This window comes from Capra hircus, chromosome 5, assembly GCF_001704415.2.
Source record: "Capra hircus breed San Clemente chromosome 5, ASM170441v1, whole genome shotgun sequence".
Taxonomy (NCBI): Eukaryota; Metazoa; Chordata; class Mammalia; order Artiodactyla; family Bovidae; genus Capra; species Capra hircus.
In genome coordinates this window covers 79,106,663-79,250,841 of record NC_030812.1, presented here as the reverse complement: position 1 = coordinate 79,250,841, position 144,179 = coordinate 79,106,663, and positions in this window count along the sequence as shown.

The following is a 144,179-nucleotide window of genomic DNA, read 5'->3' as shown; positions in this document are numbered from 1 at the left end:
GGAATGGGTTGCCATGCCCTCCTCCAGAGGATTTTCCTGACCCCAGGATCTAACCCATATCTCTTACGTCTCCTGAATTGACAAGTGGGTTCTTTACCACTAGTGACACCTGCTAAGTCCTATCTTTCTCTTTACTGTGAGAAATACTTTTCCAAGTCCTGGAATTTTCCTTTTCTTTGAAAATTTTTAGATGGTAAGCCTGCCAGTACCAATTATCCTGTTGTAATTGCTTACCTTTGTTTTCAAAGCATTTTGAAGATACGTAATACAATGTTATGTGCATAAAAGATACTCATTATTTCCAAAAAGACCATTAGGCTGATTTGTAAAGTGCCTGAATAAATGGAGCTCTTATAAGAATACCAAAATTCTACAGCAACAGGTTCTGGGTAAACACATTGATAATAATTTAAACAGTAGGTACTCAAGACTGGAGTAGTCCACATAATACTTATTTTCAGTAGCAGGAATCTAGACGTAGCCAGCATCATAGTTTACAGAGGTGGGGGCAAGGCTGGGGAGGAGACTGTGGCTAGAGGAGATGGAATCCCAGGATGAGCCAAGTAAAACTTTAAGCTGAGTCCTTGATTTCTCAGTGGCAGGTATGGTTTAGCAAATAAGGATTACCCTTGGAAATGTTTAATAAAAACAGCCTGTTCAGTACAGCTCGGTGGTGCTAGGAAGCCCTTAGTGTTGAATATAGTCAAGCATTACATTTTTGGTCCAAAAGCCTGGGCATTCCTTTCCTTTCTTCTTTTTTTTGATATTCAATGTGTGTTCATTTATTTTACATTTATAAAAGAAATCCACTACCCTCTGCCCCATTCCCTCCAAAACAGTCTCTTTTTACAAACATTTAAAAATTAAAACCAAGTGAAGATAGACAAGTGATTTTCAGTACAATTACTTTTCAATGTAGCTGTCCTAATTAGAGTTTGCTTTTCTTACAAGTGACTTATAGGGAAATCCTGATTATTGGCCAGAGGAAAATTCCATATCACAAGTTAACAAATTCTAGTATAAAAATAGTCTTTATGTATTGGAGTAGCCTTTCCGTTTGCATAGGTCTCAAGTCAGTCTACTGACTGCATAGTACACTGTCTCAGGGTCCTCTCTTTCAAAAATGACTCATTCATCACAGGTAAAGTAGCATGGCAACTGCAGTGACAAGGGCTAATGTTCACCTCGAGGTTATCTAGTGTCCACTCGAACCCAGAGTTTAGCAAAGAGCTGGCACTCAAAAGGCATTTGTGGAGTAAATGATGAATGCTGACAATTTAACCTGACCGCTTTATGTGTGTACTGCGCAAATTATTCAGTACATCCTAATGAAGTCAGGAAAGCAGAAGGAGGTATTTTCTGAGACCTTTCCACATCTTACCTTCATTTTCATGTTCAAATGTTGGTGTTCCTATTCCTTGTGTTTACATATATATTGCAACATAAAAAGCAAAGGCAAATTTCAAATAATTAAATACTATCCCCTTGAGGAGCTAGAGAATCACACCCCATCTCTTTAGGGTGAACTACCATAAAAAGAGGTAAAGGTACTTGACAGTGGGAGAAAGCAGACAAACACTCCCTCAGACAGGAGATGAAGTTCAGCCACCTCAGTAGTGATAAGTCATGTCGATGGTATGTACCCTTGACAGATGGAGTGAGAATGGCACTTAGTACTTTGTCATCTTCCTCTCCAAAATCTGTAACCCCAGTTCAATCATAAGAAAAACATCAGATGCTCTAAATGAAAGGATATTCTACCAAACACGTGACCAGTCCACTTCAGAATTTTCCAGGTCGTGAAAAATAAGGACAGTCTGAAAAAGTCACAGTATAGAGGAACCTAAGTAGTAAACGTAATATATATGACCAGTAAATATAAATGTTGTATCCTGCATCTGGGATAGAAAAGGAAAAATAGATAAAAGATAAATCTGAATAAAACATGGACTTTAGTTAAAATTTACCTAGTTAATAATGTATCAGTATTAACTAATGTATCATTAGTTAATAATGTATCAATATTGTGACAAGTTTATCACACTAATGTAAGACCTTAACAAAAGGGTGCACCAGATGCTGGGTGTATGAGAACTGTGCACTGTACTTGCTACTTTTCTGCAAATTTAAACATATTTTAAAATAAAAAGCTCACTTAAAATGATCAAAGACATGATCTCAAGTCAATTTTAAGAGGAGTCAAAGAGTCTGCCTTTTCTCTGCCTGCTGTTTGTAGAATCCGGTCATGTGGACCCTATTTTTAGATGCTGTCTTGATTCTGATTCGTGGATTTGTGTGTGTGTGTGGATGCACTCACTTTGTCTTGTGTAAAGTAGTCACTGTCTAATATTGTTTGGCAGATGTCAATTAAGATATATATACTCTCTTCCTATTTAGTAAATAATATGAATATATTTTGATCAACATTACATAGAATTTTCCTGGAAAATATTACAACGTATAACTTGTGCGTTCAGAATGCTGCCTGAAATATTTTGGACAAAGAATGACAGTAAATGAAGTAAAGAACAAAATGCCAGATTTCAGTTCAGTTCAGTTCAGTCGCTCAGTTGTGTCTGACTCTTTGCGACCCCGTGAATTGCAGCACACCAGGCCTCCCTGTCCATCACCAACTCCGAGAGTTCACTCAGACTCACATCCATCGAGTCAGTGATGCCATCCAGCCATCTCATCCTCTGTCGTCCCCTTCTTCTCCTGCCCTTAATCCCTCCCAGCATCAGAGTCTTTTCCAATGAGTCAGCTCTTCGCATGAGGTGGCCAAAGTATTGGAGTTTCAGCTTCAGCATCAGTCCTTCCAAAGGAATCCCAGAGCTGATCTCCTTCAGAATGGACTGGTTGGATCTCCTTGCAGTCCGAGGGACTCTCAAGAGTCTTCTCCAACACCACAGTTCAAAAGCATCAATTCTTTGGCACTCAGCCTTCTTCACAGTCCAACTCTCACATCCATACATGACCACAGGAAAAACCATAGCCTTGACTAGATGGACCTTAGTTGGCAAAGTAATGTCTCTGCTTTTGAATATGCTATCTAGGCTGTTCATAACTTTTCTTCCAAGGAGTAAGCTTCTTTTAATTTCATGGCTGCAATAACCATCTGCAGTGATTTTGGAGCCCCCAAAAATAAAATCTGACACTGTTTCTACTGTTTCCCCATCTATTTCCCATGAAGTGATGGGAACAGACGCCATGATCTTCGTTTTCTGAATGTTGAGCTTTAAGCCAACTTTTTCACTCTCCTCTTTTACTTTCATTAAGAGGCTTTTTAGTTCCTCTTCACTTTCTGCCATAAGGGTGGTGTCATCTGCATATCTGAGGTTATTGATATTTCTCCCGGCAATCTTGATTCCAGCTTGTGCTTCTTCCAGTCCAGCGTTTCTCATGATGTACTCTGCATATAAGTTAAATAAGCAGGGTGACAATATGCAGCCTTGACGTACTCCTTTTCCTATTTGGAACCAGTCTGTTGTTCCATGTCCAGTTCTAACTGTTGCTTCCTGGCCTGCATACAGATTTCTCAAGAGGCAAGTCAGGTGGTCTGGTATTCCCATCTCTTGAAGAATTTTCCACAGTTTATTGTGATCCACACAGTCAAAGGCTATTAGGAACTTGAAATATACCTTATTCCGTCTCTGTCATTAGATATTTCTATGTAACTGGGACAAATCTGACCACATCTCTGATCTTTAGATATTTAGATATTTTATTTCAAAGTGATACATGGGGATTTTGTCATTCAACTGGAGGTGGTGCTCATCAATGCTCATTCTAATTTACTGTCAGTTGATATAGGTCCTGAGTGTATATTTGTCATGATTCCTGGTTATAAAAAAAAAGGAGGAGAGTTAGTTACTTAGAGGGAAACAGAAATTATATTCCCAAAGCTGCAGCTATAAGTCCAGACAACTAACACTTTATCAGCACCAAAAATGGAAACACACATACACACACCATCCACCATCATCACCACTGCCACCACCACCCACGCTGCTTGAGAAAAGTGACAGGATCATCAGATTCTTTTTCCATTCCTCCTAACTTGTTGAAAAGTTTGAGGTGCTAGATGCTACAACCTGCCATTTGTCTTTGCCTAAAGAAAACAAAGGTACAGAAATTCTATTCTGTTTTCCTACAAAAGTCTGTGTATGGAGGCTGTATGCATGTGCTAAAACATATAGTCTAATAATTAGATTTACTCTTTTGTGGTGAAAAGTCAGTTACCTTCTTTATTAATGAGGCATCAGGAGCTGATGCAGTTGCTTTTGGGCTGAGCTTTCATTTTCCTAGTTGCGAATTAAGAGTCTGATGCCTTTCTTGATTTTTGTTAGAAGCAGAGAGCATGTTATCTTCCTTAATGTAAATTGCCACTGAAGAAACTGTGCTGTGGGAACAGTTGTTTAACACAAGTGAAAGCAAAATTTCGTTTAAGAAAAATCAAAGAAGTAATTCACCAATGATTCCCACAACTCTTTGGAGAAGCTTTGGGCAGCCACAGTAAGTTTATCATGTTGTTGATACAGACAACAATCTAAACCACCCAGGGGTCTGTGGGAAATCAAGCCCCAAGGGGCGGAGCAAATAGGAGCTTTCTGGGAGAAATTCCCAGGCAACTTGTGAGTGTGGTTCTAAATGAGACTGGTGGGAATTTCCACAGTAGACAGCACTTTTAGGGGGGCAGGGCAGAGGAATGGGAAATCTCTCTCTTCTGGAGTGGGGCTAAGAATGTTTCTTATGAGCAAAAACTGAGCACCTACAAGTTGGACAGGCTTCTTACAGCCAAGTTATAAATGATTAATTTTATCAAGGAAAAAAACAGTGTCTCTTTGCTAATCTTTGTAATGGGGGAGGAGGGGTTGTATAAATTTGCATAAAATATTATGTGGGATTAGCGTAGCCAGCCAGGAATTGAGATCCAGGAGCCAAGAGGAGAATCGGAGCTCAGCCAACAGGAGAAGCGGGATATGAAGTGGCTGGAGCTCGCCAAGCCAAGGAAGCCAGCCAAACCTGAGCTACAGTAACATAGAAAGGAGAAGTGAGAGGCTGGCTCATATGAAGGGTGTTGCCATTGTTGTCTGTCCACTACATTTTCACCTCTTCTTTTTCCCCAATAATATTCTCATCATTATCAAGTTTGGTAGAATATATGATTACTAATGGAGCTCCCCTTAGTGGTAAAGAATCTGCCTGCCTATGCAAGAGAAGCCAGAGATGAGGGTTCAATCCCTGGTTCAGGAAGATCCCTTAAGGAAGAAATGGCAACCCAGTCCAGTATTCTTGCCTGGAAAATTCCACAGGAAGAGGAGCTACAGTCTGCTGCTGCTAAGTCACTTCAGTCGTGTTGGACTCTGTGCCACCCCATAGATAGCAGCCCACCAGGCTCCCCGTCCCTGGGATTTTCCAGGCAAGAGTACTGGAGTGGGGTGCCACTGCCTTCTCTGAGCTACAGTCTATGGGGTTGCAAAGAGGCATACAAGACTGAGTGACCGAACACACACACACACACACACACACACACACACACTCACGTAGGGCATCAAAGAAGTTAACCTGCTTTTCAGGTTCAGTTTGGCCAAGCTGGTCTGAGAAGAGAGCCGGTGCATTTGGAGGTGGAGGATGGAAATACCGGTGGCCCTCCAGCCCCATTACTGCTGGAAGGCAGTAGGGAGGGCTGAGTGTAGAACAGGGAGTCTGCATTATTTACTGCAGAATCCCATGTTAGAACCAAAATTCTTGCTCCCAGAGAGTCCGTAAGTTTTCACTTTGGCTTACCCTTTCCATGACGTTGTCTTTGGTCTACTTTCCCTAGAGTTGGGAATGGAAGCTCCCAGCGCTTACATCAGGACAGGCCTGATTCTCTCTCCTCAGCTCCACTCTTGATAATTGGGTCGCTCAGTCATATTCCTATTGGGATAGAAGCACAAGGAATTGATTGAAATGAACACGTTGGGATCACTCATAAGAGGTCACTTTGCCTCTGCGGCCTAATCTGGTCAGATTCTGAACTTGCAGCTATGGCGCCCCTCCAAGCCCCCAGGATGGTCCTGGACTCCTGGTGAAGACTCCAGGCAGGAGCCAGTACCCCACCCCCCAAGACAGAGTGCCCCTTCTCACAGTCAAATAGCTTTCTTTTCTCCTCCCTGGGCTTCCCCACGCATTCTCAACACGGAGGTCTAAACTGAAAGGACCCCAACCATCTGTCAACAGAAGCTCCTCCAGGACAGAAGAAGGGAGCCACCCCCTGACCGAGCCAGTAGGAACTGCCTTGCTCTGTCTCAAGAGGGAATAATTTCTGGCTTGACTTCCAACCCTTTCTGCACAACATACACAGTGTACTAGTGTGGTAGGCAAATCCCAGCTCAGAGGACCTTATTCCAACACGTCTCCTGCCTGGCGTGCCCCCCTCGCACACATGCAAACATGTAGGCACCCCAAGCAGAAGCAGCCCCCCACACATTTAGCAAATGCTGTGGGCTTTGCTCAGCTGAGAGGAGGGTGACATTCTTTTCACTTCCAGCTGGAGTAAGACTGACTATCTTCTCGTAAACACAAACTGAGAGATTCTTGTTTTCTGGAAAGAGGGTGAAGTCTGGACTTTCTCCCTAAGCCATCGTGGTGGGAATTTCCCTCGTGGAAAAGGGAGTCTTGCCAGTCATGGCTGGCATTACAAATGCCTAGAAATGGCTATTTCCAACCAAGGTCCCTTTGTCTGAGACTTTTTTTTTTCCTTCTAGCGCTACTCTGGGGAAGCCTACCTATGATTTGTTAAAGTCCAAGAAAATAAATTTTCCTGATTGGGGTGCTTTCTGGTGACCTAGGACACAAGAAACTCATGAGCTGCCTATGAAACTGCCATGCACCCATCTTAATAGCCTGTGTGCTAGCCCAAGGGTGTGTTTGAAGAGAGGGTGGGCTACACAACCATTTATTGAGAACTAGGACATTTGTTCATTTGTTTTTCTTGTAATTCTTGTGGCTACTTTATGAAGTACAATACTATTTTCATTCTACACATGTAGTATAACTTCCCTAAAGCAACTAGCCTAACAAATTCTAGTAAGTTCTAGCCCAAGCATTCCAAGCCAGGTCCCTCTGACTATAAAGCCCAGGTTTTTGCTGCTGGGACATCAGTCTTATAAAGTCCTAGAAACCTGCATCCCAGAAGATGAGTTCTTAACCTGAATGTGCTGCCTGTGTCTCCCACAGAACCAGAGCCTAAATTGTAGACACGAAGTCTAATGCCACCAGAGAAGCGGACTTATTTTCAGTCCTAGAAGATGACTAATATTTCCATTGTACGTGGTTTTTCCATCCTGTCCCATCATAGATAATAAGAGCTATGAGAAGTGAAAGAAAAGACTTTTTAATAATTTAAAAGGATAAGTAATTATCTTCATTAAAACTTCAAATTTAGAAGGAAATTTTCTACATTACTTTTGTATTAAATTTCATGCCACCCAAATAATCATTCTAAGCATAATCTTCTATACCTGCTTTTATATTAAACTTCATCATCTCTAAATAAGCATATAAACTCAGGTTTAGTATTAATTGGCAACATCTGCTGGATCATCGAAAAAGCAAGAGAGTTCTAGAAGCATCTATTTCTGCTTTATTGACTATGCCAAAGCCTTTGACTGTGTGGATCACAATAAAATGTGGAAAAATCTAAAAGAGATGGGAATACCAGACCACCTGACCTGCCTCTTGAGAAACCTATATGCAGGTCAGGAAGCACAGTTAGAACTGGACATGGAAAAACAGACTGGTTCCAAATAGGAAAAAGAGTACGTCAAGGCTGTATATTGTCACCCTGCTTATTTCACTTAGATGCAGAGTACATCATGAGAAACGCTGGACTGGAAGAAACACAAGCTGGAATCAAGATTGCTGGGAGAAATATCAATAACCTCAGATATGCAGATGACACCACCCTTATGGCAGAAAGTGAAGAGGAACTAAAGAGCCTCTTAATGAAAGTGAAAGAGGAGAGTGAAAAAGTTGGCTTCAAGCTCAACATTCAGAAAACTAAGATCATGGCATCTGGTCCCATCACTTCATGGGAAATAGATGGGGAAACAGTGAAAACAGTGTCAGACTTTATTTTTGGGGGCTCCAAAATCACTGCAGATGGTGATCGCAGCCATGAAATTAAAAGACACTTACTTCTTGGAAGGAAAGTTATGACAAACCTAGATAGCATATTCAAAAGCAGAGACATTACTTTGCCAACTAAGGTCCGTCTAGTCAAGGCCATGGTTTTTCCATTAGTCATGTATGGATGTGAGAGTTGAACTGTGAAGAAAGCTGAGTGCCAAAGAATTGATGCTTTTGAACTGCGGTGTTGGAGACAACTCTTGAGAGTCCCTTGGACTACAAGGAGAGCCAACCAGTCCATGTTAAAGGAGATCAGTCCTGGGTGTTCACTGGAAGGACTGATGCTGAAGCTAAAACTCCAGTACTTTGACCACCTCATGTGAAGAGTTGACTCATTGGAAAAGACTCTGATGCTGGGAGGGATTGGGGGCAGGAGGAGAAGGGGACGACAGAGGATGAGATGGCTGGATGGCATCACTGACTTGATGGACATGAGTTTGAGTAAATTCCAGGAGTTGGTGATGGACAGGGAGGCCTGGCGTGTTGCGATTCATGAGGTCTCAAAGAGTTGGACACGACTGAGTGACTGGACTGAACTGAACTGAACTGAATATGCTGAAATCCTTATGTTCAGCTTATCTTCTGCTCAATAAACAAAATATTTTCCCAAGTTTAGAGATTCATGAATATAAGATGATTCAATACTCTTTGCTGATATTAAATGATATTTGATCTGTATGTACAATCATCCATCTGCTGTATCATAAACTTCTTACAGGCAGGATTTTTTCTTACTAATCTATATATTCTCAGTGCTGTGCAAAAGTGATTTATCAATACTTGAAAAATGAAAGATAAATACATAGGACTGGCTGACCATTAGGTTATCTATTCCCTTCTTCAAGTTGGGAACTAATTGAAAAGCTGGTTGGAGACAGGACCAGATTCCTTCTTTAAATGTAAAGGAGCCATAAATCCATTAATCTTCCACCATTTATCCATTTCATTCACTTGTTGAGGCATCATCCACTCCCCTTCTCGGTACCAAGCACCCGGCTGGATGATCTTAGCATCAAGTTCCATCACAGGAGGCAGAGTAGCAAACATGGACAGGCTCAATGTCAAATAAAGAAGAGAAGCATCTAACCCTGTTCCCAGGACCCAGAACTGTTTTAACCTTAGAGACAGAAAATAACTCTGATGCTTCAAATTGAAAAGGCACAGATAACATTGGTAATCCTTTGTGTAACCACAAAGATAATTTTCCAACTATTACCCCTAAATCAAAGGTAGTATAATTATGGCTCTGCCCCTAATAACATCACCTCAATGCCCTTTTAGGATGTCTTGATTCCTTTCCTCCTACACTAAAGATATTTTTGGCCAGGTAAAGCTCTTTTCAGTCTCTCTTGGGGTCTCTCTTCACAATCACTTCTCCAGTTGACCTCTGTTTTCTCTATGCTTGCTCTTTGGCCTTGTTATATGAAAATCTACTGTTGGCAGGCTTCTGTAATAAATAATGGGCACACAAAAATATGGGTGTCGCTCACAAAAATTTTGGGAGGTTACCAAAGTTTTACATTTGGCTTCCCTGGAAAGCTGCAATTAGTTAAATGAATCTGTCATTAAGAGGTAGTACTGGTTGGAACTAGAGAAGGAAATGGCAACCCACTCCTGTATTCTTCCCTGGAGAATCCGATAGACAGAAGAGCACTGCGGGCTACAGTCCATGGGGTTGCAAAAGAGTTTATTATGTCAGTGACCAAGCACACATACACTATTTGGGACATACTGTGAATTTTACATGAATTTTTTTTTTCTTTTTTTTCTTTTTTTTTCTTTTTATTTTTTTTTCTTTTTTTTTCTTTTTTTTTAATTTATTTTTTTATTTTTTAAATTTTAAAATCTTTAATTCTTACATGCGTACAAACATGAACCCCCCTCCCACCTCCCTCCCCATAACATCTCTCTGGGTCATCCCCATGCACCAGCTCCAAGCATGCTGTATCCTGCATCAGACATAGACTGGCGATTCAATTCTTACATGATAGTATACATGTTAGAATGTCATTAAATCAGTGGTTAGAATAAAATAATAATTAAATAAAAATGTAAAATGAGCTTTTCATGAATTAATTATACAGTAGGACATAGGGAACCGCTGCTGTCTAGATCCATGAAATTTCAGACAATTTTAGAAAAACAAAAGGATTTTTCTAAGGTTCATCCAACATTTATCCCTTGTTCTTAATATCTTATAATTCCAAGAAAATGTATAAGTATTTTGATATCATTTCAACATAAAAGCCTCTGAATGAAGTTTTACAGAAGTTTACAGAAGTCACAGAATAAATTGATCTGTGTATACCTGGCCTGTGGTACAATGCTAATATGCTAGAGAGTTCAATGGCAGTAGTGAGGAAGTGCATATCAGACAGCGGAGGGTAGAAGTGCTGTTTTTCTACTGATGAAAATATGAGTAATAAGCGATTATGTGTCTTTGAATATTGGTGCACATGCATGTAAAAATATGCACGTGTGTATATTTACACACATGGGTGTGGATACTAGGTCCCTGTCTGAAGAATTACTCATTCTATAGAAGAGCAAAAAAATTGCAAGAAAAAGATTAAAATAAACATGATTAAATTTTTACACTTGATTTTTTGAAAAACATGCTTTATTCTGAAGAGTTTATGTAAGTTAATTTCATTATATTTCTGACACACAGGGATTTGGTTATTTGTGTTGTTCGTTGTTTCTGGAACAGTTTTCCTGTCTTTATTAGGTTGGTGCAAAAGTAATTACAGTTTTGGACCCTCAATTTTAAATCATTGTAACTAGACTCAAACATGTTTGCCAATGAGAAATAAGTTTATTTATCCCAGTAGCATAAAAATCTGTGCTTCAGGATTCAACTAACTCTTAGAAAACATTTTCTTTGACCTACTGATTGTGGAGGCACTTTCCCTGCAAAAAGTTGTTGAGGTGCTTGAAGAAGTGGTAGTCAGTAGGTGAGAGGTCAGGCGAGTATGACAGATGAGGCAAAACCTTGTAGCCCAATTCATTCAACTTTTGAAAGATTGGTTGTACAGCGTGTAGCTGGACATTGTCATGGAGAAGAATTGGGACCTTTCTGTTGGCCAATGCTCACTGCAGCCATTGCAGTTTGCAGTGCACCCCATCAAATTGCTGAGCATACTTCTGAGATGTAATGGTTTTGCCAGAATTCAGAAATCTGTAGTAAATCAGATCAGTGGCAGACCACCGAACAGTGACCATGACCCTTTTATTTGGTGCAAGTTTGGCTTTGGGAAGAGCTTTGGAGCTTCTTCTCAGTCCAACCACTGAACTGGTAAATCTTGCACTTTTCATCACAAATCACAATCTGCTTAAGAAATGGTTGGTCGCTGTTTCATAGAATTTATGTAAAATAAGAGAACATGACACTTCAAAATGACAGTTTTTTGATTTGCAGTCGACTCATGAGGTACCCACTTGAGTTTTTTCACCTTTCCAATTTTCCAAATTTTCAAATTTCCAAATTTGAAGCATTTGCTTCAAATGCTGAAGAATTGTGGAATGGTGGAGGTTGAGTTCTTGGACAATTTCTCATGTAGCTATAACAGGATCAGCTTCGATGATCATCTCAGTTGGTCATCAACTTCCAATGGCGTCACTGCACCCTTCATCTTCAAGGTTTTATGCATCAGCTTCACTGGTGCCTTGATTAAACATTGTTTCTGGGTGTTTCAGGATGAGACTAGCATTTGAATTGGCAGACTCAGTAAAGTATATTGCCCTCCTCAATGTAGGCATATGTACACACTCATTTATTTATATTTACATATATTTAAGTACGTATCTCACTGGTTCTTTCTTTGGAGAACGCTGACTAATACAGTGGGCTTGGAAAAGTCTTTGACCATCTTTGCAACTCCATCATTTTACTAATGAAGGAAATAGGTACTAGAAAGGAAAAAGTTAACTAAGTTTATAAGATTATCATTCCATCTATCTATTGCCTAATCATTTTATTTTACTGCTACATCCATGTTCTGCCATTAATATAATTGCTAAAATTCTAGCACACTGATTGGCTGACGCTTTCAAAGAAGACCCCAGAGAGATGAAGGAAAAGCAGAGAACACCCTATCTAGTAGGCAACGGACATAAAAATATTTTTCAACCAGTGAGCATCCATGGACAATAAACAGCTGGAGAAGAAGTATGAGGAGGAAGGCAAAACTGTAGGGTAGAGATAATCACTGCATCCCCCAGGGAGCTGGTTAAGAGGTTGAAAAAGGCAGTGACAGGATTAACAAAGGTTGAGATGACTGAGTCTGGCTTTCTTTGGGGATTTCCAGTGCATCTATTCTGAACCTTCACAGTTGGAGGGAAGTAAACGCCCAAACCCAACAAATGTTCTGAAAGAAAGTATTCTTAGATAAAGAGTTGAAATGTCTGTTACATTGACAAACACTGGGATTGGTTGGATTTCTTTTTTCTCTTTAAGATTGAATGTTGCACAAGAAATCTAAAATGATGTATAGTTTTTTTTAGGTGAAAAATCTGGGGTCTTCAGGTTTTTATTTCAATAGTCAATAGTGATTGCCATGGGACTCCAAAATAGCATAACTGTGAGTAATGGTGTAGGACATTGAAATGTTTTGACTTGATGCTTTTTTGCTTTTCTACAATATGCAAGCAAAGTGTTTTGTTGGTAAATTGGATTTTAATTTATGTTTATTCTTTGCCACTAACATATTATAAGACCAGTAGTTTTCATAATTTGAGAGAGTCAGGACACCAGATATTTGCTATGTAATTTTTTTTACATACTCAAATGCCTTTAGACAAAACAAGAACCTAATTTAGCCACCCACTAGCCATGAAAGCATCTGGGGCACATATTTTTTCCATGGGGCCTGGATGACTGCTTTTTGGTACTTGTTTATTTGATCTGGGAAAACACAGCTCACAAACAGCATCTGGATTTCAGAGAAGGTTCCTATATTTGCCCCCAAATTCTCCCTTTCAGTCAATGCTATCCAAGTGACTCATCTGCAAGGTCAGAAAGTTGAGTTGCCCAGCAGAGACTGAAATGCAAGATTCTCTGGCCAGTTCCTGTAACCACCAAACCCCACAATCTCCTCCGTGGGTGTGTGGCCTGGGAACCTGCTCGGGGTTTTGCCAAGACCACCAGGAGTTGGGAAGAAAATCCAGATCTTAGAGCCAAAAGCGGGCAACACAGACCTGACAAGGGTAAGAGGGACCCTGGAGAGAGAGGTTCGCGAACTTGTTTATTTTATTTAAAGAGTTCCCTGTTAACTAGGCAGAAACTAAGGTGGGGTAGAATGGGGAACTTTTTCTTTTTTTTCCATTGAAAGGTGTGACTGAGAACTTGCGATTTTTGATGACATGTTTCTCCCTGAGAGATCTTCACCATTTGAGACACTGATGAAAAGCTGTGGGGCACCGTTTTCTGAGGTCTCCAAGAGAAACCCAACAGTTTTAACTTATTTCAGCTCCAGTGGGGCAAGTAGCTCAGAGTAAATGAAGAAATAAACTGCGAGTGGTGCTTCTTGAACAGTTGAGCAAAGGTGAAACAAGGCGAGGCTATGAGTGTTAGCTTGACCTGTAGCCTCTGAGAAGCCGGAGAATTATAGCTTCTCTGGTTTTTGCACAGTCTCTTCATTTCCTTTATTGAATAACTTCTGGAAACAGGCCATCTGCCTAACTTGAAGTACCTGCCACTGTGATTTTTTGCAACACCAGATTGAATTCCCTAACTAATTTATTATATTGCTATTGCATTATCAAGAATATCAGCAGAAAAGGAGGGCTCCAAGAACATGGAGACTGAACTGTCACTTTAATAATGCATAGATAAGGCTACACAAAGTAAAAAAAAAAAATGTCTACTTGTTTTTCAAACAAGCACAATATTTTATGACCCCACTGAATATTCAGGCTTCTCTTACATTTTTTAATCTTTTTTTCTTTGTTTCTTTTTAGTTTAATTCTTGATATAAAGAAGAAAAACTCTAGTTATTCTGCAATGTGTGAAGTCAAGGTCTAGTTATATCTACAAAACATTAGGTATAAACATTGTAAATCTGCTAAGAATTGAAAAGTATTAGGGATTGCACACCCACACATGTGTGGCCTTAGAGCCGTACACATAGCTGGTATACCTGGGTGTCTGTTTCTGCAACCAAGAGTGTCCTGAGCAGGAGCCTGCTTTTGTAGACATCTCTGTGGTTTCAGAGGGCTTCCCAGGTGGCACTACTGGTGAAGGGCCTGCCTGCCAATGCAGGAGATATAAGAGATGCAGATTCGATCCCAGGGTCAGGAAGATCCCTTGGAGGAGGAAATGGCAACCCTCTCCAGTGTTCTTGCCTAGAGAATCTTGCAGACAGAAGAGTCTGGCAAGTGATAGTCCATAGGGTTGCCAAGAGTTGGACATGACTGAAGCAACTTAACACACATTATGTTAAAAGAATACATAAAACAAAGTCTAATACTTTTACAGTGATAATTTCATAGGGATATATTTTCAAAACAGAAAAGTAAAAAGATAACTTTTCCTTATATCTTATAATATTTAAATGCTGCTAACTTTCAACAAAAAGACTCAATATCTCAACCTTTCGACCCTTTCTTCCATACACTAGATGAATCCCATATGCTAGATTAGATCCCTTTGCTCTTTTCTATTTTCCCTCTCTGACTTTTTCTCCATCTTTTCTTTCCTTGTTCCTTTTTTCTTTGTCTCAGTAATTTCTCCTCTATTGACTCTAGGGCATTGTTTTATTTATTCATTTTACCTTAAATAGTCGTGCTTCTTTTGTCTTTATATAACATTATATTTTTGAGACTCACAGCTTTCTTTGTCATCTTAAAATAAATTTATAGTTATAGACAAGATCTATGCTTGATGTATGTATCCTCCAGTTTTGAAGAAATGTGCATAGCATTCAGAAACCTAGTTCAAATTTCTCTCAAATCTCCCCAGTGCTTTTATAATCAAATCCTATCCATCCCAAAGCTAGGTATCTTTTATAACAGCCATGGTCCAACTCTGAATGAAAATGCTGCTGGAGAAAAATTAGAGGTGAATTTAGCCAATTTAGCCTATAAAGAAATTCCATACCACAAAATTTCCTTCCTAGCATATTCATATTAATAAATTCTCAGGATTAAGGGAAGCAGTGTTGCAGGTTGGAACAAACATAGCTTTTGGAATAAACACATCTGTCTTCAAACATTGGCTCTGCTACTCACCAGCTCTGTAATCGTGGTTGAGTTCATCTCTGTCTGTCTCAGTTTCTTTATAATGCCTACACTGGTGAAGATCAGGTCAAATTCAACATGGGTTAAATTTTTCATTTCATTGAATTTTTCATGGAGACAGTGTCATAATTTGAGTTTCAGCTGAATTAAGTTGATTTTTCACTCTGGCTTTGGGAGGTCTGGTACTTTGCTCTGGATGCTAGCTTTTTTATGAATAAAGTTCACTTCCTATAGTGGTCACTAGCTGGTTGATGCTAAGACAACATTAGCCATTACATTGCACCATTATATTGCACTAAGCCCGTTGGCATTGCAATAGTGACCCTCTGGGGACTCTATTTCGTTATTTCTCTAACTCCTCAGGAAAACCTACCTGAGCCCATTCACAAGCCTGATCTAGTAAGTCAGAATGTTGTAAATAGAGCCCCCCAAATCTGCCTTTCTCCTGTTTCCAGGTGTTATGGATGCATTAGAGAACCATAATGAAAGTTATAATGTAACATCCATCAGTTTTATCATCAGCTCCAGATCCTTCATGAGTCTATATTTTTGAAGCCTATACAATGTATATAATCATGTGCTGAGTACAACTTAACTAGTTGTCAACATCTTCATGGAAATGTTTCCACCCCCATAATATAGGCATGTATCTGCTAACCATGATCAGACATATCTAAATTCCAATGAGAAACTTGACAAAACTAAATATTGGACACTGTGATGACCTTCCCTTGTTTCATTCTTGCTCAAGTGTTTAAGAAGCACCACTTGCTATTTATTTCTTCATTTTCTCTGAGATGCTTAACCACCGATAATGGATTAAGTTAAAAGAGTGAGTTTTCCTGGAACCTGAGAAAACTGTGCTCCACAGCTTTTCATCAGTGTTTCAAAAGGAATAACCAATAATGAAGAATGTATATAACTTCTAAGGCAAGAGACGAAAATATTCAGCCCTTATAAAATCAAGAAGAGAGAGACAAGGAACTCAGAATAGACAGAACAAATACTTCTCTTTGAATGAGATGATAGGTTTAAAACTGAATGTGAAAGCAATTTCCTTGAATTTAAATGAATTAATGCAAATTAATTGAAACTTTCAGAGTAGAATTTTTTTAATTAAAAGAAGGAACAGAAGGCATATAGCATATAATTCTTCACTATATTCCTTACTGCAATTATGCTAGGAACCAATAATAAAAAGATAACTGGAAAATCCTCTTATGATTGGAAATTAAGAAATGTACTACTAAATACCCTATGAGTCAAAAGAAATCCCAATAACTATTTAAAAAAGTTTTGATCCAACTGAAAATGAAAATACAGTTCAAAATTTGAATTAAAAATTACAATAAAAATTTGGAAATTTTTTGACCCAACTGAAAATAAAAGTGCACTTCAAATTTGTGAAATGCCACCAAAATATTATACTTAGAAGTGTACAAGATTGGGTACATTTATTAGAAAAGAAGAAAGGTTGATGTATGAGCTGGCATATGTTAAAAAAAAATTAGAACATCCAACTGAACAAAAAGAAAGTAGAAGAAAGAAATTAATAAAGATAAGAAAAATTAATGAAGCCACAAACAAAAAGTAGAGAAGGCCACTAAAGAGACATTTCTTTGAAAAGCCTAACAAAATCAATAGGAGAGAACACACAAACAAGCAATATAAAAAATAGAAAACAGGCAGCAACTGTTAAATGTCCTGAAAATATCTGAAAAACAATAATCAGATGCAAAGAAAGGGTGTCTGAGGTTTGCTTTAAAGTAATGCAGGGGAAATGAATAATGAGAGGAATGAAAATGAAACAAATTGATCACGTGTTGAAAACTTGAAGCTGTGAGAAAGTACATTAGCGTTCATCATATTATTCCCTCTAATTTGGTATAAGGGTGGAATTTTTCAGAGAGAAAGCAAAAGTTGGAGGGAAAAGAAGAAAAAGAAAGAGAGAAATGAGAAAGAGGAGAGAGAAGGTGGCAGGGAAGGAGGAAGGAAGAAAGAATTACCAGAGTATTATTTGTAGAATGTTCCAGTTTACATGGTTTTCACTGGTATCCTAACTCTTTTTTTCACCTGAGCTTTCCTTTTGTAACAAATTATCAGTTTTAATACTTGCAGTAAAATAATTCCTGATGAATTCAGTAGAATTTCTTTTTTGTACTTTGACTCAATGCCATTGCTTTACCTGGTTGTATATGTAATATATGTTCAGTGAACAAAGTTCTGACTATAAACCTGATGATGATAAATGGCAATCTGCCACTCTTTTTGCTAACCCTGACCAGCCTAGCTAACACCTTCCTCCACAGGAAACAAGGAAGGCACTCGCTGATAAAGTGATGTGCACTTTTCAGGAAAGGCATCCCTGGGCTGACTCGGGGCTCTGGTGAAAGTAGGGGACTAGTCAACACCTCTGCATTGTCAGCTTCTTGGTGTTCTAATGAGCTGTAATATGACTCCTGGTGTGGCCTATGGGATGCATGAAATGGACAGGCTACCAGTGGTAGAGTCTGTGAGACAAGTGAGAAATTGCAGGTTAAATGAGGAATTTATGTGGGAAAACAGCTGTGTAGCCCTGCCATAAAGTGTATAGACTAGAGAAACCTAAACTACCTTGCTACAGTGGTTTTCATTTATTGAATGGAGTAAATCTGTAACTGTATGCTTCCTTTATTGTTAGGTAATGCTTTCTTATTTTCTAATCTTTTGAATTTTGAACTCTAAAATATTTAGTAAAGATTATGAAATTTCAGTTTCTCAAGAATATTGCTGATAAATGTGTTACTTACACAAAATGTTAATTTACATTTACCAGTCTTTATAGGAGCCATGACATTATTCCTGAAGACACACACACACACACGAAGACAGAAGACACATATACTTCTAAATTAATAGTTATTTTGAGAAGGCTATTCTTGCATACTTTGGAAGGAATGATGCTAAAGCTGAAACTCCAGTACTTTGGCCACCTGATGCAAAGAGTTGACTCATTGGAAAAGACTTTGATGCTGGGAGGGATTGAGGGCAGGAGGAGAAGGGGACGACAGAGGATGAGATGGCTGGATGGCATCACCGACTTGATGGACCTGAGTCTGAGTGAACTCCGGGAGTTGGTGATGGACAGGGAGGCCTGGCGTGCTGTGATTCACAGGGTCGCAAAGAGTCGGACACGACTGAGTGACTGAAGTGAACTGAACTGAACTGATTCTTGCATATAAAAACTAGCCAAAGCAGTTGTAGATATATTTACATGCTTCATGCTTCCCTGATAGCTCAGTTGGTAGAGAATCCAACTGAGTGCTGGAGAATCCAAACTGCAGTGCTGGAGACCCCAGTTTGATTTCTGGGTGGGGAAGATCCCCTGGAGAACAGATAGGCTACCCACTCCAGTATTCTTGGGCTTACCTTGTAGCTCAGCTGGTAAAGACTCCGCCTGTAATGTGGGAAACCTGGGTTCCATCCCTGGGTTAGGAAGATCCCCTGGAGAAGGGAAAGGCTACCCACTCCAGTATTCAAGCCTAGAGAATTCCATGGACTCTATAGTCCACTGAGTCACAGAGTCAGACACGGCTGAGTGACTTTCACTTACTCATTCTGTGAAGCATGGCTTTTCATTTAGATCAAATGACTGCTATAATTAATTCCATTCATTTTGTTAAGATAAAGTTTCTTGTGCACATATGAAAATGAAATGACAGCCATGAATATACTGTCTCCCTTAGTTCAATGAATACCCAGATATGTAAGCACTCTCTTTATATTAGTGTCATCAGATGCTTCAAATAGAACATCAGTTGAGTTCATAATGCTTTTGTTATCAAGTGCTTGGGAATTCATTTATACAGAAGCACATGCTTGGATTTTCCTTCTATTGAAAGTCAAAATGGGACATTTTTGTGAATGCTGTTGTAAATTTCATTTGAAAAGCCAATAATAAAGACAAAATTATTTGCTTTTGTGGTAAAGATACAAATTTTGATGAAACATGATGCCAAAGTAAGGCAATAGTCTTACTAAATTTCAAATGTGTTAATCTTTGATTTGGTACACACATAATTCATAATTACATTCAAAGAAGCTGCTGTTCATGTGTGCTATGTTGCTTCAGTTGTGTCTGACTCTGTGTGACACAATGGACTGTAACCCTCCAGGCTCCTTTGTCCATTGGGATTCTCCAGACAAAAATATGGAGTGGGTTGCCATGCCCTCCTCCAGGGTATCTTCCCAACCAAGGGATAGAACCCATGTCTCTTATGTCTTCTGCTTTGGCAGGTAGGTTCTTTACCACTAGTGCCACCTGGAAATTCATAATTACATCCAAAGATGCTGCTATATTCTACCAATTGAAATGAAAACTCTAGTTGTCAGTACTCAAGAAGTATGCAAATTTCAACAATAAACTTAAAATTTTGAGATACACTTAACACTGAATATTTATGTGCTTACAAATATGTAAACTTAATAATACTTTAACCTCAATGGCCTACAATGCTTTTGAAGTTCTTGATAAATAAGACTCCAAAATTTGGTTTTATTTTTATCAGAATCAGTTGGAAACCTCTAATGAAAATATTCACCAAATGGAATAGCATAAAACTTCAACTCTCAGAGTTTCTAACTGTAATTAAGTGACAAACATTCAGACAAATGTAAATATGTTCCTTTAAAAACAAGGAAGACTTGGAGAAATAATTTATTAGGAACTCAATAGTGTATAAGATTTAGCATTAAAATATTGCAATTAAAATTTGTGACATTTTAACTTGTCATAAGAATCTTTTGATGGAGTTTCCACTTCTAATTGGGTAAATTTATATTCTGAGTTGGAGTGGAATGAAATTGAAAAGGCCCAAAATTTTACAGCATGTGAACTTAGTGAATGCTCAAAAGAGTCAAAACCATAGACAATTTGTTTGATGAATTCTTCCTTGCAAAAATATTTTTCAAAGACGTGTACTTTGAATTGAAGAAAAAAGACAGAACTTGTGAAAATATTTATACTGAAATATTTATGTATTTCATTATGAAAAAATAATAAAATTTATTCCAGGAAACTACTATGAGCTTTGAGGTACCTCAACACCTGTAGAAAGAGTATGTTCTTAATTTAAAACATTTTGTTTTACCAAAAAAAATAAACTGAAATTGTCAACAATTTCAAGTTTATAAAGATAAAATCTATTTTGAAAACACTGCAGGCAATTATATAAAAAAATTAAGGATAATAAGATAATATTGTAAAAATATATTCTTCAGAAAAATATCAGTAATACAATAATATCAGTGATAAATACAGCCAAAAAACTAATTAAATGACATGACTATTTACTAAGAACAAACATTTTGTTCATTTTATAGTGCTTAGGAATTGAATATAAAGAAAGATTTTTTTTGCATTAATGAAACTAGATAATGCTATTTATATTTTGTAGAAAGACCTTTATTTTTAAATAGACTTTCAGTCATTTTATAATTTCACCAAAATAATGAAATCATTTTATAAGTATACCACAATAACGACATCAGTATAGGTAAATAAATACAGAAATTCTATCAAAGATAAAGAATTCCGATAATTTGTAGTACTCTTCTCACTCTCAAGTGTTCCAGTGGGATTATGAATCATATGGTTTCTATAATCATAAGCAACTTAAAGAAACAGAGGTTGGAAACTTAACATTACACATTTTTACAAGTTTCCAAATATAGCTGACTTACCTAAAAACATAGTTACGAAAAATGAAGGAAGGAATTGAAAATGTAAGCAATACTATCACTATTCCCTGTAGTCGAAGCTACGATTTTTCCAGTAGTCATGTACAGATGTGCGATTTGAACCATAAAGAAGGCTGAGCATGGAAGAATTGATGTTTTGGAATTGTAGTGCTGGAGAAGACTCTTGAGAGTCCCTTGGACTGCAAGGAAATCAAACCAGTCAATATGAAAGAAAATCAACCCTGAATATTCATGGAAGGATTGATGCTGAAGCTGAAGCTCCAATACTTTGGCCACCTGATGGGAAGAGCCGACTCATTGGAAAAATCCCTGATGTTGGGAAATGTTGAAGGCAAAAGGAGAAGGGGGAAGAGTATGACATGGTTAGATAGCAAACTCTGGGAGATAGTGAAGAACTGGGAAGCCTGGCATGCTGCAATTCATGGGGTCACAGAGTCAGACACAACAGTGATTGAACAGCAACAATACTGCATAACAGCAAAAAATATTCTGTAAATAAATACCTTCCTCCAAAGAAAATCCTGGAACAAGAACAGTTGCCTGTGAACTTTAGCAAATATTCAGAAGGAATGATGTCATTTTTACATAAATGCAGAGAAAAGATGGAAAAGCTTCCCATTTTTATTTATAATGCCAGTATAATATTTATGACAAAACTTGATAAAGGCAATATGGGGAAAAAATTACAGACAAATCTAACCCTGATAGCTCAGCTGGTAAAGAATCTGCCTGCAATGTGGGAGACCTGGGTTCAGTCCCTGGGTTGGGAAGATCTCCTGGAGAAGGGAAAGGCTACCCACTCCAGTATTCTGGCCTAGAGAATTCCATGGACTGTATAGTCCATGGGGTCGCAAAGAGTCAGACAAGACTGAGTGACTTTCACTTTCACTAAGTCTTGAATATACAAACAAAATTCTTAAACACTGTACTAGCAAAGCCATACTAGGATCACCAATTTGTATTGGACCAGGAGAGTAAAACTGGTTTAACAGTAGAAAATCAACTAGTATACTTTGCCACATTAGTAGAATTATGGAGAAAAAAAGTCCTCAATATTAACAGAAACACATTTGAAAAGATTTAACATATATATATGATTTTTTAAAATTCCTAATGAACTTTGAATATTAAGAAGCTTTCTTAATCTGATGAAGAGTATCTTTAAAACCTTCAGTAGACATCTTACTTTATGATAATAAATTTTGAAACATTTTCCTTTGAGATCAGAAATAAGAATAATATGGCCACCATCACCATTTCTACTCAAAATCATAATATTCTATGAGAAAAATAAATAAGAAGTATAAAGACAAAAAAGGAAGAAATCAAATTATTATTATTCACAGATGATGTGATTATATAGAAATTTTATAATAACATGTGGCTTTCAAAAATTGCTGGATAAAAATTAATGTAGAAAAAAACTGTTGGGTCATGTTCAATTGCAATTGACAGAAAGGGAAGTTGAATTCTTTGAAAGATATCCTTTTCTATAGTATCAAATTGACAGATTTCTAGGGGTAAATCTAAAGAAAGTTTTATGAGACTTCTACATAGAAATGTACAAAGTATATAGCAGAAAAATCAAAGAAAATGTAACTCAATAAAAGGATGTATTATGCTTATAGAATGCTAAAATTAATATTTAATATGTCAGTACTCCCCAAATTGATTTTGATGATTTAATGCAATCCCCTCTCCAAAAACTTCTAAAGTTTTGTGGGTTTTTTTTTTTTTTTTTTGGAAAATTTTGGTGAGTCTTAAAAAGCTGATTCTAAAATTTCTATTAAAATATTAAGAAAGTCAAGACTGTCTAAGAATCATTTGATGGAAAAGCATATAACTATTTGCTCTCCCAAATATCAGATGATATTATATCAGAATCTTACCTATCTAAAGCATCAGTAACTAAGACAATGTAATATTGGCTCAAGGACCAACAGTGGACCAACAGTATCTCCTTACTATGAGAAAAAGTAAGGAATCTATATAACTAAGGAATCTGTATCAATCTTACCCAGATGTGGATTCTATATTGAAGACAAAGGTGGCACTGTACAACCATGCAAAAAGTGATATCTCTTTATAAGTAGTTCACATAGTAGGATATACATAAGGACGAAACATCCTCTACCTTAAATTGCCTCCAAATATCTACTTCAGGTAGATTGTAGATCTAAATGTGAAAAGCAAAACAGCAAAGTTCTAAAATATAAGAGACAAGGGAAGGAAGGATTTAACCAGCAAGTAAAAAGCACTATTCTTGAAGGAAAGAATTAATACAATGGAATATATTAAATTAAAAATGTATATTCCTCAAAAGATATCCAGAGAATGGAAAAAAATAAGCCAGGGTGATGTAGAAGATATTTACAGTCTTAAAACCCACAAAGGGTTCATATCCAGAAAATAAAGAGAAATCAGTAAGAAGATGATCCATTTGATACAAAAATATCAAAATAATACTTCATTAAAGAGGATATACAAATGGCCAATAAACAGAATGAAAAGGCTCAATGTCATTGTCATCAGGGAATTGCAAATGTAAACCACAAGTGCAGTATCATTGCACACGTGCCAGAATGAATAAAATGAAAAAGACAAATAACAAATGTTGATGCTCATGTAGAATAATTGGAATTCATTGCTGGTAGAAGTGTAAAGCATATAACTACTCCCCAAACTGGTAGCACTTATTAAAACTGAAATCTCACATATCTTATAGTCCAACAATTCTACTTCAACAGAAATGCAAACACATTTGCACCAAAGGACAGGTACAAGAAAATTCACAGCAGTACTATTCATCATAGCTTCTAACTGAAAACTCTCCAAATGTCCAGTTATGGTATATTCCTTCCAGGGATATCTATTCACGGTTGAAAATAAATAAACTACAGTTACATGCTAAACTTAAATGAACTTTCCAAATATATTGTTGAGTGAAAAAAAGTTAGATACAAAACAATATATGTTTTATTATTGTAATGCAATATTAACAATCAGGACTCTCACAGAGGAAATGACTAGATGTTTTCTAGATTACCAAGATATCTCAAGGTTTTTAAAATAACTCAGAGAAAAATACAATCTTCTTGATTACTGAGTAAAAATGACACTTTCACTTTGATAAAATCAAAAGTAGAGCTAAAAGCAAGGGATAACTTGAAGTTTGATATTGACATGTACACAGTGCTTTATTTAAAATAGGTAATCAACAAGGAACTACTACATAGGACAGGGAACACTGCTCAATATTCTGTAATAACTTTGGAAAAAGAGTAGATACATGTATGTGTATAACTGAATCATTTTGCTATACACTGAATGCTAACACATTATTAACTATGCTCCAATATGGGCTTCCCTGCTGGTTCAGTGGTAAAGAATTCACCTGCAATGCAGGAGATACAGTTTCCACCTCTGGGGCAGGAATATTCTCTGGAAGAGGAAATGGGAACCCACTCCATTAATTGTGCCTGGGAAATCTCATGGATGGAGTAGCTTAGCAGATTTCGGTCCATGGGGTCACAAAGAGTCGCTGCAAAATAAAAAGAAAATTTGTAAAACACCTAGTTCTTAATAGTGAGCAATGACACTCAATAAGTGGGTGATATAATTGTTATGCTATACTCATATGTTCTAATAGTTAAGTTCATAAAAAGGAAGAGAACTAGTATTCTCTAAGTCTACTATGCTTCAGTTACTGAATCAGCCAACTTCTATATTTTAATTCAGTCCACAAAATAATACTACTGTGAAAAGATAATGTCTAATTAATGGCATTAGGGAAGCATGTTATGGGAGAGATTAAATACTTGCCAAAGATCAGACAACTTGTTTTGCAATAAAGATCTCTTTGGAATAAGTAAGTGGATTGTGACTTCAGCTCAGTTCAGTTCAGTCGCTCAATCGTGTCCGACTCTGCAACACCATGGACTGCAGCATGCCAGGCCTCCCTGTCCATCACCAACTCCCGAAGCTTGCACAAACTCATGTGCATCAAGTCCATGACGCAATCCAACCATCTCATCCTCTGTCATCCCCTTCTTATCCTGCCTTCAATCTTTCGCATCATCAGGGTCTTTTCAATGAGTCAGTTCTTCATATCAGGTGGCCAAAGTGTTGGAGTTTCAGCTTCAACATCAGTCTTTCCAATCAATATTCTGGACTTATTTCTTTTAGGATTGACTGGTTGGATCTCCTTGCAGTCCAAGGGCCTCTCAAGAGTCTTCTCCAACACCACAGTTCAAAAGCATCAGTTCTTTGGCACTCAGTTTTCTCTATGGTCCAACTCTCACAATTGTACATGACTACTGGAAAAACCATAGCTTTAACTAGATGGACCTTTGTTGGCAAAGTAATATCTCTGTTCTTTAATATGCTGTCTAGGTTGGTCATAGCTTTTCTTGCAAGGAGCAAACATCTTTTAATTTCACGACTGCAGTCACCATCTGCAATGATTTTGGATCCCAAGAAAATAAAATCTGTCACTGTTTCCATTGTTTTCCCATGTATTTGCCATGAAGTGATGGGACCAGATGACATGATCTTCAAAGGCTTTGGCATAGTCAGTAAAACAGAAGTAGATGTTTTTCTGGAAGTCTCTTGCTTTTTCGATGATCCAACCGATGTTGGCATTTTGATCTCTGGTTCCTCTGCCTTTTCTAAATGCAGCTTGAACATCTGGAAGTTCACAGTTTACGTACTGTTGATGCCTGGCTTGGAGAATTGGGGGCATTATTTTGCTAGTGTGTGAGATAAGTGCAATTGTGCAGTAGTCTGAACATTCTTTGTCATTGCCCTTCTTTGGGATTGGAATGAATACTGACCTTTTCCAGTCCTGTGGCCACTGCTGAGTTTTCCAAATTTGCTGGCACATTGAGTGCAGCACTTTCAAAGCATCATCTTTTATTATTTGAAATAGCTCAGCTGGAATTCCATCACCTCCTCTAGCTTTGCTAGTAGTGATGCTTTCTAAGGCCCACTTGACTTCACATTCCAGGATGTCTGGCTCTAGGTGAGTGATCACACCATTGTAGTTATCTGAGTCATGATGATCTTTTTTGTAGTTATGTGTATTCTTGCCAGCTCTTCTTAATATCTTCTGCTTCTGCTAGGTCCAAACCATTTCTGTCTTTTATTGTGCCCATCTTTGCATGAAATGTTTCCTTGGTATCACTAATTTTCTTGAAGAGACCTCTAGTCTTGAAGAGAAGCTCTATATGGTCAGCAAAAACAAGATCAGGAGCTGACTGTGGCTCAGATCATGAACTCCTTATTGCCAAATTCAGATTTATATTGAATAAAGTGGGGAAAACCACTAGACCATTTGGGTATGACCTAAACCAAATTTCTTACAATTATACTGTGGAAGTGACAGATATTTTCAAGGAATTAGAGTATCTGAAGAGGTGCCTGATAGAGTGCCTGAAGAACTATGGATGGAGTTTCATGATATTGCACAGGAGGCAGTGATCAAGACCATCCCCAAGAAAAAGGAATGCAAAAAGGCAAAATGGTTGTCTAAGGAGGCTTACAAATAGCTGAGAAAAGAAGAGAAGTGAAAGGCAAAGGAGAAAAGGAAAGATATACTCATTTGCATGTGGAGTTCCAAAGAATAACAAGGAGAGATAGGAAAGCCTTCCTTTGTGATCAATGCAAAGAAATAAAGGAAAACAATAAAATGGAATGTCACTTATCTGGCAATAAAATTTGATATCTTCTCCATGTGTTTCTGACCTTTTGCTTTATAAAACAGTCCCCATTTTTCAGGGTCAGCAAAATTCTCAGGTTCCACTTCTTCACTTTGGTTTACGTTTCTTGCCTTATTGGTATCTGAGTTACCAATCCCTTCCCAAATCCCAACCATGTCCTTTTGAATCCAAACCTACAATTAAACTAGTCACTTTTGGGGACTGGTATGGGTTGGTTCCAGAATCTCCTACTGATACAAAATCCGTGGATGCTAAAGTCTCTAGATGTCAAAGAGTCAACTGTAATAAGTAGAAGTGAAATGAATAGAAGTAGACATTCTATTAGGGGCTTTTTATGTGTCCTGCTCTAGCAGGTCAGGGTAATTGGCTTCACACCTTCAGAAGAGAAGTTACACCTAGCCATCCCTAATTCAACACCACCACCCACTCTCAACACATACCCTTTGCTATTGTGTGGAGACTGATTTTAATTTAGCCTCTAAGTATATCTCAAATCTTGAAGAATGATGAGGTCTTCATATTCCCAGGACCCCACGAAGGAGTCAAATTAAAAAAAAAAAAAAAAAAAAAACAGAAACTATGAACAAGAAACTATGGCCTGGAAGGTCCTTCTCATAGTTGCTCAGGAAAAAAAAAAAGCTATATTTACTTCCATATGAATAAGGGACACAAGCTTGAGGTATCAAGATTATAAATTATTAAGAACCATCCCAGTGGTCAAGTAAAAGAAAATCAAAAGTGGCATCTATTCCTTGGCTAAGCCTGCTCGCCACTAAGGCTGCTCGCCACTAAGGCTGCCCAGTGGTATAATTATTACCGGTATATTATTACAGGTATATTATTCCTGTGGTATAATAGGAGGAGCTAGCACGGATACCTCATCAGCAACACCTAAGGAGGGACACTGGCGCAAAGCGCAAAACTGAATGGGCCAATAAATGGGCAAAATTCTTGTCTGAAGTTCCTAAACTTTCTAAGTATGGAAAGTCTAAGGATGTCAATTTTCCAGGCTTCTCTCTCTGTACAGGAGACTAAGGATGCCATGTATCACCCTAACTGTATAATTAATATTTAGTATAAAATAATCATCAAAGTTTTCTTGTTGATACAATTATAGGCATGGGACTAAAAGTGGTGTTGTTTGACCACATCAATATAATCAAAACTTCTAGATAACTAGATAGTTTAAGCAAATCAGACGCCCATATCAACATTTGCAAAACAAATAGATCCGTGTCTTTTTTTTCCCCTAAGCATTCACCATAGAATTTCTTTTTAAAATAGAAAGGCTCTCTAGAACATTTAAAGGTTTTTTTTTCTTTTTTCTTTTAACACCAGGGATTCAAACCAAGTGAAATATCAGGTTGGGTCAGGTTGGGTTTGGAAAGCATTTTGATGTTCTGGTTTTGTTCCATTTCAATTGCTTTAGAAAAATTTATAATGTCAGTCACAGCACGAACTGACTCACAGAGGCTTTTTGGAGGAAGTGGGGTATGAAGTGGGGGACCTGTGGTCTGTTTGCAGTGCCATAGAAAAGAATAACTCAGGGTTTTCACTTCTTTCAGACTTGAATCTATTAATGAAATTCCTCAGCTCTTTTCGCTCATAGTTTTATTTTGGTAAAAACTTTTGATTTACATATAATTTTTCAGAAAAGAAAATTTCTTTGCCTAAAATGACATAAATCTGAAACACAATCTGATCCTTCCCCTCCATGTAAAAGTAGAAGCCAATGAAAAAATTCAGTTTGTACAACAATTTTAGGTATACATTGAGTGTTAATCTTGATCTCTCTCTAAATGGAACAACTCAAATGCTATTAACATTTACCCATAATTCTCAGCTTCAATGTCTTCCATCTTTTGGTAGTTTTTCTGTAAATAATCTTTGATTTCTCTATCTTTTCTCTAAGGGTAAATCGAATTTCAGTCAATATGTTCGTAAAGGCATTATCTTTCTGAGTATATGAGAAACAGTGCACTTTCTTAGTCTCTCTTTTTTCAATTCTAAGTCACGTGTACGTGTGTTTACTTGCTAAGTCATGTCCGACTCTTTGCAACCCCATGGACTGCAGCCCATCAGGCTCCCCTGTCCATGGGATCCTCCAGGCAAGAATACTGGAATGGATTGCCATTTCCTACTCCAATTCTAAGTCATAGGCTGTCTTAAATTTTCTTTTTTAAAAATTTAATACAATACGTGTTTTGGTACCCAAATAATTTTCAGATTAGCTTGGGTCAACTAGTTATTCCTATTTTGTATTTCATTACTTTGATTAAATCTTCACACTTTTCTATTAACCTATATTCCATTATTAATATTATATATTTCTCTTTTTGAAAAAACAATCTCCCAAGATAATATGATCTGTGTCTTCATAGCTTCATCCAGAAGAATTTTGACTAATTTCTAAGTTTATCATTCAGGTATTGGTTCAGCTGGTAAAGAAGCCACCTGCAATGTGGGAAACCTGGGTTTGATCCCTGGGTTGGGAAGATTCCCTGGATAGGGAAATATTACCTACTCCAGGATTCTGGTCTGGAGAATTCCAAGGACTGTATAGTCCATGGGGTAACAAAGAGTTGGACATGACTGAGTGACTTTCACTTCACTTCACTATTGCAAGAAAAAAAAAAAAAGATAAAATAACAGCAAATCCAAGGTCCACAGTAACAACCCCAAGTCCTGTCCTCCCCTGTCACCGATTAGCCTTGTTTGTGTTTGAATGGCAAAGACTGTGAGAGTTCCCGCTGAAAAGCACAGGTTTTACAGCCCTCGGACCGGGATTTCAGCCCTAGCCCTGCTACATTCTCACCATGCGACCTTGGAATGTTTACTTACTCCATCTAAAGTCTTGGTTTCTGCATCTTTAAATGGGGATCATTGAGTTACAGAGAAGAGTAAGCATCATCTCTATAGAGATTGTTTAGTACAGACCCAAATACACAGTATGTTTTCAACACTATTTTTATCATCATCTTTTTGTCCTGTGTTTGTGAAAATGCAACAAAAGTCTTATAAAAAGGACAAAGAGAAATTTTCTGGGGGTACATGAGCAGAGAAATCTATCTCTGAAATTTCTAAAAGTTTCAAACCCTCTGCTCCTGTAAAGCATGCATTTTTAGACCCTGACTTACCAAAATTGATGATGTGGTGCATAAAACAGCAACATGATTACCTCACATAAAAACATTAATTCACAGTCAACTCCCAAATAGTTCCCTAGTCCCTACCCTCTCAGAGCTTATCATTTAATCCAGAGCACAAGTGATATTATGTATACCTACTAGTGAGAGGAGAAAAACCAACCAGGACAGCATTGCTGGAGCAGCTGGAGGAAAGTATAACTCTACATATCTCTTCCTACAGAGTGGTTTATGGAGGTGGGGGAGGATGGTAGTATAAACCAAACAGCTCATAGGAAACTGTGGTTCAAAGAGGAAACAATCTTTTTTTATACAAAACGATAGCCTTCAAATTGTCCTAGTATAGTGGTTGATGATGCCAGGAAATCACATTGATTTACATAGAGTAAAGACTATGTGGATACAGAGCCATGGGTCTCAACACAGCTTTTTATGCCTCAGAATAAAACCTGAGTGCCTTCTTCATGTTTAATCAGAAACTTCCATTGAAACTACTCAGTTTTTGAAAACAAGTGGTTGTATTTAGGATCCAATTTAATTGATGTACTAATTACTACATTAGACACTCATGAGTCAAGGTAAAGAGACATTTTTAAATTAATTTATTTTAATTGGAAAATAATGCCTTTGCAATATTGTGATTGTTTTTGCCATACATCAACATGAATCAGCCACAGGGGCACATGTGTCCCTCCATCCTGAACCCACCTCCCACTTCTCTCCCCACCCCACCCTTCTAAGTTGTTCCAGAGCACCAGCTTTGAGTGGTGCTCCATGCATCAAACTTGCACCAGTCATCTATTTTATATATGGTGATATACATGTTTCAATGCTATTCTCTCAAATCATCCCACCTTCACCTTCTCTCACAGAGTCCAAAAGTCTGTGTCTCTTTTGCTGCCTTGCATATAGGATCATCATTACCATCTTTCTAAATTTTATACATATGTGTTAATATACAGTTTTTGTGTTTCTCTTTCTGACTTACTTCACTCTGTATAATAAGCTCCAGTTTCATCCACCTCATTAGAATTGACTCAAATGTGCTCTTTTTATAGCTGAGTGATATTCCATTGTGTATATGTACCACAGCTTTCTTATCCATTCATCTGCTGATGGACATCGGGGTTGCTTCCATGTCCTAGCTAATGTAAACAGTGCTATAATGAACGCTAGGGTACATGTGTCTCAGTAAAGAGACTTTAAAGTCTCAGTCAACTAGCTTAGTTTATATTTGCTACCACCAAATGGACAACTTGCTGGTTATAGTTATGGTTTCTAAGCCCTTAGTGATTAGGTCTGAGCCTCACTTAGAGGAATTTTAATTCAAGTTGTTTTATTGAGAAGAGAAATGAGAAGAGAAATGCTGTTAACGCTACCTCTAATGCTGCCATAGAAAGGTAGAATGGTGGGGGAGTAAAACTACACATTCCATCTTTTACAGACATGGTTGGCCTTTGTTCTAATGTGTTTGTTACCTTAGTACTTTATTATACTGCCTTTGATAAAAGGCTTTATTTTTTTTCTAAACTAGATGGTTTAAACTCTTACATGTCTGTGCTTTTGTCCATGAAAGTGAAAGTGAAAGTCACTCAGTCGTGTCCAACTCTTTGTGACCCCATGGACTATATAGTTCATGGAATTCTCCAGGCCAGAATACTGGCATGGGCAGTCTTTCCCTTCTCCAGGGGATCTTCCCAACCAAGGGATCAAACCCAGGTCTCCCACATTGCAGGTAGATTCTTTACCAGCTGAGCCACAAGGGAAGCCCAAGAATACTGGAGTGGGTAGCCTATCCCTTCTCCAGCAGATCTTCCCAACCCACGAATCGAACTGGGGTCTCCTGTATTGCAAGTGGATTCTTTACCAAGTGAGCTATGAAGGAAGCCCATATACTTCCATAATCCTCAGACATCTTTTCTCTCCTCTCTGTTGACACATTTAGCTTTGTATTTTAAAAATAAATGTGTTCTTTCAGGAACAGCATTTGATGAACTCACCACATTACCCTAGCTAAGTAGAATCAATAGATTCCTACTAGGTATTTCTACTGCACTTTGTTTATACACCTGTCTGACCTATTTGTTTAAGGTTCCTTGTGCTGTGCTAATGCCAGAAGAGGCACTTATAGGCCACAGAGGCAACTCAAACAGGGACCAGTAGAGAGGCATACCTGAGGGTCAACAGTAATAGGGGCTTCATTGAAATTTAACAAAGTCAAGAGGGATTACTACAATGAATAGGCAAAGGAAAGGACAAAAAGAGTGTTTGCAAAATGGTGACCAATGATTTAGGGGATGGATCACTCATAAGACAACTCCTAGATACCAATGAGTAATTTGAGAAGAAGTAGAACCAAATAAAATCCTTTTATAAGAATCATTTTGATTCTATTTTAACCCCTAGGAAACATTGAATGTATTTGTTAATTCACTAATTCATTTTCCCCCTTTAAACTGTGATTCTTAAAGGCAGGGAATTTTTTTTTCCTTCTAAATTTGGGTCATCGTCTTGCTGAGAAAAGTATATATTGAATTACATTCTTTCAGTCAGCTTCTTTGAATATTAAACCATTTAGATTGTTACTTTTAAAATGCCTAGGAGTCATTCGTCGTAAGAAAAAGATCAATAGTGATTTTCAATTTCTCTGACTTTGGAAAGTGTTTTGGTTAACATGCTAAGCAAACCAGAAGATGGGAACATTTGAGGTTTTATTTCTCCTTTTTCCTGTGCACTGATTAAACTTAATTTCCCCATTGTTAATTTCTTGTACTTTCTCCCAAAATTACTTTCAGAAAATATAGCTGTTTTTGGCATAGATTTTTGTACACAGAAGTACTCTATTCAGCTCTGAGCATAAGAATCATTTAATGAAATAATGATAATATCCCTAATTTATATATCTCTTTACTCTTGTAATACACAAACACATAGTCTCTCAGATGATTCTTAAACCAACCCTCTTGAAATAAGCAGGTTAAATGTTATTGAATCCATAATCTATGTGGAAGTGAAGTCATTAGAAGCCAGTAAGTCAGAGTTCAAACTAGGTCTTCTGTCTCCATATTTATATTCTTTCCGCTGTAGCAGAAGATGTTACATCCTGGTGCTTTTCCTCAAACTTTGTTCCAGGAACATCCATAAAGCACTTGTGAGCTCAGATTTCCTATGCACCATCTCTCTCTTTCTTGACCACATCCCTTCAAACTCTGTCCTTTGTAGATTTTGACCTCTGAGTGCCTCTGGACTTACATAAAGTATTTATTCTTCCCAGGGTAACCAAGTAAAATATAACAAATAAAACGAACATCAGGATGGGCAAACACAAATGTGTATTAGCCTATTAAATCATCTATTCCAAAGAACAATGGTTCACAGAAATTGGAGATGAAAAAGACCTATGAGGTCATCTTATCCACCCCCATGCCAAAGCAGGTTCAAGCCCAGAATACTGACGGCCAAGTTGTCGTTTAGTTTCCAGCCCTGCCTTTTGAGGCTCTAGATTGTATCTCCTGCTGGAATCTGCTGGAGGGAGAACAGCAAAGTGATCTCAAAGTTGGAGCACCAACTGGGGTCCCAAGGGTCTTATTGCTCTGTGCAGAGGACAGTGTGCTTGTAATTGATCAGTTCTCCCCTAATGGATGTGGTCATAATCAGGAGTGATTCCCACAGAAACTTGCATAGGCTGAGAATGAAAGTCCAAACTAAGAAGAAACACACAAGCTCAAATTCTTTCTGAAGTGAGAAATGCCTGATGGGGATGGCATAATACACATGCATAAGCAGTTTGGGTGACTGGGAAACACGCCAAAGACAATGATTTGATTCTTTCCCTATCATTTCCTAATTAATCTCTGAGGCAAATCAGTCAGCCTCAAAGCTGGAGTGCTGAAAGTTTCTAGAGGTCCCTAAGTAGCCCCTTTAAAAAATAATATTTGAAGAGCAACAGTCACATATATAATCATTTTTTATATAGGCCTTTTTTTTTTTACCTCTATCCTTATTTGAGAGAATACTTCATTCTATATTTTAAAAAAATATTACTGAAAGAAAGTAGATACATGTTCTTAAGGTCTAAGGAAAAGAATACCATGCTGAGATTTTTTTAAAATGGAATAATAACCAGGTTCTTATTTAATCACTCACCAACCATGTGCCCGGGAGAAAGGTACTTCCTTTTCTTTCCAATGAAATAAGAGCACAAAACAACATATTGCCTCTAAAATATTTCCTATTTCTAAAGCCAAAGAGCCCCTAAAAATCTATTTATTTCCAGCAAAAGCAATGGAAACGTGACTCCCCTATTTTTCTGGTTTGCCAGGATGCCCTCAACCAGACAGATCTAGGAGGAGAACTTGAAATGTTAAGAGAATGAACTTCCATTTTATGCTTCGGTTTTCAGAGCTGTTAGATTAGTGTCTTCTAGGAGAGAGATATTGGAAAACAAACTGTAAGTTTAGACACAAATGTTTCCCTGTGTAAGTCTGAATTCCTACTACAGAAGTCTGGGGCAGGAATGAGCTTCAAAGGCGGTACCCTGCCTCAATCATTTTTTCCTCCCCTGTCTCTAGCTATCCCACACTTAGCTCCCTGCCACTTTCTTCCCTGCCCAAGCTATCCCACGTCCAGCCTCCCTCCTTCCTTTCCCTCCCTGCCTCGATCCCACTTCCTCCCTTTCTTTCCAGGCCCCAGCCAGACTCTGTACCATTTCCAGAAAGCACATTTCTCTTTAATATCCCAGACGTTCTTAAAGAATTCCTAATCTAAGCTCCTTTCCCACTGTTGTTCAGTCACTAAAGTGTCTGACTCTTTGGGACCCCATGGAGCGCAGCACACTAGGCTTCCCTGTCCTTCACTATCTCTAGGAGTTTGTTCAATCTCATGTCAACTGAGTCAGTGATGCCATCCAATCACTTCATCCTCTGTCACCTCCTTCTTCTCCTGACCTCAATCTTTCCCAGCATGAGGGTCTTTTCCAATGCGTCTCTTCGCTGTTTGCATCAAGTGGCCAAAGTATTGAGCCTCAGCTTCAGTTGATTGATTTCTGCCTCAGTAGCAATTTTTATCTTATCTTTATCCCAATCTCTATCTTATCTCTTTAAATAACTATATTTGGCCAAAATTGTGGGTTTAAATTTGGCTTCCTTTGAGTTCAGTTCAGTTCAGTCACATAGTCGTGTCTGCCTCTTTGCAACCCCATGGATGGCAGCACACCAGGCCTCCCTGTCCTTCATCAAGTCCCGGAGTTTACTCAAACTCATGTCCATTGTGTTGGTGATGCCATTCGGATGATGAACCATCTCATCCTCTGTTGTCCCCTTCTCCTCCCACCTTCAATCTTTCCCAGCATCAGGGTCTTTTCAAATGAGTCAGTTCTTTGCATCAGGTGGCCAAAGGATTGGTAGCATCAGCTTCAGTATCAGTCCTTTCAATGAACACTCAGGACTGATTTCCTTTAGGACTGACTAGTTCAATTTCCTTGCAGTCCAAGGGACTCTCAAGAGTCTTCTCCAATACCACAGTTCAAAAACATCAATTCTTTGATGCTTAGATTTCTTTATATCCAACTCTCACATCCGTACGTGACAACTGGAAAAACCATAACTTTGCCTAGAGGGACCTTTGTTGGCAAAGTGATGTCTCTGCTTTTTAATAATCTGTACAGGTTGGCCATAACTTTCCTTCCAAGGAACAAGTGTGTTTTAATTTTATGGCTATAACCACCATCTGCAGTGATTTTAGAGTCCCCCAAAATAAAGTCTGCCATTGTTTCAACTGTTTCACCATCTATTTGCCATGAAATGATGGGACTGGATGCCATGATCATTTTTTGAATGCTGAGTTTTAAGCCAGGTTTTCCACTCTCCTCTTTCACTTTCATCAAGAGGCTCTTCAGTTCTTCTTTGCTTTCTGCCATAAGGGTGGTGTCATCTGCATATCTCAGGTTATTGATATTTCTCTGAGGAATCTTGACTCCAGTTTGTGTTTCATCCAGTCCAGCATTTCTCATGATGTACTCTGCTTGTAAGTTAAACAAGCAGAATGACAATATACAGCCTTGACGTACTCCTTCCCAGATTTGGAACCAGTCTGCTGTTCCATGTTCAGTTGTAACTGTTGCTTCTTCACCTGCATACAGAATTCTCAGGAGGTAGGCAAGGTGGTCTGGTATTCCCATCTCTTGAAGAATTTTCTACACTTTGTCATTATCCACACAGTCAAAAGCTTTTGCATAGTCAATAAAGCAGAAGTAGATGTTTTTCTGGAGCTCTCTTGCTTTTTTGATGATCCATTAGACATTGGCAATTTGATCTCTGGTTCCTCTCCCTTTTCTAAAACCAGCTTGAACTTCAGGAAGTTCATGGTTCACATACTGTTGAAGTCTGGCTTGGAGAATTTTGAGCATTATTTTGCTAGTGTGTGAGATGAGTGCAACTGTATGGTAGATTGAACATTCTTTGTCATTGTCTTTCTTTAGGATTGGAATGAAAACTGACCTTTTCCAGTACTGTGGCCACTGCTGAGTTTTCCAAATTTGCTGGCATATTGAGTGTAGCACTTTCATAGCATTATCTTTTACAATTTGAAATAGCTCAGCTGAAATTCCATCACCTCTACTAGCTTTGTTTGTAGTGATGCTTCCTAAGCCCCACTTGACTTCTCATTCCAGGATGTCTGGCTCCAGGTGAGTGATCACACCATCGTGATTATCTGGGTTGTGATGATCTTTTCTGTATAGTTCTTCCTTTGAGAGCTAAGGTGTAAATTTTCCTTCTTACTTGTTTCTCTTTCCTTTCCTTGTCACTTTCAAGGTAATTTTCTAAATCATGCAAACCATCTTTATTTCTCTCTCTGAGAATTGTTTAGTTCTCCCAGGTGGCTCAGTGGTAAAGAATCTGCCTGCCAAGCAGGAGATACGGATTCCTTCCCTGGGTCAGGAAGATCTCCTGGAGAAGGCAATGGCAACCCACTTTCCAGTATTCTTGACTGGACAGAGGAGCCTGGTGAGCTACAATCCATGGGGTTGCAAAGAGCTGGACATGACTGAGCAACTAAGCACAGCACAACAAGGTGTTAAATAAACTCTCATTGTACCCTAAAGTCCTGAGAATTTTAGGGAAAATTCACATCCGACCCTTCAGGCTCCAGTTACAGAATACAGTCTGCCTGTCTTTTCAGTGATCAATAGTTGCTAAAATAATATATTCAATTATATAAATTATCTGTTATGTATGGTTATTTTTATTAACAGGAAAATATAAGAGGATAAATTATAAAAAATAAGAGAGAGAAGAGGAGAAGAGAAAAGATGAGTACATATTTTCTCAATTCATCTTTGAACAAATTAAGAGATGAGTCAAAGAATAACTTGCCCTTTACTTGAACCATTGAGTTTAGCTAGGGATAAAAAGGACTGACATAATTATATCAGAGTGAACTCATAAATGTTCATCAGGGAGAACTAAGTTATTTTCACTCTAATGTGAGGACAGAGCTGGGGTGTGATAGCTCTGAGTACAAAGAAGATTATTTATCCCAAAAACCTATTGTAGAAGTCTTCAGGATATGAAAACTGACACCATTAATTATGATGTAGGAGAAATATCAGGACAGCATCTGGTTTCTGTGCTGCAAACTCCCTCAGTAATTTTGATGGCTCTATTACCTTCTAACGCCATTTATTAAACAAGCATAAAAGCCCAATTATGCACTGGTCAGCAGTGAGAATGAACTTTGGTTCTCTTAGGATCCTCTTCCTTGACTTACACTTGGATTTACTGTTTTAATCCAGTGGCTATATGTAGATTAGAACTGAGGTAAATAGATTTTGATTTCAACTTTTAGATTTGAATATTTTAAAAGAAGAGGAAAAATAAAGGAAGGATTATGATTAGTAATCACTCACACACAGAGACACACACACACACACACATCACTTTTTATTTCACCAAATTATGCTCACAGACAAGGGTTATCTTTGCCAGGAATATATCTAACTCCTGTTCACTGTGGAATTATAATTTATAACAGTATTTCACAAACCAATAGTATACAGGATAATGCCTTTGAATAAACCAATAAAAGAAATAGGATACTCCAAACTAATGACAGATCAATTACACTATTGTTCCAAGTGAAGGAGAGATAAAAGAAATAAAGTCAAGTTTAGTACAGATGTACCTTTCTCTGAGTTGCTTCTCAAAAGAGTCAGCTGACACAAGCAACAGCTGACATCCAGCTGCTAGCACAAACCAAAAGTTCCTTTTCTCTAGAGCACAGTGCTAACAGAACAGAGGCCCCAGTGTTGATGAAAAAGATGGTCCCCTTCATGGAGCCAATATACAGTTTTCACCAGTGTTGGCAAAGAGTAGCCTTGCCATGGCAAGAACTGATGTCCTAAGGTCTTCAGAGAGCTATTTAAATCAGCAAAGAGTAGCCTTGTCCATATTTAATGCTTTCAGAAAGTCTTCATATATTCTCGGTATTTAAAGTTTAACACCCATGACATCATAGTTGCTCCTCTATGACTCCATGTCAATACGCACTCAGTAGCACAATTTGATGACACCATCCTGACTTGGCCTCCCCTATACGAGCAAATTCATCCTTAGATCAAAACAACTTCTCTTAAACCAGGAACAAGTGGATTTAAAATCATAAATCAATACATAACAATCCATCCCGTGACCCATCACTCATAGATTAATTAATCCTAAGGTCCCAAAGTCCCAAACAAATCTAAGTTCACAAAAATATCAATCCACCCTGTGAGTCTACATCACTTAAAATCTAATTTCCCCTTAATTTCTGTTTTTGCTACTGCAAAATTTTTAAAATAAATATTTGATATTTTCAGCAAAAATATAGCAAATAATTCTTTAATATGGTGTCACATCCAATCACCAAAAGATCCAAATTCAAGTTTGTTAACCCACTCACTTAAGCTTCCTTGACTATTGTATTTCCTTGTAAATGGCGTTTTTATAAAACTCTTGGTGTGACCACATTGCATAGCACTAGCTGCAACAGCAGCATTCAAGGCTGTCATTATTTTAGGGAATGTATGTTTTTGTTTTCTTTTAAATTCTTGCAGTTATCTATAGGGTTTCTGTAGTAGTTTGGACAGTAAAGAATCTCCCCTCCACGGGGGAGACCCAAGTTCGATCCCTAGATCGGGTAAGCCCCCTGGAGAAGAGAGTGGCAACCCACTCCAGTATTCTTGCCTTGGAGAATCCCCATGGAGAGAGGAGCCTGGAGGGTTGCAGTCCCTATGGTCACAAAGAGTCAGACATGACTGAAGCAACTTAGTACCCATGTAGCTTCAATTGTTATATTCATTACCTATTCTAGTTTACACACCCTATCATGTTGTGTTCCTTATTTTTCCCTTGGCTCCATTAGGTTAGGGCAAAACTTGTCTTCAAGCATGTCATCATGATCCAGTTTCCCATGTTATATGTACCTGATTGAGGAGGCATCATGGTCATGGGTATTTGTACCACAGGTATATTGAAAGGTCTAGCAGTAGTAATGGTATTTTGGTTCCATTCCATCAATACATCTGTAGGAACGTGGCTTCCTTCTGTCATAAGGTGCTTTTCTGTGGTCTATTATAATTGACCATCAGTCTTTAAAAATATATCTTTATCTTTTTGCAACCTCATTCCTTTCAGAATTATCCCCAATTGCTTTCTTCAGAATATCCAGTGCCCAGTCTGTTTCCCTCTGAAAATCATTTATATTTTGTAAAATGCTGCTATTTGTATCCATCTGTGGTCTAATGACGATAATGTCCCCATTGTAAGTATTAAATTAGGCTTGTCTGTTTTCAAAATTTTTGCAGTCCAAATTAATTTAATGAATGTGAAATTGTTAAAACACTGCTGCCATCATGACTCTAATTAGTTTTCCAACAAGTCCAAAGGAATGGTAGGGATTTTCTTACCTTTAATGAATCAGTCTTTAGTATTGGTTGTAGATTAGGGATGCAACTGGGTGGACCAAATTGACCACAAATAGGGGGCCTATATCTGGCTTTAAGATCCTGTGTGTTGAATTTTAGAGTGTATGCTATTACAGAGGGCTCTTCTTTACAAAGAAAAGTTTAATAAACATAGTTTCCCATATTTGGGGAGTCAAGACAGGTAGTCCCACAGTGGACCACCATGGATAATGATAAGCATTATATATTAGATTTCCAATGTATCATCTATATACATTACATGGTATTCTCATTTACTTGAAGTCAAGGCATAGTGTCCAGGCATAGTGTCCAGGGGCTATAGTTCACTTTCTAATGGGTCAATATGGGTTATATAATGTAAGTAGTGGGCATTGTAAGTGATCTAATGTGGGCTTATGAATGTTTCTTGTTAAGAGTATCCCATGAATTATCATGAGGATGTGCTGTAACTGTATCTATTCTTAAGATTAAGTCATCATTGCCCATGACTGCAGTATGATACTTAGAATTCCAATGGTAAATTCTTGTTGGTGTGATCTTCAAGTTGCTTACAGGTCCCACATGTTTGATCTCAACTTTTTCACTTTTAACTCTAAGTTCCCACCAGTCATCTATAGATTCCTTGTGCTTTCTTTTCTTTTCTTTTCTTTTTTTTTTTTAGAGGTTGGTATTATTATTTTTTAATTAATTTATTTGTTTTAATTGGAAGCTAATTATTTTACAATATTGTAATGGTTTTTGCCATACATTGATATGAATCAGCCATAGGTGTACATATGTCCCCCATACTGAACCCCTCTCCTACCTCCCTCCCCATCCCATCCCTCATCCCAGTCCACCAGCCCTGAGTGCTCTGTTTCATGCATTGAACCTGGACTGGTGATCTATTTCACATATGGTAATATACATGTTTAAATGCTCTTCTCTCAAATCTTCCCACCCTCGTCTTCTCCCACAGAATCCAAAAGTCTGTTCTTTACATCTGTGTTTCTTCTGCTGTCTTTCATATAGGGTCTTCGTTACCATCTTTTTAACTTCCATATATATGCGTTAATATACTGCATTGGTGTTTTTCTTTCTGACTTACTTCACTTTGCATAATAGGCTCGAGCTCTAATCATCCACCTGATTAGAACTGATTCAAATGCATTATTTTTAATAGCTGAGTAATATTCCATTGTGTATATGTACCACAGCTTTCTTATCCATTCATCTGCCTATGGACATCTAGTTTGCTACCATGTCCTAGCTATTGTAAACAACGCTGCAATGAATATTGGGGTACACGTGTCTCTTTCAATTCTGGTTTCCTCGGTGTGTGTGCCCAGCAGTGGGCTTGCTGGATCATATGGCAGTTCTATTTCCTGTTTTTTAAGATTCCTCGTGCTTTCTGTTCCATAAATTATTATTTTAGACCAGTTTGAAATCTTTAAGGTGTCATTAGAATAATATAGATTTTCTGCACTGAAAACTCAAGGCTCCTGCTTTACATGTGGTTGTATTTACATCTGAGTTGGATTTTGTGCATCCTAATACCTGTACTGGTTCTGAAAAATTTGTTTCACCACTACTAGAATAATCAGATGTAGCCTATATTCACAATATGTGTACATCAAAGTAGAGTAAGAAATTTGGGGCATTGTTGTTGCTGTTCAGTTGCTCAGTCGTGTTCAACTCTTTGCTATCCCATGGACTGCATCATGTCAGGCTTCTCTGTCCTTCACTATCTCCTGAAGTTTTTTCAAACTCATGTCTGCTGAGTCGGTGATGCTATCCAACCATCTAACCCTCTTCTCCTCCTGCCCTCAACCTTACCCAGCATCAGGATCTTTTCCAGGGAATGGGCTGTTCACATCAGGTGGCCAAAGTATTGGAGTTTCAGTTTCAGCATCAGTCCTTCCAATGAATATTCATGGTTGATTTCCTTTAGAATTGATTGGTTTGATCTCCTTGCTGTCCAAGGGACTTGGGCCATGGGCCACCATAATTTGGGGCATGAGTCATCATAATGTTTGGTTCCTGGTTTTGTTGCTTAGTGCTTCATTACATGGAGATTTAGTATAATTTAATAAACCAAAGCTTAGATTATAATTTGTTGATAACACTGTTACATTGATGTGTTTTGTTATAGTGCCAAACTAAGAGTTTGTGTCTCTTTACTGTGGGTATGAATGGTTTTATACATTCAGGTCCAGAGTAAACAATAAATATAGCTTCTGTTTACATTGACTTTGGGCAGCCCATTGATGATAAACATACTTACTAAATTTTACCTGACTATGCCTCATTCCTTATTATTGTATCACTGTTATTTTGTTGGAGAAGGAAATGGCAATCCACTCCAGCACTCTTGCCTGGAAAATCCCATGAATGGAGGAGCCTGATAGGCTACAGTCCATGGGGTCACAAAGAGTCGGACGCGACTGAGCAACTTCACTTCACTTCATTTTACTTTTATTTTGTTCAAGAAACAAATCTTGGTCTTCTTCCAAGATTATCTATATTCTTCGATGTAATCATACTGCCAGATTTGCAAGCATCTCTCTAATGTTTAGTGCTTAAAAAGTTTCTTTCAGATACACATTGTGACATAACCTTACCATCTGGGTAACCTCTGGAATACTTATATATATAAGACAGGCCAAGTTCATCTGTTTTGCAATTCAGACTTGGAAGAACCAAATGGAAAAATTCTGTGTTGCCAGTTGAGTTGAGAGTATGAAAGAGAATTAGTGTAGGGCTTCAAAAATGCATCCCATTATAAAATTCTGTAGTGAATGTGGCAACTGTCGTCTCAGGTATAGCTCAGCTACCCTCAAGGAACAGGTGAATCCATTCTGTGGCATGAATTCTAACCTCTGTGCTGCCAGCGCTATTGTGTCCCTGTGCAATTCCTAAGTATAGAGGTTACTTTATACGGAAGCAGAGGTAGTTTGTACTTTATTTTAGGTCCCTGTTTGGTGAGATCAGTAAGTATTTCATTAAATACATCATTGGTAAGTTGAGTGTACTTTGTATGGTCTCTGCAGTGTTTTCTATTTCCTCTACCGTGTGCTTTATTTCTTTTTCCCGATTATCAGAACATTGTTATTGTCAGTCATTAAGTCCTGTCTGACTGTTTTAGAGCCCATGGCTTCCGTGTCTTTCGCTGTCTCCCAAAGGGATAGCCCTGGGAGAGATTTCTCAGATGAGATAGTCCTTTAGATGAGTATTTTAAGTGCCAACTACATGACCCATTGTCTCAAGTGGTGGTTCTACACGTGTCATGAGATCTGTCATCTTTTGTCCTGCCAGTTGGTAAAATGAATTCAAAGAGCATCCTGCAAGGGTGAAGCATTGTTGCGTTTGTAGAAATGCAACTTGTGGGGCTTGTGTTTAGAAAGCATATGTAACCTGTCATTTTTTTGGGTATTTAAAGTATCTGGAATAGTCCCATCAGTATGGTAAATAGAATTTTCCTTCCACTGCATGTTCGATTCTTTCACAGAGTGTGTGCTCAGTTGCTCAGTCGTGTCCAACTCTGGGATCCCATGGACTGTAGCCTGCCAGGCTCCTCTGTCCGTTGGATTTTCCCAGCAAGAATACTGGAATGGGTTGCCATTTCTTCTTCCAAGAGATCTCCCTGACCCAGGGATCGAGCTCACATCTCTTGCCTCTCCTGCAATGGCAAGTGGGTTGTTTACCATTGCAACACCTTTCATAGCATGAGATATTAAACTGAATGTTTAACATTTCCATGCAAAAGGGTTTTAAATGTTTTTTAACAATTATTAATGTGAGTATGTGTGGAAACCTGCGTGATAGTTTATAGTCATGCTTGACCTTCCTAAAGCCAAACACTTGTCTTTATATTGTATAAGATTTTGATCTACTAGGTAAGGATCAGTGTTAGTACTAATTGGGCTAACCAGGTGTTTCACTAACAAACAAAGTATGCATAGGAGATGTAGCTACACTAGAACTTGGTGCTGAGGTTGCAGAGGATGCTACTGACAGAAGATGATAAGCAATTTAAGCAGTGCATGATACCTGGGGATACCAAATGGTGAATAGCTAGTCTCCAGATTTTGAATGAGAAAAGCAGCAAGTTGGCCTAGTACAGAGCTTCTTCAACTTATGATAGGGTTACCTTGTCCAGCAAAAATCTCCAGCCACTCTTAACATGTTCAATCAGTCACAGCACCTTCTCCATACACTGCACAATTTTATTTTGCATTTCAGTTGTGTTTTTACCTTTCTTGAAATAATAAAGCATAATATGCTGAAATGTGGCTTTTTTCTTCCATTTTCAACATGAAAATGGCCACACAAATATTCACAAATTTTGATGTTTTTTTAAATGCATGCGAATGTGACAGCTGTCATAATACAAACAAAATTGTTTTGAATAAAGCTAAAGACAATTAATCACTACTAGAACCATCTTATGGATGAAGTCAAATCCTGTGGAGATTCAAGTGGAGGTTTCCTCTTCTTGTCAGCCTCCCTCAGTTCTTGACTTCTCCATTGATCGAAGGTGAGTAAATGATGTCAATGACAAAGAGTAGAAAGGAGAGTTCAGGCTTCATGATGCTGGTGATGTTGGTAGTCCTCAGTTGCAATAATGTGACCAGGATGGTGATATGTAGAGAGAGCAGAGAGTGTCACAAATAGTAGAGCAGTATCTTGACCAGAGGGTGGCATTCTAGTTGGGAACACTTGCACAACTACTATTGTTGGTAATACCTAAGGAGTACCCATAGCTACAATGAATATAATATCCAGGAGTGAGTAATAAGCAAAACACTGTGGCCAGTAGGCAGCATGCAGCACTGACCCACTTAGCAATGTTTATAAACTTTATAGATTATCTTTATTTCACTAATGCTAACAAAAGAAAAATAATCTGTAATTTTCCAATTCACTCTTGCTATTGTTATCACTCAAAGAAGTCTATAACCATTGTGACTATTCCTGTCAATAATGCCCCAAACAATAGAATGGGAATGGCTAGAGATCTCTTCAAGAAAATTAGAGATACCAAAGGAAAATTTCATGCAAAGATGGGCACAATAAAGTACAGAAATGGTATGGACCTAACAGAAATGGAAGATGTTAAGAAGAAGTAGCAAGAAGACACAGAAGAACTATACAAAAAAGATCTTAATGATCCAGATAACCAAACAGTACGAGCACTCGCCTAGGGCCAGACATCCTGGAATGGAAAGTCAAGAGGGCCATGCAACATGCATGCATGCATGTCAAGTCACTTCAGTCATGTGCAACTCTTAGCAACCCTACGGACTGTACCCAACTGGTCTCCACTCTCCATGGCAATATCCAAGCAAGAATTCTGGAGTGGGTCGTCATGCCCTCCTCCAGGGGATCTTCCCTACTCAGGTATCGAAACCAGTCTCCTGTAGCTCCTGCATTGCAGGCAGATTCTTTATTGCTGAACCACCAGGGAAGCCCCAGCCCTGCAACATGATGGGCTAAATATCAGGCATCCAGTAGATGCTCATTGATTGACTGATTACCTTCTTTGCAGCCCACAATGGAGAAGCTCTATACAGTCGTCAAAAACAAGACTGGGAGCTGAATGTGGCTCAGATCATGAACTCCTATTGCAAAATTCAGACTTAAAAAAATTAGGGAAAGTCAGTAGACCATTCAGGTATGACCTAATTCAAATCTGTTACAATTATACAGTGGAAGTGACAAATAGATTCAAGGGATTAGATCTGATAGTCAGAGTGCCTGAAGAAGTATAGACAGGGATTCACAACGTTGTACAGGAGGCAGTGATCAAAACCATCCCTAGGAAAAAGAAATGCAAAAAGGCAAAATGGTTGCTTGAGGAGGACTTACAAATAGCTGAGAAAAGAAGAGAAGCTAAAGGCAAAGGAGAAAATGAAAGATACATCCATCTGAAAGTAGGGTTCCAAAGAATAGAAAGAAGAGATAAGAAAGCCTTCCTCAGTGATAAATGCAAAGAAATAGAGGAAAATAATAAAATGGGAAAGACTAGAGATCTCTTCAAGAAAATTAGAGATACCACGAGAATATTTCATGCAAAGATGGACGGAAATGATATAGACCTAACAGAAGCAGAAGATGAAAAGATGTGGCAAGAATACACAGAACTATACAAAAAAGATTTTCATGACCCAGATAATCATGATAGTGTGATCACTCACCTAAGCCAGACATCCTGGAATGCAAATTCAAGTGGGCCTTAAGAAGCATCACTATGAACAAAAGTAGTGGAGGTGATGGAATTACAGCTGAGCTATTTCAAATCCTAAAAGATGCTATGGAAGTGCTGCTCTAAGTATACCAGCAAATTTGGAAAACTCAGCAGTGGCCACAAGACTGGAAAAATTCATTTTTCATTTCAATCCCAAAGAAAGGCAATGCCAAAGAATGCTCAAACTAATGCAAAATGCACTCATCTCACATGCTAGCAAAGTAATGCTCAAAATTCTCCAAGGTGGGCTTCAACAGTATATGAACCATGAACTTCCAGATGTTCAAGCTGGATTTAGAAAAGGCAGAGGAACCAGAGATCAAATTGCCAACATCCATTGGATCATGGAAAAAAGCAAGAGTTCCAGAAAAACATCTACCTCTTCTTTATTGACTATGCCAAAGCCTTTGACTGTGTGGATCGTGACAAACTGTGGAAAACTCTTCAAGAGATGGGAATACCAGACCACCTGACTTGCATTCTGAGAAATCTGTATGCAGGTCAAGAGGCAACAGGTAGAAATGGACATGGAAGAATGGACTGATTCAAAATTGGGAAAGGAGTATCTCAAGGCTGCACATACTGTCACCCTGCTTATTAAACTTATATACAGAGTATATCATGTGAAAAGCTGGGCTGGATGAGGCACAAGCTAGAATCAAGATTGCCATGAGAAATGTCAATAACCTCAGTCACACAGATGACATCGTCCTTATGACAGAAAGTGAAGAACTAAAGAGCCACTTGATGAAAGTGAAACAGGACAGTGAAAAAGCTGGCTTAAAATTCAACATTCAGAAAGCTAAGATCATGGCATCTGGTCCCAACACTTCATGGCAAATAGATGGGGAAACAGTGGAAATAGTGACATATTTTGGGGGGGTTCAAAAGCCACTGCAGATGGTGACTGCAGTCATGAAATTAAAAGACATTTCCCCCTTGGAAGAAAATCTATGACCAACCTAGACAGCATATTAAAGAGCAGAGACAGTATTTTGCCAACAAAAGTCCGTCTAGTCAAAGCTATGGTTTTTCCAGTAGTCATGTATGGATATGAGATTTGGACTATAAAGAAAACTGAGCACCAAAGAGTTGATGCTTTTGAACTGTGGTGTTGGAGAAGACTCTTGTGAGTCCCTTGGACTGCAAGGAGATCCAACCAGTCCATCCTAAAGGAAATCAGTCCTGAATATTCATTGGAAGAACTGAAGCTGATGCTGACTCTCCAAAACTTTGGCCATCTGATGGGAAGAGTTGACTCATTGGAAAGACCCTGATGCTAGGAAGGATTGAAGGCAGGAGGAGAAGGGGATGACAGAGGATGAGATGGTTGGATGGCATCACCAACTTGATGGACCCAAGTTTGAGCAGGCTCCAGGAGTTGATGATGGACAGGGAGGCCTGGCGTGCTGCTGTCCGTGGGATCGCAAAGAGTCAGACATGACTGAGCGACTGAACTGACCTGAAGTGAATGATGCCAAAGGAAAAAATACCCACTGTTTGGTGTCCTACCATCATATACAGAATAAATACCAATGTTTTTAGCACCAGTGTCCAGTGTTGTTACAGTCAAAGATGACATCTGAAAGGTTTATAGAGGCAGTGTATCATTTTCTTTAGTTTGATATAATATGCCTTTTCCTTTGATCACTTCATATGTTTTGTTAGTGACAGGTGCTATAATTTCCCATAGTACATATATATATACATATGTATGTATGCATCATTGCATTTTTTGTTTTATACATTAATTTTTATTGGAGTATAGTTGCTTTACAATGCTGTGTTAAATTCTACTATACAGCAAAGTGAGTTAGTTATATCTTTATCTATATCCCCTCTTTTTGTACTTCCTTTCCATTTAGATCACCATAGATCCTTAGTAGGGTCCTAAGCTATACAATAGGTTCTTATTAGTTATCTATTTTTTACACAGTCTCAATAGTGTGTATTTGTCAATCTTGATCTCCCAATTCATCCCACCCACTCCCTTTTACCTCCTTGGTATCCACACATTTGTTCCCTATGTCTGTGTCTCTATTTCTGTTTTACAAGTAAGGTAATCCAAAACATTTTTTCTAGATTCCACATATATGATATTTGTTTGGAAAAGGAAATAGCAACCCTATCCAGTATTCTTGCCTGGGCAATCCCATGGACAAAGGAGTCTGGCAGGCTACAGTCCATGGAATCACAAAAGAGTCAGACACAAATTAGCAACTAAACAACATGCCTATACTATATCTAGAAAAAAATTACATTGATAGGATTAAGTAAAATGTGAATAAATATTAAATTAAAAAGTTATTAGTAATATTTTCCTGTGATTATATAGGGCCAAGGTCAATTTATAAAATGTCTATGAAGAAATGAACAATAACATTTCTATATCATAAGATTCAGTTCAGTTCTGTCACTCAGTCGTGTCTGATTCTTTGCGACCCCATGAACCACAGCATGACAGGCCTCCCTGTCCATCACCACTGCTGGAGTTCACCCAACTAATGTCCGAGAGTCGGTGATGCCATCTAACCATCTCATCCTCTGTCGTCCCCTTCTCCTCCTGGCCTCAATCTTTCCCAGCATCAGTGTCTTTTCAAATGAGTCAGCTCTTCAGATCAGGTGGCCAAAGTATTGGAGTTTCACCTTCAACATCAGTTCCTCCAGTGAATACCCAGGACTGATCTCCTTTAGGATGGACTGGTTGGATCTCCTTGCAGTCCAAGGGACTCTCAAGAGTTTTCTCCAACACCACAGTTCAAAAGCATCAATTATTCAGCCCTCAGCTTTCTTTATAGTCCAACTCTCACATCCATACCTTTCTTCTGGAAATACCATAACCTTGACTACACAGACCTTTGCTGACAAAGTAATGTCTCTGCTTTTTAATATGCTGTCTAGGTTGGCCATAACTTTGTTTCTAAGGAGTAAACGTCTTTTAATTTCATGGCTTAAATCACCATCTGCAGTGATTTTGGAGCCCAGAAAAATAAAGTCAGCCACAGTTTCCACTGTTTCCCCATAAATTTGACATGAAGTGATGGGACCGGATACCATGATCTTAGTTTTCTGAATGTTGAGCTTTAAGCCAACTTTTTAACTCTCCTCTTTCACTTTCATCAAGAGGCTGTTTAGTTCCTCTTCACTTTCTGCCATAAGGATGGTGTCATCTGCATATCTGAGGTTATTGATATTTCTCCTGGCAATCTTGATTCCAGCTTGTGCTTCTTCCAGCCAAGCATTTCTCATGACATACTCTGCATATAAGTTAAATAAAAACAGGGTGACAATATACAGCCTTGACGTACTCCTTTTCCTATTTGGAACCAGTTTGCTGTTCCATGTCCAGTTCTAACTGTTGCTTCCTGACCTGCATATAGGTTTCTTAAGAGGCAGGTCAGATGGTCTGGTATTCCCATCTCTTTCAGAATTTTCCACAGTTTATTGTGATCCACACAGTCAAAGGTTTTGGCATAGTCAATAAGGCAGAAATAGAAGTTTTTCTGGAATTCTCTTGCTTTTTCGATGATCCAGCGGATGTTGGCAATTTGATCTCTGGTTCCTCTGCCTTTTCTAAAACCAGCTTGAACATCAGGGAGTTCATGGTTCATGTATTGCTGAAGCCTGGCTTGGAGAATTTTGAGCATTACTTTACTAGCATGTGAGATGAGTGCAATTGTGCATTAGTTTGAGCATTCTTTGCATTGCCTTTCTTTGGGATTGGAATGAAAACTGACCTTTTCTAGTCCTGTGGCCACTGCTGAGTTTTCCAAATTTGCTGGCATATTGAGTGCAGCACTTTCACAGCATTATTTTTTAGGGTTTGAAATAGCTCAACTGGAATTCCATCACCTCCACTGGCTTTGTTCAGAGGGATGCTTCCTAAGGCCCACTTGACTTCACATTCCAAGATGTCTGGCTCTAGGTGAGTGATCACACCATCTTGATTATCTGGTTCATGAAGATCATTTTTGTGTAGTTCTCTGTATTCTTGCCTGCTCTTCCTAATATCTTCTGCTTCTGTTAGGTCCATACAATTTCTGTCCTTTATTGAGCCCATTTTTGCATGAAATGTTCCCTTGGTATCTCTAATTTTCTTGAGGGGATCCCTAGTCTTTCCCATTCTATTGTTTTCCTCTATTTCTTTGCATTGATCACCGAGGAAGGCTTTCTTAACTCTCCTTGCTATTCTTCGGAACTCTGCATTCAAATGGGTATATCTTTCCTTTTCTCCTTTACTTTTCACTTCTCTTCTTTTCACAGCTATTTGTAAGGCCTCTTCAAATAGTAATTTTGCTTTCTTGCTTTTCTTTTTCTTAGGGATGGTCTTGATCCCTGTCTCCTATACAGTGTTACAGGCATCCTTAGAAGAAATGGAGTAGCCATAATAGTCAACAAGAGTCCAAAATGCTGTACTTGGATGTAGTCTCAAAAACAACAAAATGATCTCTGTTCGTTTCCAAGGCTAGCCATTCAATATCATGGTAACCCAAGTCTATGCCCCGACCAGCAACGCTGAAGAAACTGAAGTTGAACAGTTCTATGAAGACCTACAAGACCTTTAGAACTACCACCCCAAAAAGATGTCCTTTTCATTATATGGGACTGAAATGCAAAAGCAGGAAGTCAAGAAACACCTGTTGTAACAGGCAAATCTGGCTGTGAAGTCCAAATGAAGCAAGGCAAAGGCTAATAGTTTTTGCCAAGAGAACGCACTGGCCATAGCAAACACCCTCTTCCAACAACACAAGAGAAGACTCTACACATGGACAACACCAGATGGTCAACACCGAAATCAGATTGATTATATTCTTTGCTGCCAAAGATGGAGAAGTTCTATACAGTCAGCAAAAACAAGACCGGGAGCTGACTGTGGCTCATATCATAAACTCCTTACTGCCAAATTGAGACTTAAATTGAAGAAAGTGGGGAAAACCACTAGACCATTCAGGTATGACCTAAGTCAAATCCCTTATGATTATACAGTGGAAGTGAGAAATAGACTTAAGGGACTAGATCATAAGGTTAACTTTCACCGTTATGCATAATGAGTCATAGAAACCATCATGAATCTTGTATGGAAACATACTTACTAATGAAGTCATAGAGCAAAAATAAATTAAAGAGTGAGTAAAAAGAATGAATTCAAACAAAACCAGAAATAATCTATACTGACTATACTTTGGAGAATGTGACTATTTGTATAGACAGGGACTTTACCAAATATAAACTTCTCACACCACAATTCAGATATGGTTGAAAGCACCATTCAAAGTCATATCGTTGGGAAAATCTCAGAGTCTGGAAAGGTCATGGTTGCTTGGAGCCTAGATTAAAGGAAGAAAGCTGAAGCAGATCTTCTGCAGAATTAAGCAAACTTAAACATTCCAAATGTTCATTTTTATTATGAAACAAGTTATGAAATAAAAAGCAGTTACACTATCGCTTACATATTTCAGTTAGAAAATAGTGACACCATGTATCATCTAACTTTTAGCAATTAGGTAAATGTTTCTGGTTTTTAAAGATGTTTTAGTTTAAATATACTGCTGGAGTCAAAGACTGTTGATATTTTCAAAATAGTAGTGTGATTCTTTGCTAAATATCAATATTATATATACATATTTATGTATATATACACATTATATTTGTTTACCTCAGTGTTAATTCTTCTCTCTCTGTGTGCCTGAGATTTTAATTCAATGAGTTTTTCCATCCTTTTTATATCTGTGATTTAGAGACCTTGTTGCCTCCCAGATTGCTTAATCTAAGCTTTCACATCTAGATTATTAGTAAGCCATCTAAACTTTGGCTTGAGCAAGCCATTATATCTTTTCATTCATCCAAAGGTGATTGGATTGTCATGTTTAGTTCAGTTCAGTCACTCAGTCATGTCCAACTCTGCGACCCCATGGACTGCAGCCCACCAGGCTTCCCTCTCCATCACCAACTTCTGGAGACTGCTCAAACTCATGTCCATCAGGTCAATGATGCCATCCAACCATCTCATGCTCTGATGCCCCCTTCTCCTTCTGCCTTCAATCTTTTCCAGCATCAGGGTCTTTTCTAATAAGTCAGTTCTTTGCATCAGGTGGCCAAAGTATTGGAGTTTCAGCTTCAACATCAGTCCTTCCAGTGAATATTCAGGACTGATTTCCTTTAGGATGGACTGGTTGGATCTCCTTGCAGTCTAAGGGACTCTCAAGAGTCTTCTCCAGCACCACAGTTCAAAAGCATCAATTCTTCAGTGCTCAGCTTTCTTTATAGTCCAACTCTCACATCCATACCTGTCTACTGGAAAAACCATAGCTTTGACTAGACGAAAATTTCTTGGCATAGTAATGTCTCTGCTTTTTAATAAGCTGTCTAGGTTGGTAATAACTTTCCTTCCAAGGAGTAAGTGTCTTAATTTCATGGCTACAGTCACCATCTGCAGTGATTTGGGAGCCAAAGAAAATAAAGTCTGTCACTGTTTCCATTGTTTCCCCATCTATTTGCCTTGAGATGGGATCAGATGCCATTATCTTAGCTTTCTGAATGTTGAGTTGTAAGCTTTTTCACTCATCTCTTTCACTTTCATCAAAATGCTCTTTAGTTCTTCTTCACTTTCTGCCATAAGGGTGGTGTCATCTGAGTATCTGCAGTTATTGATATTTCTTGCAGCTATCTCCCAGATTGTAGGGTAAGTGGAAGTCGCACTTTATGCCATGTTCTTTGGCCCAATCTTGTATTATTTTTCCTACAAAGTGGGACCCCTGATCTGATCCTATGATGGTTAGAATACCACAGCAATTCAGAATCAACCAATTCATATTTCCAATGCTCTGGTGGTGACTTCTTGATCACTTTTTTGCAGGTTTGGGGTAATTTTATTCCTGATCCTGTGTCTACTATGGGTGCAGGCATATGTTTTATTCTCTGATATAGGCAAGGGTCTTATGTAATCAATTTATATAATTTGAAGGGTCTATCAGCTTTGACCTTCTCTGGAGTATTCATTTAATGGCCCCAAGCCTTAAACTTTTGGCAATTGTCTCATCTCTTAATTTGAAACTGGAGACAGTTGGTAGGTATACCTATTTCTTATCTCTAATCATGTGCTAGAGCCTTATGTGCTATCATGACTTGCTTGATGATGTGCCCATGCAATGAATCTGTCAACTGACATATCTGAATGCCCAGGTTTTGTGTCCTATTGTCCTTCTTTTTTATAAATAGGGCTTATGTTTTGAATTGGTTTCCTCCTTACCCATGAATCATTGTGCTTCCAAAGATATATCCTGGAAATCCTTCCCTCATTAGTTTTCCTAGTGAATTTTCCTACCTGATTATTAAGTTTGGCTATGAGGTTACTAAGTCGTCCTTCTGATGTCCAGACACATGTGTGAGGAATATGGAAATGTCAGCCAGTGATATTTTCTGCCTTATATCCTCATCCCCTAAGTTTTAGTTTTCATTTTTCAGTCATTTTCCTACCATGTTTCTGCCCTAATAACTATTCCATTAGCTACTGCCCATGAGTCAGAAAAAAGAGATACTCATTCTAATTTTCTTTAAGAGGTTGTTCAATCACCAGTTTTGTGACTATTAGTTCAGCATATTGTGCTGATTCTCCAGAGCCTGATTCTGTCAGAATTAGACTGTCATTAATACTCAAGGCCACAGGCTGCTAGTGCACTCCAGATGGTGCAGTGGAGGCTGATCCATCTGTAAACCATCCATTGCCATGGACCAGGGTGGTCCTTATTGCTCAACTGCTAGAGCTTCAATAGGCACACTCCTTGGAAATTCCAACAAGTCCACTTTTGATGTTGCTTAAATTTCCTGAGTTAATGCAGAGGGTCAACCCTCCATCCATATATACCATTCAGAAATATACCATTTCTGTGGCAGGACTTCACGATCAGGGCATGTTTCCCTCTGTTTGCCAGGAGTCTATTTTACCCAATCCAGAATACTCTCTTGCAGTCTAAGTATAACTGGTTTATTTTCTGTTAGTGGCTCTGGATTTTATAGGGCTTCATAGAGTACCCAGATGAGGTTGTCAATTGGTGGGTACCTATTCTTGGACCACAGGAATTTCTTATTCTAAAACCCAACCAGGAAAAATTTTGGGTTTGTGATTTTTAGTACACACTGATCATGTTGCAAACCCTTGTCAATATAGGAACTCAATCAGTCCTCTTGTGTTTCTGGTGCCTGGAAATACTGTAAATAGCACTTGTTCTATCTAGTGAGGATGTAGCTTTTAAGACAACCATTGTATTGGGTGGCCAAAAAATTTATTTAGGTTTTTGTAACCTCTTATGGAAACACCCAAACAAAGTTTTTGGTCAATCCAATAATTTGATCGGTTGCTTCGATATCAAGTAGTTAGGGTGACTCTTCCCTATCGTAAATCATAGTCAACAGTCCTAATTTCATTATTATATAAGTAACTTCCCTTGCTGTTTTCCACTGAGATATTTTCCAAAGAGCTGTTTTAAGGGATAACATATTAGCCATAGGTTATCTTAAAACCCTGGCTACTGCTACCCAGAAAAGCAATGATCTTTGTATATTCGTATAATTTTCTCCAAATACACTAAGGTGTTGATTAAATTTCACATCAGTAGTAATGAGTCTGAGTTGCATAACTTTTGCTCTTATGGAGGTCAGGGTTTGTGCTTTTTTGGACTATAAATCTGTCGCTGGGTTTCTGTGTCTAGATTAACTTATTGGGATTCCATTCTTATTTCTGTCATTTCTTGTCTAGCATAGGCTCTCTGCTCAGTGACTTTGATTGTTTTCATATTATCATTTGTTGTGGTTTTGTCTATTTTCACAAGCCTAGTATCTATTAGGTTAAAGTTACCAGAATCAAATCCCATGGGCAGAGGAGGCTTGTAGGCTGCCGTCTATGGGGTCGCTAAGAGTCGGACACGGACGAGCGACTTCACTTTCACTTTTCACTTTCATGCATTGGAGAAGAAAATGGCAACCCACTCCAGTGTTCTTGCCTGGAGAATCCCAGGGACAGGGGAGCCTGGTGGGCTACTATCTATGGAGAGGCACAGAGTCAGACACGACCGAAGCAACTTAGTAGTAGCAGCAGCAGTACCAGAATCAAAAGGATTATAATAATCATCATTCTTGGTGGGAGCGAGGGTTGTAGGTTGGTGCCCTTAGGAGCAAAAGTGTCTTGGTTCCTACTCTGGAAATTACTTTTTGGACAATAGCCTTTACTTTCTGTCTGTCTGCATCTAAGAGTTAATTGTTCCTATTGGAACGATTGGAATTGTTGGAGCAATTGGAGCATTGGAATTGCTTCCTTGCTGCTGCTTCTGCTTTAGTCTTGTCGGACTCTGTGCCGCCCCATAGACGGCAGCCCACCAGGCTCCTCTGTCCCTGGGATTCTCCAGGCAAGAATACTGGAGTGAGTTGCCATTTACTTCTCCAAGGCATGCATGCATGCCAAGTCGCTTCAGTCGTGTCCAACTCTGTGTGACCCTGTGAAGAGCAGCCCACCAGGCTCCTCTGTCCACAGGATTCTCCAGGCAAGAACATTGGAGTGGGTTGCCATTTCCTTCTCCAATTGCTTCCTTACTTGCTCTTTTTAATATGAGATACAACTCACAAGGGCTCCCCAGGTGGCCTGAGTGGTAAAGAACCTGCCTGCCAGTGCAGAAGGCATAAGAGATCCCTGGGTCAGGAAGAGTCCCTGGAGGAGGGCATAGCAACCCACTCTATTATTCTTGCTCAGAAAATCCCAGGGACAGAGGGGCCTGGAGGGCTATAGTCCATAGGGTCGCAAAGAGTTGGACATGACTGAAGCAACTTTGCATGCACACTCATTAACTGAATGATCAGGCCAACATTTGCAGTTTTCTTAATTCTTTGTCCAGACTAGGTAGGTCTTCAGTAGGTATCCCAGCACCCTTGGAAACTAATATATAACCCAACCTACACCTAAACTACTTCTTGAGTAATTTTGGTAGGGTTAATGAATAAGTCTGTCATGATCTTCTTGGCTTTCACAGCAGTAAAAGTGTTCAAAGTATATTTTATTATAGAGATGCTTAATAGAATATTTCAACTCATTTATTATATGATAAAGCAGTATTAAGATAACTATTGTAGCCAGCATTAGCATCTGACTATCACAGCTCTATCAGTTTTGTCTATTTATGGGCTGTTCATAATTTCAGGGGAATGCCATAGATATTTAACAGTATAAGTTTGAAGTTCAGTGATTCACTAATGGTTCTTATCGAACTTCGGTCAATTACAAGTTTAGCATAATTTATCAACCTGTATTTCAAATTTGACATTGAGTATGGTTTATCCTGGGCTTCCCAGGTGGCACTAGTGGTAAAGAACCCACCAACCAGTACAGGAGATGTAAAAAATGTGGGTTCAATACCTGGGTCAGGAAGATCCCCTGGAGGAGGGCATGGCAACCCACTCCAGTATTCTTGCCTGGAGAAGCCCATGGACAGAGGAACCTGGCAGTCTACAGTCCATGGGGTCAAAAAAAAGTCAGACATAACTGAAGCGACTTAGCAAGCATGCACATAAGGTTTAACCTACAGCACCAACCAATAGTCATTATTACTTTGGGTCAGTTTGCTGACTATGCCAATTTATTTCATTTTAGGCAAATTATGCTCAGAGACTGAGATTGTCTTTGCCAATAATTAATTAAACACAGGTTCAGTATAGAACTAAAATTTATAATAATAATTCACAAGTCAATAGCATGCAGGGTAATATCTCTTAATAATCCAATAACGAAATAACATCCCAAACCAATGATTAATTAACTACACTATTGTTCCAGGCAAAAGGCTAGTCCAAATTTAGTAGAGATGTACCTTTCTTCAAGTTAGTTCTCAGAAGAGTCTGCTGAGCCAACTAAAAGTTGACATCATGCTGCCAGCACAAATTGAAAGTCCCTGTCACTAGAGCACAATGCTCTAGCAGAACAATGGCCCCAGTGTTGATGAAAAATATGATCTCCTTCATGGAGCCGCTACACAGTTTTCACTTCAGTTGGAAAACAATTACCTTGCCAGGGCAGGGGCTAATGCCCCAAGGTCTTCAAAGAGCTACTTAAATCAGCAAAGAGTAGCCTAGTCCATATTTAATACTCTCAGGAAATCTTCACTAATTCTTGGTATTTAAAGTTTAAACGTCCCTTATGTCATAGTTGCTCCTCCATGAATTCATATAAATAAGCATCAGTTACACATCACTTTGATGCCATCATCCTGACTTGACCTCCCCAATGTAAGCAAATTCACTCTTAGATCAAAACAACTTCACTTACCATGAACAAGTGGATTTGAAATCATAACAAACCATACATAAATCATAATAAATAGAGACAGGGTGTGCACATGCTCCTGCATGCCCATGCACACGCACATGTGCACACACACATGTGCACACACACACACATACACATGTTGGGCATGATCTGCTTGCTTTCTAAAGAGTGGTTGCTGGACCAGAAGCATTGGCCTCACCTGGCAACTTTTAAAAATGCAGAATGTCGAGCTCCACCCTAGATGTATGGGCTCAGAGTCTGCATTTTCGTATGAAGCCGAGATACATTTTCGAGAAAGACTTTCCTAGAACCATCCTAAAAGGTGGAAGCAGGAACGTAATGTAATGAGATAGAAAGGAGGCATATTATTGTGAAGAGAATAGTGACTGCTGGAGAGTATCTTCCTAACCCTATTTTCAGCCTCAGTCAAGAGGACCGCTCATACTCTAAAAATCTATGAAATAAAACAATAGTCAACACACTCCACTTTGCTATTTTTAAGGCAAGCCTGAATAGGTTATCATCCCAAAAACTGGATCTGAAATTCAAATAGGTGTCTCCAGCTGAACAATGGTGTTTCATGAACAATTGCAAAAATCACCTGGGAATGCTTTCCTCTGGCAACATAACTGGGTCTCGCGTTATAGCACCTGGTCAAAAAAATGGTGTTTTTCAAAAAACGAAATGAACTTTTAATTTACCCAGCAATCCCAGTGCTTGGCGTACACACCAAGGAAACCAGAATTGAAAGAGACACATATACCCCAATGTTCATCGCAGCACTGTTTATAATAGCCAGGACATGGAAGCAGCCTAGATATCCATCAGCAGATGAATGGATAAGAAAGCTGTGGTACATATACACAATGGAGTATTACTCAGCTGTTAAAAAGAATACATTTGAATTAGTTCTGATGAGATGGATGAAACTGGAGCCGATTATACAGAGTGAAGTAAGCCAGAAAGAAAAACACCAATACAGTATACTAACACACATATATGGAATTTAGAAATATGGCAATGATGACCCTGTATGCAAGACAGCAAAAAAGATACAGATGTGTATAGCAGACTTTTGGACTCTGTAGGAGAGGGTGAGGGTGGGATGATTTGGGAGAATGGCATTCTAACATGTATACTATCATGTAAGAATCGAATCACCAGTCTATGTCTGATGCAGGATACAGCATGCTTGGGGCTGGTGCATGGGGATGACCCAGAGGGATGTTGTGGGGAGGGAGGTGGGAGGGGGGTTCATGTTTGGGATCACATGTACACCTGTGGTGGATTCATGTCAATGTATGGCAAAACCAATACGGTATTGTAAAGTAAAATAAAGTAAAAATAAAAATTTAAAAACAAAAAAAATTAAAATAAAATAAGCATAAGCCTAAAATGCTCATTGTTGTCTGCATGTTAATTGAAACAATGATGCACAATTTAGTATATAATGAGAAAGAATACCATTTGGTATCTCTATCACTAAACAGTTTTCAATTGCTGTTTAACTAATTGCTTAATTTCCATAGAAACAAAAATCACTAGCCTTTTCTTAAAGTCCAAATAGCTTTCCAAGGCTGCATGGATGAGCAGCACTTTGAAGCTTCAGCACTGTTCAATAGATCTCTTATTCTACTCGCAAGCAATACTGACAGATAAACCATTCAGTCTACACTCTCTGGGCTCCGGATATTCTTCCTAAGTGCTCCCTCTTGCTTCCATTGGGGTTTTGATAGAGGGAGAAAAAACTTTCAGAAATCAACCCCTATCATTAAAGGAAACTTCCTCTCCACATTCACTTCAGAAGCAGGCAACAAGTTTCTCCTGATGAATCTAGACATTTCTTGCTGTTTTACTTTCCTCCAAGGCTCCAGGCTCACCTTGGGACTTTCCTCAAACTTGATTTCTACACCAACTTCAATAGATTTTTAGATACTTTCCTTGCATTTCCAGAGACTCTAGAGATTTGCTTTTAATTAAAGGAGATCATTTTCCCTTTATGAACATCTTTTCTAAAATAGGTTTTTATCAACCCTCACAGTAGTTTTTCCACGAGAAGACAAAGCTTGCTTGTTTGAAGAAGTCTCTGTTGGCAGGACTTATCGAGTTGGCAAATTACAGGGAAATGTTTTATATGTGCGTTGCTTTACTTCAACATAATCATTTGCTTGTAAAACACATGAGAGGAAAGAAATTCATGAGGATATTTTCAAGATCAGAGAAGTCAGAAGTAGAATTTGGTTCATCTGGCCTGAAGATAAAAGTTCTTAATCCTATGGAGGTTAAGAATATGGGCTCCAAAGTGTACTGCCGTGGTTCAAAGCTCAGTTTTGCCAAAACTATGTTGGCAAATTGGGCAAATTCCTTATCTGTGCCTTGGTTTCCACATTAGGATAATAAAAGAACCTACTTATTAATGTTGTAAAGACTGAATGATTTAACATACACAAAATGCCTAAAATACCTGGCAGATAGCAAGGGCTCCATAAAATAATTACTATTATTGGTTGTAGTCTAGCAGGATGTATGAATGAAGTGATTTTCCTAACACGTTGAAAGTTATGTTTGATTTCACCATAATTCTAGGCTTTGTATAATGCAGTTTATTATTTTTTAATCTGATTTTTTTTTTAATCTGATAGCCTTGTCCTCAAGGAGTTGGAAGCATTTCATATTATCGTCCCAGCAAATAATCAGGTAACACACACATGTGTCCTTTCTGGAATATGGGGAAACAGATGAACTAAGAATATAACTGACTTAATAGTGGGAACAAAGGTCAGCCTGTGGCCCATTTCTTTTGATGCCCCCCCCCAAGTGTTCTTTCAACTAAAATACACTTCTTTAAAGCTAGTTTAAATCCATTTTGACTTTAGAAGGGCTGAGAACCTCTGGTTTCCAGCTTTTCTATTATTTGAGCTTGCCTACCAATAAATGGACTTCCCAGGTGGCGCAGTAGTAAAGAATCACCCTGATAATACAGGAGACATGGGAAACAGTGGATTGGATCTCTGGATGGGGAAGATCCTCTGGAAGAGGGCATGGCAACCCACCCCCATATTCTCACAAGGAAAATCCCATGGACAGAGAAAGCTGGTGGACTACTGTCCACGGAGTTGCAGAGTCAGGCACATCTAAGCACAACACACAGCACCAATAAATAGTCCCGCTGCTGGAAATCTCCCAAAAGGCTTAAACGGAGAGGAGAGCTGCCTGCATGTGACAGAGGGCCAGAACTGGCGATCTGCACTACAGTTGTTGGAAATGTTTTCAATGTAAAGGTGGCCTGGCCTCAGGTAACTGGGGCCATAGTATACAGCTGAAGAAAGGAATCTTTGAGAAGCAAAGGGAGAAGACTTACATCATCTTCTAGAAAAGCAAACAGGATGGGAAAAAAAGGGAGAAATGTCTTTACTCTCTCTGGGGATTCTTGGTTTACTGGAAAAACTGACTTGGCTGCCACACTGCTTCGGGTCCCTTGTTTCCTTTCCAAGGCAATTGTTGCATGCAGCATGATCCGCATGCCCTAGAGTCAACCTGAACAAGTGGGTGATTCCCAGGAAAGATTTTTGGCCTCCACGCCCGCCAAACTGTGGTGCTTTTGCGAACTATATTCGAACATCTGCCTCCAGTGAATGGGGCTGGAAATCTTGCAAGAATATGTTTCCCAGAGGGTGATTTTGAGACTTCTTGCCTCTGGTCTCAGCCAAGACCAGAAGAGATGAAGCAGAAGGTGGATTAGAGAGGCAGAGAGAGGACCATTTCACTGGGGGAACATCTCCTCTCCTAGCTATGGATTCCATTAGAGTCTGGTGAAGCTCCCACTGGCTCTCATTTAATCTGAATCAGTTTGATCACAGTATCATATACAAGAAATTGTGCTTTGTAGTCAGACTCTCCAAAATACAGCCAACTGCTTCCTTGTGCCTCAACCAGAGCTGGATTACGCAGGTGAGATGGTGAGGCATGGGCCCTGTTCAGGGTTTGCACAAACCCTGCTTTGGTTCTGGGCTGTAGCGCTATGCTGTTTCCTGGCCTGTACAAACACCCCCCGCCTCCCAGTTTGGAAACTGGGTGTCTGCCTGGCTGCGAGAGTGCTGCTGCCATCCCATCCCGGGTGGGCCAGCGCTGTAGGTTTGGACTTATTCAAACACCTCAAAGTACTTTTCAAATGTTTTGGGTTCGCTAAAACCCTAAAGTGTGTTTGGCCTGCTTTCCCCCCTCTTTTTCAAACCCCTACGTGTTTCAAGGGAAATTTAATCCATATGTTTCTGATACATTTACACTTAACTCATCAAAATATTGTTTTGTGAAAACCACTGGATGTCCAGGGTTCTTTAGGAGCTCTTTTCATGGAACTTTTGAAAGCTTTTTTTTCTTAGAAACAGGAAGTCACATTTGGGCCAAAAGTTAAAAGAACTTGAACCTCAAAAAAAAAAAAAAAATTTGGAATTCTATCTGGAGTTCCAAATCCACAGGTTTCCAGGGGTTCTAAACTTGGCAAACCATCCCCTGTTTTGCAAACCCAAAGCCTATAAACAGAACCCAGAGTCAGGTTCCACAGTCTCTGCAAGAGCACAACCACCCCTGTGTTACATGAGACAGAAAAGGATGCAGCTAGAAAACTATGGCAATCGCCCTGCACATAAAAGAAAGTTTAAGTACTTTTGTAGGACCATCAAAACCTGCGCAGGAGGATCTGAGCTTCATCTATGCCTTGAGGTAGATTTGATTGTTTCAAGTGCTGGGTAAATTATAGGCTCCCCTGCACACTTCAATCCTTGCTTTTAAAAAATAGAATGTGAGAGATTTGGGCCAAAGGTACTTTATTGCTGCAGAGCCCAAAATGAAAGCCAGGACCAGAAGCTCCAGTTGTAAAACCAGGGGTTTACAGCTACAAGGAGAGAAGGACTTTCCCTTCCAGGACCCTAATTACTATAACTTTGCATCACGATCTTGCCAGGGAACTGCTCTCAGGCCTGCCCTCCCACCCTCCTGGTGAAGGCTCTGTTTTCCTGTCCAGGATCTCTAGCTTAAGCCCACCATAGGCAGGTTGAGTCACCTGATTTCTCCCAAGATTCCTCTGTCCTCTACCAGCCTCATATTTTAAGTTTCATATAAACTACCTTACCATGACTGCCTTGATAGGGTTTTTTACAGCATTCCAAATTAAACAATTTTCCTCATGGTAAAATGCAACTCCGATGTCCTGTTCAAGTCTGGGGGGCAATCTTAGCTCCTGTTCTCTTAGGCCCACAGTGGAGGAGAGCTGATATCCCATGTTTGCACCTTTTTAAACTCAGGCTGGCTTCCCAGCCTTAATAAAGAATCGCCTCTGCTCTCCTACTTATCCCTCCCATGGGTGGGGAACAGGGGAAAGGTGCCTGGACACCTAAAAAGAGCCTTCTGAGGGTGACCAGGGAGAGCTCATAAGTTCTTAGGCACCCATCCCACTGAGTTTGCATAGTGCAATGATCTGAATGTGTGTATCCCCCTAAAATCCATATTTATCCTTCTTTTTTATTGGAGGATAATTGCTTTACAATATTGTGTTGGCCTCTGCCATATAGCAGCATGAATCAGCCACAGGTATACATATGTTTCTCCCTCCTGAACCCCCCTCCCAATTCCCACTCCATCCCACCTCTCTAGGTTGTCAGAGAGCACTGGGTTGAGCTTGCCGTGTCACGCAGCAAATTCCCACTTGCTATCTATTTTACACATGGTAATGTATATGCTTCCATTAAAATCCACATGTTGTTGTTCATTCACTCAGCTGTGTCTGACTTTTTGAGGCCCCAAGGACTGCGCCCCATGTGATGGTCCTTGGGAGGTGGCTAGATTATGCAGGTGAAGGCTTCATGAACGGGGTTAGTACCCTTATAGAAAGACCCCAGAGAAAGCCCTCGCTTCTGTTCCACCCTGTGAGGACACATCAAAAGGCCAGTGGTCTGCCACAGCACCTGACTGTGCTAGTACTCTGACCTCAGACTTCCAAGCTTCAGAAGGGTGAGAAATAAATTTTTGCTGTTTATAAGCTTCTCCACACTTGTTATAGCAACTTGAACTAAGACACATAGTTTCAGAGGCAGACAGACCCTCCCCAGCCAGTGGAGTACTATGCTTAGGATACAGAGGTGCCAGTTTCTTATGTGGCAGGGAGCAACTTCTGTTGTCTGACCCCTCCCAACATGTGTGCTCAGAAATATGTGTAATGTCCACAGGGTACTTTGCACTTCATTGGAAACCATACTCTCCATATGTGCCTCCCCCTGTCCTGAACATGGCTGGGAGAAGTACCAACCTCTCTGTCAACAGCATACTCTGTGTCTTGTATTCCAAAGTTTGAACCCTCTAAAAACTACCCCCATACCACGTGCATGCTCTGAGAACTCATCTAGGGATGTGCACATATATTAAACTCCACACCCCTACATGCTCTGCAGACTTACACACAAACAACATATCTGCTCTGGCCAGATCAGGACTGGCGAAGCAGCAGGCTGCAGGGCAGTGCTGGTGATGGAGAAGGCCAAAGAAGGTGCTCAGTCTGCCTCAGCCTTGGCTTCGTTCCCCACACACAGGGCCCCAGTGACTGCGCAGAGAGAGGAAAGGCCCCTGTCTAGGACTCAAGGCACCTTCCTGTTTGCTTGGCTGCCTTTGCACAATCTCTCTGAAAAATCAACTGTCTCCCCTTTCAGTCTTCCCAGGGGAAGGTTCTGGCAGTCCATGAAGTACTGTGTATAAGGTCTGTGCAATGAAAAAATTCCCAGGAAAACAGTTTTGGCCCAGGCTACTTTCTGTTAACCTTGGGTTTGCACTTCTGATTTGAAAGCAGGAAAAAAGAAATGCCATATTGTTTCCTCTAAACTTCTCTTACCTTGCTTGGCATGCCATTTGCCAGTTTAGACCACCTATCTTGCAGACCTGCCTTGGAAGAAAAGGCTCTCTGATGACGAGAAAATCTAGGAATACATGAAGCAAGAATGCCCTCTAATGGAAATGCAAAGAACACTGCATGATTCACAAAATTATTAGCCTGGTGCTTTATTTTAGTCTAATTGGCAACAGCGGGGCTCCAGATTTTAGATCTTAGGCTCAGAGGTAACATTCATGTTGCACATGATTCCAAAAGAGTGAATGCTTCAAATGACTGTGACCATACTACACCTAAGCCCCTGCGTCTTGTAAACAAGTTCTAAGAGGTTCTTCAGGCTTATTCTATTCTTCTATGCCATTTCAGCCTCTGTATCCAACCATGCCACAATAAAGCAATGCTAAGAACCAACAGAAATCTTCCTCTGACTCGTCTAAATGTACACTGGTTTTGTATAAAAATGATTCCTCTTATCACTTTGCTTTATGTCTCTGTTTAAAAAAAAAAAAAATGTTTCCCTTTCTCTGTTCCCCTGACGATTGAGAAGCATGTTTTCCACACTCAATTTCTTTCAGGTTCAAGATGGAATACCCAGCTCTCTGAGATTCTTTTCCATCTGAGGAGTTTCTATTTTCTTTCCTGAAGGCATATGTTTACCATTGAACCCATTGCACGTGATCCGGAGCAGCACCGAAGCCCTCCTGGTCACGCAGCCGTGCAGGGTGTGAGCCCAGGCAGAGCTGTGTCAGACAGCCGAAGAGGATTTTGTTCAGACTTGCTGACGGCACTTACTGAGAAAAACCCACATAGGCATTTTCCATAAAGACTGATGATTAGCTTAAATTGAACCTAGGATAAGGCTAAAGCTCTCCTGGTATTATGTATCTATTTCCTCTGTTGGTCAATTAAATAATTAATACTGAATAGTGCAGAGGCGGTTGCCCTGGCACGTAGCAGCCCATGTTTAAAGGCCTTCCCACCTACAGTTATTTAGCCATGATGATGGCTCAGACAGCAGATGGGATCTGGAACAGGGTAAGACTTATTCTACATACCACCCAAGCAGAATCCCAGAATCCAGGCCATGGGTGGAACTCAGGCCATTGACTTCTGAGGGTGGAGTTCTCTGAGATAAAAGCTGTCTAGATTGGTGTTGGCAATTTAATGTCATTAGAACCAAACCACATAGACGCTGCTACTTACTTCTCACCCACTGGGCTGGAAAATTACTGCCAGGCCTTTAGGTTGGTGGGTATTTACTAGACTTCTGACTGGACTAGTCAAACCTAAGCCAGCAGGAGTGTCTGCTCCATTCTCAGGTTTTGATTCACAGTCTTTTCTTTGACTTCTGTGATTCAGATCATTCAACAACTTGGGCGTGGGGGTGGTGAGGAGAAAGGGAGTGCTGTGGAAGGAGAAGGGGTGCTGGGGAAGGGGTCTCTGGAATACCTTACTACCTAATCCTGCCTATAAAGTTCTCTTACAAAAAGCCCTCAAGCCTCTAACATCATTGCTGGAGAGGGTGAAGAGAAAAACATGAACTAAACCACTTGTGTTCACATCAGCCACAGCCTGGCAGCCCCTGAGTCCACTGTTTTCCTGCTCTATGCCTCTGTCCTTCCATGTCTAAAATGGAAACAATGATATCAACTCATAGGGGTATAGAATGGTTAAGTAGATGAACTACTTCCATATTAACAGATAATTTGCATTTTGTTGGTCAACTTGAAGACATGCTTTGCATTGGAACTCTGGCCTTGGAAACATAATAATGAACCTGATATTGAGCACCCTGTCTTTGTCCATTTTTGTCTGCTGTTCCTGATTTGACACAACTGGGAAACACATAACTAGTGCTGTGCCCACCTGATTTTGTCATGAAGAACATGATCACCTTCTCCTTATTTCTTCTGAAGAAAGCCAATATTCTATTGATAACTCACACCAGAGTTGGAATAACTTACCTTTTAATGAAATAAATGCTATTTATTTTTTTCCATTTTAACTTTATTTTATTTTATTTTATTTTTTATTTTTACTTTATTTTACTTTACAATACCGTATTGGTTTCGACATACATTGACCTGAATCCACCACGGGTGTACATGCGATCCCAACATGAACCTGCCTCCCACCTCCCTCCCCACAGCATCCCTCTGGGTCATCCCCATGCACCAGCCCCAAGCATGCTGTATCCTGCATCAGACATAGACTGGTGATTCGATTCTTACATGATAGTATACATGTTTCAATGCCATTCTCCCAAATGATCCCACCCTCTCCCTCTCCCTCTGAGTCCCAAGTTCACTATGCACATCTGTGTCTTTTTTGCTGTCTTGCATACAGAGTCATCATTGCCATCTTTCTAAATTCCATATATATGTGTTAGTATACTGTATTGGTGTTTTTCTTTCTGGCTTACTTCACTCTGTATAATCGGCTCCAGTTTCATCCACCTCATTAGAACTGATTCAAATGCATTATCTTTAATGGCTGAGTAATACTCCATTGTGTATATGTACCACAGATTTCTTATCCATTCATTTGCTGATGGACATCTAGGTTGTTTCCATGTCCTGGCTATTATAAACAGTGCTGCGATGAACATTGGGGTACATGTATCTCTTTCAATTCTGGTTTCCTCGGTGTGTATGCCCAGCAGTGGGATTTCTGGGTCATATGGCAGTTCTATTTGCAATTTTTTAAGGAATCTCCACACTGTTTTCCATAGTGGCTGCACTAGTTTGCATTCCCACCAACAGTGTAGGAGGGTTCCCTTTTCTCCACACCCTCTCCAGCATTTATTGCTTGCAGATTTTTGGATCGCAGACATTCTGACTGGTGTGAAGTGATACCTCATTGTGGTTTTGATTTGCATTTCTCTAATAATGAGTGATGTTGAGCATCTTTTCATGTGTTTGTTAGCCATCCGTATGTCTTCTTTGGAGAAATGTCTATTTAGTTCTTTGGCCCATTTTTTGATTGGGTCGTTTATTTTTCTGGAATTGAGTTGCATAAGTTGCTTGCATATTTTTGAGATTAGTTGTTTGTCAGTTGCTTCATTTGCTATTATTTTCTCCCATTCAGAAGGCTGTCTTTTCACCTTGCTTATATTTTCCTTTGTTGTGCAGAAGCTTTTAATTTTAATTAGATCCCATTTGTTTATTTTTGCTTTTCTTTCCAGAATTCTGGGAGGTGGATCATAGAGGATCCTGCTGTGATTTATGTCGGAGAGTGTTTTGCCTATGTTCTCCTCTAGGAGTTTTATAGTTTCTGGTCTTACATTTAGATCTTTAATCCATTTTGAGTTTATTTTCGTGTGCAGAGTTAGAAAGTGATCTAATTTCATTCTTTTACAAGTGGTTGACCAGTTTTCCCAGCACCACTTGTTAAAGAGATTGTCTTTACTCCATTGTATATTCTTGCCTCCTTTGTCAAAGAGAAGCTGTCCATAGGTGTGTGGATTTATCTCTGGGCTTTCTATTTTGTTCCATTGATCTATATTTCTGTCTTTGTGCCAGTACCATACTGTCTTGATGACTGTGGCTTTGTAGTAGAGCCTGAAGTCAGGCAAGTTGATTCCTCCAGTTCCATTCTTCTTTCTCAAGATTGCTTTGGCAATTCGAGGTTTTTTGTATTTCCATACAAATCTTGAAATTATTTGTTCTAGTTCTGTGAAAAATGTCACTGGTAGCCTGATAGGGATTGCATTGAATTTGTAAATTGCTTTGGGTAGTATACTCATTTTCACTATATTGATTCTTCCAATCCACGAACATGGTATATTTCTCCATCTATTAGTGTCCTCTTTGATTTCTTTCATCAGTGTTTTATAGTTTTCTATATATAGGTCTTTAGTTTCTTTAGGCAGATATATTCCTAAGTATTTTATTCTTTTTGTTGCAGTGGTGAATGGAATTGTTTCCTTAATTTCTTTTTCTACTTTCTCATTATTAGTGTATAGGAATGCAAGGGATTTCTGTGTGTTGATTTTATATCCTACAACTTTACTATATTCATTAATTAGCTCTAGTAATTTTGTGGTGGAGTCTTTAGGGTTTTCTATGTAGAGGATCATGTCATCTGCAAACAGTGAGAGTTTTACTTCTTCTTTTCCAGTTTGGATTCCTTTTATTTATTTTTCTGTTTTGATTGCTATGGCCAAAACTTCCAGAACTATGTTGAATAGTAGCGGTGAAAGTGGGCACCCTTGTCTTGTTCCTGACTTTAGGGGAAATGCTTTCAATTTTTCACCCTTGAGGATAATGCTTGCTGTGGGTTTGTCATATATAGCTTTTATTATGTTGAGGTACGTTCCTTCTATTCCTGCTTTCTCGAGAGTTTTTATCATAAATGGATGTTGAATTTTGTCAAAGGCCTTCTCTGCATCTATTGAGATAATCATATGGCTTTTATTTTTTTAATTTGTTAATGTGGTGAATTACATTGATTGATTTGCAGATATTGAAGAATCCTTGCATCCCTGGGATAAAGCCCACTTGGTCATGGTATATGATCTTTTTATTGTGTTGTTGGATTCTGATCGCTAGAATTTTGTTGAGGATTTTTGCATCTATGTTCATCAGTGATATTGGCCTGTAGTTTTCCTTTTTTGTAGTATCTTTGTCAGGTTTTGGTATTAGGGTGATGGTGGCCTCATAGAATGAGTTTGGAAGTTTACCTTCCTCTGCAGTTTTCTGGAAGAGTTTGAGTAGGATAGGTGTTAGCTCTTCTCAAAACTTTTGGTAGAATTCAGCTGTGAAGCTGTCTGAACCTGGGCTTTTGTTTGCTGGAAGATTTCTTATTACAGTTTCAATTTCTGTGCTTGTGATGGGTCTGTTAAGATCTTCTATTTCTTCCTGGTTCAGTTGAAATAAATGCTATTTAAACTTTGGCAGGGTTCTTCATTAAGAAGATCCTATCCAAGTTCCATTTTAGTTTCCCAAGCAGGTTTCTAGTGAGATAGATCCTCTGAAATCATTCTAAATAATTTTTGAAATTATTCAAAATCTCAAGTACTCCTGAACAGCCCAACACCAGTATCATTCTTTTTAGTACATTTTGGAGGGCTCTGATGCTTTGCCCCACATTTTTATCTTGCTGCAATATGAAAGTCTGACATCACAATATATTCCACTGAGTCCAACACTTCTTGTCTCTCAGTATTTTAAAGTGCAAAGGCAGGGTGACATGTCAACCATCAGGGAAAAGCTATAGAGACTAGAAAGGGCATTTTGTCTGAGAATAATCTGGAACCATCTTGATCTCTTCTATAGGCCTCCCCTTGCTTTAAGAACCCTGGAGGCCCACTTTGAAAAATATTCCAAGGCTAAAGCAGTGAGCAAATTAGATCCTTACCCTGGTTGAGGTCTTGGCCCTAGGGCAGAGTCCAAGATGCAGGGCAATGAGAAGCTGGTGGTCAGCACCAAGGGCATAATGAAGATGCAGTGCTCTAGGTCAGAGATGCAGGTGTATTGGTTGAATTTTGTGTGGGTTCGGGACCTGAGGAGCAAAGTGTGGGCAGCCTGGCCTCAGGGGTACATAAAGAGTTGTGTGGCAAGATCCTCATATGACCTCTGCCCAAAGTTGACTCAATCTGGTTCCAGCCAAATGTTATTCATTCTTCATTTTAAAGAGTGACATAGTCACCCACCAACACCCAAAGGCCTGGAATTAATCAAACTTTAAGAGAACGCAAAAAAAAAAAAAAATGTATTTAAGTAATAACCTGGCAATTGTCTATAAAGCTTAGCATGGGGAGCCCTCCAGTGGCCATTAAAAAAAATTGAACCCTGGTCAGTTTGGACACGAGATAGTCTCTACAAACAACATTTTAAAAGTATCTGTTAATTATCCCCAGTCATATAACAGCATCTAAAATGAAGCTAGGCAAGATCTCTAAGAAGAAGAAAAGGAGTTTTGCTTTCCTCAAGATTCAGGTCACAGCAGGAAAAGAGTTGACATTGAAGTTGGCTTTCTGAGTTTGTTCTGGCAAAGTGTATGACTTTGGGCCCTTTCTGCCCTTCTCTGCTCCCTGAACTCCTTCTCTATTACCCTCCTGTAGTTCTAAGAATCATGAGAAATTACTGAGCTGACCAGCTAGTAGATAGTTCAGTTCAGTCGCTCAGTTGTGTCAGACTCTCTGCGACCCCATGAATCGCAGCACGCCAGGCCTCCCTGTCCATCACCAACTCCTGGAGTTCATTCAAACTCACGTCCATCGAGTCGGTGATGCTATCCAGCCATCTCATCCTCTGTCGTCCCCTTCTCCTCCTGCCCCCAATCTCTCCCAACATCAGAGTCCTTTCCAATGAGTCAACTCTTCACATGAGGTGGCCAAAGTACTGGAGTTTCAGCTTTAGCATCATTCCTTCCAAAGAAATCCCAGGACTGATCTCCTTTAGAATGGACTGGTTGGATCGCCTTGCAGTCCAAGGGACTGTCAAGAGTCTTCTCCAACACCACAGTTCAATTTCTTCAGCACTCAGCCTTCTTCACAGTCCAACTCTCACGTCCATACATGACCACAGGAAAAACGATAGCCTTGACTAGACGGACCTTTGTTGGGAAAGTAATGTCTCTGCTTTTGAATATGCTATCTAGGTTGGTCATAACTTTCCTTCCAAGGAGTAAGCGTCTTTCAATTTCATGGCTGCAATCACCATCTGCAGTGATTTTTGAGCCCCCCAAAATAAAATCTGACACTGTTTCCACTGTTTCCCCATCTATTTCCCATGAAGTGATGGGACTGGATGCCATGATCTTCGTTTATGAATGTTGAGCTTTAAGCCAACTTTTTCACTCTCCTCTTTCACTTTCATCAACAGGCTCTTTAGTTCTTCACTTTCTGCCATAAGGGTGGTGTCATTTGCATATCTGAGGTTATTGATATTTCTCATGGCAATCTTGATTCCAGCTTGTGCTTCTTCCAGCCCAGTGTTTCTCATGATGTACTCTGCAAAGAAGTTAAACAAGCAGGGTGACAATATACAGCCTTGACATACTCCTTTTCCTATTTGGAACCAGTCTGTTGTTCCATGTCCAGTTCTAACTGTTGCTTCCTGATCTGCATATAGTCTTCTCAAGAGGCAGGTCAGGTGGTCTGGTATTACCATCTCTTTCAGAATTTTCCACAGTTTATTGTGATCCACACAGTCAAAGGCTTTGGCATAGTCAATAAAGCAGAAATAGATGTTTTTCTGGAACTCTTTTGCTTTTTCCATGATCCAGTGGATATTGGTAATTTGATCTCTGGTTCCTCTGCCTTTTCTAAAACCAGCTTGAACATCTGGAAGTTCATGGTTCATGTATTGCTGAAGCCTGGCTTGGAGAATTTTAAGGATTACTTTACTAGTGTGTGAGATGAGTGCAATTGTGTGGTAGTTTGAACATTCTTTGGCATTGCCTTTCCTTGGGATTGGAATGAAATTTCATAGCAGATAGGAGGTGTCCTAAGAATGCTCATTCCATCCACTTTCCCCAAGATCATTGCTTATGGTTGTTCCATTAGCTTTGGACCCTACAAAGAACAGAAATGTTGTGTTAGTTGTTTCCTGTGTTGTCCTCCCAACTTGCCTGATGACTGGTTCTTTATACTTCTTTATAGTCACAAATTAGTGTCTACCTTGTACATGGTCAGCCCTGGGTGAATCCTGATTATACTTCACTATTTATGTAACAAATATTTCTCCAGGGCCTCGTGTATCAGTTACTCACTGGGGCACTTTGATTGAGACTCACCTCATTCCCAGCAAGAAGAGACATTCGCTCACGCTCTTGTTCTCTCACTCTTAGGCTCCCCTACTCTTTCTTGCATTTAAGTAAAAACAAACAAACAAAGAAACTCACCTAGGAAGATCTGGGCTAAGTTATTCATTCCACACTCTTTGCCAGGTGGGTATTCACAATGTGGACAGTGAAGAATTAAAATTAATCTCTGGCTATGACAGCTGAAAGGTTTCTATTCATCAAAAATCTCTTCCTCCATGTTTCTTGCTAGATACTGTAAAGAGCTGTTCTGTTCTGCGCTTCGTCACTCTTTGCAACCCCAGGGACTGTACCCCGCCAGACGTCTCTGACTATGAAGTTTTCCAGGCAAGAATCCTGGAATGGTTGCTATTTCTTACCCCAGGGGATCTTCCCAACCCAGGGATCGAACCCATATCTCTTACTCTCCTGCATTGACAGGAAGGTTCTTCATCACTAGCACCACCTGGGAAGCCCAACAATACTGGAGGGGGTTGCTATTTCCTACTCCAAGGGCTCTTCCTGACCCAGGGATCAAACCTGAGTCTGCTGCATCTCTGGCATGGTAGGTGGATTCTTTACCACTGAGCTACCTGGGCAGCCCAAAGAACCTGTTAGGAGTGTCTGAAACTTAAAATTATGCTTTTTGGTTCTCAAGTCTTTTCCATCAGTTCCTGAGTGGTGGTGAAAAGAGAAGAGGAGGATACTCTGAGAGTACAATGAGGAGAAATACAGCACATAGGACAAACTTGAAAAAAGGTAATGAAAACAGATAAGACCAATGAAACGATATCAGAGGAAAGAAAAAAAAAGAGTGGAATAGCAAGACAGACAAGCTCAAAGAAATTCTCAGGATTATTTCCCAATCCCTGCATATTAGCATTTATGCTATAGCCCTTGAACATGACTCACTGGATAAGTATCAGACTGGCATATAAGTGAATAGGTCAAAGTTTGTAAGGCTATATGTTTTTAAAGGGAGTAAAATGTAAATGAACATGGCCATAACTGTCTGGAATCCTAAGTGTTTTCATACATATCATTTATATGTAGCAGGTTTCACTTTCCAAAGATGATCACAACAATATCTCCCATCTTACTGGTTCTTCTACAATGTGACCTTATCACACCCATCAAAAGGTAGAGTCTAATACCCGCCTACCACCCTTGAATCTTTGGACACATTCAATGATGGAGTCCACTAGAAGTGACACAGAGAGCTTTCAAAACCAGGTCCTACAGAGCAATGCCACTTCTTTGTTTGCTTGAACCTTGCACTTGTCACTCCACACTTTGCTGTAAAAAGATCGATTACTCTTACAATGCCCACCAATGAAGCCACATGTTGTTGCCCTGGTCAACTGCCAGCCCTTAAGTGAACCAACTTGGACATCCAGCCAATTTGGGCTTTTAGATGATGGTATCTCCAGCCAACATCTTATTACATCTGCATGGGTGACCTCAAGGGAGAACTACCCAGATGAATCTTGTCCCCACAAATTTTGAGCACAATAAAATTGCTGCTTTAAATTGCTAATTTGGGGGTATGCGCTTTGTTATGCACTCTGTCTATCAGATCTAATCTCTTGAATCTATTAGTCACTTCTGCTGTATCATTGTAAAGCATATGATTAGGTAATACCTGAATGGTCTAGGGGTTTTCCCTGCTTTCTTTAATTTAAGTCTGAATTTTCAAAAGGAGTCCACAATCTGAGCCACAGTCATGAACTGCTTCAAACAGAAGCAGAAGATATCAAGAAGAGGTGACAAGAATACACAAAAGAAATATACAAGAAAGATCTTAATGACTTGGATAACCGTGATGGTGTGATCAGGCACCCAGAGCCAAGCATCCCGGAATGCGAAGTCAAGTGGGCCTTAGGAGGCATCACTACGAACAAAGATAGAGGGAGGTAATAGAATTCCAGCTGAGCTATTCCCAGTTGTAAAAGATGGTGCTATGAAAGTACTATACTCAATATGCCAGCAAATTTGGAAAACTCAGCAATGGCCACAAGAATTGAAAAGGTCAGTTTTCATTCCAATCACAAAGAAAGGCAATGCCAAAGAATATTAAACAATTGCACTCATCTCACAAGTTAGCAAAGTAATGCTCAAAATTCTCCAAGCTTCAACAGGACATGAACTGTTAACTTCCAGATGCTCAAGCTGGATTTAGGAAAGGCAAAGGAACCTGAGATCAAATTGCCAACATCCACTGAATCATAGAAAAAGCAAGCAAATTCCAAAAAAACATGTACTTCTGCTTTACTGACCACACCAACAATGCCTTTGACTGTAAAGATCACAACAAACTGCGGAAAATTCTTTAAAAATGGGAACACTAGACCACTTTAACTGCCTCCTGAAAAATCTGTATGCAGGTCAAGAAGCAACAGTTAGAACCGGAAAAGGAACAACACACTTATTACAAATTGGGAAAGGAATACATCAAGGCTGTATATTGTCACCTTTTTTATTTAACTTGTATGCAGAACATATCATGTAAAATGCCGAGCTGGAGGAAGCACAAGCTGAAATCAAGATTGCTGGGAGAAATATCAATAACCTCAGATACACAGATGACACCACCCTTATGGCAGAAAGCAAAGAAGAACTTAAGAGCCTCTTAATGAAAGTGAAAGAGGAGAGTGAAAAAGCTGGCTTAAAACTCAACCTTCAAAAAAAAGATCATGGCATCCAGTCCCATCACTTCATGCAAACAGATGGGAAAACAATGGAAACAGTGACAGACTATTTTCTTGGGATCCAAAATCACTGCAGACAATGACTGCAGCCATGAACTTAAAAGATGTTTGCTCCTTGGAAGAAAAGATATGACCAACCTAGACAGCATATTAAAAAGCAGAGACATTACTTTGCCAACAAATGTCCATCTAGCCAAAGCTATGGTTTTTCCAGTGGTCATATATGGATTTGAGAGTTGGACCATAAAGAGAGCTGAGCACGAAAGAATTGATGCTTTTGAACTTTGGTGTTGGAGAAGACTCTTGAGAGTCCCTTGGACTGCAAAGAGATTCAGTCAGTCAATCCTAAAGGAAATCAGTCCTGAATATTCGTTGGAAGGACTGATGCTAAAGCTAAAGCTCCAATACTTTGGCCACCTGATGTGAAGAGCTGACTCATTGAGAAAGAGCTTAATGGTGGGAAGGATTGAAGGGAGGAGGAAAAGGGGATGACAGAGAATGAGATGGTTGGATGGCATCACTGACTCAATGGGCATAAGTTTGAGAGTTGGTGATGGGTAGGGAAGCCTGGCATGCTAGTCCATGGGGTTGCAAAGAGTCGACATGACTGAGAAACTGAACTGAACTGAATTTGTTATGCATCAACAGTATTCAGAGCAATTTGTGAAGCTGGTGGTATTCCCACTGCAAAGATGAGGGGAGCTTCATATTATCAGCATGTGCTGGTTACTGGCACTTGTATGAAGGTATTTGACATGCAAACCCTGCCTTACTGATCACCCAGACCACTAGAAAAGATGACTGGTGGGTGAAGATGGTGAGTGAAGATGGTGTGTGAAGAAGGTCATAAAAAATGTAATCAAAGTACTACAGAAGTGAGAAGGATATTGCTTTAATTAACAAGATCAGAGAAGGCTTCATATGGATGGTGACATTTGAACTTGACTTTAAACCATATGATGTATCTTTTTGAAGAAGAAATACCCTAAACAAAGATCCAGCCACGTGAACAGGAAGTGTTCTTGTGATAATGAAGTCTTTAAGCCCCTAAAATTTAGTTCAATGTCCATCCCTCACCATCTCTGATTATTGAATACTGAATATAAAGTTGTGATATCCATCAAGAAGCTGGCTGAATAATTCTGCCAGCTAGAGCAGCGAGCCTTTGTAACTGCCCAGAACTGCCAAGGGACACTCTCCTTGCCACATGTCCAAGGTTGGGATTTCAAGGGTCTTTAAAAAATCTATGATGTCAATTCTATGAAGCCCTTTTTGCAATTATCCTTGAAACTTTCAAAGTGAATTAAAGAATTCCTATTCCATTTCTGTTCACCGTTATATTAAAATATGCTAGATGTTTGTTTTTAAAGTAGCATGCATTCATCTTAACCAATAAAAAATAGAACTTATATCCCAGGACATGAATATCCCAGTTGTTTTTGAAGATAGCAGGATAAAATTCAAAGCAATCTTTATTACTTAATTGGAAGTGGTCAAACAAGAGATGGCAAGAGTGAACGTTGACATTCTAGGAATCAGTGAACTAAAATGGAATGGAATGGGTGAATTTAACTCAGATGACCGTTATATCTACTACTGTGGGAAGGAATCCCTCAGAAGAAATGGAGTAGCCATCATGGTCAACAAAACAGTCTGAAATGCAGTACTTGGATGCAATCTCAAAAACGACAGAATGATCTCTGTTCATCTCCAAGGCAAAACATTCAATATCACGGTAATCCAAGTCTATGCCCCAACCAATAACACTGAACAAGTTGAAGTTGAACAGTTCTATGAAGACCTATAAGACATTTTAGAACGAACACCCAAAAAAGATGTCCTTTTCATTACAGGGGACTGGAATGCAAAAGCAGGAAGTCAAGAAACACCTGGAGTAACAGGAAAATTTGGCCTTGGAATACGGAATGAAGCAGGGCAAAGACTAATAGAGTTTTGCTAAGAAAACGCACTGGTCATAACAAACACAGTCTTCCAACAACACAAGAGAAGACTCTACACATGGACATCACCAGATGGTCAACACCGAAATCAGATTGATTATATTCTTTGCAGCCAAAGATGGAGAAGCTCTATACAGTCAACCAAGACAAGACCAGGAGCTGACTGTGGCTCAGATCATGAACACCTTATTACCAAATTCAGACTTAAATTGAAGAAAGTAGGGAAAACTGCTAGACCATTCAGGTATGACCTAAATCAAATCCCTTATGATTATACAGTGGAAGTGAGAAATAGATTTAAGGGCCTAGATCTGATAGATAGAGTGCCTGATGAACTATGGAATGAGGTTCATGACATTGTGCAGGAGACAGGGATCAAGACCATCCCCATGGAAAAGAAATGCAAAAAAGCAAAATGGCTGTCTGGGGAGGCCTTACTAATAGCTGTGAAAAGAAGAGAAGTGAAAAGCAAAGGAGAAAAGGAAAGATATAAGCATCTGAATGCAGAGTTCCAAAGAATAGCAAGAAGAGATAAGAAAGCCTTCTTCAGCGATCAATGCAAAGAAATAGAGGAAAGCAACAGAATGGGAAAGACTAGAGATCTCTTCAAGAAAATTAGAGATACCAAGGGAACATTTCATGCAAAGATGGGCTCGATAAAGGACAGAAATGGTATGGACCTAACAGAAGCAGAAGATATTAAGAAGAGGTGGCAAGAATACACAGAAGAAAGGTACAAGAAAGATCTTCATGACCCGGATAATCACGATGGTGTGATCACTCACCTAGAGCCAGACATCTTGGAATGTGAAGTCAAGTGGGCCTTAGAAAGCATCACTACGAACAAAGCTAGTGGAGGTGATGAAATTCCAGTTGAGCTATTTCAAATCCTGAAAGATAATGCTGTGAAAGTGTTGCACTCAATATGCCAGCAAATTTGGAAAACTCAGCAGTGGCCACAGGACTGGAAAAGGTCAGTTTTCATTCTAATTCCTAAGAAAGGCAATGCCAAAGAATGCTCAAAGTACCACACAATTGCACTCATCTCACATGCTAGGAAAATAATGATCAAAATTCTCCAAGCCAGGCTTCAGCAGTACATGAACCGTGAACTTCCTGATGTTCAAGCTGGTTTTAGAAAAGGTAGAGGAACCAGAGATCAAATTGCCAACGTCTGCTGGATCATGGAAAAAGCGAGAGAGTTCCAAAAAAACCATCTACTTCTGCTTTATTGTATGCCAAAGACTTTGACTGTGTGAATCTCAATAAACTGTGGAAAATTCTGAGAGAGATGGCAATACCAGACCACCTGACCTGCCTTGAGAAATCTGTATGCAGGTCAAGAAGCAACAGCTAGAACCGGACATGGAACAACAGACTGGTTCCAAATAGGAAAAAGAGAACATCAAGGCTGTATATTGTCACCCTGCTTATTTAACTTATATACAGAGGACATCATGAGAAACGCTGGACTGGAAGAAGCACAAGCTGGAATCAAGATTGCTGGGAGAAATATCAATAACCTCAGATATGCAGATGACACCACCCTTATGGCAGAAAGTGAAGAGGAACTAAAAAGCCTCTTGATGAAAGTGAAAGAGGAGAGTGAAAAAGCTGGCTTAAAGTTCAACATTCAGAAAACAAATATCATGGCAGCCGGTCCCATCACTTCATGGGAAATAGATGGGGAAACAGTGGAAACAGTGTCAGACTTTATTTTTGGGGCCCCAAACCACTGCAGCCATGAAATTAAAAGACACTTACTCCTTGGAAGAAAAGTTATGACCAACCAAGATAGCATATTCAAAAGCAGAGACATTACTTTCCCAACAAAGGTCCATCTAGTCAAGGCTATGGTTTTCCCAGTAGTCATGTATGGATGTGAGAGTTGGACTGTGAAGAAGGCTGAGCACCGAGGAATTGATGCTTTTGAACTGTGATGTTGGAGAAGACTCTTGAGAGTCCCTTGGACTGCAAGGAGATCCAACCAGTCCATTCTGAAGGAGATCATCCCTGGGGTTTCTTTGGAAGGAATGATGCTAAAGCTGAAACTCCAGTACTTTGGCCACCTCATGCGAAGAGTTGACTCATTGGAAAAGACTTTGATGTTGGAAGGGATTGGGAGCAGGAGGAGAAGGGAACGACAGAGGATGAGATGGCTGGATGACATCACTGACTAGATGGACATGAATCTGAGTGAACTCCGGGAGTTGGTGATGGACAGGGAGTCCTGGCGTACTGCGATTCATGGGGTAGCAAAGAGTCAGACACGACTGAGCGACTGAACTGAACTGAACTGAACCTGGTCCCATCACTTCATGGGAAATAGATGGGGAAACAGTGGAGACAGTGTCACAGTTTATTTGGGGGGGGGGTGCTCCAAAATCATTGCAGATGGTGATCGCAGCCATGAAATTAAAAGACACTTACTCCTTGGAAGGAAAGTTATTACCAACCTAGATAGCATATTAAAAAGCAAAGATATTACTTTGCCAACAAAGGTCTGCCTAGTCAAGACTATGGTTTTTCCAGTGGTCATGTATGGATGTGAGAGTTGGACTGTGAAGAAAGCTGAGTGCTGAAGAATTGATGCTTTTGAACTGTGGTGTGGAGAAGACTCTTGAGAGTCCCTTGTATTGCAAGGAGATCCAACCAGTCGATTCTAAAGGAGATCAGTCCTGGGTGTTCTTTGGAAGGACTGATGTTGAAGCTGAAACTCCAGTACTTTGGCCACCTCATGCAAAGAGTTGACTCATTGGAAAAGACCCTGATGCTGAGAGGGATTGGGGGCAGGAGGAGAAAGGGACGACAGAGGATGAGATGGCTGGATGGCATCACAGACTCGGTGGACATGAGTTTGAGTGAACTCCAGGAGTTGGTGATGGACAGGGAGGCCTGGCGTGCTGCAATTCATGGGGTTGCAAAGAGTTGAACACACCTGAGCGACTGAATTGAACTGAACTGAACCTTTTTAATTTAAAAAGTAAATGGTACTTTTCTTCTTATATCTCCCCCTTCTCGTATATACCCACTTAATTTGTTCTGAACTTACAGTCATATCCTGGGTCTAATATATTCAACAAGGCTTTTACTTTACAACTTTGAAAGAAACATTACAAAACAAACTTGTAAAATACATAGAAATAAGCAAAGACCAGTAGTATAGAAATATAGGTATAGATATAGATAGATATTGGAGAAAGAAATGGCAACCCACTTCAGTATTCTTGCCAGGAGAACCCCATGGACAAAGGAGACTGGCAAGCTACAGTCCATGGAGTCACAAAGAATTGTACACAACTTTGCAACTGAACAACGAATAGATATAGATATCATGGCTTGAAATGCCTATGTTGTAATCAAAATTATTCTTTCACATAATTAAAACAGCTTGAAAGAAAACATATTTAACTGGTGTGGAAAAAAATCCAAACACTGTTGATAAATCCTGGAACACAATGCCTAAGAGACAAGGGTATCTGAAAATATATCATCTAGAGTCGCTCTGTTCAGTGTGGTAGTCACCAGCTGACTGTTTTAATTTAAGCAAGTAAAACAAACAGTTCAGTGCAGCACTAGCCACACTGTGAGTGCTCAGGAACCACCTGTGGCTAGTGGCTATCATTTTAGATCGGCAGATATCAAGCATTCCCATCAGCACAGAAAGTTCTGTTGAAAATACTCCTCTAGACAATTAACTGTTTCTCTTCATGAGTATTCAGGCTGCTATGTGGAAATGATTTGAAATGAAAAGAATGTAATGTCTTGAATCACAAAACACTATTTGTTGTGCACATCAACCTCACAATAATAGATCTTATTTGTATATTAACTTTGAATGAAGTATTGATGATTTTGAAATGCGGCTATACATTTTTATTCATTTTGAAATTTTTCATCAATTTTTGCCTCCTGAATATCCAAATAGGTGCTAAGTCATGAAGTCAGTCGTGAATTTAGATGGCATTTACAACATATAACTTTATAACGTATGTTAAGTAAGATGAATATTTCCATATAATTTCCCTAACCCTCCCCTGATACCAGGCTCCTCTGTCCATGGAACTCTCCAGGCAAGAATGCTGAAGTGGGTAGCCATTCTCTTCTCCAGGGGATCTTCCTGACCTTTATCAATTAGTGTTTTCATTTTCTTCAGATGAATACCCAGTAATGGAATTGCTGTATCATATACAATTTTATTTTTAATTTTTTGAAGACCCTCCGTATTGTTTTCTGGAATGGCTACATCAATGTACATCTCGACCAATAGCGCACAATGTTTTCTTTTCTCCATATTGTCACCAATACTTGCTACTTGTTGTCTTTTTAATAATAGCCAGTCTAACAGGTTATGAGGTGATATCTAACTGTAGTTGGATTTGCATTTCCCTGATGATTAATGTATTGAGCTTCTTTTCATGTGGCTGTCTATATGCTTTCTTTGGAAACATGCTTTCAGAGGAAACATTCGGGTCCTCTGTCCATCAGGTTGGTTTTTTTTTTTCTTTTTTTTTTAATGAGTTTTTTGTATATTTTTATATTAACCCATTATCAGATATATTATTTGCAAATATCTTCTACCATTCTCTAGATGTTCTTTTCATTTTGTTGATAGTTTTCTTAGCTGTGCAAAAGCTTTAACAGCATAGTCTCATTAATTTACTTTTACTTTTGTTGCCCTTGTCTGAGAAGAGGAGTCCCCAAAAATATTGCAAAGACCAATGTCACAGAACATGCTGACCATGTTTTCTTCTGGGGGTTTGATGGTTTCAAACCTTTAATATTTAAGACTTGGCTAGTTTTGAGTTTATTTTTGTATACAGTGTAAGGAGTCCAGTTTGATCTTTTTACCTCTAGCTGTCCATTTTTCTCAACATCATTTACTGGAGAAGCTCTTTTTCCATATACTAGTTTCTTTCCTGTATTGTCATCAGTTCAGTTCAGTTCAATTACTAGTCATGTCCGACTCTATGCTACCCCATGAACCACAGCATGCCAGGCCTCCCTGTCCATCACCAACTCCCGGAGTTCACCCATATTCATGTCCATTGAGTTGGGGATACCATCCAAAAATCTCATCATCTGTCATCCCCTTCTCCTCCTGCCCTCAATCTTTCCCAGCATCAGTGTCTTTTCAAATGAGTCAGCTCTTCACATCAGGTGGCCCAAGTATTGGAGTTTCAGCTTCAACATCAGTCCTTCCAATGAACACCCAGAGCTGATCTCCTTTAGGATGGACTGGTTGGATCTCCTTGCAGTCCAAGGGACTCGCAAGAGTCTTCTCCAACACCACAGCTCAAAAGCATCAATTCTTTGCCGCTCAGTTTTCTTTCTCCAACTCTCACATCCATACATGACCACTGAAAAAACCATAGCCTTGACTAGATGGACCTTTGTTGGCAAATTAATGTCTCTGCTTTTTAATATGCCGTCTAGGTTGGTCATAACTTTCCTTCCAAGGAGTAATCATCTTTTAATTTTATGGCTGCAATCACCATCTGCAGTGATTTTGCAGCCCAGAAAAATAAAATCACCCACTGTTTCCATTGTTTCCCCATCTGTTTGCCATGAAGTGATGGGAAAACATGGCATGATCATTGCTTTTTGAATGTTGAGTTTTAAGCCAAAATTTTCACTCTCCTCTTTCACTTTCATCAAGAGGCTCTTTAGTTCTTCACTTTCTGCCATAAGGGTGGTGTCATCTGCATATCTGAGGTTATTGATATTTCTCCCAGCAATCTTGATTTCAGCTTGTGCTTCATCCAGCCCAGCATTTCACATGATGTACTCTGCATATAGTTAAATAAGCAGGGTTTCAGTATATACTGCCTTGATGTACTCCTTTTCCAATTTGGAACCAGTCTGTTGCTCCATGGCTGGTTGGAACTAGTTAAATTTAAAATGCTTTGCACAGCAAAAGAAATTATAAATAAAGTGAAAAGACAATTCTCAGAATGGAAGAAAATAATAGCAAATGAAACAACTGACAAAAGATTGATCTCCAAAATATAAAGACCAATCATTCAGCTCAATACCAGAAAAAAATGTCAAAAATCTACAAACAATAAATGCTGGAGAGTGTGGAGAAAAGGGAACCCTCTTGCTCTGTTGGCAGGAGTGCAAACTGATATAGCCACTGTCTCCATAGTGACTCTATGGAGGTTTTAAAAAACTAAGAATAAGCCTAGCATATGATTCAACAATCCAACTACTGGGCATATACCCTGAGGAAATGATAATTGAAAAAGACACATGTACTTCAATGTTCATCACAGCAATGTTTGCAATAGTTAAGGTATGGAAGTAACGTAGATGTTCATCTACAGATAAATGGATAATGAAGTTGTGGTATATATATGCATTGGGATATTACTCAGACATAAAAAGGAATGCATTTGATTCAGTTCTAATAAGGTGGATGAACCTAGAGCCTATTATACAAACTGAAGTATGTCAGAAAGAAAAAGACAGATATCACATATTAATGCTTATGCGGAATCTAGAAAGATCGTATACTGATGAACCTATCTTCAGGGCAGCAGTGGAGACATAGACATGGAGAACAGACTTGTGGACACAGAGAGGTAAGGAGAAGGTGGGATGAGTTGAGAGAATAGCAATGAAACACATACATCACCATATGTAAAATTAGATATCCAGTGGAAATTTATTTTATGATGCAGTGAGCTCAAATTCAGTGCTCAAATTCAAAGCTCAAACTCAGTGTGACAGCCTAGAGGGGTGAGATGGGGTGAGAGGTGGAAGGGAGGTTCAAGATGGAGGGAACATCCATATATCTATGGCCAATTCATGTTGATATATGGCAGAAACCAACACCATGTTATAAACAATTATTCTCCAATTAAAATTAAATATTTTTTAAAAGAAAAGGGTATCTTTTTTGGTGTTAGATCTAGGTGTTGTAGGTCTTCATAGAACCAGTCAGCTTCAGCTTCTTTAGCATCAGTGGATTGGGCATAGACTTATATTACTGTGATGCTGAGTGATTTGCCTAGAAAAAGAATCTAGATCATTCTGTCATTTTTGAGATTACTTCCAAATATTGCATTTTAGACTTTCATTTTCTTCTCAGAGATTTTTGCCCACAGAAGGAGATATAATGGTCATCTGAACTAGATTCACCCATTCCTACCCATTTTAGTTCACTGATTCCTGAGATGTTGATGTTCAGTCTTGGTATCTAATGCTTGATCATGTCCAATTTACCCTGATTCAAAACCTAACGTTCCATGTTCCTATGTAATGTACTTTGCAGCATTTGCAGTACTGTTGAAGCCTCCTTTGGAGAATTTTAAGCATTATTTTGCTAGCATGTGAGATGAGTGCAATTGTGTGGTAGTTTGAGCATTCTTTGGCACTGCCTTTCTTCAGAACTGGAATGGTAACTGACCTTTTCCAGTCCTGTGGCCCATTGCTGAATTTTCCAAATTTGCTGGCATATTGAGTGCAGCACTTTAACAGCATTGCTTTTTAGGACTTGAAATAGCTCAGCTGGAATTCCATCACCTCCACTAGCTTTGTTTGTACTGATGCTTCCTAATGTTGAGTTGACTTCGGACTCCAGGATGTCTGGCTCTAGGTGAGTGATCACACCATTATCTGGGTCATGGGTCATCTGGGTTATCTGGGTCATGAAGATCTTTTTTTTTTATAGTTCTTCTGTGTATTCTTGCTACCTTTTTAAAATTTCTTCTGCTTCTGTTAGGTCAATACCAATTCTATCCTTTATTGTGCCCATCCTTGCATGAGATATTCACTTGGTATCTATTTTCCTGAAGAGATCTCTAGCCTTTCCCATTCTATTATTTTACTCTTTGCACTGATTGAAAAAAAAAAAAACTGAAAAAAAATTCTTTGCAATGATCACTGAGGAAGGCTTTCTTTTTTTTAATTTTTATTTTTACTTTATTTTACTTTACAATACTGTATTGGTTTTGCCATACATTGACATGAATCCACCACGGGTCCTTATCTATTCTTGCTATTGTTTGGAACTCTACATTCAGAGGGGTATATCTTTCCTTTTCTCCTATGCCTTTTGCTTCTTTTCTAAGCTATTGGAAGGCCTCCTCAAACAAACATTTTGTCTTTCTACATTTCATCTTATTGGGGATGGTCTTCATCACTGTCTTCTGTACACTATCATGAACCTCTGTTCATAGTTCTTCAGGCACTTTGTCTATCAGATCTACTCAGATCTAATGCATTGAATCTATTGCAGATGTTCAAGCTGGATTTAGAAAAGGCAGAGGAGCCAGAGATCAGATTGACAACATCTGCTGGAACATCAAAACAGCAAAAGAGTCCCAGGAAAAAAGTCTACTTCTGCTTCATTGACTATGCCAAAGACTTTGACTTGTGGATCACAACGAACTGTGGAAAACTCTGAAAGAGATGGGAATACCAGACGACCTGATCTGCCTCTTGAGAAACCTGTATGCAGGTCAGGAAGCAACAGTTAAAACCAGACTTGGAACAACAGACTGGTTCCAACTTGGGAAAGGAGTATGTCAGGCTGTATATTGTCATCCTGCTTATTTAATTTATATGCAGAGTATATCATGTGAAATGCTGGGTTGGATGAAGCACAAGCTGAAATCAAGACTGCTGGGGAAAATATCAATAACTGCAGATATGCAGATGACACCACCTTTATGGCAGAAAGAAAAGAGAAACTGAAGAGCCTCTTGATGGAAGTGAGAAAGGAGAATGAAAATTCTGGCTTGAAATACAACATTCAGAAAATGAAGATCATGGCATCCGGTCCCATCACTTCATGGCATATAGAACTGGAAACAATGGAAACAAAGACAGACTTTATTTTCTTGGGCTCCAAAATCACTGCAGATGGTGACTGCAGCCATGAAATTAGAAGACACTTGCTCCTTGGAAGAAAAGCTATGACCAACCTAGACAACATATTAAAAAGCAGAGACATTACTTTGGCAACAAAGGTCAGTCTAGTCAAAGCTGTGGTTTTTCCAGTAGACAGGTATGGATGTTAGAGTTGGACTATATAAAAAGCTGAGCACCAAAGAATTGATGCTTTTGAACTGTGGTGTTGGAGAAAACTCTTGTGAGTCCCTTGGACTGCAAGGAGATCCAACCAGTCCATCCTAAAGGAAATCAGTCCTGAATATTCATTGGAAGGACTGATGCTGAAGCTGAAACTCCAATACTTTGGCCACCTGATGCGAAGAACTGTGTCACTGGAAAACACCCTGATGCTGGGAAAGAGTGAAGGCAGCAGGAGAAGGGGATAATAGCGGATTTGATGATTGGATGGCATCACCGACTCAATGGACATGAGTTTGAGCAGGTTCTGGGAGTTGGTGGTGGATAGGTAGGCCTGGGGTGCTGCAGTCCATGGGGTCACAATGAGTCAGACATGACCTAGCGATTGAACTGAACTACAGGACTGGACTTTACTTTCACTACTAGACACATTCACAACTGAGCGTTATTTCTGCTTTGCCCTAGTGCTTCATTCTTCCTGAAGCTATTAGTAATTGCCCACTGCTCTTCTTTATCGTATATTTCACACCTTCCAACCTGGGGGGCTCATCTTCTGGTGTGATGGAGGGATAAATTAGAAGTTTTAAACTAGCAGACACAAATTAGTGTGTATAAAATGGATATCTTTAATATCTCACAGAATGATATTCAGTATCTGCTGCCTGGCACTGGAGCAGGGAGCAGTTGAGAGGAGATACCCTATGTCCAAGGTCAGGAGCAGTAGCCATTAGGAGATACCACACATCCAAATCAGAGAAACCCAGTAAGATGGTAGGCACTGAGAGAGGGCATCAGAGGACAGACAGATTGAAACAACAATCACAGAAAAATTACCAATCTAATCACATGGACCACAGCCTTGTCTAACTCAATGAAACTATGAGCCATGCCATGTAGGGCCACCCAAGAGGGACAGGTCATCGTGGAGAGTTCTGACAAAATATGGTCCACTGGAGAAGGGAATGACTAACCACTTCAGTATTCTTGCCTTGAGAACCCTATGAACAGTATGAAAAAGTAAAATAATAGGATACTGAAAGAGGAACTCCCCAGGTCGGTAGGTGCCCAAAAAGCTACTGGAGATCAGTGGAAAAATAATCCAAAAAGAATGAAGAGATGGAGCCAAAGCAACAACAACACCCAGTTGTGGATGTAACTGGTGATGGAAGCAAGGTCTGATGCTGTAAAGAACAATATTCCATAGGAACCTGGAATGTTATGTCCATGAATCAAGGCAAATTGGAAGTGGTCAAACAGGAGATGACAAGAGTGAACATCAACATTTTAAGAATCAGCTAACTAAAATGGACTGGAATGGGTGAATTTAACTCAGATGACCATTATATCTACTACTGTGAGCAGGAATCCCTTAGAAGAAATGGAGTAGCCATCATAGTCAACAAAGAGTCCAAAAAGCAGTACTTGGACACAATCTCTAAAACGACGAAAGATCTCTGTTCATTTCCAAGCCTAGCCATTCAATATCACAGTAATCCAAGTCTATGCCCTGACCAGTAATGCAGAAGAAGCTGAAGTTGAATGGTTCTATGAAGACTTACAAGACCTTTTATTACTAACACCCAAAAAAGATGTCCTTTTCATTATAGGAGACTGGAATGCAAAAGTAGGAGGTCAAGAAACACCTGGAGTAACAGGCAAATTTGTCCTTGGAGTACAGAATGAAGCAGGGCAAAGACTAATAGAGTTTTGCCAAGAGAACTCACTGGTCATAGCAAACACCCTCTTTCAACAACAAAACAGAAGACTCTACACATAGACTTCACTAGGTGGCCAACGCTGAAATCAGATTGATTATATTCTTTGCAGCCAAAGATGGAGACGCTCTATACAGTCAGCAAAAACAAGACCAGGAGCTGAATGAGGCTCAGATCATGAGCTCCTTATTGCCAAATACAGACTTAACTTGAAGAAAGTAGGGAAAACAACTAGACCATTCAGGTATGACCTAATCAAATGCCTTATGATTATACAGTGGAAGTGAGAAATAGATTTAAGGGACTGGATCTGATAGAGTGCCTGGTGAACTATATATGGAGGTTCGTGACATTATATAGGAGACAGGAGGTAAGACCATTCCCAAGAAGAAGAAATGCAAAAAGCAAAATGGCTATCTGAGCTGCCTTAGAAATAGCTGTGAAAAGAGAAGTGAAAAACAAAGGAGAAAAGAAAAGACATACCCACTTGAAGGCGGAGTTTCAAAGAATAGCAAGGAGAGATAAGAAAGCCTTCCTCAGTGATCAGTACAAAGAAATAGAGGAAAACAAGAGAATGGGAAAGACTAGAGATCTCTTCAAGAAAATTAGATATACCAAGGGAACATTTCATGCAAAGATGGGTTCAATAAAGGACAGAAATGGTATGGACCTAACAGAAGCAGAAGATATTAAGAAGAGCTGGCAAGAATACAAAGAAGAACTGTACAGAAAATCTTCACGACCCAGATCATCAAGATGGTATGATCACTCACCTAGAGCCAGACATCCTGAAATATGAAGTCAAGTGGGCCTTAGGATGCATCACTACGAACAAAGCTAGTGGAGGTGATGGAATTCCAGTTGAGCTGTTTCAAATCCTAAAAGATGATTCTTGAAAGTGCTGCATTCAATATGTCAGCAAATTTAGAAAACTCAGCAGTGGCCACAGGACTGGAAATGGTCAGTTTTCATTCCAATCCCAAAGAAAGACAATGCCAAAGAATGCTCAAACTACCACACAATTGCACGCATTTCTCACACTAGTAAAGCAATGCTAAAAATTCTCCAAGTCAGGCTTCAGTAATAAGTGAACTGTGAAACTGCAGATGTTCAAGCTAGTTTTAGAAAAGGCAGAGGAACCAGAGATCAAATTGCCAACATCCGCTGGATCATCGAAAAAGCAACAACAACAACATTCTAGAAAAACATCTATTTCTCTTTTATTGACTATGCCAAAACCTTTGACTGTGTGGATCACAATAAAACTGTGGGAAATTCTGAAAGAAATGGGAATACCAGACCACCTGACCTGCCTCTTGAGAAACCTGTGTACAGATTAGGAAGCAACAGTTAGAACTGGACATGGACCAACAGACTGGTTCCAAACAGGAAAAGGAGTACGTCAAGGCTGTATATTGTCACCCTGCTTATTTAACTTCTATGCAGAGTACATCATGAGAAATGCTGGGCTGGAAGAAGCACAAGCTGTAATCAAGATTTCTAGGAGAAATATCAATAACCTCAGATATGCAGATGACACCACCCTTATGGCAGAAAGTGAAGAAGAACTAAAGAGTATCTTGATGAAAGTGAAAGAGGAGAGCAAAAAAGTTGGCTTAAAGCACAACATTCAGAACACGAAGATCATGGCATCTGGTCCCATCACTTCATGGCAAATAGATGGGAAAACAGTGGAAATAGTAGCTGACTTAATTTTGGGGGGCTCCAAAATCGCTGCATATTGTGACAGCAGCCATGAAATTAAGAGACCTTTTCTCCTTCGAAGGAAAGTTATGACCAATCTAGAAAGCATATTAAAAAGAAGAGCCATTACTTGGCCAACAAAGGTCTGTCTAGTCAAGGCTATGATTTTTCTAGTAGTCATGTATGGATGTGAGAGTTGGATTATAAAGAAAACTGAGCACCTACGAATTGATGCTTTTGAACTGTGTTGTTGGAGAAGACTCTGAGAGTCCCTTGGACTGCAAGGAGATCCAACCAGTCTATCCTAAAGGAGATCAGTTCTGAGTGTTCATTGGAAGGACTGATGTTGAAGCTGAAACTCCAATACTTTGGCCACCTGATGCGAAAAGCTGACTCATTGGAATAGACACTGATGCTGGGAAAGATTGAAGGTGGGAGGAAAAGGGGATGACAGAGGATGAGATGGGTGGATGGCATCACCATCTCAATGGACATGAGGTTGGGTTAACTTCGGAAGTTGGTGATGAACAGGGAGGCCTGGCGTTCTGTAGTCCATGGGGTCTCAGAGTCGGACACGACTGAGTGACTGAACTGAACTGAATAATTTTCTATAAGGGATAATAATCTGAAAAGCATATACAACCCCACTTTCTGGTCATTTGCATTTGTGTGAAATAGTTTTTTCCATACTTTCACTTTCAGTCTGTGTGTTACTTTAGCTGTGAACTGAGTCTCTTATAAGGAGATTATAGGTGGGTCTTGTTTTTTATCTTATTAGTCATCCTACATATTTTGACTGATGCTCTTAATCCATTGACATTTAAAGTAATTATTGATAGGTATGCTCTTATTGCCATTTTATTATTTGTTTTCCAGTTGTTTTTATATTTCCTCTTGTTTATTTCTTTTTCTTTTTGCTTCTTTCCTTGTGGTTTACTGTTTTTAGTATTATGCTTATGGAGGTTTTGTGTGTGTGTATTGTAGATAGATTTTGTATTTGTATTTAGTTTTTGTATAGTTTTTTATTTGTGGTTACCATGTGTTGGTTGATATGTTATAGTTATATCTATAACTGTAGGTTGATCTATAGCTATATTTACTTGTTTTAAGCTGGTAATCATTTAAGTTCAAACACATGCCAAAAAAATCTAGATTTTTTACTCTCTTTCCTCATATTTTGCATTTTTATGTCATTTTATATTCTCATATTTATTAACTATTTAGTTGCTGCTTTTACAACTTTTTATCTTTTAACCACGAAGGTTAAAAGATAGCTTATTTAAGTGATGACTCTTATCCCTTACTATATATTTGCATTTCCTAGTGAGATTTTTCCTTTCCTATAGATTCTTCTTTTCCACTTAGAGAAGACCTTTTAACTTTCCTTTCAAGGTAAATTTAGTATTGAACTATTTTACTTACTGCTTACCTGAGAGGTTGTTTATCTCTCTTTTGATTCTATGTGACAACCTTTATGGGTAGTATATCCTAGGTTGCAGATTTTTCCCTTTCAGCATTTGACTATTTCATGCCGCTCTCCTCTGACCAGCAAACTTTCTGCAGAAGTACAAGCTAAAAGTCATGGAGGTTCCCTAGCATGTGGCTCTTTTTTTTTTCCTGCTGCCTTTAGAAGTCTCTCTTTATCTTTGACTTTCACCATTTTAGTTAGGATATGTCTTGGTGTGGATGTGTTTGGGTTCATCTTGTTTGCAACACTTGGTACATTCACATTTGAATTTTTTTTTCCTTCTTCAAATTAGGGAAGTTTTCAGTTCTAATTTCATCAAATACATGTTCAATCCCCTTTCCCTCTTTTTTTCCTTCCAGGTCCCCAATAACATGAATGTTGATATACTTGATGTTATTCCAAAGATAACTTGTCCAATGCACAGCTATAACACAGAATAAGCAGGGCTGGGAACATTCACTCAGTTCTGGCTGCACTGCACCAGGGTGGTCAGAGAGATCAGGCAGCAATCAGAACAGCCTTCAATCCACCCTTTCCACTGTGCCTGGGGACAAGCCAGCCTGCTTGCTCCTCCTGAGTGGAGTCCAACCTTCCTGCAAGCCCTCACATTAGTTCCAGTGTCCCTCCAACCAGGCAAGGAGACTCAGCTTCCCTTTGTAGGATCCCAGGACCAGGTCCATCTAGTCAAGGCTATGGTTTTTCCAGTGGTCAAGTATGGATGTGAGAGTTGGACTGTGAAGAAAGCTGAGCACCAAAGAGTTGATGATTTTGAACTGTGGTGCTGGAGAAGACTCTTGAGAGTCCCTTGGACTGCAAGGAGATCTAACCAGTCCATTCTGAAGGAGATCAGCCCTCGGATTTCTTTGGAAGGAATGATGCTAAAGCTGAAACTCCAGTACTTTGACCACCTCATGTGAAGAGTTGACTCATTGGAAAAGACTCTGATGATGGGAGGGATTGGGGGCAGGAGGAGAAGGGGATGACGGAGGATGAGATGGCTGGATGGCATCACTGACTCGATGGACATGAGTCTGATGAACTCCGGGAGTTGGTGATGGACAGGGAGGCCTGGCATGCTGCGATTCGTGGGGTCGCAAAGAGCTGGACACGACTGAGCAACTGAACTGAATTGAACTGAGGGCCAGGATGCCCAAAAAGTGGCTTTAATCACCCACTCCCCATAGCAAATCTCCACTCATGTAATCTCTCTTTTTCTCTGAGTGCCCCCATCCTGACAGGTCTCATCCTGTTCAATTCTTTTCCTTTCCTACACAATTCTGTGTGTATCTTTCTTACAGCCTTGGTTTTACAGGTTTCTTTCTGCCAGGTTCCAGGTAGCTTTCAGTGAGGATTACTCCACATGTAGATGTATTTTTGATGCATTCATAAAGAGAGGTTAGTTCCATATCCTCCTACTCCACCGTCTTGATTGACATTATTTGCTACCATCTTTGCTTTGTCAAGATCTTACTGTATTGCATAATGAGGCTCTTTATACTTTACCATTATTTCTTATGTTTCACATTAGTCTAGTCCAATGACATTTTTTAAAGTTTTGTTATTAGCATTTCAGTCTCATTTTAGTTCAAAACCTCCTTTTTTTATACCATACCTATAAATCCCTTCCATTCCAGGCTATAGTGAGCCATGGAATTTTTTGCTTTGGAGTATAACTTTCTCTATCATCCTCTTAGATTTTCTTCTGCCTTTTCTCTTACTCTTGTGAGGAATGTGTCAAAAGTGGCCATTGTTTTATGGGGGTAAGTTTTATCTCCTCCATTTTTTAAATTACTTCCTGTTTCATGACATATATTTATTTCTACACTTGTCTATTATCTTCCTAATTGAATGAAAAGCAGAACCTTTATTTATCTGGTTTACTACTCTATCCTTTTTTCAATGCAGTTCTTGACAAATAGTAAGTACTTAGTAAATATTTTGTTGAGTGAATGACAGCCTGCTCATGTAGCTCAGTCTGTGGATTTTGTTTGTATAGGAGGCTAAGGGATCCAGTCCTTCAAAGATTTCTTGATCCTCTTGAAAAATGTAGTTAAAGGTTCTGTCCAGCAACCAGATGGAGATATTGTGTCTACAGTCCCCTATTTTGTGTGCCTTTCCGCCATAATCTGAAATTTTCTGGTAAGCCTTCAGGGTGTTAATTTTATCTTCCCTTTGCATCCCTAAATTAATATCTGTGAACACAAGGCAGAGCCATCTTCCCAAGAAGACTTGAGTGGGACAAGGAAGACACTGCATCTTCTCTTCAAGGGTCTTCCTCTTTGTTGTGGCACTTCCCCAAGTCTCCATGTCTTTTTCTCAACAGTTACCCTGCTACAAAACATGAGGACAGTCTTTGCTACTGGCACCTGCAAAATTGATAAGCCAGGTTCTTGGCGGCTCCCTGGCACTCTTCTCCATAGGACAGTTACCATTTCCTGAAGTTTGCTCTTCTTAAGAAGGTACTATGAACTCTACTGTTCCCAACTTGTGTTTATTTTATTTTGTTATTGTAAGCTAAAGGGAAAGGGGCTTGATATGCTTATTGTTTAAAAAATTGTTCTTTGGAGTATTTTCACCCTGATATCCCCCCTCAGTAACTCTGGGAAAGCAGGAAAGGATTAAAAGTAATTTATAACTTTATAATCAATTGGAGAAAAACATAGGCAAAAAATATGATAATAAGAATGAATCATTTTTTTTCTACCTTGCTAGTCTGTACCAGTTCTATAGAGCTCATGTATACTGTCACTTTATTGCTTCTGAAGTTTCTCTAAGAATTCTAATGAGATGCAGAGACCCAGATGATATACTTAACACCAAATCTTACTTTTTCAGCTTTTAAAATTCAAAGGTTGAATAAATCCTATGTCCTGAAAAAATATTTCCTCCACCTACCACCCTTTTTGGTAGAACCAGAACTTCTGTAAAAGTCTGTTTCTTACTCAGGTGAAGGCCCTAATTACCATAATCCCTAAACTGAATCCATTCATTTACTAAAGAAACCCAGATAGGGTCCCACGCTTGAAGACACTAGACAAAAAAATGGGTTAATCCTTCAAATATGGCAGTGAATTTTAAAGACAATCCACAGACCTGCAAATACTAGCCACAATATAAACTTCTACTACCCACAAATTCAAAGACTAGCAAGCCATTCACCCAAACCACTCCAGTTCAGTTCAGTTCAGTCGCTCAGTCATGTCCGACTCTTTGGGACACCATGAACCGCAGCATGCCAGGCCTCCCTGTTCATCACCAACTCCCAGAGGCCACCCAAACCCATGTCCATTGTGTCGGTGATGCTATTCAACCATCTCATCCTCTGTCGTCCCCTTCTCCTCCTGCCTTCAATCTTTCCTAGCATCAGGGTCTTTTCCAATGAGTCAGCTCTTTGTATCAGGTGGCCAAAGTATTGGAGTTTCACCTTCAACATCAGTCCCTCCAATGAACACCCAGGACTGATTTCCTTTAGGATGGACTTGTTGGCTCTCCCTGCAGTCCAAGGGACTCTGAATAGTCTTCTCCAACACCACAGTTCAAAAGCATCAATTCTTTGGAGCTCAGCTTTCTTTACAGTACACCTCTCACATCCATACATGACTACCGGAAAAACCATAGCCTTGACTATTTGTTGGACCTTTGTTGGCAAAGTAATGTCTCTGCTTTTTAATGTGCTGTCTAGATGGTCACAACTTTCCTTCCAAGGAGCAAGTGTCTTTTAGTTTCATGGCTGCAATCACTATCCACAGAGATTTTGGAGCCCAGAAAAATAAAGTCAGTCATTGTTTCCACTGTTTCCCCTTCTATTTGTCATGAAATGATGGGACCAGATGCCATGATCTTAGTTTGATAATGCTGAGCTTTAAGCCAACTTTTTCACTCTCCACTTTCACTTTCATCAAGAGGCTCTTTAGTTCTTCTTCTCTTTCTGCCATAAGGGTGGTGTCTTCTGCATATCTGAGGTTATTGATATTTCTCCCGGCCATCTTGATTCCAGCTTGTGCTTCCTCCAGCCCAGCATTTCTCATGATGTACTCTGCATATAAGTTAAATAAGCAGGGTGACAATATACAGCCTTGATGTACTCCTTTTCCTATTTGGAACCAGTCTGTTGTTCCATGTCCAGTTCTAACTGTTGCTTCCTGACCTGCATATAGGTTTCTCAAGAGGCAGGTCATATGGTCTGGTATTCCCATCTCTTTCAGAATTTTCCAGTTTATTGTGATCCACACAGTCAAAGGCTATGGCACAGACAATAAAACAGAAATAGATGTTTTTCTGTAACTCTTTTGCCTTTTTGATGATCCAGCAGATGTTGGCAATGTGGTTCCTCTGCCTTTTCTAAATCGAGCTTGAACATTGAAGTTCACGGTTCACATTTTGCTGAAGCCTGGCTTGGAGAATTTTGAGCATTACTTTACTAGTGTGTGAGATGAGTGCAATTGTGCAGTAGTTTTAGCATTCTTTGGCATTACCTTTCTTTGGGATTGGAATGAAAACTGACCTTTTCCAGTCCTGTGGCCACTGCTGAGTTTTCCAAATTTGCTGGCATATTGAATGCAGCACTTTCACAGCATCATCTTTTAGGATTTGAAATAGCTCAACTGGAATTCCATCACCTCCACTAGCTTTGTTCTCAGTGATGCTTCCTAAGGTCCACCTGACTTCACATTCCAGAATGTCTGGCGCTCGGTGAGTGTGAGTGATCACACCTTCATGATTATTCTGGGTCATGAAGACCTTTTTTGTACAGTTCTGTGTATTCTTGCCACCTCTTCTTAATATCTTCTGCTTCTATTAGGTCCATACTATTTCTGTCCTTTATTGAGCCCATCTTTGGATGAAATGTTCCCTTGGTATCCCTAATTTTATTGAAGAGATCTCTAGTCTTTTCCATTCTATTATTTTCCTCTATTTCTTTGCATTGATTGCTGAGGAAGTCTTTCTTATCTCTCCTTGCTATTCTTTGGAACTCTGCATTCAGATGCTTATATCTTTCCTTTTCTTCTTTGTCTTTTGCTTCTCTTCTTTTCATAGCTATTTGTAAGGCCTCCTCAGACAGCCATTTTGCAAACCACTCCAAGACATGCTTTCTCCGTGTTCTACCTTGTACATTGATTTCTTGAGGTTGCCATGCTAGTATGTCATGCAATGGATTTGCAAGAGACAATGTGGTTCCTTGTCAGTCCAGATTCTGATCCAGTTAAAATGTAAAGACACAAAACTTTTGGCCACCAATATTGCAATACTTAATTTAGTTAAGATCATCAGTGGAAGCTACAACCAACGCATCACAGATCCCACTGTTGGACAGGATCAAAACTATCTACATATATATTGCATATTAATTACAAAAGAAAAAGTGGTTTCTTTATTTTGGAAAAATTATACTAATCAAGTTAACATAACCTTGAATGGAACAAACTGACAATATGTGCCTTCTGATCTAGTATCCCTGATAAAGATATAAAACCTAAGTCTAATCATGAGAAAACCATGAGACGGCCCAAGTTCAGAGGGCACTCATAAAAATACTGAACTGCACTCTTCAATAATGTGAGTGTCATGAAAGCCAAAGAATTGCTGAGGAACTGTTCCAAACTAAAGGGAAAAAAGACATAAATACAATGTGAATCTAGGATTAGAACATGGATCAGGAAAAACAATTGTTATAAAGGAGATTTCTGGAGCAGTTGGTAAAATTTGAATATTGACTGTGTATTAAGTCAGTACTAAACTCCTTGAATTTTATAACTGTATTGTGATTATCTAGGAGAATGTCTGTGTTCTAGGTATGCATATACTGAAGTATTTAGGAGTGATGGTTCATTAACTTACAAATGGTTATGAAAAAGCTCAAGTTACATTAATATGCACATATTTATTGAGAGAGAAATTATATTATATTATATTATATATATTATAATATATTATATAATATATATTATATTATTTATAATATATTTTATATTTTATATTAATTATAAAATTAATTATATTTATTGAGAGAGAAATTATAGGTGCAAAATGTTAACAATTATTGAATGTAGATGAAACATATAAAGGTATTCATTACCTTATTCTGGAATTTTCTGTACTTCAAAATTTTTCAAAATAAAATCTAAATTATAAGTTGAAGGCACATAAAAAATAAAAAGCAAATCTAAAAATTATGTACAACAGTCACGTTAAGGACTTAATATCAGCTTTATCACTAGTAATACTAGATTAGAGAACATGAAGTGCAAAAGAAAAGAAAATCTGCCTCCTACTCCTTCCTGAAGTAATTTATCAGAGACAGAGCAGCTGGAGAAGTCTAGGCATTTCCCAGACTCCCTCAACATCTCCTCCCACACTGAGAAACATATGCTTCTCTAATGAGTTTAACCACATAGAGTATATACTGTTTTTTGTTGTTGTTATTGTTAACTTACACTCTCTCTTTAAACATATAGACAATATTTTTTATTCCTAGAGTTCCTATTTTTGAAAAGTCTGTTCATTCTTTATATTTTTGGTATACTCATATAATTTTATACTTTATTATATCATATTATGTAAATTATTTCTATACATAGTTTCTCTGCATCCTGTATCTGCCAATTCTAATACTGTCCGTCTTTTGGTACTTACATGTTTTGTGTGCTGTTTCTGTTGAGAAGCATTTCCAATGACCACTTGAAAACCTTGCTTGGCAAATTTTTTTTCTGAAATCATGCTTATTTTCACCTTTCAGAGTCCTATTCTGAGCCAATTCTGGGCAACTTTCAAAATTGTTGTCACCCAGATGATTCCCTTTACAGGGCTAATCTCACACTTTTCAGTTATTTTGGCTCTGAGCAGGTGTCTCAGACTCAGCTTTTCCTCTGTTTGCTCTTTTGAAAATTGATATCCCCTTGACTCTGATGCTATAGGAATCTGGCTGGCTTCAAGGAAATTCTCACTGCCTGTTGGCCCAGACAGCGTCTCTGCCACTCTGGTTTAGTAACTCTCACTCAGCCTCTCCAGCCATTGCTCCAAACCTCTGGAGCATTGACTTCATTCCACACTGGTCTGGCTTCCAAATATTCCCAGCTCAGCTCCTGGCCATAAATATCCAGGCTCTGTCCCCTAGAAAACCTAGGGTTGTTTTATCACTGTCTTTTTCAAGTGATTGCTGACTTTGGTGATGTTCCCTCAAAGTGGTACATTTCCTTGTCTGTTACCTAAATTCAGCTCATCTTTACTTCGTTCTCCTCTTTGTGTGAGTCCTGTGTGCCTTAGGTTGTAAGAGTGTTCCTTTCAGAGTGTTTGTGAATTTCTTCTGACAGATTGCTAATGCCTAGGGGTGACATTTTTTCCCCAATGCACATTTCCAAGTGGATGACCTGGAAAGCATGTTCTGCTGTTGCTAGAGTTGTTCTAGTTCTTTTTCCATAAATAGGTGAGGTTTAAAAGCTTCCAGCCTCATATAGGAGGTTAGTTTTAGCCTTCCTTCTCATGTGAGGAAGTTCTGTCTTCTCTCCCCTATCCCACGGCTGGGACTAATGTTTATCAGCTGTTGATAAATAGCTGATAAACAGCTATTCTTTTGCCTTAAGTTTTCTCTAAGTTCTGACACTTGAGGATATCTCATTTTTTCCTTAAAATTTCACTTATCCACATATTCAGTGTGTTTGTTGCATGGAGTAGGAAGAAGTAGGTTCTATGGTTCATTTTATTTCAAGTCCCCATTTTCCAGGTTATTCTCATGATACTTCCTCCTTTACTGCCATCAATTGACGTGACAGAGGGAACATCCCTCATGTTCCAGTAGCTAAGACTCCATACTCCCAATGCAGGAGGCCACAGTTCAATTCCTAATGAGGGACCTAGATCCCACATGCAACAATTAAAAGTTCACATGCTGCACATGAACCCAGAGCAGTCAAATAAATAAATAGGCTTGACAGTTTGGTAGGATTTACTTTACTCTTAATCCAATGAGTAGGCTTAAGCCAGTTAGAAACATCTATAATCCTGGGTAAGGTGATCAGTTTGGAGCTGAGTCACATTCACTCAGTACACGTCAGCGATGAGAAAAGATATTTTCTAACACACTTGATAAAAGTTAGATACAAGATGGTAGTGTGGTAATATTATAGACTGGAAAATATATTTCAATTTCAGATTAAATTGGGCTTAAATGTATTTAAAATTCACTCAAAATAATATAAATAATGATTTGTTACAAAAATATAATGTTTCTTTACTTTGGACAGAAGAGGCATTTATCTGGACACTTGAAAGCCATCTCCAGAGAGGCTTTGCCTATTATCTTCATTTATCCTCCATTATATAATGCAGTTTAATTGTCTTCATACCATGTTAGTATCTGAGGTTGTCAAGATTGATTACTTATATTGCCTCCTGCATAAAATTTAATTTCCATATAAAAAAACTTGTGTGTCTATTAACCACTATATTTCCAGTGTCTAAAACAGTATATGACACACATCAGATAATCAATATTAATTGAATATGTCCCAGCCACAATTTAGAATTTTCCTGCCTAAGCTTGTCCCAATAACTGGTACATGCCTTCAAAAGGAAAAGATCATATGTATTAATAACTCTTTCAGAAGTATCAGTTCAATTCAGTCACTCAGTCATGTCTGACTCTTTGCGACCCCATGGACTGCAGCACACCAGACCACTTGTCCATCACCAACTCCTGGAGTTCACTCAAACTCATGCCCACTGAGTCGGTGATGCCATCCAACCATCTCATCCTCTGTTGTCCCCTTCTTCTCCTGCCCTCAATCTTTCCCAGCAAGAGGGTCTTTTCCAGTGAGTCAGCTCTTCACAACATGTGGCCAAAATATTGGAGTTTCAGCATCAACATCAGTCCTTCCAATGGATATTCAGGACTGATTTCCTTTAGGATGGACTGCTTGGATCTCCTTGCAGTCCAAGGGACTCTCAAGAGTCTTCTCCAACACCAAAGTTCAAAAGCATCAATTCTTGGGTACTTAACTTTCTTTATAGTCCAACTCTCACATCCATACATGACTACTGAAAAAACGATATCCTTGACTAGATGGACTTTGTTGACAAAGTAATGTCTCTGCTTTTTAATATGCTGTCATTGGAAGGACTGATGTTGAAGCTGAAACTCCACTACTTTGGCCAACTGAGGTGAAGAGCTGACTCATTTGAAAAGACCTGATGCTGAGAAAGACGGAGGGCAGAAAGAGAAGGGGACAGCAGAGGATGAGACGCTTGGATGGTATCACTGACTCGATAGACATGGGTTTGGGTAGACTCCGGGAGTTGGTGATGGACAGGAAGTCCTGGTGTGCTGTGGTTCATGGGCCCGCAAAGAGTCAGACATAACTGAGTGACTGAACTGAACTGAACAGAATCAGGTTGGTCATAACTTTTCTTCCAAGGAGTAAGCATCTTTTAATTTCATGACTGCAATGACCATCTGCAGTGATTTTGAAACCCCCCAAAATAAAGTCTGACACTGTTTCCACTGTTTCTCCATCTATTTGCCATGAAGCGATGGGACCACATGCCATGATCTTCATGTTTTGAATGTTGAGTTTTCAGCCAGTATTTTCACTCTCCTCTTTCACTTTCATCAAGAGGCTCTTCAATTCTTCTTCGTTTCCTGCCATATGGGTGGTGTCATCTGCATATCTGAGGTTACTGATATTTCTCCTGGCAATCTTGATTCCAGCTTGTGTTTCCTCCAGCCCAGTGGTTCTCATGATGTACTCTGCATATAAGTTAAATATGCAAGGTGACAATATACAGCCTTGATGTACTCCTTTTCCTATTTGGAAACAGTCTGTTGTTCCATGACCAGTTCTAACTGTTGCTTCCTGATATGCATACAGGTTTCTCAGGAGGCAGGTCAGGTGGTCTGATATTCCCATCTCTTCAAGAACTTTCCACAATTGATTGTGATCCACACAGTCAAAGGCTGAGGCATAGTCAATAAAGGAACTCTCTTGCTTTTTTGATGATTCAGGAGACGTTGGCAATTTGATCACAGGATGCTCTGCCTTTTCTAAAACCAACTTGAACATCTGAAAGTTCATGGTTCATGTATTGCTGAAGCCTGGCTTGAAGAATTTTGAGCATTATTTTACTAGCGTGTGAGATGACTGCAATTGTGCGGTAGTTTGAGCATTCTTTGGCATTTCCTTTCTTTGGGATTGGAATGAAAACTGACCTTTTCCAGTCCTGTGGCCACTGCTGAGTTTTCCAAATTTGCTGGCATATTGAGTGTAGCACTTTCACATAATCATCTTTTAGGATTTGAAATAGCTCAACTGGAATTCCATCACCTCCACTGGCTTTGTTCACAGTGATGCTTCCCAAAGGCCCACTTGATTTCACATTCCAGGATGTCTGGCTCTAGGTGAGTGATCATACCATCTTGATTATCTGTGTCATGAAGATCTTTTTGCACAGTTCTCTGTATTCTTGCCAGCACTTAATGTCTTTTGCTTCTGTTAGGTCCATACCATTTCTGTCCTTTACTGAGCCCATCTTTGCATGAAATGTTCCCTAGGTATCTCTGACTTTCTTGAAGAGATCTCTAGTCTTTCCCATTCTATTATTTTCCTCTATTTCTTTGCACTGATCACTGAGGAAGTCTTTCTTATCTCTCCTTGCTATTCTTTGGAATTCTGCATTTAAATTGGTATATCACTCCTTTACTCCTTTGCTTTTTGCTTCTCTTCTTTTCTCAGCTATTTGTAAGGCCTCCTCAGAGAGCCATTCTGCTTTTTTGCATTTCTTTTTCTTGGGGATGGTTTTGATCCCTGTCTCCTATACAATGTCAGGAACCTCATTCCATAGTTCATCAGGCACTCTATCTATCAGATCTAGTCCCTTAAATATATTTCTCACATCCTCTGTATAGTCATAGGGGATTTGATTTAGGTCATAGCTGAATGGTCTAGTGGTTTTCCTTACTTTCTTCAATTTCAGTGAATTTGTCAATAAGGAGTTCATGATCTGAGCCTCAGTCGGCTCCTGGTCTTGTTTTTGCAGACTGTGTAGAGCTTCTTATTCTTTGGCAGCAAAGAATATAATCAATCTGATTTCAGTGCTGGCCATCTAGTGAAGTCTATGTGTAGAGTCTTCTGTTTTGTTGTTGGAAGAGGGTGTTTGCTATGACCAGTGCATTCTCTTGGCAAAACTCTATTAGCCTTTGCCCTGCTTCATTCCACATTCCAAGGCCAAATTTGCCTGTTACTCCAGGTGTTTCTTGACCTCCTAGTTTTGCATTCCAGTCTCCTGTAATGAAAAGGACATCTTTGGGGGTGTTAGTTCTAAAAGGTCTTGTAGGTCTTCATAGAACCATTCAACTTCAGCTTCTTCAGCATTACTGGTCAGGGCATAGACTTGGATTACTGTGATATTGAACGGCTAGGCTTGGAAATGAACAGAGATCATTTGTCTTTTTTTTAATATAAATTTATTTATTTTAATTGGAGGTTAATTACTTTACAATATTGTATTGGTTTTGCCATACATCAACATGAATCCGCCACAGGTATACACGTGTTCCCCATCCTGAACTCCCCTCCCTCCTTCCTCCCCATACCATCCTTCTGGGTCATCTCAGTGCACCAGCCCCAAGCATCCAGTATCATGCATCAAACCTAGACTGGCAATTCATTTCATGATATTATACATGTTTCAATGTCATTCTCCCAAATCATTTGTTGTTTTTGAGATTGTATCCAAGTACTGCTTTTCGGACTTTTTTGTTGACTATGATGGCTACTCCATTTCTTCTAAGGGATTCCTGCCCACAGTAGTAGATATAATGGTCATCTGAGTTAAATTCACCCATTCCAGTCCGTCTTAGTTTGCTGATTCTTAAAATGTCGACGTTCACTCTTGCCATCTCCTGTTTGACCACTTCCAATTTGCCTCAATTCATGGACCTAACATTCCAGGTTCCTATACAATATTGCTCTTTACAGCATCAGATCTTGCTTCCATCACCAGTCATATCCACAACTAGGTGTCGTTGTTGCTTTGGCTCCATCCCTTCATTCTTTCTGGAGTTATTTCTCCACTGATCTCCAATAGCTTATTGGGCACCTACCGACTTGGGGAGATCAAGTCTACTTGATCTCATTGGCCTGCATCAGAACATGTAACCACTCTTGAGTCAATTATGTTGGCTAGAATTATGATTTTTTCGCTAATTGACTTAAGCCAAGCAAGAGTCATCCATATTGAGGGTATGAACAATCCACTCAAATCAATTTCCTAAGGATATGAAAAGGTAACTTCCCCAAGAAATATTGGTGCAATTGCCATGAAAATAAGTGATCTACACACACTACTATCTCCTACAGCTGTCCCTGTACCACCCAACCTTTAAAACAAGATCTTAGCAGTTTTAGTCCAGGAAGTTCAGTTGAGTCATATAGGGCATTAACAAATTAACATAGGAAACAATTAACAAATTAAGTTCCCAAAGGCCTAAAATTGGAATAAAATCTCCAACTCCTTGCCTATTATTTAATTCTTATTTACTTCAATTAGTATTATTTAATTTCTTGGTACCCATTCATTCACATTCATTCATCAGCAAATGTTTATTGATCATCTACTATATGCCAGACAAAGCCTGTATCAGGTCTTGAGGCTAGAGCAGTAAATTATACAAACAAGTTCTTGATTTTCATGGAGTTTATATAGTAGTGTGAAAGACAGTGATAAATCAAGGTCTAAGTGTTTATGTGTTATGAAGTCAGGTGTATGTGTGTATGCTCAGTCACTTCAGTCATTTCCGACTCTTTGTGACCCCATGGACTATAACCTGCCAGGCTCCTCGGTCCACAGGATTATTCAGGCCTGAATACTAGAGTAGGTTGCTATTTTCTCCTCCAATAAAGTCAATAGAAATAAATAAATAAGGCAGAGTAAATGAATAAAGAATGACAAGAAGTGATATCTTATGAAAGGTGGTTGGAGAAAGCCCAACTAAGAAGATGATGTGCACCTAAGCAGACATCTGTGTGAAATAAGAGAGAGAGAGATGAGAATGTCTAATGGAAGAGAAGGAGACGGCAATGGCACCCCACTCCAGTAGTCTTGCCTGGAAAATCCCATGGATGGAGGAGCCTGGTAGGCTGCAGTCCGTGGGGTCGCTGAGAGTCGGACACGACTGAAGCAACTTAGCAGCAGCAGCAGCAGCAGCAATGGAAGAGAACTGCAGGCAGAAGGAGCAGCAAATAGCAAAGGCCTTGAAGTAGAAGCTTGATTGGCTAGTTTGTGGAATAGCAAAGGGATAATACATTAATAATATGATAAAACAAGCACAGGTTGTGTAGTCTTAGACAAATTAATCAACCTCTTCTAATTGTCTGGTCCCCTGTTTGTAACTAGAGAGAGAGCTTACTTTGTAATATAGATAAGAGGACTATGCATAAAAAATGGCTTCCCTGACAACTCAGTTGGTAAAGAATACGCCTGCAATGTGGGAGACCCTGGTTTAATCCCCGGGCCAGGATGATCTGTTGGAGAAGGGATAGGCTACCCACTCCAGTATTCTTGGGCTTCCCTTGTGGCTCAGCTGGTAAAAAAAAATCTGCCTGCACTGCGGGAGACTTGGGTTCAATCCCTGCGTTGGGAAGATCCCCTGGAGAAGGGAAAGGCTACCCACTCCAGTACTCTCGCCTAGAGAATTCCATGGAATGTATATGCCACAGAGTCACAAAGAGTCAGACATGACTGAGTGAGTTTCACTTTCATGCATAAAAAGCCTCTGACACACAGTAGGTGTTTCTCCTTCATCTTTCTCATAGGTTTGTTCCTCACCCAAGTCATCCTAGGATACTAACTACACACATGCTCAAGTTTCCCTTTATGAACACTTTCAGTTTGAGGGCAACTGATGCTTCAAACTGTTCTCTGTCCAAACCATGTGGGTTTGTACCCTATTGTTCGTGATCCTGTTACACTAACCACAATCCACAAAGCAAAGTGCAACATACTACCAAGAGAGTCAATTCTTAGGCAGCTTGGTAAGAAGTCTGGGGTCCCCAAGGAGGACAAAGGGGTCTGGGGCTCTCAAGGAGAGAGGGTTTGGAATTCTCAAGGAGGAAGAAAGGACAAATGTTTTTTTTCTACATACCTTAGTAAGGATACAGTTCAGTTAAGTTCAGTCGCTCAGTCGTATCCGACTCTTTGCGACCCCATGAATCGCAGCATGCCAGGCCTCCCTGTCCATCACCATCTCCCGGAGTTCACTCAAACTCACGTCCATCGAGTCAGTGATGCCATCCAGCCATCTCATCCTCTGTCATCCCCTTCTCCTCCTGCCCTCAATCCTTCCCAGCATCAGAGTCTTTTCCAATGAGTCAACTCTTCGCATGAGGTGGCCAAAGTACTGGAGCTTCAGCTTTAGCATCATTCCTTCCAAAGTAATCCCAGGGTTGATCTCCTTCAGAATGGACTGGTTGGATCTCCTTGCAGTCCAAGGGACTCTCAAGAGTCTTCTCCAACACCACAGGTCAAAAGCATCAATTCTTCAGCCCTCAGCTTTCTTCACAGTCCAACTCTCATATCCTTACACGACCACAGGAAAAACCATACCCTTGACTAGATGGACCTTTGTTGGCAAAGTAATGTCTCTGCTTTTGAATATGCTATCTAGGTTGGTCATAACTTTTCTTCCAAGGAGTAAGCGTCTTTTAATTTCATGGCTGCAAGCACCATCTGCAGTGATCTTGGAGCCCCCCCAAATAAAAGTCTGACACTGTTTCCGCTGTTTCCCCATCTATTTCCCATGAAGTGATGGGACCGGATGCCATGATCTTCATTTTCTGAATGTTGAGCTTTAAGCCAACTTTTTCACTCTCCTCTTTCACTTTCATCAAGAGGCTTTTTAACTCCTCTTCATTTTCTGCCATAAGGGTGGTGTCATCTGCATATCTGAGGTTATTGATATTTCTCCTAGAAATCTTGATTCCAGCTTGTGTTTCTTCCAGTCCAGCATTTCTCATCATGTACTCTGCATATAAGTTAAATAAGCAGGGTGACAATATATGGCCTTGATGTACTCCTTTTCCTATTTGGAACCAGTCTGTTGTTCCATGTCCAGTTCTAACTGTTGTTTCCTGACCTGCATACAGATTTCTCAAGAGGCAGGATAGGTGGTCTGTTATTGCCATCTTTTTCAGAATTTTCCACAGTTTATTGTGATCCACACAGTCAAAGGTTTTGGCATAGTTAATAAGGCAGAAATAGATGTTTTTCTGGAACTCTCTTACTTTTTCCATGATCCAGCAGATGTTGGCAATTTGATCTCTGGTTCCTCTGCCTTTTCTAAAACCAACTTTAACATCAGGGAGTTCACAGTTCATGTATTGCTGAAGCCTGACTTGGAGAATTTTGAGCATTACTTTACTAGCATGTGAGATGAGTGCAATTGTGCGGTACTTTGAGCATTCTTTTGCATTTCCTTTCTTTGGAATTGGAATGAAAACTGACCTTTTCCAGTCCTGTGGCCACTGCTGAGTTTTCCAAATTTGCTGGCATATTGAGTGCAGCACTTTCACAGCATCATCTTTCAGGATTTGAAATAGCTCAACTGGAATTTCATCACCTCCACTAGCTTTGTTCGTATTGATACTTTCTAAGGCCCACTTGACTTCACATTCCAGGATGTCTGGCTCTAGATTAGTGATCACATCATCATGATTATCTGGGTCGTGAAGATATTTTTTGTACAGTTCTTCCGTGTATTCTTGCCATCTCTTCTTAATATCTTCTGTTTCTCTTAGGTCCATACCATTTCTGTCCTTTATCGAGCCCATCTTTGCATGGAATGTTCCCTTGGTATCTCTAATTTTCTTGAAGAGATCTCTAGTCTTTCCCATTCTGTTGCTTTCCTCTATTTCTTTGCATTGATCGCTGAAGAAGGCTTTCTTATCTCTTCTTGCTATTCTTTGGAACTCTGCATTCAGATGCTTATATCTTTCCTTTTCTCCTTGGCTTTTCACTTCTCTTCTTTTCACAGCTATTTGTAAGGCCTCCCCAGACAGCCATTTTGCTTTTTTGCCTTTCTTTTCCATGGGAATGGTCTTGATCCCTGTCTCTTGTGCAATGTCACGAACCTCATTCCATAGTTCATCAGGCACTCTATCTATCAGATCTAGGCCCTTAAATCTATTTCTCACTTCCACTGTATAATCATAAGGGATTTGATTTAGGTCATACCTGAATGGTCTAGCGGTTTTCCCTACTTTCTTCAATTTAAGTCTGAATTTGGTAATAAGGTATTCATGATCTGAGCCACAGTCAGCTCCTGGTCTATAACAATAATGGATACTGCTTAAGGACATGTTTCTCCTTCCTGAAAACTTTCTGACTAATCCTGTTATCTTAAAATGTATATTATGGGAGAAAGTAAGATCTTTACAACCTTGAGACATTCTTTTGATTTATTATAATTACTAATTAAAATGTATATAATTCCTTTACTAAGACTAGCAAGGGGGGCACTCTCTGTCCCCCTTCTGATGTCTGTGTCAGAAGCTTTCTCTGTCCCTTTTCACACTTTAATAAAACTCTGCTACACAAAAGCTCTTGAGTGATCAAGCCTGGTCCCTGGTACCAAAGCTAAATCTTCAGCGATCATGAATCCAACACCATTCACAGTAAGCTATCACTACCTTCTTCATGTGGGTGTTTTGTTGTTTTAGTCTAAGTTGGTTGTGTGAGTGTTTGATCATGTGAGTCAAAGATTTCAATCAGAATATAAACATCAATAAAAATCTAGTTCTTGGTCAAAAGAAGGCAGTGTCAACTGGTATAAGCCAGACTGTGTGATGTACCATAAACCCTCGCAAATTTTTGAAAACCATACTCCATTAATGTTTCTAAATGCATTAGAATAATGCTTTCTGTTTGGTTCTTATGTTGCAAACTTTTTCTAAATAGCCAAGTCTCACTTTTGCATAGATTATATATATATATATATATTATATATATAATAATTATATATATTATATATGTATATATAATAATACACATGGGAGTTTATGTGTGTGTAAATATTGAAAAAAACAATTAATTTAAGAATATTTATTTGACTATGCTTCACCCAATATGCCAGCAAATTTGGAAAACTCAGCAGTGGCCACAGGACTGGAAAAGGTCAGTTTTCATTCCAATCCCAAAGAAAGGCAATGCCAAAGAATGCTCAAAGTACCACACAATTGCACTCATCTCACATGCTAGTAAAGTAATGCTCAAAATTCTCCAAGCCAGGCTTCAGTAGTACATGAGCCATGAACTTCCAGATGTTCAAGCTGGTTTTAGAAAAGGCAGAAGAACCAGAGATCAAATTGCCAACATCCGCTGGATCATCGAAAAAGCAAGAGAGTTCCAGAAAAACATCTATGTTTTCCTATATTGACTATGCCAAAGCCTTTAACTGTGTGGATCACAATAAACTGTGGAAAATTCTTCAAGAGATGGGAATACCAGACCACCAGACCTGCCTCTTGAGAAACCTATATGCAGGTCAGGAAGCACAGTTAGAACTGGACATGGAACAGACTGGTTTCAAATAGGAAAAGGAGGACGTCAAGGCTGTATATTGTCACCCTGCTTATTTGACTTATATGCAGAGTACATGATGAGAAATGCTGGACTGGAAGAAACACAAGCTGGAATCAAGATTGCCATGAGAAATATCAATCACCTCAGATATGCAGATGACACCACCCTTATGGAAGAAAGTGAAGAGGAACTAAAAAGCCTCTTGATGAAAGTGAAAGTGGAGAATGAAAAGGTTGGCTTAAAGCTCAACATTCAGAAAATGAAGATCATGGTGTCTGGTCCCATCACTTCATGGCAAATAAATGGGAAACAGTGGAAACAGTGTCAGACGTTATTTTGGGGGGCCTCAAAATCACTGCAGATGGTGATTGCAGCCATGAAATTAAAAGACGCTTACTCCTTGGAAGAAAAGTTATGACCAAGCTAGATAGCATATTCAAAAGCAGAGACATTACTTTGCCAACAAAGGTCCGTCTAGTCAAGGCTATGGTTTTTCCAGTGGTCAGGTATGGATGTGAGAGTTGGACTGTGAAGAAAGCTGAGGGCTGAAGAATTGATGCTTTTGACCTGTGGTGTTGGAGAAGACTCTTGAGAGTCCCTTGGACTGCAAGGAGATCCAACCAGTCTGTTCTGAAGGAGATCAGCCCTGGGTGTTCATTGGCAGGAATGATGCTAAAGCTGAAAGTCCAGTACTTTGGCTGCCTCATGCAAAGGGTTGACTCATTAGAAAAGACTCTGATGCTGGGAGGGATTGGGGACAGGAGGAGAAGGGGATGACAGAGGATGAGATGGCTGGATGGCATCACTGACTCGATGGACGTGAGTTTGAGTGAACTCCGGGAGATGGTGATGGACAGGGAGGCCTGATGTACTGCAATTCATGGTTGTCGCAAAGAGTCAGAGACGACTGAGCAACTGAACTGAACTGAAAGTTTACTGAATAGTCATTGGAAGGACTGATTTTGGCACTGAAGCTCCAATACTTTGACTGTCTGATGCAAAGAACTGACTCCTTACCTTATTCTGGAAAGATTGAAAGCAGGAGGAGAAGGGGATGATAGAGGATGAGATGGTTGGATGGCATCCCTGACTGGATGCACATGAGTTTGAGCCAGCTCCAGGGGCTGGTGATGGACAGGGAAGCCTGGTGTGCTGCATCCAAGGCATTGCAGAGTCAGACACAACTGTGTGACTGAACTGAACTGAACTGTTGGCACTGGTTTTCAAACCCAGCTTCACACAATTGTTTCAAGCTATGATATGTGGGAGCAGAGATGTGGGCTTTGTGCTATCACTATTTCAACTGGAAATTTTATCTATTTTACATAGTTGGTAAGATTTTATTTAAATGAAGAGTTCTGCTAATTTAAAAAAAAAAGCACAGAAGATGTTTGGATACCATAGCAAGCCAAAGCGAGGTACATTTAACAAATTATACCCTATCATCATGCTTCCCAGGTGGAGCAGTGATGAAGAATCTGCCTGCCAATGCAGGTGACACAGGAGATGCCAGTCTGATCCCTGGGCTGGGAAGATCCCTTGGAGTAGGTAATAGCAACCCATTTCAATATTTTTGTCTGGATAATCCAATAAACAGAGGAACCTGGCTGGCTACAGTCCATGGGCTAGCATGGACTGAGCATGCAGCACACTGCATACAGGCGCTGTTACCAGATTCTAAGAGAAAAGGGTGTTAGATTTCCTGATTTCCTTTAGTCATTGTTAGAGATAAGGAAGTGTACTTTTCTTGTCTCTAATTTATTGTATTAGTTATCTTTAGGTTCTGTTCAGTTCAGTTCCATTGCTCAGTCGTGTCTAACTCTTTGCAACCCTATGGACTGCAGCACGCCAGGTCTCCCTGTCCATCACCTTCTCCTTGACTTTACTCAAACTCATGTCCATTGAGATGCCATCCAACCATCTCATCCTTTGTCATCCCCTTCTCCTCCCGCCTTCAACCTTTCCCAGCATCAGGGTCTTTACCAAATGAGTCAGTTCTTTGCATCAGGGGGCCAAAGTAGTGGAGTTTCAACTTCAGCATCAGTCCTTCCAACGAATATTTAGGACTTATTTCCCTTAGGATTGACTAGTTGGATCTCCTCGCAGTCCAAGAGACTCTCAAGAGTCTTCTCCAATACTGTGGTTCAAAGGCTCTCAGTGGATAAAGTTAAAGAACGAAAATCTAGAGTATCATGTAATTACTGAGAGAAAAATAATAGGCTATAATATTAATGGAGTAAATCATTTCAAACTTCCCAATTAGCATTATTTTTGATTTGCTAGTTGCATCAACAGAGAAATAGCTTTGCCTTTAAGAGTATTTGTCATCCTACCAATTTACAGTGTCTTTTAACATTTCAGAGTCAAGATCATATAACACATTTATATAAACTATTAATGAACAAGGTCTTATTGGCAATAAATTCTATTTGTTAAGTTTCTGATTAAAGTTGCATTTGCACAATGAAATTTATCTAAGATTCTCTTTTTTAAAACTATTAGAATTATCAGTATTTTTTCCAGTAAAATTTTTTAAAAAGTCATTTTTGTGAGAAATCTGCAATGACTTTCCTAATGAGCAATGTTCCAGCCTGCCTACCTTCCACTCTGCTGGCCTCTTCAGGGCATCTTCATTTCAAACAAAGCACTGGTCCCTTTCATCCAGGTCCCTTCCAGCTCAAAAATTCTATGATCTTATGAAAGATTGCCTTGTGGAGTTTTCCACATCTCCCATGATATTTATGCTGGAACACATCAAGGAAGTGGAGAATTTCCAGTGCTTTTTACTGATTTGTTTTTGCATTTCCTTCCATCCAGATTCTGAGGGGGAGGGGGGAACGGGGAACTGGAACCTTTTCTTTTTCCCCCTTGAAAAGTAAAAAACTCTAATCTTAAAAAATAGCCTTTCAGAAAGAATAAATTCTTATTTGGAGTTTCCTGGGGCGAGGGAGGTGGCTGTTGCATTCACTGTTGCCTACCTTAGGTGCCAAATTTTCAAAGCCAGGGAAGCAATGAACTGCATGAGATGGTGAATGCTCCCAGGTGGCCCCGACCTGCTGATGCTGATAATAAAGAGTCTGCCTTGGTCCCTCGATTTGCTCATCGTTGTTGACTTTTGCCATTACTCCATTTACTTTTCACTCTCATGACTACAGTTTGCTCATTTTCATCCCTTTGGAAGGTTCCATCCCTGAAATCATCAATTCCAATAATGTAACCATAACTTCTGCTCTTCCCATGGGGTCACAAAGAGTCAGACACTGCTGAGCGACTTCACTTTCACTTTCACTTTCTGCTGTCCTATTCTTTTGACTTATTGTCATTGTGCCTCTATTTTGACAGTATCTCTGTATTTTTCACTCATCTACTTTCTCTCTGTTTATCCAGACTTTCTCATTCCTCTTCTTTTCTCTCCCTATTCAGTTGGATTTTATAAACCATCACTCATTAAATTCTTGCTATATCCTCAGTGACTCTGCTGTTCATTCATTTAATCACAGCAGGTAAAGCTGATACAGGATGCTCGGGGCTGGTGCACTGGGATGACCCAGAGGGATGGTATGGGGAGGGAGATGGGAGGGGGGTTCAGGATGGGGAACACCTGTGGCAGATTCATGATGATGTATGGCAAAACCAATGCAATATTTTAAACTAATTAGACTCCAATTAAAATTTTAAAATTTATATTAAAAAAAAATTTTTTTAAAGCTCAAGCCCTGGGTTAACTCCACTAGCTGCTTTATCCCACTGAATGTCATAAGCTGCCGAAACTGAGTATACCCAGATCTGAACTCGTCACCCTCTCACCAACTCTAGCCTGCTGAGTCATCCTCATGGTATCCTCATACTTACTACCCTACTGATTCAGCTGTCTCTCAGAAAGCAAAACATTATGTTTAGTCATGTCCACCTCCTCACCAATCCCCGTTTCCAATACATCCCCAGGTCTTGTTGATTTAGCTCCAGTTCTCGAGTCTTTAATCTCATTTCCACTCACTTAAGCCAATCTTTCTCAGTTTCCTAGACTTCTGCAGAAGCCTCCAAATTGATCTCCCTATATTCAGTCTAGGATTTGTCCAATTTACTCTGTACACTGAAGCCAGATGATATTAGAACACAATTCTTATCAAGTAACTTTTCTAATTAAGACCTTCAGTAACTACCATTGCTATGAGAATGAAGTCCAAACTAACTAAAATGGCCACAAGATCTTCCATGATTTGAGCCTATAGCCTTCTGCTATCTTGTCTAATTATACTGAAGTTCTTCCAATAGACCTTGCTCTCCCTGGCTTCCAAAACATTCTGTATGTTCTCTGCTTAAACATCCAGTCTTGTACTTCCTTTTCCCCTGATCCACTGACCTGATTGACTATCATTATTAATGTAGGTAATATTTAGACTTCCCATGTATGCTAAGAGATCTTTCCTTTATTCTCATAGTGCTTTAAACTTTCCTTATCATATCATTTATCATTATTTTGTGATATAATGCCAATTTATTTGTTTTTGCCATCCATGCTCCATCTGAATGAGACTATAATCTCTGAAAAGGCACAGATTTTATTTTCGTGATTCAGCAATAAAACCCCAGAAACTAGCATAGCAGTAGAACATTGTACATACATAGTAAATATTTGTTGTACTAATGATTCAATGAATATAGTCTATCCATTAACTGAGTCATTTATTCAAAAAACATGTAATGTCACTCATATTTTTAAGTGCTTGAAATGCAAAATGTAATCATCTGTGATACCTTGGAATATGTTTCCATAGTAAAGGTAATGCAGTAGAGTCTTTTAATAATAACAAACCTTTATCAAATATATACTGTGTGCCAGTTTTTGTTTCAAGTGTGTTACATGTTTAGTTAATCTTTGTAACAACATTATGAAATAGGTAATATTATCTCCATATTTCAGACACACAAACAGAGGTAAATGGAGGTTAAATAACCTCTCCAAGTTTAGAAATCAAGTGGTAAAGCCAGGATTTGAACTTAAGTAATGAATCATAAGTAGTTAATCTGTGAAATGCCAGTTCTTTTGGGAAATTGTTTCCTGGGTTATAGTTGCTTCTGTGTCCACCTTTCTTTCTAGATCATTAGTTCTAGAAATGAAGGTAACTTATGAAACTCAGGGAAACAAGGGAGGTGTATTGTGGCTTTCACAGTCTCTATGTGGGTATGTGAAAAGGAAGAGAATGGGCTACACACAAAAAGCCATAACTGATGGACATAGGCTGTGAACAGAGCATTTTAAAAGCTCAAAGGAGGTCGTGATTCACTCTGTCCATAGAAGGTGAGGGCTCAAACAAGCCTTTCTAAAAATGTGTATCTTTAGCTGGATTTGGAAGGCTAGAACAACACAGGCACAGAAGCAGGAGTATGAATGACTTGGAGAAATTATTACAATTCAAGTTAAGTGGAGCATCGACTGCCTGGGGTATTTTTATAAGCTTTGGGCCTCCCTAGTAGCTTAGTTGGTAAAGAATCCATCTGTGATGTCAGAGACCTGGATTCGATCCCTGGGTTGGGAAGATCCCCTAGAGAAGAGAATAGCTATCCACCCCAGGATTCTGGCCTGAAGAATTCCATGGACTGTATAGTCCATGGGATCACAAAGAGTTGGACATGACTAAGCGACTTTCACGTCACTTGAAGCATCAAAGTCAGTTAAAGTTTTGTGTAGAGAATTTCAATATTTTTCTGCAGTAGTGATGAGGCATCCAATGAACTCTGACTCCACCTGTTCCCATCTTTGAGACTTAGGTAGTCACTTAAGCTCTTCACCTCAGTTTCCCCATCATAAAATAGGACTACTAATGGTGCCTACCGTACCAGATTATTGTTGTTGTGATATTTCAATTGCTACATGTATCTAACATATATAGTAATATATATTTAATCATGCATATATATAAACCAGAACAGTGTATAGCATATAACATGAGCTATGCACATGCTATTATGATGCTGTAACTTTCAGACATTTTCTAAATGAAGTCTTATGTAGAATCTATATGCAGAAAGCAAATTTAAAGAGCTGTTTGGGGACTTCCCTGGTGGTCCAGTGGTTATGAATGCACCTTCCAATGCAGATCGGAGAACTAAGAACCCACATGCTGCAGGACAACTAAGCCTGTGGGCCATGACTACTGAGCTTATGCTCTAGAACCCCATGAGCTGCAACTAGAGAGAAGCCCACACACCACAGGGAAGAACCCATCAGCAACAGCAAAAGATCCAGCATGCCGTAACTCAAATCCAAGGTGGCCAGAAATAATAAATATGTTTTAGAAATAAAATAAAGAGCTGCTCTTTTGAAGGAGTCCCATCTCCTCAACAGTCCTTCAGTTTGTTGAATTGTCCCCATAGCATATCTTACTGCTGCTAAGTCGCTTTAGTCGTGTCTGACTCTGTGCGACCCCAGAGACAGCAGCCCACCAGGATCCCCTGTCCCTGGAATTCTCCAGGCAAGAACACTGGAGTGGGTTGCCATTTCTTTCTCCAATGCATGAAAGTGAAAAGTGAAAGTGAAGTCGCTCAGTTGTGTCTGACTCCTAGCAACCTGATGGACTGCAGCCCACCAGGCTCCTCGGCCCATGGGATTTTCCAGGCAAGAGTACTGGAGTGGGGTACCATTGCCTTCTCTGAACATATCCTAAGAATCCTAAAATTCTAGAAGAGTTTGAAATCCTCCAAAGCAAACCCTGGAAGGAAGCCCCTAACTCTAAGGAAAGAAAGGCTTTCTCAAAAAAAAAAAATAAAAAAGAAAGAAAGAAAGGCTTTCTCCAGCCTACATCTCATTCCTGAAATCCACATTTAGTATTTACTAAACTAAATTACAATGATGTCTACAAGGCATCTCAAACACATCTGAATAGAATTCTTGATTTTCTTCTCTTTACCCCCACAATCGACAAAGTCTCTCCATCTCTTTCCTTGTAATGAATTTCTCTCCATCTTCTTGTAATGAATGACCCTGCCATTCAGTTGGTTTTGAAACCAATACCTAGATTTCATCCTATATCTCACCTCATATTTATTTTGACCTGCCTACGAACTTGCAACCTCATCCCATTGAATGTAGCATAAAATTCATACTGATTAATATGAGCATTCAAAGTTGCATGTGGTTTGATTTGAACTTTGCCTTCTTCTCCAGCGTTGTTTCGTATCCCTCACTGTGTCAGTCACTCAGTCATGTCTGACTCTTTGCAACCCCACAGACTGAAGTCCACCAACCTTCTCTGTCCATGGGATTTTTCAGGCAATAATACTGGAGTGGGTTGCCATTTTTCCTCCTCCAGGGGATCTTCCCAACCCAGGGATCCAGACCACGTCTCCTGTGTCTCCTGTATTGCAGGCAGATTCTTTACCTACTGAGCCACCGGGGAAGCCCTTGTATTCCTCACTAGTTGCTTTTTTTACCCCTGGAACATGCCATCCTTCTTCCCTCCTCAGGGCTTTTACACTTGACATTTCTTCTCATCTACTTCAGTCACTGTAATAGGGCTTTCTATTATTTGCAATGGATGCATTTCTAATATCTGGAACTCCACTGTTGACCTGATCACAAGAACTATTCTGTCATATGTATTCATCACTATTCTTTTCAACAACCTGTCATGGTTTATTAATCCACCAGCCACTTCACTTAGCAACTATAAGAGTTTTTTTTATCCAGAAGAAAGCCAAAGGTCAGATCATCAAGAGGGTTTTGATTCACTAGGGAGCCTATACTTGATCTTGGAGAAAATAAGTTTTAAAGCAAGAGTGTCTTAGTCAGACTTGTGTTTTAGATATATTCCTCTATCACTCATATGGAAGCTAGTTTCATCTCCATTTTACAGATGAGAAGTTTTAGACTTAGAAGTTCAGTAAATATATAGAATAATTTTTTATTCGATAAGTAAAACTATAAGAGGAAGAAGCCAGACTTGAACCCTGATTTTTCTAACTTCAACCTCACAATTAGTCTCTTTTTTGAGTGAAAGGAATAAATTATTCTATTTATTGTTTCCTTTAAAACTGTTTACTAAAATGCTTACAATGCACCTTTCTAGGTCCTGGGATTAAAGAATAAAGAGAATCTAATTGGAGAAAGAAATGGCAACCCACTTCAATGTTCTTGCCTGGAAAATCTCAGGGATGGCAGAGCCTGGTGGGCTGCCATCTATGGGGTTGCCCAGAGTCGGACATGACTGAAGCGACTTAGCAGCAGCAGCAGCAGCAATTGGGCCCTTTAGAATTCACTCTTCTAAGTTTTAGCTTCAGTTTGATTTTCAATAAGCCTAATAAAAATTTACTTCTCTCAGCACTGAAGTAATAATTTCTTCCCTTTCTCCATTCTTCTCTGGTGTGAAGGAACATGGAGGCACAGTGTCCTTCTGTAGCATTTGTAAGGAAATTGCCCATGTTTCATTCTGAGAGAAGCTGACCATTTTGTGGCAGCTAAATTGGGTTGGAACACAAATAGGAATTTGACTAACAGCTACACTTGACGTTGTTCCTACATCATGAACAAGTGTTCTAAGGATTCTGGTTACACAAACCATCACAAAGTTTCCAAGAGAAGAGAAGCTGAACCAGTGAGGCTATGAACCTCACCCAAAAGGAGCATTTGTCCAGAGCACTCAATAGCCTCTTTAATATCAGAAGCCAGGAAAAGAAAACATTTATGCATTCTCAGAGGTTTAAGCATTCTTTCACTGTGTCATCTCTGAATATATTGCATTAACCCCGAGGGTCATAATAACATTCTTGGTTTGAGGACTACTTTAATTATAGGAAAGATGATCTTGTGCAGTGGACAGTTTTGGATCATATAGCAGATGCATAACAAATTTAATGATGGAAAATAATGATTAATAGTGCTAAACACTTAAATAGAACTTTCAGCTTTCTCAAACCACATTCTTTTTAACCTTGTAAGAACCCAGCGGTTAAATGGAGATCAGGTAGATATGTGACAGCTAAAGAAAACTAAAGCACAGAAAGCTAAATAATTTGTTTAAGGTATTAATGGCTTTATGTTTCCTATTAAATTATATTCATGCATTAGACTGAACAAAAGCACAAACTCAGAACAGACAGCTCTAAGTACAGACCTTTTGCATACCACTTCACGTGTACTTTTACTATTAGATATCCTAGTAAAAGACAAAGAATGCATGAGGACTTTTCTGAATACTGTATCTAGGTTCATACTTATTATCTTTTAATTTGTATGGAATATTATTTTTGTTTGATCTTGAACATAGAGGCAGAAATCTTGGGTCAGAAATTTTAAAGGGATATTAAATCAGCTTTTGAGATATGACCTTGAGCTCATGCTAAGAGTAAATAGACAACTTACATATCTTCAATCTTTACTACAGTGATAGAGGTGTCCTAGAGTAAGTGTCTGAGGTTAAGTCTCAACTCATTTTTCCTGTGTGCAAACTTGGGCAAGTTTCATAAGCGTTCCATACTTCAGTTTCCGCATATACATGAACCAAAAGTCTCTATTGTATCAGATTATGAGAATTAATTAAGAGAATACATGGGGAACACTTAGAAAAGTACCTAGCAATACTTTATTCTCAATAAATGGCATATATTATTATAATGAGACCACCTAATTCCATTTACTGGTAGTTTTCTTTTAATTTTAATTATTTTTATGAAGTTTAATTATTTCTTAAGTGAGGTCACATCATGGAAGCTAATCTTCAGATATTCTATCTTCTTTTTATCTCACTGTCCTTTGCATCATAAACTTAAGACAGTTGACCATAGTAAAGAAGTACAATTCTGTTTTAACATCTTCCACTTTTAAATAAATTCCATTTTCTTAAATATTTATGCTTTACTCTGTTGAGAGAATAAACCATACCAAGGCCATAACTGGAAAATATTTATGTGTGTTGAATTTTTCTTAATTCAATTAATTCAGTAAACATCCATTGAGCACCTAGTGGTCCCTACACTCAAGAAATTTGCTATTCATTAGGAAAAAAGGCATATAGAGAAATAATTATAGCACATATTCTTCTATTAAAGCTGACTTTGAGGTAAAACCTTACATGCAGGTGGCTTATTTGAGAATGTAAGCCAGGAAACAGGCTGAATTCAACAGGGAATAAATAACAGAGAGCAATAAATAACAGAATCATGTATTATAAGGTTGACCACTGCTTTAGGCAATTGTTCGATTTTATCATACTGTCCAAAGAATCTTATGAAATATGTCTCAGAGCTATCTTCTCAGGAGATGAAAGATGAATTTATCCATTAGCTCCTATATTCCATTGGTCAAGTGTAGCCCTACAAACGTAACTCTCCTGCAGTTTTTAATTGCATATTTAAAGTATACAATTAGAAATGTCCACAGATATCCCATACTCTGGCTTCAGGGAAACCATGGAGCAAAAAGCAAGAGATACATACCATGAAGCTCAAGATGCAACATAGTCAAGTCTCAGTTTCATGAAGCTTGTCGAAATCCAGGTGCTACTACAACGGCTGGTACAAAACGTGGGCTCAGAATATATTAAATTGCACATAAAAGTTGTCTGATACAACCCTCCAATCTACTCAAGCACTCCATTAAATCCAATAAGTCACACAGTCTGCTCCAAGGCTGTGGCCAGCTATAATATCTGTAAAGATTTAATAAAAGGAGACTAGGTAAAAAACTGACATCCTTGTTACATCTGGCCCCAAAGCAAGAATTATAATAATAATTATCTCCTTCATCACTATTCTTTTAGACTTTTCTCACTTTTATTGTCAGTACTCCAACTTATCAATATGTCCTTGAAAAAACATTTAGATCATCATCCCTGAGACATCTAAACCTTTAGATGTCTTTCTCTTATCAGGAATTGAATGCTGTAATTGCCTTTTTTTATTAATGCTGGACATGGAAATACCAAGAAATATACCCAGAGAGTTCCCTGAGTTCCAGAAATCACCCTCTCAACCTAAGTTTTGTGGAACAACTTGGTTCTCCCTTGAAATCAGACTGACATCTTTTTGGTCATTTCATTCTTTGCCTCTGTTTCCATGACATGTAGAACCCATGGAATTCTTACTCTGTCCCCTGTTTAAAAGTTTTTTTCCCTGGGAACTGGGACCTCTGATCAAACAGAAGTTCGTGTTATGAAGACAGCACAATTCCACAAGTGGTATCTGAAAGTGATAGTGAGAGGGCCTAACCCTACTACCATCTCTTGATTGTTTGACCCCATCTCGTCTACCTATTGAGGATATAGCCCCCATATACATATAATTGAGTCAATGTAATACTGTATCTTAGAGGACAGCACCCCAAGTCAACATTTGGTCAATGTTAGCTCCAGGTTCGTGCCTTAGTTGAGCTTTTAACTGGACATTCCACCATTGCAATATGCCATCTATATCAGGATGCTGAGATATGTAAATGGTAAGATGAGTGGAATTCATTGCCATGTACCGAGTGTTGTACCTCTTTTATCATAAAACAGATCATCTGGCCTGAAACAGCCTGTGTAGGGCATCTTGTTGATGAATGACTTATCTTATAAGCTCTCAAATAGTGGTGCTAGCCAAGGCATTAAGATTAAAGAAGGCAAAACCAAATCCAGATTAGATAATTTTGTTAGCAATCAGTTCAGTTCAGTTGATCAGTCGTGTCCAACTCTTTGCAACCCCATGAATCGTAGCATGCCAGGCCTCCCTGTCCCTCACCAACTCCTCAGACTCACGTCCATCGAGTCAGTGATGCCATCCAGCCATCTCATCCTCTGTCATCCCCTTCTCCTCCTGCCCTCAATCCCTCCCAGCATCAGAGTCTTTTCCAGTGAGTCAGCTCTTCGCATGAGGTGGTCAAAATACTGGAGTTTCAGCTTTAGCATCATTCCTTCCAAAGAAATCCCAGGGCTGATCTCCTTCAGAATGGACTAGTTAGATCTCCTTGCAGTCCAAGAGACTCTCAAGAGTCTTCTCCAACACCACAATTCAAAAGCATCAATTCTTCAGCGCTCAGCTTTCTTCACAGTCCAACTCTCACATCCGTACATGACCACTGGAAAAACCAGTGGTCCTTTGTTGGAAAAACGGACCTTTGTTGGCAACGTAATGTCTCTGCTTTTCAATATGCTATCTAGGTTGGTCATAACTTTCCTTCCAAGGAGTAAGCGTCTTTTAATTTCATGGCTGCAGTCACCATTTGCAGTGATTCTGGAGCCCCCAAAAATAAAGTCATCCACTGTTTCCACTGTTTCCCTATCTATTTCCCATGAAGTGATGGGACCAGATGCCATGATCTTCGTTTTCTGAATAAATCATTGCAATTTTTAGGGTAGAAGGGTTCTAATGTAATCAATTTGTTTTCAAGTATAGGGTTGGTTGTATCATATTAGGAGCCCAGTATGGTCTCTTTGCTGGCAAACTGGACATTCAGCCATGGCAATAGCTACATCAGTCTTTACTAGAGATAACCTGTGCTTTAGACTCACACGTAATCCCCATCACTGCCACATTAGCTACCACCATGACTCCTCTGCAGTGATGAGGAGCCCAAGCATACAGACTAGCTGAAACTTGTGTTAGTCAGCCTTGTAGTTGATTGCCTTCTCTGTAGTGACGACTGTCTCTCAGAACTAATGTTAATTTGAAGTCTTCAAACTTTGTGCCCATTCCTCTGAGAAATCAACCTTAATGCTGCTTTCTCCGATCTCTTTGTTCTGTGTCTTGCTCTTTCCAAGCTATTGTCCACTAATCAGCATTCTACATCCTTACCTTAAGGTACGCAAAGCAAATGTCAAGTGTACCACTCAAAGATTTTCCCATTTGATATATGACCCCACCACTATCTTTCAGAACTTGTGAGTGAGGCTTCCCAGGTGACTCAACTGGTAAAGAATCTGCCTGCAATGAGAAAGACTTGGGTTCGATCCCTGGGTTGAGGAGATCTCCTGAAGGAGTACACAGCAACCCACTCCAGTATTCTTGACTGAAGAATCCCCATGGACAGAGGAGTCTGGCGGGCTACAGTCCATAGGGTCACAAAGAGTTGGACATGACTGAGCGCCTAAGCACACACATAATTCTGAAACAGTCAAAGTATAGCTGGAATGTGTGTTTAAACCCATCTATGAACTACTAATAGTTTCCTGTTTCTCCCACTTCTATCATTTGGTCTTTGGAAACCTTCTGTGAGGCAGACTATGAGTTGAGAAAGAAGCATCTTTTCAATAAAGGTGGGTGTCATGGAGGTTCAAGATGCCAATTCAAACAATTTTCTGGTGCCTTCTGTACCTTTCCAGGCCCAATTTCAGATATGTATGATGCATTACTGCTGTACCCATTCATTCTTGTAAACCTCATGAGTCAGATACTATCCAGATCATGATGAACATCTTGGATTTATAGTAACTTTCTGGGTGCCCATGACCTGAAACTTGATCTTTTCTAGCATAACCTTACTCCAGATCCTTAGAGGTAAAAAATTGTCAGTCTTGCCAAAGATGCCACATTTCCACCATGGGATATTGTATTCATTATATAATTGCTGCATATTACCGCATGGCAAAATACTTCAAAACTTAGCAGCTGCAATTATTTTACCTCCCAACTATCATTTATTTTAAATTAACTGTCTTTGCCTCTAAGTAAGTACACTAACTGACTCATATTCCTGGAAGCAATAGTAGCCTTGATGGTGCTTGGTTCCTCACTCATTCTCATTTGTGCTGGATGATATTTGAAATGTAAAGATGTGGGACTGTGTTGCGCACTCTGTAGTACATCATTTACTGCTATGTGACCAACTTTAGCCAAATGGGGTGGGGTAGCTCTACTATTCCTTAGAGATATGATGTGCTCCTCCTTTAATCCAATATGATAAATTGAATGTTTGTAGTCCTGTGAGAGATTTTCATCTCTGCAAAAATGGATGCCAATTGTAGTTCTGACATTAACCCAAATTTATTTTCCATTCAGCTCATTCAGTAGTGTCTAGACCCAGGGAATCCACCCTTACTGATGGGTGATAACTAATTCTAAGTAACAGATTAACAATGGCTCCCCAGGGAATTGCTAGTACCCATCAATAAAGTGACTCAGTTTCCTTACTATATCCTCTGGTCCCCGTGTTCTCTTGTCCTACAACATTTCCCACATAAACCATGTGTTCTGTTGTTGTTAGTTTTGTTTTTTGTAATTAGAAGTCAAGTAGCTTTCCTCTTGGCTTTGGTCAAGCATCAGTACTATTCTTCAGGCAATTCTGGAGAGAAGCATGCAATCCAGTCTGGCTAAGACTAACCCATGCTATACACCAGAAGTCAGTCAACGCTTTTTTTTTTTTTTTTTTTTTTTTTTGGTAAGGCGTCAGGTAATAAACACTTTAGTCTCTATGAGACATATGGCCTCTGTCACAATTACTAAAAACAGCACAAAAACAGCAATGGACAACACATAGATGAATGCAGGGAATTGTGTTTCAATAAAACTTTATGAACCAAATTAGGCGGTGGATCAGCTTTAACTCAAGCTTATAGCAGGATGACTTCGCTCATATCTGTACCTCCTCTGAAGCCAACAGAGGTGAGCACCTTAGTACTTGCCAGCAGTTATAATCATCCTAGAGGTTGCCCCCTCTCCCACCTCAGTAATGCTGTCTGTAACTGCTCTTCACTATAATCCAAGTCTGAGGATTGCCTTTTAAGGACCGCTTCTGTACCAACTCTCTTCCTTTGGACTCCTTGAAAACAGAGGCTGAGACAAAGAAATTGGGCCAAGATATTTCATTTAAGATACAATCCCAGGATACAAGAGTGAAGTAATGAGGAGAGACAGATACGGAAGGAGGAGAAGGAAGTATGAGAGCGTTATGAACGTTTCTACTGTGAGAGAGCAGGGTATCTAGACAACATATTAAAAAGCAGAGGTAGTGCTCGCTTCGGCAGCACATATACTAAAATTGGAACAATACAGAGAAGATTAGCATGGCCCCTGTGCAAGGATGACACGCAAATTCGTGAAGCGTTCCATATTTTTAAAATACTTAGGAATATATCTACCTAAAGAAACTAAAGACCTATATATAGAAAACTATAAAACACTGATGAAAGAAATCAAAGAGGACACTAATAGATGGAGAAATATACCATGTTCATGGATCGGAAGAATCAATGTAGTGAAAATGAGTATACTACCCAAAGCAATTTACAAATTCAATGCAATCCCTATCAAGCTACCAGCCACATTTTTCACAGAACTAGAACAAATAATTTCAAGATTTGTATGGAAATACAAAAAACCTCGAATAGCCAAAGCAATCTTGAGAAAGAATAATGGAACTGGAGGAATCAACTTGCCTGACTTCAGGCTCTACTACAAAGCCACAGTCATCAAGACAGTATGGTACTGGCACAAAGACAGACATATAGATCAATGGAACAAAATAGAAAGCCCAGAGATAAATCCACACATATATGGACACCTTATCTTTGACAAAGGAGGCAAGAATATACAATGGAGTAAAGACAATCTCTTTAACAAGTGGTGCTGGGAAAACTGGTCAACCACTTGTAAAAGAATGAAACTAGATCACTTTCTAACACCATACACAAAAATAAACTCAAAATGGAGTAAAGATCTAAATGTAAGATCAGAAACTATAAAACTCCTAGAGGAGAACATAGGCAAAACACTCTCAGACATAAATCACAGCAGGATCCTCTATGATCCACCTCCCAGAATTCTGGAAAGAAAAGCAAAAATAAACAAATGGGATCTAATTAAAATTAAAAGCTTCTGCACAACAAAGGAAAATATAAGCAAGGTGAAAAGACAGCCTTCTGAATGGGAGAAAATAATAGCAAATGAAGCAACTGACAAACAACTAATCTCAAAAATATAGAAGCAACTTCTGCAGCTCAATTCCAGAAAAATAAACAACCCAATCAAAAAATGGGCCAAAGAACTAAATAGACATTTCTCCAAAGAAGACACACGGATGGCTAACAAACACATGAAAAGATGCTCCACATCACTCATTATTAGAGAAATGCAAATCAAAACCACAATGAGGTACCACTTCACACCAGTCAGAATGGCTGCGATCCAAAAATCTGCAAGCAATAAATGCTGGAGAGGGTGTGGAGAAAAGGGAACCCTCCTACACTGTTGGTGGGAATGCAAACTAGTACAGCCACTACGGAGAAGAGTGTGCAGATTCCTTAAAAAATTGCAAATAGAACTACCTTATGACCCAGAAATCCCACTTCTGGGCATACACACCGAGGAAACCAGAATTGAAAGAGACACATGTACCCCAATGTTCATCGCAGCACTGTTTATAATAGCCAGGACATGGAAACAACCTAGATGTCCATCAGCAGATGAATGGATAAGAAAGCAGTGGTACATATACACAATGGAGTATTACTCAGCCGTAAAAAAGAATTCATTTGAATCAGTTCTGATGAAACTGGAGCCAATTATACAGAGTGAAGTAAGCCAGAAAGAAAAACACCAATACAGTATACTAACACATATATATGGAATTTAGGAAGATGGCAATGACGACCCTGTATGCAAGACAGCAAAAAAGACACAGATGTGTATAACGGACTTTTGGACTCAGAGGGAGAGGGAGAGGGTGGGATGATTTGAGAGAATGGCATTCTAACATGTATACTATCATGTAAGAATTGAATCGCCAGTCTATGTCTGACGCAGGATACAGCATGCTTGGGGCTGGTGCATGGGGATGACCCAGAGAGATGTTATGGGGAGGGAGGTGGGAGGGGGGTTCATGTTTGGGAACGCATGTAAGGATTAAAGATTTTAAAATTAAAAAAATAAAAAAACTAAAACAAACAAACAAACAAACAAAGAAGATGGGAAAAAAAAACCTATAAACATGGTATACCTTTATTTAGGCAGAAATAAATTCAATGGAACCCAAAAAAAAAAAAAAAAAAGCAGAGGTAACACTTTGCCAACAAAGGTCCATCTAGTCAAAGCTACCGCTTTCCCTGTAGTCCTGTATGGTTGTGAGTGTTGGATCATAAAAAAGGCTGAGAGCCAAGAATTGATGCTTTTGAATTGTGCTGCTGAAGACTCTTGAAAATCCCTTGGACAAGAAGGGGATCAAACCAGTCAATCTAAAATAAATCTACCCTGAATACTCATTGGAAAGACTGATGCTGAAGCTCCAGTACTTTGGCCACCTAATGTGAAGAGATGAATCACTGGAAAAGACCCTGATGCTGGGAAAGACTGAAGGCAGGACAAGAAGAGGGTGACAAAGGATGAGATGGTTGGATGGCATCACCGACTCAATGGACAGGAGTTTGAGCAAACTCAGGGAGATACTGAAGGACAGAGAATCCTTGTGTGCTTCAATCCATGGGGTCACAAAGAGTTAGACACAACATAGTGACTGAAAAAGGAGGATGTCAAGTTCAGTTCAGTTCAGTCACTCAGTCATGTCCAACTCTTTGCGACCCCATGAACCGCAGCACGGCAGGCTTCCCTGTCCATCATCAACTCCCGGAGTCCACTCAAGCCCATACCCATTGAGTTGGTGATGCCATCCAACCATCTTACCATGTTGTCCCCTTCTCCTCCTGCCCTCAATCTTTCTCAGCATCAGGGTCTTTTACAATGAGTCAGCTTTTCGCATCAGGTGGCAAAGTATTGGAGTTTCAGCTTCAACATCAGTCCTTCCACTGAACACCTAAGACTGATCTCCTTTAGGATGGACTTGTTGGATCTCCTTGCAGTCCAAGGGACTCTCAAGAGTCTTCTCCTACACCACAGTTCAAAAGTATCAATTCTTCTGCACTCAGCTTTCTTTGTAGTCCAACTCTCACATCCATACATGACCAGTGGAAAAACCATAGCCTTGACTAGATGGACCTTTGTTGACAAAGTAATGCCTCTGCTTTTTAATATGCTGTCTAGGTTGCTCATAACTTTCCTTCCAAGGAGTAAGCATCTTTTAATTTCATGGCTGCAATCACCATCTACAGTGATTTTGAAGCCCAGAAAAATAAAGTCAGCCACTGTTTCCACTGTTTCTCCATCTAATTACCATGAAGTGTAGGGACCAGATACCATGATCTTCGTTTTCTGAATGCCAACTTTTTCACTCTCCTCTTTCACTTTCATCAACAGGCTCTTTAGTTCTTCTTCACTTTCTGCCATAAGGGTGGTTTCATCTGCATATCTGAGGTTATTGATATTTCTCCCGAAATCTTGATTCCAGCTTGTGCTTCCTCCAGCCCAGCATTTCTCATGATGTACTCTGCATTCAAAACATTTCCTGAAATTGTCATGTAATGGTGTAAAGATTGGGAGGTTGTGATCCTTATATACCAACTCAAATCCCTTATTTGTTGACAAATATTAACTACACTGAATTTTTGAACCGAGCTTTTTCATGAATTTAGCAATAACTTAAAGGCTCCTGCAGCATTGGACAAAGCCCTGGAGCAGAAAGTGAAAAGGCTTGTGGTACACTTAGGAGTGGGATGCTCTCAGTAAAAGTGACTTTTATCTTGTCCTGAATGCGTATCACAATTATGGCTGAAATCAGAAGTGATCCAGGGTAAGTGACCAGAATATCAGAAGTATAGTAGATGGCACATCAAGATGAATTCACATATAGCATCAAGTACTAATCATCTCAGGAGACCTGGGTTCAATCCCTGAGTTGGGAAGATACTTGGAGAAAGAAATTGCAAACCACTTCAGTATACTTGCCTTGGAAATCCCATGAACAGAGGAGCCTGGTGGGCTACTATCCATGGGGTCACAAAGAATTGGACACAACTGAGCGACTAACACTTTCACTTTTTCGCTAATCATCTCAATAAATTAGAAGCTTCAGAGTACCACTGAAGAGGAGTGGAGTGGCATTGCAGGCCAATAAGGTAGAAAAGCCACACCATCCTGGGCATGGGAGCCAAAGCTAAGGCCAAGTATCTAAACTGGCTTTCACCTCCCATGTCACAATGGCAGTCAATTGTATAATACAAGGTTTTCAGCCACTAAAAGTATGAATTCTTACTGGACAACTACACTAAAAGTATGGCTGCCTATAAAAGTGAAGTGCCTACTATTCCCTCGACTATCTCTGTGAAGCCATTGATGCTGTATACACTCAGGGCAGTCCTATAGCCCAGAGGCACTCTACTTGGCTAGGGCCAAGCAAGCCAGCCCTGTAAATCAACACCTACACCATTTCTCCTGTTTTGTACTATGGAACCAAAAAACTGATCCATAGAAAATGTGCTAAGTTCCTGCTTCTATTTTATTTCAATTTTACTCCCAAAAAGCCTCATGATAAATATAGATGAGATAAAGAGAAAATTAAAGAACAGCTGTTACAACTTTGATAACCACATCTGAGATAAGGTCAAAAACAAAGAAACAAAAATTAAGAATAAGAAACAGTCTGGCAGTCTAGTGATTAAAACTTCACCTTCTAATGCAGGGGATATGGGTTGGATCCCTGGTTGGGGAACTAGGATCCCACATGACTTGACACCAAAAAGCCAAAACATAAAATCAAAAGCAATATTGTACAAACTCAATAAAGACTAGAAATCGTCCACAGCAAAAACAACAACAACAACAACAACAACAACAACAACACATACTGTAATTCTATGCTAAAAACATTTAAACCCTATAATACTGAGTCAAAATGTCAAAATTTAAGCAAATTGTTCCATAAATTGTAGTGTAGTAATACTTTAAAATATTGTGTACTATTCAACTCATTTTAAAAGTATAAGGATATTAAAAATGACCACAGTACAAATGAAGGTGTGAAAAGGCAGAACAGAAAAGTGCATATACAATTACTGAGCCTTTATTTCATTATGAGTAAGGTGGTATATATATTTTTCACTATAGGCTTGACCTTCTTGTTGAGGAACTTCCAAGAAGACCATGATGAAGTGAAAGGAGATTGTTCACAAGAAAGATCATTTATAAAGACTGAGCCAAGGGTTGTTGCTGATGGATTCCCAGACAAATATGTCTCTGAGATTAAAGAACTAAAACATTTTGTCCTGGCCACAACCACAAGCCATAAGTAACAAATGAATGAAGCCTTAGTTGACTCAGGACTAGGCACTTCTGAAATGTCTATCTTACTGATCTGAGTCTTTTGGGTACAGAACAAATGATAATATAAGAGCATGATGGCTTGTTGTTCTAAATAATATTGGGAAAACTGGGGCACTCTTGTAAATATAGAAACAGAAGTAATAAAATCTTTCATAACATAGGAATGCAACTAGCAGTGACTAATGTCTTGTGGTTCTTTCTAGGATAATAAAATGTAATGTCTATGAAGTTTGGCCTGAAAATGAATGCAGCTATTTCAGGAACACAGTCTTGGACAATTTGTTGAGACCCTGGCAAAAGAAAGATCATTTGGGCAAATCATTAAATTAGTCTTTAGAAAGTAAAAAATCCTGAGTTTGTGAAATAAAGGTAGCATCACAGATCTAAGGGGAACCTAAGCCAATACAAGAGGAAGAATTGAAATATAAAATCTGTACGCAAGGATTTTGAAAAGAGATTGGACGGGAGTTTTGCAATTGGAAAATCTTTAGTTGGAGAATGGAGCTGAGGCAGCCAGTTTCATTCTGAATTCTTGGAATGATCTAAAATGTATCCCCTTTAATTTGGCTTTTTCAAGGCCTTTCTTTGGGGGCTCAAAGAATTGTCAGCTGCTGAGGGGTAAATTAGAAGCCCTACACCTCTGAAATATATTGGATAGAAATTCTACTTTATTTTAGTTAGACTTAACATCCCTTGAGTTCAAGAACAACTTTGGGTTTTGGTAACATCTTTAGCAATTATTTTATTCCTAGCCTAAGATTGTTTCTGCTCTTGAAAATCATGATGCCATCTTTATTTCACAAACACAGGATTTCTTACTTTCTGAAGACTGATTTAATGATTTGCAAATGATCTTTCTGAAAACCATAGAATCCCTAGGTTCTATGAGTGAGAAATAACTACAGCAAAACAAAATAGAGAGAAATCTATTTTTTAATGAAAATCACTTGCAATTTTTAAAGTATCAGGATATATATACTCCAAAGGGAATGAAAATTGAAAATTAACTTATGTTTGTATTAATATTTTTAAAAAATTGATAATCTCCCAGTGATATTTTGTTCATAATTATTTGATCTGACCGGCTCTGATTTAGTGTATTGGCAATGTTTTTAGAAAGCAACAGGACTCAGGAATGACATGTCTTTGTATTAAACTCAGAACCACCACAGAACCACAAATAGTAATCTGGTCAATGGTTATCTCTTATCTTTTGAAAGTGTAGCTCTTCCATTTAGTGTGAGTCTTTTTTTGATTAATTTTTAGTGAAACGCTGGCAACATTAACTGTGAGTCTTCTTGCTTGGAGAAAATGACCTACCAGGAAAAAAAGTATGAGCTGTTATTAATATTATATAGAAACACTACAATTTTATTAAGTCATCTACTCTCTTGGCAAAGAAAGAAAAACCCAGTTTAACTACTGGCCACCAACACATGGAAGAATTGCTAAAATAAAACCAACAGACATTTGTCATAGCAAGCAACTAAGATTAGCAACTTAGCCCTCTGAGAAAGTTAATGAAACACATTGAAGTGAAATGAAGTTACTCAGTCGTGTCTGATTCTTTGCGAACCCATGGATTGTAGCCTACTGGGCTCCTCCGTCCATGGGATGTTCCATGCAAGAATACTGGAGTGGGTTGTCATTTCCTTCTCCAGGGAAACTTCCCAACCTAGGGATCAAACCCAGGTCCCCTGCATTGTAGGCAGACGGTTTACCATCTGAGCCACAAGGGAAGCCGATGAAACCCATTACTGGCCATTATATATTTCAGTGCCCAATGCTCAGACTTTTGGTTTCCTATCTAGAACACTGTCCCTCTTCATTTATTATTTTCCATGATATCTCTAAATAACAATAACTGCAACTCAAACACAAAATATCAAAAGTGAACTATTTCCGCCAAAATGTATACATACCATTTTAAATGAAGGCAAGTTGTATGTATATGTTTTATATATATATAACATATAAAAAATTTTTTTCAAGGCAGAATATAACTTCATCTATTCCCTTTAGGCTACAAATTTATTCTATTTGTAAAATAGACTAAAAACTAAACAAATAAGTTTAAAATGAAATGTCTATAATGGGAAAGTTGTCATGGAGTTTAACACAGAGATATCTAAGTGTCACTCTCTGAGATCAAGTGTCTCATAATTTAACAGAGCTGTTAACACAATATCTGCCATCTTAGGCGGCATATGTTTAGTGCCACAAAGAGAGAGGAACAAAGAAAGGAGTACTTGAAAATGGCACTGACCAATGAGCAGGATTTCAGTGAACTGCAAGGGCATTCTGGATGGGACATATTCTGAGCCACCATCGAGAAGCAGGAAAGTACACAGCATATTTTGAGACTCCTTGGTTTCCATAGGAGAGCAATAAGAGATAAGCTAGGGACATGTATTGGTTGGTATCCCCTCTTTTTAAAAAGGAAGCAAAGAATCCAATTCAACTACTGGCTACCATAGGAACTGAAAACGTATAAACAATTGTGATGGATTACATGTAAGAATTAGTTCTGAACAAAACTGTGGATGAAATTTGTCTTTGGTTCCCACACTCCTCCCTGCTTAGTGTTCTAGAGCTTTCCTTAAACCTCTTTTCTCAATGTCTATTGTTCTTATTAGATTGGGACATTTTAATAAAATTTTTAGAATGTACCTAAATCTTAAATCGCTGCACAACAAAATTATGAGGGTTCTTAATCCTCTCCAACATATACTTCTAGCTCCTCACTTCATGGATAATTGAAAAATTCTGGTTAACTTCTTCGACTGTTATCTCAGAGATTTTCTGTGTGTAATTTAAGTGTTATTAAGAATGAAACAGAGAACTCAAGCATAAATCAGTAGGTGAATATTAGCAAGGGTACTGATAAGATTTCCCAGATTCCTAAACTCAGTTATCACATGTAGGGTTAAGGTTTGCTGTGTTACCCAGCACCTTAACCTTTCAGGTAGAATTTTTCTTTCATATCTATGTAAATTCCTAAGAGTAAAATTATAAACATGTAGAAGTAAAAATCCTCATTAAGGAAGAAGTTCTCAAGTAACTGGTAAGAGAGACTGGAATATTTACTACTGGGTGGTTAGCCCACATTCATTATAAACTAAACTCCTTTCCATAAAAGCTGGAGCATGAAAACTGACTTGTCCAGCCTTCCTTACAGCTACAGATGGCCATGTCACATTCTTCTGGCCAAAGAAACTGAAGCAGAAATCTTCTGAGAAGCATCTGGGAAACTTTTGCTTCAATGATTAAGGGGACAGAGAGAGTTGGCAATGCCATTTCAGGACTTGAGCGTGAACTTGATGCCTAGAATAGGAGCAATCTGATCCAGAGAACTTCAGAAATTCTAGATCTAATATTTTTGAGCTGCTGAACAAACACCAGTTACTATATATTCTTGCTATGGGAGAAAATAAACTATTTTTACTCAAAACACCATTAGCAGAATTTTCATTTATTTGCAGCTGAAAGTACTCCTGATAACAAAAGACTGGTGTTAGAATCAATTGGGAATTTTTCTTTAAATATATCTACCTCAGGGTTGGGATAAGAGGGAGTGGGGAGTGAGGCACATTAGCAAAAACATAAATATGCATTTCCAATAGCTATTATTCCCCCTTCTAACCCCTCTCCCATATCTGGATTAATTTTAGACATGGAGAAGAGTCTCAGTTTTCATCAAAATATACAGTAATCAAAATCTCACCTTCTAAGTTATTCAAACCACCTCAGAAATATCCACTTCACAATGAAGCACATTGATAATCATCATTCACAAGCATTTTTTGGAGAGACAAATAATCATTGAGCACCTTTTATGCATATATTTTTGCTATTATTTTATATATATTATAATTTTTATATAGCTTTGAGAGAGAGATTTTTTTATCTTTACCAGACTTTCTTGTTCCTTTGCAATTGAAGAGTCTGAGTGGCAAGAAGTTGAGTGATTTGTCTTTACTCTTTCTAGAAAGAAGCAGAAACAATATTCAGACTGAGATATACTTATGTTTTTTCATTGCTATAATGTATCCTTTATAATTTTAAGTCTCTTGATGCTTTACTTTTTTGTATGTATTTGATTACCAACTAGTAGAAATTTCCGTTCAATTCAGTTCAGTCATTCAGTCATGTCCGACTCTTTGCGACCCCATGAATCGCAGCATGCCAGGCCTCCCTGTCCATCACCAACTCCCAGAGTTCACTCAAACGCATGTCCATCGAGTCAGTGATGCCATCCAGCCATCTCATCCTCCGTCGTCCCCTTCTCATTCTGCCCCCAGTCCCTCCCAGCATCAGGGTCTTTTCCAATGAGTCAACTCTTCACATGAGGTGGCCAAAGTATTGGAGTTTCAGCTTTAGCATCAGGCCTTCCAATGAACACCCAGGACTGATCTCCTTTAAGATGGACTGATTGGACCTCCTTGCAGTCCAAAGGACTCTCAAGAGTCTTCTCCAACACTACAGTTCAAAAGCATCAATTCTTCAGCGCTCAGCTTTCTTCACTCTCACATCCATACATGACCACTGGAAGAACCATAGCTTTGACTAGATGGACCTTTGTTGGCAAAGTAATGTCTGTTTTTTTTAATATGCTATCTAGGTTGGTCATAACTTTCCTTCCGAGAAGTAATCATCTTTTAATTTCATGGCTGCAATCACCATCTGCAGTGATTTTGGAGCTGTGTAAATCATAAGTTTTTTTTTTTTTTTTTAAGAAAATGAAGGTGGAATATCATGGAAACTCAGTTTCCAAACTTCTCTTCTTGCTTTAAGTTTCTTACACAAAACAGATATTCTAGTTGCTTTATGTTCTAATACAAGTGATGCTGCCATTTAGTTTCTGATATTTCAGGTCACAAATGGTTCATCAATAAATTCAGTAAAATTTGGGGGCACATTGTGTGGAAACCTGTCTTTGAGAATGAAATTTGTGATTAATAGGGCTTATTTTAGAGCTTAATTTTGGATGGGGAAATTGAACTCCAGAGAATTTTGGTGAAGAGCTATAGGTTCTAGAGTTATAACAAGTTTGTTAGCATCCGGAGTAATTATGCTTTAATTATGCTATAATTGTGGATCTTCCACTTGCTGGCTGTGTACTTTTGACTATTTAACCTCTTAAATTATTTTCCCCTTTCTATCAAATGGGATGGCAGTAATGATATCTTATGTGAATGTGTTGTAAGAACTATGCCTTATCCCTCTCCCAAGAGACCTGTGATTTTGATTCAGGAATCTCACAGCTTTAGAGTGGCCCCTCTCTCAGGAGTATAGCCTTAATAGTCTAAATCAATGATTTTAGGAAATCATCCATCCCTTTGGTAGTAGTTGACACGGAGGTGAATATAGGATCAATTTCTGGATATTGAGTCCAGAGAGGACATTTGTACAGGGAATAAATCTGCCTGTAAAATCTTTGCACAACTGAAGAAAATATAACCAACAAGGTGAAGGAAGAAAATTACAGAATAGTATAACTTCTTAAAATAGACACAAAATTTTTAACAAAATATTTCACAAGCAAATTCAGTAATATATAACAGGAATAATACATCATATCTTAATGAAAGGATTGGTTGAATCTTTGAAAATCAATCAGTGAAATTCACCATATTAACAAAATAAGAGAGTAAAAGCATGTTATCATTTCAATAGTTGCAGAAAAAATAACTAGTGAGTTCAGTAGCTACTCATGATAAAATTGTTAGTCATTCAGTCATGTCTGACTTTACAATCCCAAGGACTGCAACCCACCCGGCTCCCCTGTCCATGGAATTCTCCAGGAAAGAACCCTGGAATAGGTAGCCATTCCCTTCTCCAGAGAATCTTCCTGATCCAGGGATCAATGCTAGGTCTCCAGCACTGCCGGCAGATTCTTTACTCTCTGAGCCCCCAGGGAAGCCCCAGTCTTGATAAAAGTTCTTAGCAAATAAGTCATAAAATGAAACTTCAACCTAATGAAGGGCAATTTCAAAAACCGTACAACTAACATTATATATACAACTGTAAAATTAATTATTTCCCCTTAAGATCAAGATGTCCACTTCTGTCACCACTAACTGAGTATTTATCAAATGCTTAACTTTAAAGATAAGCATGTTGAAGTGTTCAGGAAGAAGTATACTTCTGTCTGCTATTTACTTTGAAATGCATTAAAAAACAAGATGAATTGATGGATGAATAGTGGAATAAATAGATTGATGAACATGCTGTAAAGATAAAGTGATGCCAATTATAGAATCTATGACTGGGGTCAGCATCCAGTGTGTCTAATCTGAATATAATCTGGCTTCAGAAAGGTTTGATTAGCTTATTACCAAAATCTCTCCTTAATGGGAAATCTTTCAGGGCTATGCAACTCAGGAAATGCATGTTATTGCTCAACCTGTCAGAATCTCCATTTGCGTACAGAGCCATTTGTAGTGGTATCTGATGAGAAGCTGTGATCCCTGACAGTGTCCAAGTGAGAGCATTTCCCCAGGACTCTTCTGAAAAACAGGCTTCTGGCTCGTTGCTCAATGCTGGCTAAAGACAGAACCATCTGGAAAGCAGATATAGAGTGATCTCTATTTTTCCAAGATTCAAAGGAAGGTGGAACATTTCTGAATGAAACCACGGATGTTATTCATAAAATCTGGGCCACATGAGGTTAAAGGCATATTGATTTCCAGGCTAAGGATGAATTGGCCATCTTTGGCCTTTCAGGAAAATGACCACAGATTAAAATGATGAAGAACAGATGCCACTATTTGAGGCTTCAATTAGAAAACCCTAAATGGGCTTAATTGGCAGGACAGCCGTAACAACTGTGTCTTGCCACAGATGGGCGGAAAGATGACAAATGTTTTAATGTGGTGAAGACAAATCCTGGGTCTAGTTGCTTCTGAATAAATGATCCAGCCAGTTTGAAAAGGTTTGAAGAAACAAAACTTGCCAATACTTACCAAGTTCCAGAAAGGCGTTATATTCGACTGATTTCACTGTTGAAATTAGGTTTGAGGACAAAAACTATGTTTTTTAAAGAGTTCCTTAATGAGAATATCCTTACCTAGTAAAGTGTTAGAGAAAGCATAGACATAGTTCTGCCCCCAGCTTGTCTACAAAGCTTCTGCATCCCTTTATCTACATGTCCCTTCTTTTCAGCAGCCCTTTTCCTCTACTGCCCAACAGCCTCATCATCCAAAACGCCCCAAGACTGTGTGTGTGTGTGTGTGTGTGTGTGTGTGTGTGTATACACACTAAGTAGTAAGTGATAACTAACTAATCTTGGACTATTTGCCCTCACAGAAAAATTTCCAAAGTGTAAATCCATGAAGTTGCTTCAGTCGTGTCTGACTCTATGCAACTTCATGGACTTTAGCCTGCCAGGCTCCTGTCCATGGGATTCTCCAGGCAAAAATACTGGAGTGGATTGCCATTTTCTTCTCCAGGGATCTTCTCAACCTAGGGAATCAAACCTGGGTCTCCTGCATTGCAGATGAAATCTTTACCACTGAGCCACCAGAGATAGTTGAGTAATGTTGGACTATTTGCCTTCATAGAAAAATCCCCAGAGCTTAAGTCCATGAACTGTATCACTAAAAATTCAAGCATCAGTGACAAGATGTAAAAATATTGAAGGAAAAAACGATTCAATACATGGTCATTTATTCATAAGGTAATTACTAACATTCCTTCTTTTAATATTTTTTTCTAAGCTATAATGAGAAATACAAAGAAATATGTCTAGTTGCCTTTGTTCTTAGAGTTTACAATTAAAGGAGTTAAAACATGTACATAAATAACTAAATATTTGATATGGATCAAATGCTTATAATCAAAGAACATAATCAAATGATACAGATTATGTGATATTAAAAGATCATATGCTCCCTAGAAATTCAGCGAATGCAGAGAGACCTTCTAAATAAGGTTATTGCTCATGGGAGTTTTCAGGGAAGAAGCTGATTAAAGTTGTCCATGAAGCCTTCAATTTATGAAGCTGGAAATCAGGAAGACAGTACAAGTAGAGAAAATGCCATGAGCAAAGGTGTAGAGAAAAGGCAGATTGGGAGAATGGGCAAATTGTTCTTCAGTCACCAAGTGGTGTCCGATTCTTTGCAAGCCCATGGACGGCAGCATGCCAGATTCCTCTGTCCTCCACTATCTCCCAGAGTTTGCTCAAATTCATGTTCATTGAGTTGGTGATACTACCTAACTATCTCATCCTCTACTGTCTCCTGCTTTTGCCTTCAATCTTTCCCATCATCAGGGTCTTCTCCAATGAATCAGCTCTTCACATCAGGTGACCAAAGTTTTGGAGCTTCAACATCAGTCCAATGAGTATTCAGGGTTCATTTTCTTTAGGATCAACTGGTTTGATCTCCCTGCAGTCCAAGGGACTCTCAAGAGTCTTCTCTAGCACCACAATTCAAAAGCATCAGTTCTTCCATGCTCAGCCTTCTTTATGGTCCAACTCTCACATATGTACATGACTACTGGAAAAAATCCGTAGCCGTGACTATATGGACATTGCAAAAAAGTGATGTCTCTGCTTTTTAATATGCTGTCTAGGTGTGTATTGCTTTCCTTCCAAGGAGCAACAGTCTTTTAATTTCATAGATGCAGTCACTATCTGGCATGTTTTTGGAGCTCAAGAAAAGAAAATCTGTCACTGCTTTCAATTTTTCCTCTTCTATTTGCTATGAAGTGATAGGACTGGAAGCCATGATCTTAGTTTTATTAATGTTGAGTTTCAAGCCAGCCTTTTCACTCTCTTCTTTCACCCTCATCAAAAAGCTCTTTTGTTCTTCTTCACTTTCTGCCATTAGAGTGGTATTATCTGCATGGCTAATGTTCTGGATATTTCTCTCAGAAATCTTGATTCCAGCTTGTGATTCATCCAGTCAAGCATTTCTCATGATTTCTGCATGTAAGTTAAATAACCAAGGTGACAATATACAGCCTTGTCATACTCCTTTCCCAATTTTGAACCAGTCCATTTTTCAATGTCCAGTTATAACTGTTGCTTCTTGACCTACATCCAGGTTTCTCAGGAGACAGGTAAATGGTCTGGTATTCCCACCTCTTTAAGAATTTTCAACAGTTTCTTGTGATCCACACATCTAAAAGTTTTAATGTTGTCAATGAAGCAGAAGTAGATGGTTTTCTGGAATTCTCTTGCTTTCTCCATGATCCAGCAAATATTGGCAATTTGAATTCTGGTTCTTCTGCCTTTTCTAAACCCACCTTGTACATCTGAAAGTTCTTGGTTCATGTACTGCTGAAGCCTCACTTAAAGGATTAGCATGTGAAATGAACACAATTATACAGTAGTCTGAACATTCTTCAGCATTGCTAAACATGCTTCAGCATTTCATTCAGATTGGAATGAAAACTGGCCTTGGAATGGGAAAAACTAGCTCTTAAAATATTTATCTTCTAAGAGTGTATCAACATAAACTGGGCTTTACAGACAGTCAAGGAAACTGCTATTTATTATTATCTATTCTCTGAATTGGCAACATTACCACAAACCAAAAGACCCTGTGTTGTTCTTCATTTTATTAATTTTCATCTGAGACTCTTGGCAGCCATGGTCTACTCATTTATACTTGCCAAGTCTGAGTTACAGTATTGAAACAGTGAATACACTATTCACTATTACACTAATTAGTGAATACACTAATAGTAAATACAACCAGTCATTTGAAAACCTAGTTTTGTTTCATTTTGTTTTTCCTTTTTGCTAAAACCAAATGTATGTTATACATTCCCTCTGACATTACCAGCCTTTATTTTCTTCGTTTAATAAAGAGAAAAACATTACCCATAACTGCAACCTCAAAATACCCTCCAGGTATTATTCACTATGTCTCTGTTTCCAGGCATCAGTGCCTTTCTTTCATTTTGAAACCAAAATAAGTAATACTGGTAATAATTTATAGTCTTATAAATGAGCAACAACTCATTTATAAGTTTATAAGTGAATAATTCAGTCTTAAGATAGTGAGCAGAAAATTAACTGAACTCTTTACTATAATTATTTACATGGAGATTTTTCTATTTACAAAACAAAGATTCAGAAGCTTTCTCCTTTAAACTAACACAAGAATATGAGAAATCATTTTTGAGAGTGTATTATTTCTAGGTATGAAGACTTCCATAAATCATAGCATGGAGAACCTCTATAAAGAGAAGATTCACTCAAAATTCAAAGGGCAATGCCTAGCTAGTTTCAGCATATTTATATTTTGTTGATCTGCACACATGGACACATATAGCCAGGAAGGAAGTAGACTGTATAGAAAGGAAAAAGCTTGAGCGTGGCATCAGACACTCACTAGCTGTTTGACTTTTGGCAATTGACCTAATTTTTGTTATTTGTTGTTTAGTCACTAAGTCGTGTCTGACTCTTGTGACCCCATGAACTGTAATCAGCCAGGCTCCTCTGTCCATGGGGTTTCCCAAGCAAGAATACTGGAGTTGACAGCCATTTTCTTCTCTAGAGGATCTTCCCAGCCCAAGGATTGAACCCATGTCTCTTGCATTCATAGCTGGTTTCCTTACCACTGAGCCACCAGGGAAGTCAACCTAATTTTACTGAGCCTCAATTTCCTTGAACGGATAGTAGAGATCCAAGTGCCTATCACATCTATGTATTGGGAAGATTGGGTGACATAAAATCTATAAAACAGCTGCAGAGAATCCACACAGGCAAGCTTTAGGGAGAAATAATTTTCTGAAGTTGATATAATCAATGTTCACATCTCTCAAATAGTAATTTACTCAAACCATCTATTTTCAGGGTTGCATGTGTGTTCTGGGTCTCATTATACAGGAGTTCCCTCAGTCCTCAGCCAATGAGGAAATGGTTGATGTGTTTGTACTCATCTCACCACTTGAAATGCCGTATTAACTCCCACTGGACTGTGAACCACAATGACATTACCCAGTGCCTGCATAATATGTTTTAGATAAAAATTTATGGACTTTTTTTTTAACCTTATGGAAACAAAAAAACAAAAATAATTCTGGTAAAAGAATCTTCCTCATTACATAATTCAAAGCAATCTTTTCAAAAGACTTACAAATATTAGTGTTTTATTTGCTTCTGCATGATGCTGTTCATTAGCCCACCAAATACTATTAGCTTCATTTCTTCCTTTTCCTCAATGATACAATATTTTTAAAATCAACTCCTACATGGAAATTAAGCTTAATTTGTTCTTTGTTGTCTACATGTGTCTCTCTCCTCATATTAGGTCAGTTCAGTCGTTCAGTCATGCCCAACTCTTTGTGACCCTATGGATTGCAGCACGCCAGGCTTCCCTGTCCATTACTAACTCCTGGAGTGTACTCAAACTCATCTCCACTGAGTCAGTGATGCCATCTAACCACCTCATCCCTTCTCCTGCTGCCTGCAATCTTTCCCAGCATCAGGGTCTTTGCAAATGAGTCAGCTCTTTGCATCAGGTGGCCAAAGTACTGGAGTTTCAGCTTCAGCATCAGTCCTTCCAATGGACATTCAGGACTGATTTCCTTTAGGGTGGACTAGTTGGATCTCCTGCAGTCCAAGGGACTCTCAAGAGTCTTCTGCAACACCACAGTTCAAAAGCATCAATTCTTCAGTCCTAAAATTCTCCCATGGGATATGTGGGCTGCACTAAATTGCCCGTTCCAAACCCACATAGAACAGAACCTGTTGCTTCTCCTGGGATTACACCCTGGTCTGAACACTCACCAATGATATGTTTATACTGTTTTTATATCTATAGTAAACATTCATAAAATTTAAAATTAGAGACATAAGATTTGAAGTTTCCAAAAGCTTCCATGAAGATTTTTTTTCCTAATGTAGGTGGTAGAATCTGAATCTCAAACTTCTTCTTCATTTCCCCAGATTTATCAGAGGTCTTCATTCCCAATACAACACATGCTGATCAATAACTGAATCTCACCAAATACTCGCTTGGTGGTTCTACCACTATCTGCACTCAATACTGTATATGTACCAAGACATAGTTCTGTTTGTTTCCAATCCTTTGTATGCCAGTTAGTTTTGTTATTATTATTTCACTATTATTAAGAAGAGGTGGCAAGAATACACAGAAGAACTGTACAAAAAAGATCTTCACGACCAAGATAATCATGATGGTGTCATCACTCATCTAGAGCCAGACATCCTGGAATGTGAAGTCAAGTGGGCCTTAGAAAGCATCACTACAAACAAAGCTAGTGGAAGTGATGGAATTCCAGTTGAGCTATTTCAAATCCTGAAAGGTGATGCTGTGAAAGTGCTCCACTCAATATGCCAGCAAATTTGGAAAACTCAGCAGTGGCCACAGGACTGGAAAAGGTCAGTTTTCATTCCAATCCCAAAGAAAGGCAATGCCAAAGAATGCTCAAACTACCTCACAATTGCACTCATCTTACATACTAGTAAAGTAATGCTCAAAATTCTCCAAGCTAAGCTTCAGCAATACATGAACTGTGAACTTCCTCATGTTCAGGCTGATTTTAGAAAAGGCAGAGGAACCAGAGATCAAATTGCCAACATCCGCTGGATCATGGAAAAAGCAAGGGAGTTCCAGAAAAACATCTATTTCTGCTTTATTGACTATGCCAAAGCCTTTGACTGTGTGAATCACAATAAACTGTGGAAAATTCTTCAAGATGTAGGAATACCAGACCACCTGATCTGCCTCTTGAGAAACCTATATGCAGGTCAGGAAGCAACAGTTAGAACTGGACATGGAAAAACTGACTGGTTAAAAATAGGAAAAGGAGTACATCAAGGCTGTATCAGAGAAGGTAATGGCACCCCACTCCAGTACTCTTGCCTGGAAAATCCCATGGACTGAGGAGCCTGGTAGGCTGCAGTCCTTGGGGTCGCTAGGAGTCAGACAAGACTGAGCGACTTAACTTTCACTTTTCACTTTCATGCATTGGAGAAGGAAATGGCAACCCACTCCAGTGTTCTTGCCTGGAGAATCCCAGGGATGGGGGAGCCTGATGGGCTGCCGTCTATGGGGTTGCACAGAGTCAGACATTACTGAAGCGCTTAGCAGCAGCAGCAAGGCTATATATTGTCACCCTGCTTATTTAGCTTAGATGCAGATAACATCATGAGAAACGCTGGGCTGGAAGAAGCACAAGCTGGAATCAAGATTGCCTGGAGAAATTCAATAACCTCAGATATGCAGATGACACCACCCTTATGGCAGAAAGTGAAGAAGAACTGAAAAGCCTCTTGATAAAAGTGAAAGAGGAGAGTGAAAAAGGTGGCTTAAAGCTCAACATTCAGAAAATGAAGATCATGGCATCTGGTCCCATCACTTCATGGGAAATAGATGGGGAAACAATGGAAACAGTGTCAGACTTTATTTTGGGGGGCTCCGAAATCACTGTAGATGGTGACTGCAGCCATGAAATTAAAAGACACTTACTCCTTAGAAGGAAAGTTATGACCAACCTAGATAGCATATTGAAAAGCAGAGACTACTTTGCCAACAAAGGTCTGTCTAGTTGAGGCTATGGTTTTTCCAGTGGTCATGTATGGATGTGAGAGTTGGACTGTGAAGATAGCTGAGCACCAAAGAATTGATGCTTTTGAACTGTGGTGTTGGAGAAGACTCTTGAGAGTCCCTTGGAGAGCAAGGAGATCCAACCAGTCCATCCTAAAGGAGATCAGCCCTGGGTGTTCTTTGGAAGGAATGATGCTGAAGCTGAAACTCCAGTACTTCAGCCCCCTCATGTGAAGAGTTGACTCACTGGAAAAGACTCTGATGCTGGGAGGGATTGGGGGCAGGAGGAGAAGGGGATGACAGAGGATGAAATGGCTGGATGGCATCACCAACTCGATGAACATGAGTTTGAGTGAACTCCAGGAATTGGTGATGGACAGGGAGGCCTGGTGTGCTGCAGTTCATGGGGTCGCAAAGAGTCAAACATGACTGAGTGACTGAACTGAACTTTCACAATTTAATTACGTATTACAAAAGCCTATAAAGCATGAGTAATAAAGTTGCTGTTCCTATGAATCTCGAGTAAAAGACTCAATAAATAGAAATGACAACAAAAATTCCAATTAATTAGATGGAGACAGAAAAATTAGTTAGAGGGGAAAGTACTTAAAAAAAAAAAGAAACAAAAACTGGAATTCTGCACTTAGAATCCTTTTACTTCTTAAAGTTTTTGTTTCACAGTAAAAAGCAAAATCAGAACCTATACATTGAAACTGACACAACTTGATGTAATTAATGGAAGGGAAGAATATTGAACTTCAAACAGTGTGGTAGTGGTGGTGGTGGTTTAGTCGCTAAATCATGTCCAACTCGTGACCCCATGGAATGTAGCCCGCCAGGCTCCTCTGTCCACAGGAATTCTCCAGGCAAGAATACTGGAGTGCATTGCCATTTCCTTCTCCATCAGTGTACCTATACTCGAAGAAAAGATTCTAGATCTACAAAAGGAAAAAATTGCGTATGAAAATCCACTTATAGGTTAAGATAACATAAAATATATGTGTGAATATTTACAATTTAACCCACTGTATCAATTAATTACAGTTTTAATATATCTAATTTTTAAAATCTTCTGTTCAGTTGGAATATTCTTTATTGAATTTTTAAATGATACATCAATCTTATTTGTTGTATTCTTTTAGGGGGAAACCAAAATTGTAAGATCTTAAATTTGAAAATGAGCCAAACAGGAAATAAGAGGTTAGCAACTAATTAACAATGAATTTTTTTTTTTAATTGGCTGTCTTCAGTGATTTCCCAAGAATGGGAAGTCTCCCATGTTCTAGGTGTCATTTCTCCACATGGATGGTTGTCTCTCTCCCTTAGTCATCCAAGATTCCTTCATAACTTAGATGACCATACTTCCTGGTTACAGGGGATAGTCCTGGTTTAAGCCTGCTGTCCTAACATAGTTATTAAAAGCACTATAATTCATTTCCAATGGTATCTTCACTTGGATGACAAATTATACAAACTCCACTTGAATATTTTACTTTTTCATCTTCTCTTCCTCCTTTTCTCTCTGTACACTCTGTCTTGAGAAAAAATACACAAACATGTATGTCTCTGTGTGTGTGTATGTGTGTATCCAACTCTTTGCAACCCTATGGACTATAGCCCACCAGGCTCCTCTGGCCATGGTATCCTCCAGGCAAGAATACTGGAATGGTTTGCCATGCCCTCCTCTAGGACATCTTCCTGAACCAGGGATCGAACCCATGTCTTTTGTATCTCCTGCATTGGCAGGTAGGTTCTTTACCACTAGCACTACCTGGGAAGCCCTACACACACACACACACACACACACACACACACACACACACACACACACACACACACATAGTTGCTCAGACATTTATTTTTGGCTTAGAGAAATGTTAGCAAACAGTGGAACTTGTTTGGAAGGAAATATGGATACATCACAAAACTCAGCTATCAGATATCATTTTCATTCATCCCAGACTTGGACCATTAACACAAGATCCCAAAAAGTCAAGGTAATTTGCCCCTCTCTGTCTCTCTCTGTCACTGACTACACGGTCCCTCATCTCGCTTTCTCTTTGCTTGGTTTTTCATTCTCCTTTTTCCCTGCTGACCAGCCTTCTCTGCTTACTTTCACTGAACCCAAACATGTTCACTTGCCAAACTTTTTATCACCTGCCAGTTCAAGTACTTAACTTGAACAGTTCAAGTCCAATCATGATTTGAACATAATTGAAATTTTCAAGAAAAAAATTGATTGGA